At 39.8% G+C, this 107,345-nt stretch overlaps 7 protein-coding genes across 10 annotated transcripts in view; 5 read left to right on the top strand and 2 right to left on the bottom strand.

The window, feature by feature from the left end:
• Nucleotides 1-7,135: 7,135 nt before the first annotated feature.
• Nucleotides 7,136-38,799, bottom strand: abch1 (ATP-binding cassette, sub-family H, member 1). Of its 2 annotated transcripts, XM_074675041.1 has the most exons (21): nt 37,996-38,799; nt 34,882-35,030; nt 33,673-33,832; nt 32,079-32,233; nt 29,376-29,483; nt 27,411-27,504; nt 24,899-24,973; nt 24,409-24,589; nt 23,145-23,241; nt 22,869-23,037; nt 22,336-22,436; nt 19,233-19,303; nt 18,885-18,934; nt 18,550-18,606; nt 18,233-18,303; nt 17,992-18,080; nt 16,923-17,026; nt 14,260-14,419; nt 12,883-12,987; nt 10,954-11,102; nt 7,136-10,557 (listed from the first exon to the last, which is right to left on the bottom strand). In XM_074675041.1, the coding sequence occupies exons 1-20, from the start codon at nt 38,065-38,067 to the stop codon at nt 10,996-10,998; spliced, it is 2,175 nt and encodes a 724-aa protein (XP_074531142.1). In that variant the 5' UTR covers nt 38,068-38,799; the 3' UTR covers nt 7,136-10,557; nt 10,954-10,995. The 2 variants fall into 2 exon arrangements, with proteins under 2 accessions (XP_074531142.1, XP_074531141.1); XM_074675040.1 differs by having other exon boundaries at nt 7,136-11,102.
• Nucleotides 38,800-41,403: 2,604 nt separating this feature from the next.
• Nucleotides 41,404-50,722, top strand: lgalslb (lectin, galactoside-binding-like b). 2 transcript variants are annotated; one of them, XM_074675042.1, is made up of 5 exons: nt 41,404-41,751; nt 42,258-42,347; nt 42,436-42,524; nt 43,221-43,407; nt 45,693-50,722. In XM_074675042.1, the coding sequence occupies exons 1-5, from the start codon at nt 41,716-41,718 to the stop codon at nt 45,834-45,836; spliced, it is 546 nt and encodes a 181-aa protein (XP_074531143.1). In that variant the 5' UTR covers nt 41,404-41,715; the 3' UTR covers nt 45,837-50,722. The 2 variants fall into 2 exon arrangements, with proteins under 2 accessions (XP_074531143.1, XP_074531144.1); XM_074675043.1 differs by having other exon boundaries at nt 41,410-41,748; nt 42,264-42,347.
• A 406-nt stretch (nt 50,723-51,128) lies between these two features.
• On the top strand, nt 51,129-53,625 carry LOC141795124 (uncharacterized). Its single transcript, XM_074675897.1, has 3 exons — nt 51,129-51,473; nt 51,649-52,041; nt 52,666-53,625. The coding sequence occupies exons 1-3, from the start codon at nt 51,275-51,277 to the stop codon at nt 53,109-53,111; spliced, it is 1,038 nt and encodes a 345-aa protein (XP_074531998.1). The 5' UTR covers nt 51,129-51,274; the 3' UTR covers nt 53,112-53,625.
• A 1,733-nt stretch (nt 53,626-55,358) lies between these two features.
• Nucleotides 55,359-58,691, top strand: LOC141795299 (uncharacterized). Of its 2 annotated transcripts, none has more exons than XM_074676127.1 (2): nt 55,359-55,602; nt 57,458-58,691. In XM_074676127.1, exon 2 carries the CDS (start codon nt 57,501-57,503, stop codon nt 58,620-58,622), a length of 1,122 nt encoding a protein of 373 aa, XP_074532228.1. In that variant the 5' UTR covers nt 55,359-55,602; nt 57,458-57,500; the 3' UTR covers nt 58,623-58,691. The 2 variants fall into 2 exon arrangements, with proteins under 2 accessions (XP_074532228.1, XP_074532229.1); XM_074676128.1 differs by having other exon boundaries at nt 57,454-58,691.
• A 1,316-nt stretch (nt 58,692-60,007) lies between these two features.
• aftphb (aftiphilin b) lies at nt 60,008-69,538 on the top strand. Its single transcript, XM_074676456.1, has 10 exons — nt 60,008-60,216; nt 61,368-62,821; nt 63,064-63,236; nt 63,660-63,783; nt 64,552-64,608; nt 64,793-64,915; nt 65,036-65,096; nt 68,618-68,716; nt 68,922-69,045; nt 69,198-69,538. The coding sequence occupies exons 2-10, from the start codon at nt 61,403-61,405 to the stop codon at nt 69,340-69,342; spliced, it is 2,325 nt and encodes a 774-aa protein (XP_074532557.1). The 5' UTR covers nt 60,008-60,216; nt 61,368-61,402; the 3' UTR covers nt 69,343-69,538.
• Nucleotides 69,539-70,513: 975 nt separating this feature from the next.
• Nucleotides 70,514-90,658, top strand: LOC141795255 (actin-related protein 2). Its single transcript, XM_074676072.1, has 9 exons — nt 70,514-70,671; nt 74,246-74,356; nt 76,780-76,995; nt 77,238-77,310; nt 77,462-77,598; nt 77,831-77,980; nt 80,344-80,489; nt 80,934-81,066; nt 88,937-90,658. The coding sequence occupies exons 1-9, from the start codon at nt 70,519-70,521 to the stop codon at nt 89,105-89,107; spliced, it is 1,290 nt and encodes a 429-aa protein (XP_074532173.1). The 5' UTR covers nt 70,514-70,518; the 3' UTR covers nt 89,108-90,658.
• Nucleotides 90,659-100,122: 9,464 nt separating this feature from the next.
• Nucleotides 100,123-107,345, bottom strand: part of LOC141795340 (sprouty-related, EVH1 domain-containing protein 2-like) — a 22,864-nt gene continuing 15,641 nt past the window's right edge. Inside the window, exons 5-6 of the mRNA XM_074676183.1 lie at nt 101,223-101,381; nt 100,123-101,048 (exon numbers count right to left, since the gene is read on the bottom strand). Of these exons, the coding sequence (XP_074532284.1) occupies nt 100,257-101,048; nt 101,223-101,381 (951 nt within the window). The 3' untranslated portion in view covers nt 100,123-100,256. The remainder of the gene's footprint in view (nt 101,049-101,222; nt 101,382-107,345) is intronic.

Below are 107,345 nucleotides of genomic sequence, written 5' to 3'. Positions count from 1 at the left end.
ACCTCTCCTGGATGACTCCAGCAGACACACCTTCCTTCGATTCCTCAGCGGGTGGAGGGGCTGCAGTCACTTCACTTCTACTCTTGATGGATGTTTTGACAAGTGCTTTTCTTTCCGGGAGCCAATGAAGCTGAACGTCTGTGTGAAGCATCAGGATATGAAAAATGTAGAAACACACGCACATGGTGGTCTGATTACGACTCTTGGGTATGTGTGTAAATACTACACAAATCTTGAGTGCAGACCTGTTATTTTAGGTCATTAAATTAAGTATCTGTTGCAGATTAGAAAATAAGTGAAAATTTACAGAAGTTTTTTTTATGAGAGCTTAGTGAAAAATAAATTTAACAAAACACTGTAAGAAGAGATTAGAATAGAAAAATTAAAACACACATTAAGACTGTTGGACACCCCACTTTTTATTTCCCCCAGCAAAGATTCCTGGCTTATGATATATTGGGTTTTTAAAAACCAATCAGGATAAAATATATTGTAAAATTTAAAAAAAATTACAAAAATACCCTATCCACAGGGGGGCGCTAAAATCAGCACACACTACAAGTTCCTCACTGGAGCTTCAACATGTTTTTGGCTACTCAAAAGGTATTGTCCAAAGAAAAAAAGGGTAATGTCTAAAATATAAATCTACATGATAAAAGCACAACTGTGGTAACACTTAAGGAACTGTGGTGAGGTCACAAATTTTAATTCCTTAACCATAAAATCTGAAGCAACTACAGAGAAGTACTAGCTACAGTGCATCTTGCTGTAGTGTGCAGAAAACACAATGATTGTGAAAACACTTAAATTGATCTCAAACTATGAAATGTTGAAAACAATCTCTTTTTGTGCATTTGAGCAAAGTGTAGCTTAAGAGCTGCATGGTTTGTTTAATTGATTTGTTGATTTCAAATGTCAAAAAACAAACAAACCAAAAAACAGCCCAACATATCAATCAAGAAAGAGTCTTACAAATGACGCTTAAGATAAGATTCAAATGCTTTTGTCAGGGGCCACTCAAAGCGTAAAACACAACACAAAAACACAAAAACACAAAAACACAAGATGCGACACATGAGATGACAAAAACCAAATTCCCTAAACACTACATTAGCCCAACATTGATATGAGGTTAGTTTACTGATAGAATCATAAAGCAACAAAAATAGTTTCAGAAGCCCTTGAGCTTAATGATACAGGTCTAACAAATGAGAATAGAATAGAATAGAATAGAATAGAATAGAATAGAATAGAATAGAATAGAATAGAATAGAACTTTATTGTCATTGTAACAAGTACGACAAAATTGAAGTCACAGCAGCAATCAAGAAAACAAAAGTAAGAAAGTGTATAGAAAGTGCAAAAAGGTCCATAAGAAAATATATGATGACAGCTTGTCCATCATTGTCCAGTTCAGCCAGCCTCCACCTCCACAGGGTCCAGGACTGAGCTTCTTCAGTCATGCAAATGAATGTTGAATGAATGTTGTGAATGTTCAAATGTTTTTGAAAACTTGAAATCTAGGAGACAAATTTGGAGAGAGGGGTGGGGGTAGTTTTGAAGAAACAAAATGTAAAAAAAAAGAGCAAAGATTAAAATAGCTCACATTTTCACTTCTTTCCCAGCTGTTAAAGTCTCATTTTGGCGTCATAGTGGAGACACTTTCTCACATAAACAGATCTGTTTTTGTCCTGAGCTGCTTAACTTGATATTTTGCCTGAACATGATCTAAGCACCCCTTAATTTCAACAAAGGCATCTGCTCCTGTCCCCAGAGATGCCGACAGTGGACCGAGTGTGTTGGATTGCACTGAGGGCAAACTGTTCTCAGTGAGCATGTTAGTCTTTGTTGTTGTTGTGTGATAAGACCAAAACATAGCAACAGCTGGGCTGCGTTCGGAGTCAGTCGGGCTTCATGGAGAAGTCTTCTCTGCTGTAACAGGATTATGTGATAGAAACATGCTGTGCTCATGTGAAGCCAAATATTAAGTAACACTACTGTCCCGAGTTTGAGGGGCCGGGCCATGCAGTGTTGTCATGCTGCCATGGTGACAGTAACCATGTACTGGATAATGTTTACAGAATGTTTAGCATGTCATGAGGCAGCAACATAGGATGATGAATCAAATGTGTGTGTGTGTGTGTGTGTGTGTGTGTGTGTGTGTGTGTGTGTGTGTGTGTGTGTGTGTGTGTGTGTGTGTGTGTGTGTGAGTGTGTGTGGTGCCTTTAAAGACAAGACCCATTTCTAACCGACAGACTTTTGTATTGTATTGTGTGTTGCGTGTGTGTACACATGAGCTGATTGCTCAAGTTGTGAACTGATGAACTGTGTAACTGACCTTATTTTCCTGCTGAAAAACAAAGTATTAGAACATGCTTCAATGTACTGTGCTGTAATGTTCTCCAGATGTTGTTTCTTCGTCACTAAACAGGAGGAGACTCCTGACATGGTCACAGCGTTTCCTAATCTTTCACATTTGCAGCACCTGCTTGCATGCATCATTACACACACAAATGCAGGCTTCAACTGACACTTGGCAACTGGGGATACATCTTGGTTGTAAACTGGTTATGAGCAATGATAAACATGCCAAGACAAGAGGCAGACAACTGGCAAGATGTTTTTTCCATCTCAGATGTTTGGAGTCCAGCTGCCTGTGCAGCTACAGGACGACTACACCAAAACTGTAGAGTACATTCAGTTTGAGGGTGTGCTCAAGCAAAAATAAAACAAGGCTTAAAAAGAACAAGTTGACAAGTTGAGAGACATGCTGATTATGTTTCACAGTGGAATAGAAGAAATAGAAGAAAATTCAACCTCCTGCAGTATGTGCAGCTAGAGAAATTAGCTGTTCTACTCAAGTCATTTTTTTTCCAGGCCATAAACATGGTAGTTTAGGGTTAGGGCTAGGTCATTTATTTTGTTTAGGGTAAGGGTTACCACTTAGCAGTATTTTACCACACTTCCCATGATGGAAAGAGATGGAGGTGTCATAATTGCCCAGTGTACTCTCTATGATTTAATCAAATTCCAATGACCTTGTTGTGCTGATTTGTCTTCACAGTCTGCTTGCAAGTGCATTATATTGAAAGGATTATTTGCTTTAGCAAAGCTGTTTACCTGTAATTTCATGCTAAAGTTTCAAGTTTCTTCAAGAAAAAAATAGGTCTGGTTAATTTATAAAGTATCTGGAACATTTAGTAAGTGATATCATTTATTGTCAGCCCACACAGGGGTCTATGGGCTTCTAGGCTGCTGCCTTGTATTGAGGTGGTAGCGGCCATCCCTATTGGTGGATTTCTATGTGTGGTGAAATGATTTGCCCCACTCACACTTTAGGTCTGGCTTTTGAACTTCCACCTGATGATGTGTAACATTTTTGACTTTGAAAAAATTAAACAATAAATGCTTTCCTGAGAATTAGTTGAGAAATGTAACAAATTTTCTCCCCCAATTTCTTCAGGGTTCCTCTTAACCACTCTTTAAAGCTTTTAATTGATAGGTCAGCCAAGACTTTAGAGTTGAGAACCCTTGACAAAGGATGTGAGCTTAAAGGTCCCATATTCTGCTCCTTTTCTGCAATTTAATATGGATTATTGATGTCTTCATGAAATGGTAGTGACATGTTTTGGTCCAAAAAGCCAATAAATCAAGCACAGCAGCATTGTTTCCAGGCTCTCATAGCCCCTCTGTTCAGAACGCTCTGATTTAGTGGGCGTGACCTTCATATGTAAATGAGACACTGCTGATACCGCCCTGCTCTTCCTCATCACTGTAAGCAGCACCACGAGCTCTGAGTGCACAATGTCAAGAAAACAGCAAAGCTCGTTTACCGTAACATTACAGGATAAAACAACAGGCTAACTGCAGCTAAAGTTAGCATCCTGAAGCTAACACAGAGACAGAGGGGACACTGAGGAAAAGCTCTTACATCTGCTCCACAGCACACAGCATTTAAAATACTCACACTTCCAGGGTCCCAGGTTTTTTGGTGGATGGTTGGTAATGGGCCTGGTTTCAGGACCAGTCTATTCACTAACCCTCTGTTGTACTGTCCAAAGTTGGAAAAGCAGTTGGCCTTGAAGTGACTACCACACACATCCACAGTTTAACTGAGTGTAGCTGGTACATTTCCTTGATAAATGGACTCTAGCCACTCAGTCTTGTCTTCTTCCAAGATGGGAAGCTCGTGCATGGAACTATGTGGCTGTTTACATCCAAAAACAGAGCAGTGATGGCTCTTCAACTTTGGCATTCTCCTTCCTGGGAGGGGAGTGGGCGGGGAGGGGGTTCAGGGGAATCTGTTCCGGTGGACCAATCAGGTCAGACTTGCTCCTGATTGGTCAAAATTGCTGACGTGGTCAAATCCCTAAAATCCAAACAGCTTGTTTGAGGTCAGGAATTTACATTTACAAGCACTACTAAGCACAGGTTTTGTCATTAAATATCACATTTTGTGGGCTGGGAGGAAAGCCAAAGACCCACAAACTTCACTTAAAGACTTAATAAAGTGATTTTTGCATAATATGGGCCCTTTAAAAGGTTTTAGAAACAGGCAGGAGACAGCCCACTCAAAAAGTTTACTAGATTGTTTCTTCTGTTTGTTCTTAATGTCATTTGCAGGCAGACATTTCAATCTACTGCAAAGGAAGAAGTGATTTGTGGTCAGTACAATATAAAACAATTCTCAAATTGGAAGTAACTCATCACATTGAATGTAGAGTGTTCCATTTAGTCAGACTGGTCAGGGATTGTTGATCGCGTCCCAGCTGAAAGGATGAGATCATCCCCCACATCGTGAAGATCATAACTTTTACTGCCACATAAACTCCTCTATTGTAAATACATCCCCTCTGGCTTCATGCCTCTTTGTTAGCTGACAGCAGATAATTTGAGGCCAGGTCTAATTTCAGTCTATGGTAAACTTAAGCATGCTTTCCAGAACAATAAATTATGGAACATTTTGTAAATATAATCACATGACGTGTTGCAGAATGATGGGAGGAAATGTAAACCACATGTAGACAGATGGCTGTAAATGTTACCAGAATTTTCCTTTAATTAAAACTTGTGAATCATCCCAGCATCTGGACGAGTTTCATCAATTACCCAGAATTCAACTCTTCTTTGAATAATCATCTTGCCTTTTTTACTCCTGTGATTACATTTAAAGGGAGCATTTTGTCTATATGATGCCGTGTTATTGTGACTCTGTTGCACACAACAGAAACATACAGTGTTGTCCGAGAATTTTTCTTTTTACCTTCAAGAGTTTCTTTCAAACTTTTTGTGCCTATATCAAGAGAGTAGAGCAGAAACTGGAAAAAAGAGAGGGTAATACATTATAAAAGGCCACAGGTTTGAGAACTGTAGCTTCAGTATATGTGGCGCGATACAACCACTAGGCCTAACTGATGCTGTGTCCAGGGAGACTCTGGGAGTCACTGCATGTAATTACAGAGTCACTGACTGTAATTAGGCAGGGTGTCATCTCTCAGCTCACCAAACACTGTTATAATTGGCTGAGGATTGGCGAACAGACCCTCATTGTAAACTGAAGGAGCATTATAATAACAGCCTGTCTGTCAGGCTGTTATCTGATTTCCAGTGGTTGCATTATGAGTTGTTTTGTTTGGCCAAATAAAAGAGTGTGATATGAATAGTTTACACACTCAGGGGGTTTTCACTGGCATAAATAAAATAACATGATCCTAGGGACACTCTCATACTTTTAAAATAAATATGCAGGAGCATTGCTTTGGGGATAGCAATGCAATTTTGGTTGTTTCTTTAAGAGAATTCCTTTGGCATGTCCATCTGTTTTACAATCTAAGCTCTTTGTATTGATGTGAAAAAATAGAGCCACACAGTCCATGTTGCAGACAGCATTGGAGATTATTTTTCTGTGCTCTCCTGTTTCAAAAAATCTCTGGAGCATAAAATGTGTATTTCATGTAATCCTGTCTTTAAACCCTGTCTCATGTACATTGTTATCCTTTATGTAGCAGTTTTTCAAAATACAGTGTCAGCCATCTTACTACTTCAACAACAGCTATAAAGTTCTTCACAAACAACCTTGGAATTTATAACAAATTAAAACAGTTAAGTGCATTATAGCAATCCACTCAGAAGATACAAAAAAAAAAAACTTAAACAGAGGGAAAGTTTTAACAGATATAAAAGCCTGGCCTGTTAAAGTCTGTGGCTCAATGCCAAAAGTATTAAATCTTTGTTGGTTTTGGTCCTCTCTTAAAAATTGTCCCATGAAACTAAGTACATGACTGATAGCTGTATCTTTTAAAGTGAAGTCTAATACAATACCTAGCATTGGATGAAAGTAAGACTCCTTTATATATGATGCTAGGCTGTATGGTGAAGAAGTGCTGAGGGCTGTTGCCTTACATCAAGAAAGTTCCTGGTTTGGTTCCCTGGCTGGGCAGGAGCCTTTCTGTGTAGTCTGCTTGTTCTTCACCTGCATGGGTGCTCTCCATGAGGTTGGCTGGTCACTCTACACCGCCTGGATGTGCAAGTGTGTGCATGAACAGTTGTCTGTTAGCCCTGTAAAAGACCGCCAACCTGTTCCAGGTGTATGACATCTGGGATAGGACAAGCAGTAAAAAAGGTTATGGATGGGGGATGGATTTGTGATGATGGTGTTTGAATTTTACCTTTCCTTCAACAACCACAACTTTTTTTCTGTTTTTTTTCCCCTTTTTTTGTTGTTAAAGAATTTCCTTTCAGCAGATTAAATGTTGCATCATTTAAGAGTATCTCTTATTTTTGTAAGAAACTTTGCTAAAGTCAGAGCCAGAGGTTTTTTTATCCATCTCAATTGTTATAAACACTATTATTGACATCAAGGATGCAAATTCACAAAATATGTTCCAACAGCAACGAGTTGAGAATGATTTATACATTATAGTATAACCAGTCAGGCAAAGATTTATTTCAGCTGAAGGCAGCAAGGTCATCATCATCATCACTAGGCAACACAGTGATGCAACCAAACATGATGTCATCTAATCCGTCGGCAGCGGCCTGCGGGTGTTGTTACTACAGGAACTATGGGGGTATGGAGTCAAACCTGGCGAGGCATTGAAATAAAGCACACAAAAAAGGGAGTAATCTCTCAAAGACATTTTTATTTTTATTTTTTTCAATCCGTGAACAGCTCATCAAAGCAGGTTTGCAATCACAGTGCATACATGTCACAACACAGCAGAGTAAATGCTCTACATGCCCTTTAGAGAGAGACAGTGGAGGTAGTTGACTGGAGCTTGGAGAGGGGTGAGCTCCTGGAAACAGATTTGGATAACACATTGACATGAACTGCAATATCTCAGTATTAACCAGATACAGTCAGAAAGATAAATAAGAGGTGATTACAAAAACAGAGGTGGGAGGATAATATGTTTATTTTAACGGGTATAGAGAACTGCTTGCCAGAAGATCCAAGATAATTTCACACAGTTTGTGTATAAAAATAAACAAAGGAAAGGTGTCTACTTTTAAATGTTTACTTCATCCCCCCCCCCCCTTACGTTTGTTGGTTGACTTTAAACCATGTTTCTACCATGTTACTGCTCAATTAAACCAATTCAAGTGAACCTAATTTTGTTGGCTATAATTTAATCATCTGTTGTATAGTATAATTTTTCAGTTATTGAGCCTATAAATTACTGAAATTTACACATCTTTCCTCCATGCACAATTCTGATAACTTTTACCTGAAAAGGAGAGAAAAATTAAAGATATGGTAACATACATTTGTGACTTACATTCAGCGTATTAAAAAAGCATCTTCAGCACTGAGCATGTCAGGGGATCTGTTATATCAGCACTGTGTGGCTCATCAGTATTGATCGATGGTTCCTTGGCAATTTGTGGAAATATCCTGACAGCAGGCTTCTCTCAAAAATTCCCAAAGTATGTGACAAGACCTCTTTGCTGCCAACTTCAAACCACTTGTGTGAATCACAGAGGGGTCACCCTTAGTCACCCATGAGACTCAACAGACAAGGAAAAGTTTGATAACAACTTATGTGATCAGATTTTCAAACAAAGTGCTCCTTGATTTATAACTGGATTTGCCTACATATATTTACATTGGTGGAGTTTTTCATTTAATAATTTAATTTAGCATAAGAAAACATTTTATTGGTCACATTTATGACCATAGTGGAATTATTTAACAGCAGTTCAACTCAAGTTGATTCAGTAAATTTGGTGTGGAGTACTGAGAAAAAAACTCATAACATGACAACACTTCAGATGCACAGTAAACAGCAATAACACCCATGTATCAGGAAATTGTCCTAAAAGTTGTTTCATAATAAGCAAACAATATCCATGCTTTTAGCAGTATCACTTGGGAAGGGTTGTAATTTATTATAAAGTAGGTAAATTAACGTGTGATGGGCCCAGGTTATCCAAACAGCTTTCTCTAAAGGTTAAAACACAGACACAGCTACAGAGTACATTTTCACAGCATGGCATAATTCATCACTACCAGGACCATTGGGGGTGTGTTTGTGCATTTGAACACGTCCAAAAGCTTTTTCTGTTAAAAATAAGGATGCAGTTCCTCTGATTGTACATTACAAGAAAAAATGTCTTTTAAAATGGACAGTGGCAGATTTACAACGCAGGATTTAAAGTCTAATGTTTTCGGCAGCATACTGTACACTTCCATCAGATTAGGCTTTAAACATCAGAGAGGAATATACATATCTGGATCAATTACTCATCCATGGACATATCTATTGAATCACAAATAAGCACCATGTGCAATATGTAAAATGATAGCTGTGAGGAAGAGGAACCATTTATTCCACATCCAAACAAAACACCTGCTGGTGTATGTGTGAAGTCCAAGAGTCAAACATCTGCTGTTGAAAAAATATTTGGATTTTGCATGGATGTAAGTATTACTTTACAATCATGAGACTGGCAAAAACCAGATTGTGGAGCAAGTCAGAATTATTTTGGACAAATTTGCTGAACCCTGGTCTTTGCGGATTGTTAGATAAGAAAATTGACACACAGCTATTATGGAGTGGTGGGGTTGTCTGGAATGAAGACTGGAAATGAAGGAAAACACCTGGCCCACTGAAAATGACAGATTTTACCTTTGTGCTGAACTATTTTTGGTCTGTGCATGGTGACTCTCTGAAGCCTGTGCTGGCAACTTCGCAGTTATGAAAAGACTCCAGGAACTCATGGTTCCTGAACCATGAATGAAGCTTAAGTGCTAAACAGGATTTCTTACCTTCAGATATAACCCTCAGTGGGGTATTAATAATTCTATCTCACTTGTTAAAAATAAAATGTGAATATTTTCCAAAGTGCAATGCTTTTTTAATAATATATTTGATTTGTTTATTTATTTATTCATTTATTTATTTTATTTTTTACAAATTACTGACTTCTATTTTAGATTGCCATCTATGTTCTATAGTTTTAAATCATGCGGGATACTTTTATTTATCTTATTCATAACTCGACAAGTATCTCACAACAGTAACACTACTGCCTTCTGTTGAGAAAACAATGTATTGGCTCCACTCTTCTCTAATTTTCTTACAGATTAAAAGAAGGAAAGTTATAATTTTGAACTCAATTTCATTACTGTGTTTCCCACAGATTTTAAATCTATCTCACTACATTTTTGAGTAGATCATATGTTTCTGGATGTATTTCCCTTTTCAACAAACCAAAGGCACATCGCAATGATGACATGTTAAATCCAAAACAGCATTACCGCTGTGTGCTTTTATTGTCTATTATTGTCGGTTAAAGATTCACAAAACAAAAGATAATGTATGAGCAGTATTAAACTTCTGAGTAAAAAAATATCATGTTGTGCATGTATTCAGACTGCTTGCAGATCATAGCATATTTTAACCTGTATAAAGATCCAACAGGCTCCATTTGTCCAGCAAAGTGGAGTGTAAATAAAGACAAAAATGATACAGTACTGATAAAATACTTCCCATCACCAACATTGAACCACACCTTCTTCTCCCACAGAGGGTGCAGGCACAAAAATAATACACGGACACCATCAACCTGAACTGCAGCTGAGCACCAAGATGAGACGGTTACTGTTTCCTGTCACATACCAGACAGGAAAGACGTGAATATGAGCCAAGATGTAAAAAACAAGCAAGTAGAGATAAAACTACAGATAACACTCCTGCTGTGGGTAAAAATTTCCTTCATATACAGAAGAGATCAGCTTTTTATAAGACTCTTCTCAGTTCACACGACACCATACAACCACAGCACTTTAGCTAGTTTTCTGCTTGTACACTAACCACAATCCGATCTTCTACAAAAACAAAATTTTCTTATTGTGCTGACTTATTTTCTGACATTTTTAAGCTGACATGTACAGCAAGTTTTAATGTAGGCAGCAAATACTGTATGGACAAAACCACTGTTGTGAATCCACAAATCTCCAAACGTACAGCAGTGAGACTGAGGGCAAACAAAAAGAAAAAAAATGTGACCCTGAGTTGGTTCTTGGCTTTCATCCCGAGTGAAAGGCTTGAAAAGCTGCACAAAGAAGAGAAACTGAAAATCAGGAATAGAAAGTCTCCTACTTGTACAACCATCCTCATGCATACATGGAAACATGTATACTTCACGTACTTCTACATGCAGCTTTTTGCATTTCAATCACACTAAAACAGGCCACAGTAACTGTTGCAGAATCAGGCGGATCAGTGTGTGTGTGTGTGTGTGTGTGTGTGTGTGTGTGTGTGTGTGTGTGTGTGTGTGTGTGTGTGTGTGTGTGATAACTAGAGGAGAGTACTGATGCACCATCCTCATCAGTCTATTAAATCACAGGGACCCCCTCCCCCCTTATCTTTCACTCCTTGCTGTCTTCACATGCTGTCTTCAGTGCATCCACATGACAAATAGCATGGGATGGGTCTTGCTGGGCTTCACCTGTCTCCACACTGAAGTAAAGTCCTCCCTAGGAAGAATCTGTCACGTCCTCAGCTTCAAGATGACCGTGGCCAGGATTAAGAAGAACGTGTTCCAACCCAGGGTAACCGCGAAACCACGCCACACCATCATCCGAGAGAGGCCCCAACCTGTCAGAGAGAGTCAGTAAGTGCAAGAATTATGGCAAACTAAAATGTTAATGCAAAGCTAGCTTAGCACAGCAACTGAACAGAGAAAAAACTAGTCTGATGGCTAAATAATCCAAAAGTAATATAAGTTCTTCACCAAACTTTGCAAGGCAGCAAATTTGTGAAAACAGTCCTAAAATCTGGAGTCACTAGGAAACAGAGAGCAGATTGTCTGCCAACAATGACAGATAAAGCGTCTTATGTAACAATAAGAGTGATCACCTGGGGTGTTAAGGAAACTCCAAAAGGTCTTCAGCTTTAAAAATAAAAAACCCAGCTGCCAATAGTACTTTGCTGGTGTCTAACTGCATGCGAATGTCTGCTGTAATAATCTAGCGTAGGCTCATTTTCTAACAAAGGATCACACTTCCAGGGAACTAGCTTAATGGCAGCAATGGATGAATATAGTGATGGACATAATACAGTCAAAACAAAAAAACTTTATTTGCATTTTATCTAGAAACCAATCGCAAAGCCTAAATTTGGCTAATTTTGAGTGTATCAAATAAATCTTTGCCATCTATTTGGAAACATGTTATTCTTCAGCTCACTAGTGTCCTATGGAAGAGACAGGTGACCACTGTTTTTAACATAATGATGTTGTTTTATTTTTAGATAAAAAAATTAAGATTCAAGATTCATTGAGTACATGGAACCATGCCCTGTGGAGCACAAACAGCCCATCTGTGCCATGTGGAGCACAGAGGGCTGGTCCGTGCAGATGAGTACAGATGGCTGGTTTGTGCAGTGGAGCACAGACAGCCTATGCTCCCCCATCAGGGTGAATCTAAATTAATTTAAATGATTATATTTAATTTTTTTAAATAATTAAAAAAATAATCTTCAACATGTTTTATTTGAAAAAAATAAAAATAACAAAAACCCTGTTAAGTTTCACTAGCTTTGGCCTAGAATCACTCTTAGCTAGCAGTGCTCTTTTCTTCTTTGTGGCTCTGAACTCAGACAGAACTAAGCCCAGATAGATAGCGATTGATATACTTTAGTTGTCCCAAGGGAAATTCAAGCTGAAATTTCAGACGTAACATGTTCTGTTACTGCTGTTCTGAAGTCAAGACAAGTACTTGTTTGTGAGAGCTCAGCAGTTACAGTCAGACAGAGGTGTGCTCACTGGCAAACCTGCTGACACCCTTTTGGTTTTGGAGGCATTTATGATACTAGTATTGGAAAGTGAACCACTGTACCAGCATTATTCTTTTTGTGTGGATGCTTGAAAATAACACAGTCAAGAGTTTTATACCAAGGTTTAAGCAGATCCAATCTATGACTGTTGCAGGATGCAGTCAACACAAAAGTTTCAATTCATCTCCCAAATTGAGCTTTGACACTGTAGACTTCTGCACTCGGATCTTCTTCCACTGTTCTTTTCTCCGAGATAAGGTTTTTAAACAAGACACAGCTCCTCGGACTTCCTGTGCTTGGTGTGTATCTTGTAGCACAGGGGAGCTCGGGTTGTTTTCTGGATTTGATGTTCTGAGTGCTCGATGAGGTCAAGAGAAGGAGAAACTCTGGGAAACAGAGCGAAACCACAATACCTGATGTTCCAGGAAGCTGAGCTACATAGGATCCAGGACTGATTAATGATTCAGACGACTGCCTGGCACGCTGGATGTGTGGTATAAAACAACCTGAGCCATGTGCTTGCTAACTCCACACCAGTCCAGCTACAGCGGTTAGTATTACGCAACTAAGAAGGGTTGTGTAACATGTGCATGTCCGTTACCTCTGTACATGATACAGCGAAGAGCTTCTGAGGCATACGTCTGAGGGAGAGACAGGCTGAGGTAGCGCAAAGGATACGGGATACACTCTACAGGCCAGATGATACCTGCAGTAGAGAACAGAGAGGATGCTGGGTAAGACTTCAACAACAGCAGCTGCTGAAATGCAGGAACTTGTGCTTTGTTTGGGTCAACTTGAGCAAGCAGAAAGTGAGGAAGTGGTGAGAAAAATTACATAAAACATGGTCAAAAGTTCTGTTTTGAATCTCAAAAACAACTGCTTGGTGACGCCTGATTAAATAATCTCACTGCAGAGTCCATTTATTAACCGTCAAAGAGAGGTCAGTATCTCTCATGGCCATAACCAGCACACAGTGTTCGTCCAAAACCACTTTGGTGTTTTAAGCGTCCAAATTCCTGGGATTTTAAGCTCAGACTAATCTTTACTGGAAGTCTCCAAAGTGTGCAGGAAAAAAAAAGTTATGCCTAATAAAAATCAATTGATTAATCAGTAGCAATCTGGAGGGAACAGTGTTCTCCTAGAGGGTAATTTTTTCTTTTTCAATGGAAGAGAAGAGACCAAATGCTCTCACAGCACAAAAACACAAGACACTTTGAATGTACACTGTACCACTTTCAATAAAACATTAGAGAGAGATTATCACAACAAAGCTGGTTACTACCCTGAACTTTTGGTTTGTATTAATTGTGGAGCCCCCCTTTGGATGAAGTAATCCCTGTAATCTTCTTTTGGTGTTGTTCTGTACATGTATGTGTGTATTTTTTATTTTTTATTTTTGTTACTTTTTTCAGCCAAAAATCTCATCCTGGTGTCTTTATTCGTCACTTTAAACATTTGCATGTGCTAAGATGTTTTTGTGTTTATCGCACCTTGTTTTATTATTTTAAGGTTAAGCATTGCAGTTCAGCTGCTTAAAGGAAGCTGGAACAAAAAGACAGTTTCATTCACACAGAGTCATAGACCTGATGAGAGATGATTGGTTTCTCAGAGGAGGGCTGAGGGTCTCTCTGAATTTTGTTGCTCATTTTATCGATCTTCTGATCACTAGATGTTTTAAAGATCTCGATATCTAATTTTGCTGTTGGACTATGCAATAGGATATAAGCATGTTCTGGTTCTTTGCAGGAAGTCATTGCTGTTTGCTGACTGTACTTCCCTGACCTTTAATTGTGATTTGTTCCAATCATACTTGAGGTTACAATGGGTCTAAAATAGTAGTCTGACAACTTTATTTTCTACACTTGTGCTGATTTTTTAATAGCTTCCAAAGAGAGCAGGCTAAGCTGCTGGAGTTACCAAAGGATGAACTATAAAAATGTCAAACAAGTTTTCATTGCAGTCAAACACAAAGGCCTACCGCTCATCATGAGGTTTGGGTAGAAGATGCCCAGGGCGGCCTGGTTGGCAGTCTGCTCGTCATCAAAGGCAGATGAGATGACCAGGCCAAAGGAGATGCCGGTGACACCCTGCAGCACAATCAGGATGATGATCAGCACCAAAGAGCCTTCATTAGGATTCTGCAAAAACAGAGAGAGAAAGAAATGTGGAGGAAGAGTGAGACAACAGAGCAAGCTAACATTACCCATAAAGCAACAGCGGACACAAAAGAAGTCAACTTAAACCACGTACAAACATAAAAAATAAAGGATACAGGCACTGATATGAAAAGGGAAAGACACAGAGAGAGCTGGCGAGGTCTGCGTGTCTCAGCACAGACGATTCAAAGGTGATAACTCTTTTAACTGGAGGACAATTTGCAGGCATTCATAACTCTCTGTGTATGTGTGTGTGTGCGTGTGTGTGTGAGTGTTTGTGCACTTGTTCTCAGTATGTTAAGACACTATCCGTCTCCCCTGACAACGTGCAAAAATAGACCTGAACCAAGAGGCCACATGACTACTTGGTTGCCACAGCAATCACGGACTGTTGTCGTGGCGATCCTGCAGTGGTCCCTGGATACAGGGGCAAACGCAGGAAGTGATTTATGCAGCAGTGGTCCTCTTTGGACCTCAGCACCTTAATTAACACACGCATGAACGCTCACACACACACACACACACATCCATAAAGTCATGTGCCTGCTTAGTCTGGACACACAGAGCTGGAGAAAAACACACGTTGAAATGATTTCTACCCTTTCGTGTTCAAGCGTCTTTTCCCTGTATGGATTCATTTCACATGTTTATTGATAATCAATGACGAATGATTCAAGCTGGTTTGTTATTCTCACAGTAACCCTGACCCTGCTGACCTTCAGACTCTCATCTACTCATGTAAGGTTTACACAACACTTGCTCTTCTCATGTTTGCTTTGATGTTTAGTCTGAAAAACTCCTCCTGATGGCTTTAAAAACAACAAAGTTCTGTTTGATGGCTCTGTAAATGGCTTTACTGAGATGGCGCTGATTTATGACAGAGTGGTTAAAATGGAAATCAGTGATGCAAAAAAACACTACACATACATACATACACTACTCAAAAGTCCATTTAAAAACTTGGAGCTACACTCCAGTAAATATACTTACACTGAAGTAAGTTGTTTTAGGTAATAAGCAGTTCACATGTTAACTGAGTTGGGGCCTTGTTTTTTAGGCCAAGGGGTGATCTGGTTTTTGTTTACCTGAATTTTTTTTTTTTTGCCATAAACATTTTTTATTGAAGATTTTTTTAAATGTTGTACAGCTTCAATCAGTTATAAAAGCAATCACTTATTTCACTCTTCAATATTACAGTTTTTTTTAATAATAATAATAATAATAATAATAATAATAATAATAATAATAATAATAATAATAATAATAATAATAATAATAATAATAATAAAACCCACACAAAAAAGAACAATACAATAGAACAGGGCATTCCAAGAACAATGCTTCACTATGGGGATTTTAGAAGTATCCAGTTTAAGTAGTCAGTTTAGTAGTGCAGGGATTCAAAAGTCAGTCAAGTCATCTGAAAAGTCAAAGTCCTTAACAAATTCAATAAAAGGTCCCCATATTCTCTCAAAAATATGTTGTTTTGAATTACAGATGCACATTATTCTTTCTAGAGGTAGGCTAGACAACATCTGCTTTAGCCACTGAGAGGCACTAAGTCTGTTAATATTTTTCCAGTTCAGAGCTATACATCTTTTCGCTATCAATGAGCTAAAATCGATAAAACGTGATTCTGCCTTAGTAAATTTATGTTTTTCTGGATATATAGCCATTATGAATAGTTTGGAGTCTAAAGTCAATTGTTTTGATAATATCTTTTCAATATTTTTTTTTATTTCCAACCAAAAAGCTTTTATTTGGTTACATTCCCACATACAGTGCATCAACGTACCTTTTCTGTCACACTTTATGCATATATCTGGAATATTCCTGTTTTACTTATTTAGTTTCACAGGTGTGGTATATGTACGCATTAGCCATTTAAATTGCAATATCCTGAGACGACTATTGATTGACATTGTATGAACTTTACTACATGCCTTTTTCCAATCATCTTCACTAAAAGATACTGATAGATCTTCATTCCAAGATATAATTTTTAAAAGCTTTCCGATCTACTGCTTATTAATAAATTGTAAAAGTCTGAAATAATACCCTTTCTCAAAGCATTTTTATTAACAATTTTTCTAAATGTGTATGAGGGATTTTGCCAAGACAACCTTGTTTGGCATTAACAAAACTTCTTAATTGTAAATACTTACCGTAGTGTTTTTTGTCCAAATTAAACCTTAATTTTAGTTCCTCAAAAGACACAAAATCATCTGACTGTGTTGGATGGCATGTTTTGCTAAAAATATGTTGGCCTATGCAGAGGAACAACTTTGAAAAAGCTTTGGTTTCAGTATAAACTGTTATCGAACTTGGTTATTTCAATACTTATTCTCTCCCTATTTTTTTCCCTTCCTGAGGGAAGGGTGCTGCAAAGACCCAGCAGCCCAATCAATAAAGTCTAATTTCATCTGAAGAGTGTGTGCTTGTGTTTGTCTGTGTCTTTTTTTATTTCCTGTGTCAGTGGACAAACCTTAAATACGAGCAGTATGAAGAGGAGCAGCAGGATGATCTGAACGCTGATGACAAAGAGCTGAGAGAAGAGGTGAGCCAGCATCATCTCCACAGAGCTCACACCTGGAAGACACACACACACACACACACACACACACACACACACACACACACACACACACACACACACACACACACACACACACACACACACACACACACACACATTACTACTACAGGCATTACTATTTCATCAGTCCATAACCTCTTGAGTTATCAGGAATTAAATTACATCAGGATTAATAAGTCAGATATGAATCTAAATGATTTACAAAAAGTCTGTTAAATACATTTTAGAAACCACAACATCTGTAATAATTCAAAAGAAACACCCACAGTGTGTCTGATACTGGTAAACAAGGCCATTAAACTCAGCTCCAATCATAGTACTCCCTCTGCTGGTACTTAATGAAATTACACTGCATTGCATTTATATATATATATATATATATATATATATATATATATATATATATATATATATATATATATATATATATATATATATATATATATATATATATATATACAGAAGATGCAGGAGAAGCTTTCTAGTAGTAAATATATAAAGTACATATTTCTTCACGACATCCCCCTCAATCACACCATTGGTGAAAATATACACTTTCACCTGATATTTTTTCTAAAAATAAGATCAAGAATTTAATTTACTGGTCAAACTGTTAATCTTATCACTCCTTAATTAATTTTTTATTATTTACACACTATACTACACTGAATGCCACAGTACATGCAAAATACTATACATAAATAAAATAAATGAAACCTTATAAAAAATTAAAGATAAACCTTTGTTTTTTTTATTTATTTGTTTCAGTTTTAACACTCATTATCTTTTTGATAAGTGTTGAAAGTGTCCATTAAGCATATTCTAAACATTATTATTGACTGTTTTTTCTCTCTTCAGTGACTGAACACCTGAAAAGTTATGGAAACTGACATGGGATGCTACTCCAAGTGTCTTGCTGTCAACTCTAAAAGGGTTAGTATTTGTATTGCACTTTTACCTGCAACCCAGCATCGATCCAAAAGTCCCTCCTTCCTCTCCAGAACAAAGGAAAGAGCTGTGAGACCCAGAGCCAAGTAGAAAGTGATACTGGAGGACCAAGAGAAGACAAAAATGTTAAAGGACACATTTTGAAGGCTTACTGTACAACGACAGTTGTTCATTTGACATTTATGTGTGTTAAAAACAGTCCCAAAGGTGTCTTTGTGTGGCACAATGTAAGCAGCCCTCATTGAACTGACCTGAGCACAGCTCCAGGTGTCACAAATGTGGTGAAGTCTGTGCTGAAGTCACCGTAGATTGGGTCTTCAAACTGCAAGACAATAACACAGGACATTGTAATTAAATGAATAATTCAGAATGAAGGATCCGAAAAAAAAAAACCAACCAAACAAAAAATCAAAACACGGACAATCAAAAATGACATATTCTTGTAAATGTTTTTGTAACTTAATGTTACTTTTAATTGACCACACACAAGTTATTCTACATTTTCATTTTCTAAGTTGTGATTTCTGTTCATTTATTGATTTATGTGATTTCTGTTCTTCGATTTTACCTTTATTGGCAGGGCTACTAGGTATGACATACTGCCCAACTTATTCTCCACAAAAGCCTGCGGACAGAAGACAAAGTTTTTAAAATAGATATAGAACAAGAATCTTGCATTTCAAAGTGAGGCAGTATTCACACGATAAAAGACAAGAAGAAAAAGCTTAATTTATACACACACCCAAAATAGCTTATTGAAAGATACATTGAAAGCAAAGGTACCATGCTATACTAAAACATGTTCTGTGCTGTTAAAGGTTTTGTCTTCATTTCTTAGACGTGTTCAGTGAAATCTGATTGTATTCCATCCTGAATATGACACTTGAACAGTTTTGCGTTTACCTGAAAAGCATCATGTAGTTTCTTCTGCAGCATGAGAGCAATTTGACGATCTGAGGAAAAAGTTAATAGCAAAAATAAGTATCTCTTTCTTTTTAGTAATCACACACTACAACCATTATGTACACTGAGTTTTTTTTTTAGATATTAGTATTTCTATGGGATTCAGTTGTGTCTGAAAAGTTATATTAGAGAATTTAGGGAATGCATAGTAACAATATATGTCAGCAACACAACATCCCCTAGGATGACTTTTTCCAAATTTGCCAAAGTTGAGTTGAAACTTGTTTTTCATGGAGTGTTATAAAACTGTTCCAGCAAAAAAAGCACAAAAAGCAGTTTGCTTCTTACTGGTCAGGTCCAGCCAGACGTGCACAGATCCTCCATCAACCACTTCTCTGGAAACCTGCCGCTGGATCATCCTGTAAAATCAATGAATGTCTCTTCAATACACTTGTAATACAATTGTCTTGTCTATTCTTGAAAGGAGTACATCTTTTTCATGTTTATCAACCCTTTGAATAAAATAAAATAAAAAACATCATTTTGTTAATGATATATTTTTTGTATTACATTTGATAAAATAGACAGTTCTTGCAACTTGTGTCAAAGAAAACGATTACGTTGATGAGATAGGGGTCTTTGTAACTTATATATCAAGTATGATATGTTTGGCATTATAGGGTTACACCCCAAGGTGCACTTTTTAAAATAGCATCTATGTTAACTTTTTTAGAATTTTTACAAGATGTGTTTCACTTTTTAGGAACATTTGCATTTATTCCTAACACAATGTGTCTTGTTTGAAAAATATCATTTAAGATAAATTGATGTAAATGTTTCCCTTATCCTAATTAATGCAACTAAACAGTAAATACCATTATCAGCCATGCTTGCAATCATCCGTTGAACAATCAATGATTATTTTTTAGTCTCACGAAAACAAGTTTTTTTTTGTTTAAGAAGTGTCTGATTATGAGTGATGTTAAATTCAGCAGCACTGAAAGAACAACTACCAGCTTGGCTTACACAGACATCAGTCAGAACAGGACTCTAAATGTAAAGATATGATTATTTTCACACAATAAGGAGAAGCAGGAGCAATAACAACTTTTGTATTCTCCAGGCAGGTTTGTTACATGAACGGCACATGATCTGAAGGAACAAGTGTTTGATTGGTTGATGCTAAGCTGTGACATGCTCAGGTGTGTTAGGGACAGGAAGGACCAGACTGTCTACCTGGGCATTACACACACACAAACACACACACACACACACACACACACACACACACACACACACACACACACACACACACACACACACACACACACACACACACACACACACACACACACACACAGAAAAGAACTCATTTACATGATAGAACAACAACTCGTGCCCCCGCCCCTCCAGGATTGACTCATCCTCACATGATTCTGAGGCATGAATTGTTGTGGCATAATTTCTTAACAGTTTTTGTGCATCAGCAAAGACTGAGTGCAACTTTAAAGAGCAAGGCAGAGGTTGAAAAATTAATCCGACCCTAGCGTCACAGAAAGTGTTGGTCAGCATTATTTAATTATGCACTAAAGAGAACAATATCCAAAGTATATATTTATATACCATTCATCCAATGACTGTTAAAAATGTCCTTAATAACATTAAGTGTTCAGTTGAATTAAATAAAATCAATCAAAACTTTATTTAGAAAGCGCAAAAGATGTAACTCAAAGTGCTTTACAATGCAGTTAAAAACAATCAAACCCTGAAAACCCACAGTCAACAGTCGCACACACACTCACCCAGAGCAGCATGCACACACACATACACATGCACGCAAACACACACACATACAAACACATATAAATGAAGCTGATAAAGTTGAGTTGATAAATTGAGTTGAGTACACATGAACCGATGGAGGAAGCTCTATCAGAGGAGCCATCTGCACTAGGAGAGCCGGCCACAGCCACAGGAGCCCGGCCACAGGCCCCAGGGCGGGGGTGTAGTGGACACCACCAACCACCAGGGACCAGTATGACAGTCCTCTGCTCCACTCCAAGTGGAGAGGGCTCCCCAGAGGAAACACTGGGACTAGCTAGAAATACTAACGGGATAAAAATATGTAAAAACTTAAGTATGACTAAGACAAGACTAAAAAACACTGAAGGTACTTATAGACATGAAATAAGAAACCTATGGCTTCAAAATGAATAAATATATTAATCAATTATTCAAATAAATAAATAAACAAATATTAACCAAAGGCTAAGCTAAAAAGGTGGGTCAGGAGGCCAAAGGCTTAATCCTCTAGTGACCATGCATGTCTGCATAATTTAATGACATTTGAAATAGCTGGTTAATTGTTTTAATCTGGACTATCATTGAAGTTAGACCAACAGGTGCCAGTTCCGGGAAAAAATCCACATTTAAAGGCATGTTTCCTATTTGTAAAAGGTGTTTTTAACACAGTTTATTTTTAGCTGCAGGGAGGTAAACAGTCGTCACTGTGAGATGACTTTGCTTCTCCAGCTGGAATGTCGTCTGTGCGTCACACAGGCGTTTTGCCGGAGCCAGTCTGCTCTGTTGTGGTTTCTGTTTGACTACTTTGACGCACAGAAACAGCACTCTGTGCCCAACAGTAGATTGCAGGTGCATAACATCATGAGCATCAGTGTACAGTGTGACACGAATAGAGAGAAAAGAAAGCACGCAAGGAGGGAAGAGCAGGGAGGAAACACAAATAATGCTGAGTGCTGAGTTTCACTAGAGGAGGAGAGGAAAGGAGAGGCAACAGAGATGCATAACATAAAGGTCAGACCATGCCAGACATGCTCAGACATGTCTGCTGAGAAACAGGTGAGACTATAGCTTCAGGCACACCACTATTATCTATTTACATCATGTTGAATAAAGACGTAACATTAAACATGTAAAGTTTCTGAACAGTATTTGTTTTGGCAAAAAGTGCATTTGTTGTCTACCAAACCTCATCCAGTGTGAGCTCAAACCTCAAACACGTAGGGCAAATGATGTAACACAGTGATGCAACCGGTTTAATTCACCTGTCCATTCCCTGAAGGCGTATTGTTGCCACACTGCTGTTGTGAAGCTGTGTTCAGGTGTTCAGTTCATTTAGATACTCAGCAATACTAATTTTATCAACTCTTGACTGAAGGTAAAATTTGGGGGACATTTTGTTAGAAATATGCAACTTTAAACAGCTTATCCATTCACACAATAGTGATAGCAGCTAACATTAGCATTAAATCATATCCTAGCACCATTTCTTGTAATTTAATCTGGCATTATCAGACTGAATGAAATATTAGCTTGGGACTTCTTGGTAGCTAACTAATGTTTAATTTCACAACTTAACCTTCACTTTTTGGTATTCTTCAAAAATGTAGGAATAACAGCTATGACAGAAATATTAACCAGTGTTTCTCACCTTTTAGTCAAGTAGCTGGTGAAGTTCTTGCCAAAGCCAATGACACCCCAGTACTCTCCGTTATATATCCCTTCAAACGCATCCTGATGAGATAACGGGATCTGTTGATATAAAGAGAACAGAAACAATTTTAAAACACGATGTTAAATATTCATATGAAGTGTACATAACAGGATTTGTTTTTGGTTCAGGTTGGGGATCATTTTCTCAGATGTTCAATCATTCACTTTCACTGATTTCTAAGAAAACTGAACTTTCTGTTGTGGTTTTGCTGTAAAAGGAAGTGAAACTTGTTTGCTTTGAAGCACATTTAAAAACAGCTGTGAGAAAGGTTGCTTACTTCCTCCCAAGACTGAACAGAAATGTGACTTTAAGCCACAAGACCAACATAGCTCTTGGTCCAAGTAAACAATCACAGAGAAATTATGAAATGTTAAAAAAAAGAAATAATTTACAATACATGGACAATTTTTAAACAAATGTCCTTTACATAGAAGAGTGTCTTCTCTGTGAATTTTTAAGAATAAAAATACCTGCTGCACGCTGGAGTTGTCAAGGAAAGAGAGCAGGGATCGGCTGTAAGCTGAAGAGGAGGTCTCGTTGTTTACCACAGCGACCTGGATCCCCTTTGGGTCTCCTCCGACACACAAACAGATCAGAGAGACCTGGATGACGGGCAACAAGAACTGGAAACACAGCGAGCTGTAGAGCAAGGGAGGGAAATATTGCACAGTCAGAACAGCTGCACAGACATTTACCTACTTGACTGCTCTCTGGATATTACTGACGAACAGTTGACTGCAGCGCACCCTGGCATTCTCTTCATTCGCACCCCTGTTTTGATCATGAGAGCAGCAATGTTCCTCCAACTTGGCACCACATGTCGTGCCCGTACCTTCCAGTCAGCTGAAAACACAGTAAATACACACTTTGAAAATCAAATTCTCTGAAAATCTTCAGAAAAAGGTTAACTGTTTTTTCAGGTGTATCAACAGTTTAAACACATTTTCAATAATTCAGTGGTCTTTAGTCCATATTGGTCATCAAAGCATTGTGAGGGAGTCACTTATGATTCTAACTATGAGGAAATTTACCTTTATGTTTTAGAAATGATGCAAACCAACTTTATATTTAATTATGAATAATATTTATTAAGAGAAAACCTCAGCCAACCAAAGAGTGGAACTCAGCTTTTACATTAAAGTGATACTCCTGGATGGAACAAGTTGGGTCCTATCACAAGGTTTAGGGCAGAAATTACCCCTACAGCAGTGTTTTTGTGCAGCAGAAGCCCAGGGCGCTTACACCAAACACCCCCTCCCTGCTCCTCTACTGGTTTCCTCTGCACTCAGACGGAGCCATATTTTACTTGACCAAAAACACAAATAACCTCCGCTGCAGAACCACAGCTGGCTACGAGGCGCTCGCCGCTTAGTGTATCAGTCCGCGCACGGCGTGCCAGATATAAACAAACGCAGGTAGTCTGCCAGGACGAGTTATGCAATAACAACGTAAAGATGAGTGATTACGAGAGCGAGGACGACCTGCCGTTCACTTTGAATAAAGCGTGAATGCAGACCCATATCAGATTTTTTTGGTGGGAGTCCGTTTCTTTGTGTTTTTGATCAAGTAAAATTGGCCCCGTCTGAGTGCAGAGGAAACCGGCTGACAAGCAGGGAGGGGGTGTTTGGTGTGAGCGCTCTGGGCTTCTGCTGCACAAAAACACTGCTGTAGAGGTAATTTCTGCCCTAAACATTGTGATAGGACCCAACTTGTTCCATCATGGAGTATCACTTTAACAATCTAATGAGCGGATATTTATAGATATTTCTCAGACTTTTACTTCTAACTGATAATTCTTTACAGTGTGATAATGATATATGAATTTAACTATAGACCTGACTAGGAGCACCACTTAGGAAGATTTTTGAACAACCCAGTCAAGGCTGAAGGATACATAAACAGTGACAATACATAAACAATGCGGTAATTATATGAGATAAACTAACTCACATAAAGTATCATATTAGCTAACTGAAATAAGACTGCTGTGGAATGTGACACTCAAAGTACCTGAATATTTGGGTATTTCCTCTGAAGCTCCTAAACTGATTCCAAGAATGGGTTTGCTCTCGTCCTTCCCGCTCTCGAACGACTGGCTGTTCTCTAAGGGCCCCGCCTGAGGACTGGACCCCCTCTTTGAGTTGATCTTATCCGATGACTCACACAGCTGCAGAAAGGCTCGCTCCAGAGTCTGTAGAAGATGAAAATGTGGGTGAATGGGGACCACACCAACAAGGACGAGAATTTTTGTCTTTCTTTTATTTTGGTTTATCATGGTGAGACTTCCTTTGTGTTTTTTAAACTGTTCTTTTTTGATAGTCTTTCAGTCATTTCTGTCAAACTGCTGATGCTGCCTCTCATCTTTAATATGCAACTGACTAGAAGGCACTTTGAAGTCTTAATATTGATGAGATAGAACTCTCTTGCTTAGTGGAGCTATTGAGCCTCCCTGGGCGTCATCACCATCGATTAAACCTGCAGAGTTTTAACTAGTACTTACTGGTGCACTGTGTTGCTTCATGACTGCCTCTGGAGGACCTTCAGCCAGCAAATATCCGTTCCTCATGAGACCGACCTGAAAAGACAACAGTTAGTCAGCATAACTTAGTGAGAAGAAAACGGCTGAGTTTTTGAATGATATCTTTGATTTTCTCTCTTCATACAGAGTTTGAAATTAACAGAAGTGAAAACATTATTGATTTCTAATACACGCCAATGCAAAACATTTAAACAAATAAAGCACAGCAAAACTAATCAGATGTGTAATACAGAATATCTAATAAACATAGAAACAGAAGTGAAATCGTTAAAATAAAACAAGTGGTGAACAAATATACCAAAGCTTAGAGTAAAGAATGTTTCACTCTCAAACTGATTCAACCAATAAATCCAAAACTCTGTCTCAAAGCATTATTTCATGGCAAATATTTATTCTTTTAACTAAATATTTTGGTTTTGGTAAGTGTTGGTGTTTAAATCTTAAGAACTGCGAGTGCTTGTGGCTTTTCTTCGATCTCATAAGACTTCAGTGAGTTAAACATGCCATAAACAATACATGGTTGCTGAGCAATCAAAGTTTCCATGTTGTAAAAGAGTGCTGAAACAACAAGAGAGCGTGTTGACATGGCCAAGAAAAAGCTCATATCTTGGCAGAGACATTGGCTGAAACATTGTTGTTCTTTGTGCCAATTCACCTGATGTAGTTCATCTCTCGAGGTAAAAGTCACAGAGACACAAAAAGATCAGCAGAGTCATTCTCTCTCAGGCTGTGTGATCATCTCCCACCCACCAATAACTTAACCCTGAGTAAAGACACCAGTGAGCTGTCGGACTGGTTTCAGGGAGGGGCTCTGGCTCTGAGTTCAAATGTTGCTGCATGAATGACAGGCTGAAATGACCTTCAACCTAAATTTGAGTTGTGTTTCACAGATGCTTTATATGTTGCCTTCTTAAATTGCAATCTGCTGATAACCACAACATTTCATATTAAATTCACTAATATTTGTAGCCAACACAAATCAAGGTGGTTAAAATGAAGCAGACAGTCCAGCTTTAAGATAGGCAGTCTCTTTCACTTGTTCCACAAAACGTAGTGACAGTTTGGCCTTTCACATACTCAAAAAGTCTTGATGTGAAAAGTTCACAGAGAATAACATTTTTATCGATTATTTTTGGGAAATTAATCATGTTAGCCTTTTTAGCTAAGATTAAAACCTATACGATTTGCTAACATGCAAAAAATAGACTCAAATCTGTAGTCTTTACAACAGGTCTAAGCTAGAGCCAAGGTTTACCAAGTTATATATGTGAAAGTGTGCAGCTTTAAAATGGAGGAAATCCTTTTTCTTTTTTTTTTCTTTTTTTTTATACATCATATCATTAATAGTTGGAATAGTAGCAACACTAGGCAATTCAAATTTTTTTCAAGTTTTTAAAGCAATTGGACCAAACCCAAATACTATAACAGACATTGGACAGGGGCTAATTTTTCTAAACTAGCTACACAAAAGCATACCACATACATATGATATAACAGCAGGATTAGTAGGAGTCATATTTTTCTTGTTGCCTAACCAGAGGAAGAGCTGGGAGGTGGTTTAAAGCTTTTAACTCAGAAATGTTGTAGGTCTAATCCACACATAAAGCTCAGTCACGTTAAGCACTACAGCTTTAAAGTGCTTGACACAAACTGTTGAAACAATGAACTTCTGGAGTGACTGGGTTTCTGCTGAGCCATCATTAGTTTGACAGGCAGTGAATGTGACAAGGGGGTGAAAAATGTGGAGCTAAAGGCTTTCTATGGGCATGGTCCATGTTCTTTGTACTGTATGAGGCCCCAAACCATTAAATGTAATGCACCTGAAGAATTTTGTAACTGTTACTGTTTCTGTAACTTTATTTTCTGTCATTTATTAACTCCTAAAGTCAGGTGTCTACTCTGCTTCCTTTTTTACCTGTCATCCCATTTTTTACTTCTGTGGTCAGTCAATCACTCAATTTACCATCCAAGACTCAAGATCCTTTCATCATCTTAAGTTGCTGCTCTCCTGCTTTCATGACTGTGTTAACCTCTATCTTGCTAAATTGAGCTTTGAGTATTCATCACAGGGCAAAACAGTATGTATTTATTAGGGTTTATATTTCATTCTTTTCATTAACAGATTTATTCTTGAAAATCAACACCATAGGCAAACTTTTTGTTTTATCAATCGAAGGATTCAATAGAGCTTCTGAATACAGTTTCTTTCCTTTAACTCTCATGTTATGTGAGCTTTTGTCCTGTCTGTCAAAACGGATCTACACTAAACCTCGTCTCCCACATTTGCACAGGGCAGATATCAATGGACTCATTGTTTTTCTAGGAAGGGGCGAAACATATGTAGTGCTTTGTTCTATTGACTTTGCAGCAGCATTCTTGTTTGTGTACGCTTACGCCTCACTTGTCCATGAGCGCGTACATGCATGTGTGCATGTGTGTGACTGTGTGCATATGCATGTATGAGTTATCTCACCACATTAGCTTGCCTGGCCTCTTCAATGTAGTGTGTGGTGATGATGACGGATACTTTCCCTGTCTTTACGATTTCCACAAGATGCTGCCAGATTCTAAAAATAAGAAAAAAGAGAGAGAGAACAACACTTCCATCATTTGTTCATCAGTTTCTACTCTGATTTCTAACTTGCAGCTCTAAAAGTTCACAGTCCTGCCAGCAACAGCTTTCCCACCAACCATCTGCTCCTACAGCTTTTAGTAGTGGTTTTACAAGATGAGTTTGATACAACCTGCTGAGGGAACGCAACATGTTTTCTGAACAGTTTTTGAGTCCCCATAACATATGCTCAAATGTCTGTGGAAGGTTTATCCCAGTTGTGAAGAGGAGTAATCATGTTTAGATCTAAATCAACAACAGTGATGAAAAAAGAAATATGAGCAGTAAATGTAAATCCTGTCTTAAGTGTTAGAGTGACTTTCCCTACAAAGGGGAACAACTTTACTGTGGCCTTCATCAGGGTCACAAGCTGGAATGCGTTGATCCCCTCTCTGCTTGTGTTTCTGAAGTTGTCTTCATCTTTTTCCTCTCCATGTAAACCTGTACTTAGTAGTGCTTGTGAATGTAAAATCCTGACCTGAGCTGTTTGGATTTGGGGGATTTACTGACATCAGCGTTTCCCTTTTTTGACCAATCAGGAGCAAGTCTGACCCGATTGGTCCACTGTAGCAGGTACCCCTAAACCCCCTACCTGCCCACTCTCCTTCCCGCTGCTGGAGGAGAATGCTGAAGTTGAAGAGCCATCACTGCTCTGTTTTTGGCTATAAACAGCCACATAGTTCCATGCTCAAGCTTCCCATTTCAGAATAAGACAAGACTAAATGGCTAGAGTTTACTTGTCACTGAATCAGAGCGTTCTGAACAGAGGGGCTATGAGAGCCTGGAAACAATGCTGCTGTGCTTGATTTATTGGCTTTTTGGACCAAAACATGTTACTACCATTTCATGAAGACATCAATGATCCATATTAAACTGCAGAAAAGGAGCATAATATGGGACCTTTAAATTCAAGATTTTGGCTTTACCTTTGAAGAAAATCCCTTTCAGTGGCTCTAATCCTCTTCTTTATTGATCCTTTAGAGGCCCATGGTGTAATTCTTTTTAGGGGGTGAGTATCTGCTACTTTAGGTAGTATGAGTAACTAAAGACCTTTATTTATGACAGACATTTTACACATGGACTCAGTACAGCAACACAACAAACCAGAAGAAATCACTCGGGCTGGGACAATATGCTTTTCTCCTGATTCAATTCTTTTATGATTTTTGGGTTGCAGATTTGATTAATACTGTGATTCTTCAATATTCCTGATTTTTACAATTTTTAGTTAACATTTTGAACACCAGACCAAGTGAAAAAGTTGAATGATGATGATGATGATGATGATGATGATGATGATGATGATGGTGATGATGGTTACAAGCTATATCTGGAGCCATATTTTCCCCCAAAATGAACATCACTTGCCAGTTTGTAGGATTTATTCAGGGTATCTGACATCTCAACTTTTCTTTAACCCAGATTATATAGAAAGGCTAAAATGAAGAACTTACATTTGAAAATAAATTATTATTTTTTTTTTTACAAAAAATCACAGTTTCAAATTGTTAAACAAAAAATCCTGATACTACAATACAACATTGTTTTCTTCCATCCCTAGAAATCATCTTGAAAACAAAGCATCATACGAAAACCCCCCCAATACTTTGAGATGTCGAGACTAATATTTTGTTTTTTCAAGATTTAGAAGTCAGGTCAGGTCAGAGATGGCTGAATATGTTTTACATGCCTGTAAACATAGCGCCAGCCTGTCTAATGTTTCTATCAGAGCATATGAGAAATGAAAATTTTGTGTCTTCTATTTATTGACAACTGGGTTGTGCTTCTCTTTGGCACCTGAATCTTGTGAAAAGAAGTGTAACATACTTGGCCCTGAGCACGGGGTCGACTCCCACTGTGGGCTCGTCCAGGATGAGCAGCTCTGGGTTCTGAAGAAGGGCAGCTCCGAGAGACACCCTGCGCCTCTGACCTCCACTGTAACAACACACACAGAGGAAAACAAGTGAGGTTACAGCAAACAGGTCAAGGGTGACTCTTCTCCCACGTTCCATATCCGTGTTTCATCACCACTCACAACCTGCAAGACAAACCTGCCAGGCGACACAGAGGGGGAAAGAGTCGTGGTAATGGGAGGACGTGACATACTGACAAATTTTACTTTTCTGATGATATCATCAAAAAAAGACAAAGTTTCAGTGTATCAGATGTGAGATGATAGATTCTGCATTGTGTGAAGAAAAGAATATGTGATCTGAAGCAGAAACAGAAGATGAATACACACACACAAACACACCACAGTGTGTGTTTATTCATACCAGGAATAACTCTCAGTATGAATCAGACACAGTTTCAACAGCACAAAGAGCAGTCACATGAGGCAGCAGATCTACTAGTGAGGATTTCATGGACACAAGAAATAATGAATCTAATGCTATAATCTAAGGTCTAGATTGAATAAAGAGTTTCTGCTACAGGTGATTCACTAAGAGTTTTCTGCAGCTCAATAACCAAGCAGACTGTTACACTTCATGAATATATCATGACTGGCCAAAGAAAGCTGGTTTGATTGGCCTCTTCAAGAACAGAAGGGTCTTTGAAATGAATCAAGGATGTGAAACAAGAGGTGAAACAAGAGATACTTATTGTTCTCCTTCCAATAAGAGCAGAGAGCACAAGGGTCACAAAGAAAACCTTTTGAGTGGTTTTAACATGGTAACAGTTCCCTTTGCTTCTTTGTATGTTCCCATTTCCAGCTGCCTGTATATCTCTATGGCTTCCTCACAATTCAATAATTTGTGTATCTTTATGTCTGCTCTCCTTAGCAGATCTGTAACTTGTTTCCCCTCCACCATGATTAAGGATTTTCCAATCATTAAAGGCGTATCTGCCTGTAAGTAGTTTGACCCAAGATTGGTGAATAAGCAGCGTGCTGCACCTATATGTGGATGATTATGTGTATTTATTGATACAAATTACACCTATTAACAGCATGTTTTGTCATAAAATATGAAGGATGAGTCTGATTTTCTTTTGAAAAGGGACAAAATTATATTTAGCTATCACAGTTGTAGAGTTAGAGAGCTGAAAAGGGCCCTGAAGACATGATCAGTTGTTTATTTCGATAACGAATGTAAGTGAATCGCAAACAAAGGAGACAATTGGCTCACTGGCTTCAGCTCAGATGTCAGGAAGGTGCTTGAAATAGGAGAAAGGTGAAATGTGGAGTCACAGCCTAAGCGTTGTAGTAAACTGAAAAAAACATAAAAAGCTTCACTTTGATGCAATAGCTGCTGCTGTGTGTGCATATGATAAAAAAAGTTCATTCTGTAGGAATGATTAACGTCACAGAATAAAGCTGTAATAAAGACTTCATGATTCCTCAAAGGAGTTCTGGAGGAGCTATGTTGACATTTGTCTTGATAAGCTGAAAGCACAGGAACTAGTGTTGCAACACCAGTGAGTTTGAGGACAAGTTTTTTTAACTTCTGTTTTATTTCGTTTTGTGTTTTTTGATAACACAGGTTGGAAAAAAGTGGAGCAGCTTTGAAGATATTGTCTTGTTTTTCACACAGTTCTATGAGTTTAAGTTGAGGAAAAATATTATAAAAGCAAGTTATTACACAGAGCTCAGACTGACTGAGAAGACCAAATGCTTAATTACTCCTGTGTGCTGGTTTTTCCTTCAATGTATGCTATTTAAAACAGAAACGTCCAACTACAACACTTTTATAGTTTCAAAAACAGACTAAAAAAGAAAAAACTAGACCTTTAAAACCTTATTTGTCATTTTAAGGAAACCTTTTTACTCTGTGTGTTATTATAAGATATGTTGGACATAATCTACCACAGACTCTCCCTAAACTAGCAGTTATGTTAACATTAATCCTGAGTGGACATAAAATCCCACTCCTATAACAAAAGTTCAACACAGCACACCTGTCTGAGCTACTCATGCAAATCTTACAATTTGCATCAGCCTCTTTGTTTTACTTTTGTTTGCTTTGTTACCAGACAGCAGTGTTATTGTTTTATGGGCTCTGGGTTTACAACCTGCAGGGGAGAGAGTGACTATGGATGTGCCAAATGGTCGAAGTCCACCAGCATCGGCAGATGACAGTAAAAATATTGGCTACTTATTTCACATCATCGGGCAGCTTAGTTCACCACACTGTAAACATGAAATAGCTTTCAACGGATGATCAAGAGGCAAAACTGTGATCAAACGACCAACTTTTAGGAAGCGGTCACACTGGTCATCCAAACCATGCCGTGCTTAAGCATGGTTGTGTGAGTGTGGTGGTTGTGTTGATCTCATCAGAGTCAGCACAATGAGACACAGGGAGCACTGCTACAGCTTAAGAGACTTTTTGACTTATGGTAAGTCAATCGTGCTCAAGCCTCTAGAAGAAATGATGTGAAACTGGCCATTGACTGACTACACTGTCAAAGTAACCAGGAAGTTACAGGACCCATAATAAGTTGTTCCACAATCAGCTGCAGGTGTACTCACTGTTTTATTAAACACTTGAAAATCAACCAGCACCAAATCCTGCAGACATGTGTTTTTACCTGAGATTTCGGACTAGACTGTTCTTCTGAGGTAGATCTAAGAAGTCAATCAGGAAATCCATTCGAGCCTGGGTTTCCTTCGATGTCAGGCCATGGATTCGGCCATAAAAGTTCAGGGTGTCACTGATGGTGAACTCGTTGTACAATGCTAGCTCCTGCAAAACACAGGGAGGAACTTTAAACAGATGTTCAGTCACAGCAGTTACAGTTTTGCAAGAAGTCCTGAACCACCATCCCTTCATCTATACGTCTGTGGTTTCCACTTTAGCTTTTGTGACAATAAAAGACAATGGTTTGGGGTGGTGTTACTCTGACACATGGTTCTCAGAGAAATCTTTTCTGTCCACCAAAGGAACCAAATGTACCCAGTGCCAAAGTCATCAACAACTGCTCGATGTCTGAAAAGCTGAACACAAATAAATCTAATCTAAAATCTAATCTATCTAAAGAGTTCATTCAGCACTAAAAGGCACTGTAATCATTACACAGACTAAAAGTCATGACACATATTCTTTTTTATCTTCATAAAGTTGATTGATTGAGGAGTGCCAGTTGAGCTCGGTGGTTTAATCGTGTGCCCTGTGAACAGAGGTTACAGTCCTCAAAGCTGGCAAACAGGGCTCAAATCCAACCCACAGTTCTTTGTAACATTTACCCCCTCAGTTCTGGTCTCAGTTTCCTACTAATCCAAAAACTACATAATCTGCATGACTGCATGTGTTTTGCTGCCCTCTGAGACCTTTGACTTTACTTTTTCAAGTATGTTGTACTATGTTACTGGAGGATTACAGCCCGGATTTCAGTGGGAAATTTTAATCTTAATGGATTAGCTGCTTTAATAATGGTGCATATGCACATTTTTCCATGAATAGGGTGTATTGTCCATGTGTAGCTTCTTTGTGTCTGACAGTCACGAGTCAGTGGATTTCTCAACACTGTGGCTTCAGACAGCACAAGCCAAGTTCACCTCGGAGGTACAGCATTTACACCTGGAGGAAAGATCAGGTGTCACATTTCTTCCTCTCTGGGTCCCAGGTCACTTCCCACAGGGACAGATGTCATGCTACAGGATACACACAGCATGCGTGTTATCTGCTTCATCAGATATCCAGTGTGACAGTAATGAGAGACACTCTGGTACAAACCACTGACTGTAACAGAGGATAAATTAAAGAAGCCTCTGAACATGAAACTCTGGACACCTGTAGTCCAGTGATGAGGATTTTAGAGTGAGAGGTTTTTTTTATTATTTTTTTCAATTTAACATTGAGTTAACAAAGACAAGTTAAAAACAGGCCGAGAGACAGAGACAACAGAAATTAAAGATATCAAAATGTTGTTTGATGGGACTAGGCTTCATTGGCAGTCTCTAATCTGCACTAAACCAAGGATCCATTAAACCACTTAAATGAGAGGGAAGGCTTTTATGAAATATAAAAGGCCATACTGAGTTAAAATAACTGATTTTTCATTAATTTATGAGTTTGCCGAATATTTGGGAACCTTTGAGTAAATAAGAATTTGACAAGAATGGAGTAGTTGGTTATCAAATGGTTTAAAAACTCATTTATCATTGACACATTTGTGTTGTTACCTGTGGCATGTATCCCACCATCTTCCCCGGCACGTTATGACCTGGAAACGCAGGTGGCTTCCCCAGCACGACGATGTGACCCCGTGAGATCTTCAGAGTTCCCACAATGCATTTTAGCAGTGTTGTCTTCCCACATCCACTGGGCCCCAGAAGACCATAGCTACAACACAGAATGAAGAGTTTTCTTCAGAAGACATTTTACCATAGACCATTTGCCCCAGCTCTTAGCCTCCAAATAGTGTGAGGTCAATCATTAAAATAAGAGAAAAAAAACTAAAGATACATTTTAGATATACTTCTGTAAACAGAGGGAGTGAATACGGTCTGTGTTTGTCTAACATCACCTGAAGATAACCAGCTGGCAATGTTTGACAGAAGGCAAAAGAGATTTAAGGCAGCTGAAGTTAGACTGTGAGTCAAAAAGAAACTCATTAAACTTATTTTGCGTAAAACAAAACAGTTTCAGGCATATCGCATTCAACAGCCCTTCTGTAATGTCACTTTCACTCTTGGGGGAACACTTCTTGTGTAACACTACACCAGTTTCGTCATCCTGCTCATTTTCAGTCTTTCAGGAAACTTTGTCGTCTCCCATAACTTTTGGTGCTCAGTTCAAGGATAAAAGAGTCTCAAAGTCTGAAAATGGATATTTATATTCTCTGGCTTAATTTTTTTCCTAAATCTTCTTCATCTGGTGTGTCAATTCAGGAATGCAGGTATGTGTGAGAAAGGTGATGGTGTGAATGTGTGAACTCGCAAAGCACCTTTACGGTGTAGCTCACGTGCAAGAAAACAACAGAGATACAGTAGATAACACAAACCCTTCCTTCCTTCACCAAAAAGTGCTTCCAGGTTGACAACATGTCTGCTTACTAAAAGATGGACAAGTTCATGGTTTGTATCCTTTTGAAATAGAGAGGAGTAAGACTTGATACCTGTTGTTCCGTATGAATCTTTTCTCCTTGATTCTATGTAACTGCTTTTTGAGATTTCCACTGTAATAAGGAAGTGTTCACATGACTTTATGGTATAAATACACAATTGAACTCCAACAGAAAAGAAGGAGAGATAAAGAGAACCCTCTGAGGCTTTGTGTACTTTAGATAACAGATATACAGATAGACAGATAAATGTCTTATCAGTGCAAAAAAAAACAGTCTGCAGTCACAACCATGGTGTTTCTGGTTCAAATCTGTGCAGTGGACTCACATGTTTCCCTGCGGCACAGACAGGTTGAGGTTGGTGAGGACCTTCAGTTTGCCGTATGATCGACACACATCTCGACACCGGATTGCGTACTCCTCCTGTCCAGCAGGCAGAGCGGCCTCCAAGTCAGCCTTCATTTCCCCCTCCCTCAGCTGGAAGACAGAGGACACTACTGAAGACAATGAACTACAACATGAACACCCTGCACCATGTCTCTGTGTCCCATGACTTGTAAAAACCCTTGTACCCCTAAAATTCACACTTTCTTTATCCCAACACTTTCTCTTGTTAGTATAGAACAAGCTGTCATACAGAGGATACTCAGATCCATTGGGCAGCTTTAAGGTGTGATGTGAGTCAGGTTTGAAAGGCTGTTTAGAGCTAGACAGCTATAGCCTGCATTAACTGATGAACACATATCAGTGATCAGCATTCACTTCTCAAAACTGCAACTTTATTGGAAAGTCTGAGATGTTGGTACAGCTGGCTTCTCTGACCTTACTCTTCCTTTCCATATCTGACTGTTTGAACACTGTGCTCTGCAGATGTTTCATCAGATAACATATCTTCACGACTACAGCACTGACCAGATCTGACCACAAAATCAGTGTGTGTAAGTTGGTCCTGGCTTGATCTTCTCCAAAAGAGGAACTGAAGCTCACTTCTGTGATTTTAAAAAAACAAGCTAATTTTATCATCTCAGTGTCACATTCTGTAGAACTGGATAGCATCTGTATGAGTGTCACCTCTTTTGCAAATAATAAATCTCTTTTAAGTCTGATCATAATACTTAAGTCTGAAGAAGTAAAGACAGTCATCTCGTTTTATTCTCTAAGCAGTCTCTCATTGAGTACAACAAACATGACACCTGATTCTTTACCTGGTAATAAGTCAAAGATACATTTGCATCACCTATTTATGAAATCTTGTGGTTTAATGGTGCTGAACAAAAGGCTTCTCTAAAGAGCCATTTACTGCAGCTCTGTGTTTATTTACATCTCGAGAGTGGTTTCACTTTAAGAGAGTCGTTAGTTGACTCCAGTTGTCTAGTTTCTCTTCTTGTTTTTCAAGAATGCCACAGATTTTACACATGCTTTCCCAAGATAGAGTATCAAAGACCTTAGCCCCAGGCAGAAGCTAATTCATAAGTTAAATATTTTTGCTCAATTTTTAGGAAATTGCCCCACTCTTCTTTTCTTTTGGAATACTACACAGGAATGGCATATTTACAGCATCAACACAAATACTCACTTTATCACAGTCTCAGATACAACTGTGCTTATTTGTAACCACAGCAAACTGCTGTGATCCTTAAAAGCAGGTGATACATCAAACTTCAATTCAATTACATTCACCTCCTGTCCACACAAAATGCTGTACAGTAAACTAAAGAGGCGCTAGATTGATTGTTTGCAACAGTGCAAGAGCTGGGAGGGATTTGATCAGCATTTTGACCCCAATATCTGATCTGACAACAAACAAAATGATCATATCTCTTATTCATCCTGTATTACTTTTTCACTGCATCTTGTCAGGCTGCAGCAGACTATTTGGGTCGTAAAACAACCCTTTGCCCAGTAATCTCTTATAACAGCCTTCTTTCATGGGTTTCCCCCCCACGTCTCCAACTAACTCCCTCCTTTTAATCCAGCATCTCTCATTTTCCAGCACAGAGATTAGGGCATTGCGTAATCTGACACATTTGGTTGGCCTCACCTTTGGCATTATAGCCTACATCTGCAGAAAACACACAGATACAGAAATCTCAACCACAGTGTTTATGAACTACAACGCACCAGTTAGTTACTGCGAGCTGCGACAGACCAGAAGTTAAGATCTACCACTGAAGATCTATGATAGCACTACAAAAAGGATCAGCTCATCAGCTGGACTGTAAACTTGATGGAAGAAGGGGAAACAGCTCAAAACTAATACTCACCCTGAGTAAAGACAGAGGCAAAAAAGGAGAAGCAGAGAAGATGAAGAGCTGTCGATGAGTGCGTCCACAACGACTAAAGAGCATGTGAACATCAGCTGACAACAAAATCTCAGCCAACTCAATGCAAAGTGGAAAAACAGGTTCAGCTCAGCAACCAGCAGGTGGAGGGCGTTTGAAGAATATCCACCTTACACACACACATACACACACACACACCATGCCCAAAAGCTTGCAACAGGTGCATTACTCATAGCTCTAACTAAACACATAGGGGTTTTTTTTTGATCTATTAAAAAAATGCACTAAAGACAATATATTTTTTCTGTCTACAGCTTCAAAAGTTTTTAGATTGAATTGTTTTTTCTGTGAATTTAATATATGTATTTCAATTTTAATACTCTAAAATCTCTTTGTCAGGAATATTTGTGCATGATTTTTCAGCAAAGTATGAGTGTTTTGCAGCAGCCTAACAGACAAATATTCCTATAATTAGGGAACAAATTACACAGTGCCTCCTCAGGCTCCACTGCTAGACACTCTCCTCTGACAACGACCTCAATCAGCTCAACAAAGCCTCTCTTTTCATTCATTCATCCACAGCTCTGCTCTGTTGAACGGGGAAAAAAAGCCCCTACCTTTCGCCTGCCAAGTTGTTGCCAACTTGCGTCACTGCCGAGTGGATAAAAACGGGCCAAACAGAAGCGTTCAAAATCTCTCAATGCAGATCGAGGCGAGTGAGCGAAACAAACTGTTCAAGAACAGCTAGTGTCGCTGTTATTTATAATCTGAGCCTCGATAGCCTACATCCAACGAGCGAGCAGCTGCTGCTGCTGCTGCTGCGCTCTCACTTCTCCCTTCACATGAGCGCGTCACACAGGCAGGATGTGCGCTCTGCAGCAGCTGCAGCTTCCCACCTCCTCTCTCGATCGCTGACTGTAAATGGGTCGTCCTTGCTTTTTTTTAAATTTAACTATAAAGATGAATTATTCGAGTAAAAAAAACACATAATATATATGTCTGACGCAGCTTGCCGCTTGAGTCCTGTTGCAGAGTTTTACTCCATCTTGCTGCAGCAGCGCGTTGTGCGTGGATGGGAGGGCCTCCTTCATGGAGACGGACTGAAACCTGAATTTGATGCTAAGGAAGCCGCCCTCTGATACGACCTGAATCAATCTTACCCTTTCTCCCATCTCCGTGCAGTCAGCAGGACCGGCCGTGGCATCATCCTGACCGGCAGCCTCCGCGGCCATGGCAGCAAGGAAAAGGGCGGAACGGACAGCCGGCTCAGAACAGGGAGGGAGAGAGTGAGAGGGAGAGGGGCAGCGGGGGAAGAGACCGAGGAGGGAGAGAGATAGAGAGGGAGATGCGCTGTGAGATTGCTCTCATTGATCTCATTGATATGTCCACACAATCTCTTTTTAAATAACGCCGGATTACCAAATATTTATTTATGGAGAGGCTGTTTTCCTGAAGTTGGTGTCAATTCTGTGCCATCAAGTTTGTCTTTAGCTGGTGTAAGTGCAGATCAATAAAACCAAACTGTGGCTGCGGGGAACTGTATCAATATCCAAATGCAATTTCAGGCTAAGTGACAAGTTTTAGAGTCTCGATTGGTGAATAAAATGATTAAATTCTAAATCACCTCACTGGTCTAAAGACAAAAAGAACCGTATCAGTTTACTGCAACACATATTAAAAAAACAAATACCCCTAAATACCTAGTTTTGTTGAAAAAAAATAAGACATCAGGGGGACTATGTGTCAGATTTCAGTTACATGCATTTAAATTTATTCCACAGTACATTGGGTTTCCTTCCAGGGGCCTTGCTCATGTTTGGTTTTATTTATTCTCCAGCAGGTTTGAAGATATTTCATCTCCAGACAGGCTTAATGCTCCATCTTATTGTCCAAGAAATGCAAATGTCTATTCTGTTTCAACAACTGTGAAAAACATAAATAATGAAGAAACCAGGTTGTATTTATAGTCTAAATGTGGCCTGAGACGGTGATGTAGTTCCCAAAAAAAACACAAGAGGGAAGCACAAGATAGGGCATTTAGTCTAATGAAGGACTGAAAACAGTGGTTAGGTAAGAAAAAAAAAGGAGTTGAAAAAATCTGTATTTCTTCTTGAGCACAGCCTTTAATATCTGGTGAAAAAACTAACTCATTTAGCTATGACATTATTAAGTTCTGGCAGATTTAGTCCTACAATAGATGTTTGGATAAAAACTGGATAAAAAAAATCACGTGTCCAGCTCCCTACAATTTTTTTAATCCACAAGCAGCTCTTCCAAGGACATTTAATCAGTATAAAGTGTTGAGAACAAAATCATCTATAGCAGAATAATTCTTTTTCTTTTTGGCTTCACGTGTCACAAATTGTGGAAATAAAGGCACATTGTTTATTTTGCATACGGTTAATTGTTTGTACTTAGAATTTTATTATAACTATCTAGCAGGCTCAAGTTGACAGTGAACCAGAAAAGTTCAATGATTGTGTCTTGCTGTCCTTCTACTCAGCAAATTTTGTACAAAAAGTTTCAGGAGCCACATTTGTCAACATAGCTTTGGATCAATCATCTTTGTAAAATCAAATAACTGATCAAAATCTAATCTCATAAAAAAAGAAACACATAGACACACATCAGCATTATATCAACAAACTGTAATGATGCCAATTATGTTTGAGAAAAAAATAACCTATACTGCAACCAGTCAGCAGGGGGAGCTCTAAATCTTTTGGCTTCAGTCAGTGAACACTTGTGATGTCTATTCTAATATACAGCCTTAGAAAGTTAATTGAATGTGTTAAATGTGGTAGTCGAGTCACCAAATCTTGAGTTTCTTGATCAAAGTCTCAGTCTCAGTTCAAGTTCGAGTCCAGTTAGAGTTACCAGAGAAGAAGTCCAGGTCGTCTTAGTCCATATTGAGCCCTCATTTTTAATTTTGTCATCAGTTGGTTTGAATTGTATTGGTGGAGTTATAATGTTGTGTGTTGTGTAGTGGGCGGTGGATCACTGCAAGAGTTTAATAAATTCAAAAATACCAGCAACCCACCACCAGCTGTTAATCAGAATTTGGGTGAACCACCTAACCAAGCCAGCCTTCAGTTTGCATCCCAGTCAGTCAGTAATTCAGCCCTTGTTTTCCACATGGTACAATCCCCCTCAAAGAACTCTGGGTAACATTGGACTCATCTACCCAATACCAAATGACTTTGCTTGTACTTTGGGTCCACATTAGCTGACCTCCACAGCCTTAACTGCAGCCCCGTCAACTTTCATCCCTTATGCTTCACCTGACTCTGAACCCTTGACTCTAATGGCAATTGCTTCCCTGCCTCTCTGAACTCCATTTGAACTTACCTGCCAACCTGAGCTCTCAGAGTCCTCAGTCCAAGTGAAATGCCAGTCCCATCTAAGCCAAACTGGACCCCAAATCTGAGGCTCTTTTTCAACTACTTGCACATGAGACTCTCATCCAGACCCAGTTCACTCTGACAACTTGTTGTGTGGGACATCTTGAATATATCCTTTGAGGGTTTTTTTGTCACAGTTTTTCTCCCAAACCACAATCCCACTTTTCACCCTACCTTCCTTGCCTTTCTTCACAGATTCCTTTCTCTATCTGCACACCTGTTTCCTGTTACTGCCACACTCATCCTGCTTACCTGTCTCTACTTAACTAATCAACCTGGCTCCATACTGGTTATACTGGAATCCATCCATTCTTTAGTGGTCAGCTAATCCTTGTTATTCTGCTTTGCTGCTGCTTCCAGATTTTTTTTGTGTTTACACCTGAGTCCTGGCTCAGATTTCAAGACTTATTTTCATCAAATCATGGGACATCTAATCAAGTTTACCCATTTTAACATAATCTTTACTAGCATCATTGTTATCATTGAGGGTCTACTGCTATGATAATGTGTGCATCTTTTCAAATACATCAAATTCTCTCTATTGAGCTTTTTTTTTTAAGAGTGAATGGCTGAACAAGGATAAAAGAAGATATGTCCTCATGTGACTGTGTGATGTAACTGGATGTAATAAATCCCTGGTATAAACGGCTTTGAGAGCTTTTAATTGGCTGATGCATCAACAATCTATAGTAAAGGACTCTGAAAGGTTGCTTTAGCTTGTAATGCTGTTAAATGTCCACAAAGGGGCAGCGTAGAGCAGTCCAAATAATCGAGCCAGAGAGGAATGAGAGACCTCTACACTCATGAAAAGAGGGAGATGTTAGCACGCACAGGAGTGGACAGAGACAAACAGTACAGGAGGGGGTGGTTCGTGAAAAAGTCAATGAGAGAGGGAGACAATGTGAAAGTCCTCTTCATTCACTGGAAAGCAATTAATGTTGGGATACTGTCCTATTTATAGGCTCAAAGCCTGCAGTATTATTCAATCATTAATGTATTGAGCGTGGATTGCCCAATTAGGCCAGAGCCCAACTGTGTCACATTTAAACTGACCACAGCAGAAGTCTGGAGCTGACATACAAACCAATTATGAAATATGAGATGAAAAAAAAATCTGATTGTTGTGACAAACTGGGAATAAAAGAGCACATAGAGCGCAGTGCCTAATTGGGTGAAGGGTTGAAGGAAAATCTGTCTGATTAGCCTTCTCCAACAGAAGGGGATTAAGCTTTTAGGCAGTAATTATTATAAAGTATACGTCAGCAGTTATCCACCCATTTCAGACGGACAGAAGATCTGCAGGGGTGTCCTGTCGGTGGACGTGCTCTCCGTGGGGCCTGGTCAGACGTGGAGAGACCCGGGTTTAGAGGCAGCAACAAGAATATCCTCCTGAGTCAGTGCCACGACGCTGACACACCACACTCCCCGGCAGGGCAGCCTCTGCTCCGATAATAAGCATCCTATGCTATTCTGCTCAAGATGGCGGTGCAGGCAGCGGAAAAGGACGGAATAGTGAGTATTATGGGGATTCATAGGAACCGAGGAGGGAGCGGGGCACGATTTTTGGAATTCTCTGTGTGTAACAAGCTGTGTATTTGGCCCTTGTGTCGATTATCCGGCGCTTATTGAAAATGCGGAGTGCACTGCGCTGCACATCGAGCGCAACGCGACTCCTCTTTCATGTGTAGCCGGGAAGGAAATCCAATATGTGCGAGGTGAAATGTATCAGTGGTGTGTGCTCTCCTTGGCCCGAGGCTTTAAATGTGTACTTATACAATATAAATGCAGGTTTACATTGCTTAATTTTTTATCTCGTTTGGTTTACGACTCTGATACAACATGACAGGTTTGCTGCCACCTCGTCATTGTTGGGTACAACCGCGTGCAAGGCCAAACTGTGTTTTTATAAGTAGACAGGCCTGCTGCTTCATGATGGGTGGTCAAACTCAGGAAAGACACGTTCTGCCCACCTGGCACAGCGATAAATGACAGTTTGCATGCTGTGTCTTTTGTCACTGGTGTTGCAGACTGTGGAGGATGACCACCTGAACGACTCGCTGGGGAACCCCGGCCTCATCTCACCTGACAAGGAGGATTTATCGCGTCTTCTGGTACGAAAAAGGCATTAGCTTCCTCCGAAGTGTCCTTGTTTGGCGTTCGCTCCTGGCCGTGCGTAATGATTTAATGTGCTTTGCGTAGACGGTGCCATTCAGCGGACGGATCCGGGGCGGAATGCGGCCAGGGAAGAAGATCATAGTGATGGGCATTGTCGACCTGGAGCCAGACAGGTAAGCTAACTCTCTGCAGTGCATGCAGGCGCTCTTATCTGCAGGCTAGCTTGTTCGCATCCCTGTTGAAACGCTGTTTTGTCATGCATTTGCACACTACAGAATTTTAGAGATGTGCTTTTTGTTGTCAGGGCAGTCAGACTTGCACAGCCACTCCAGGACACAGTGAGTAATGCGTGGGTAGCCAGAGAGAACAGAGGCTAGTTAAGTATTCAGAGACAGGGCGTTCCCCAAAAAAGCAGGGAGAGAAAGGGGGGAAAAAGAAGACCATGCAAGGCAGGCTTGTTTGGGTGTGTCCTTACCCTACATGGAAACTTGTGTCAAACTTGGAAGAAACCTCCCAATGACCTCATCCCTCCCAGTGGCTGCTGCTGGCTCTGTTATATGGCAAAGTTCATGTGAACGTCCTGTCCAGCAGAGCTGCTCCAAAGCTCAAAATACACAACTGTTTCCTCGGCAAGTTTGACACTGTAATCATGTCTACGCACTCAAACAATGTGGGTTGTGTGTAAACAGCACTGCTGCAGGGGAGGGGTGGTTAACCAAACCTAGCTGCAGGGATTATGCATTATTAACATAAAATTGGTTTGGTTTCACACAGCAGCAGAGGAATTGTGTTTTTGACTTATCCCTGATTAGTTATTTGGCTCATGCTGTCTGTCTGAAACCCTGATCCTCTTGTTCTTCCTCCCTTAGTTTTGATGTGAGCCTGACCTGTGGCCGAGACTCTGAGAAGGAGGAACCGCCGTATGATGTGGCCCTGAAACTCACTGCCCGCTTCTCTGACCGCCAGTTTCTGCGCAGTGCCCGCGTCTCTGGGAAATTGGTTGGGGAGGAGGTTTCCACTGCCTACTTTCCCTTCATCCCTGATCAGCCTTTTAGGGTAAACACTTTTCTTTACAGTCACATGTGCAAACTGGTCCAGATGTAGTTTGTTTTTTGTTGAACACATGAGTTAAACCATTTACAGTGAGAAAAGTAAATTTCAAACAAAGCACTTTGAATGGGAAAGTTTGACTGTAGTTGGTTATAGTTAAAGTAAGTTGTTTATTTTATATCTTGATGGTGTGGTTGTACCAGAAAGTGTTGTGATATCTTTTATGAGTGGGGAGATTACAGTAACATAAAGATGGTTGGCATCATATGGAGCCAAAAGACAAAATGCTTTGTACAAAAAAATCACAGAAAATAAATGAGAGACAGAAAGAATCACTGTAAGACTTAGGGATGCAAACAAAATGATGCAAGTTCATATGGCCATACAATTAAGGAATATAACAAGATAGAGAGTTCATTGTTCTGAATACGAGAACAGCTGTGGTTTGGCCTGCAGCCTCATGCTAGAGACAATAATAGGCCACACCAACATCCTTTCACTGGGGTCTGTTTTACTACAGCTTTTAGCTTTTACACTGTAAAAATTGGTCATAGACACTGCAGATATCTCCTTAGGATCTGGAAAATTGTAAAGAGAACCACAATAAACAATTATTTAGAACCTTATCTACAATATGATTAGTCGAATTAAATAGAATTAACTAACTAATCAGTAACATATGGTTTTTATTCTCACTGCCAGTAGTATATGGCAGCAGTAAATGTCATTCAACTTTAATTGGTATTTAGATGTTAAAGACAAACAGAAAATGTTTTCCATGCTGCTTCATAGCTGTCTCCTGTAAATACAGGCTGTGTCTCGTGAAGTGGTCTGATAAACGCATTAGAGGGGGCATCAGCTGCTTCTATGAGTGGATAAAGTGGGGGGGGCTGAGCAGCATTATAAATGCAGGATGAGTAATTCTCATATGACCAGAGGGACTCTGTAATGTCATATTCCGCTCCAGTAATTCAGAATATGTACATGAGTAACATATGGTGTTTGACTAAAAATACACAATGACGTTTTAATCCAAAAGTGAACTCACCAGCCTTTTATTCTGCACTGATAGTCATTTATTTTATAACACAGAAGGTTTGCACTTTGAGAATACATTTTCTTAACGACCACTATCTTCAGCCTCCTTTGGGAGATGATCCCTGCCTCTGTTATGTAATGTCAGTTCTCTGATAAAGTGCTATTGTTTATTGCCGGTCGAGCAGGTCAACACATTCATGACTCTGCCAAAAGCTGGAGGCTGCAGATTAACACTGCCATGCTGCCTCACCAGTTCATAAGCATTAGGGCTGACACATGATCAGTTGTGGTTTTGGGAGCATGACAGCTGGAGTTCAATGAAAAGTCGGCCTCAGGAAGTGAAATCATATTTACTAGATTGTTTTTTCTATGGCCTGAACTCTAGGGAGAGAAATGTATACCCCTGCTTTTTTGTATTTCCTTTTCACGTAAAGAAAAGTGATGGACTCAGTTTTGGTTTATGCATCAGTCTTTTGATGATTTGACATCTTAAAACCTTTATAAAACAGTTGTTTTAAGGTCTTAGTCTGGGTTTTTAATTACCCTTCTGTTAAGATTTTATAATAGACTCTGGAAACAGGATAAGCATCTGGCTACATACTGTGAACATTCTTTTCATTAAGCCCATAAAAAAATCTGTTTCCTAGTTGTTTTCAGTTAAATCTGTAGTGATTAATATTCACAACAGTATTAAGGAGAAATATTGCAGTACTTCTGGTTTAACACAACCCTTTTGACAAGATGCGCAAGTAGTTGAAGCATGTTATGAAGCTTGTAGCAACTAAATAGCATGAAATCTTTTTCACTAGTTGTTGGAGTAAAGAAAGAGTAAATGTTAGATTGACATCAGCTGGTGGGTGAAACCAGTGATACATGATTTTGTTAATCAGAGTAGCTGTTTTCAGGTGTTTTTCTAATCAGATGATACTGTTAATGTTAGACAAGACCTGTTTCTAATGATGTTTTTTACCAAGCAAAGTGTCTTCTGGGTTTAACTTAATAGTCCCTGAAAGGACTCCTTATGTAATTCTCCACAATAACGCATGTGAGCACAGGATATTAAAGCAGTCATTTGAGGCGTCCTTGAGTTGCTATTGCTGTTGTCATTTCTTCTTTATGGGCTTCTTCTAAAGTTTCTGACTTTGCTAAATCTCACTTTCAGTGTTTGTTTTGTTGATCTGAACTTTTCTTTTCCTCCCTCTCCTTGTTCATCTTGTCTTTCTCTCCCTGTGTCTGTCTTTGTTTTCCTGCAGATTGAGATCCACTGTGAGCACCAGAGGTTCCGGATATTCGTGGATGGACACCAGCTCTTTGACTTTTATCACAAAGTAAAATCTTTGCCGTCTATCGACACAGTACGGATACAAGGAGATCTACAGATCACCAAGCTCGGTTAACTTCTCGCTCCTCCCGCTCTGCAAGTCGAGTGTGAAGCAAGGACTTGATCACAGACGACCACGCACACGTACAGTACGCGCCTGTTACGTCATCATCCATTTCCCATCATGCAACACTGCAGAGGAAAAGCAACTGGAAAAGGCTTCGGCTGTAACAAGTTAGAATTCCTTATTTTATTTCATTCACTTCCTTACATTCCTTTATTTTTGATCAGGATCTGATGTGGTGAAGCTTTGACGGTGAATGTGTTTGCTCCATTTTCAGGTTTTCCTTTCTGTAGCCCCAGTTCTGTCACATCAGGGATTTTATGATTTATTATTATCTACAAAATGTTGAATCCTTTGGGGTGTGGAGGCAGGTGTGGAGTACCCCCGAGGATGGGAAAATAACTCAGAATTTATCGTAATGAGTTACTCAGGAAAAAAAATCTGGCACTCAGCAACTGGTATGCGAGCTAACTGTTGATTTGAAAAGCGTCCTTAAGAGACAGATGTTTTGATTCTGCAGGTTAATTCTGGGTTTATTTGGATCTTTTAAAAGATTGGGTGGAAAAATGTGTTTATTAAGCTTAAAAGTAGAGATTAACAGAGAAAATAGATTAAATGTGACATATATATCCAATTTAAAAAGCAGTGAACTTCAGTTGTGCTAAAGAGGAAAATCTGAGAAAATTTTGCAGTTATCTTTCCAAACTTAATCTCCTGATTTCACCAGAGCCAAGCACAGAGTCACACCCCATTTTCTCTGTGCTGATGTTTCTCCAACTCCACTGGGCACCCCCCTGCCCTCCCTTGGGTTTATCTCAGTTTTAATGGTAACCAGCTGAAGCCTCAGCCAACCAAATTCCCCAAAATAAGGATTACGTCATGGCATTGTTGTATCAGAATTCTCCCATGAGTTAGACTGTTTTGGTACTTATTTCCTGTAAACATAAGACACTGTGTGCTGAACAGGGAAAATTACAGCTGTTTACTTTGACAGTCAAAGACAGAAAATGCTATTTTCAGTGTTTCAGACTTGCAGATTTTTCATGCAAATATCACTGGACTCACACCCTAAGATGATAAAAAGCGACAAATTCTCTTGCTTGAGTGCAAACTTAAATCCTCAAGTCACATTCAGTTGCAGCCAAGCTTTTAGAGGCAGGGTCAGATCCTGATGGTATTATGAATGTATAGTATTCATGTTTCTATAGTAGCATGGAAGATATAGTGATGCGCAAACTATGAACTTAACGTCACAGTTTTTAGGTGGTATGGCCGCTGCTGTTTAGTCCATTTGTCAGTCCAATGGTATGTCTACGGTATGTGTTTAATGACTTTTAAATTATTTCCTGAATCATTCCACATCAGTGTTCACACTGAGTGAGGGAAGTGTTATGAAGGAGGTCCATCTTTGTTTTATGCAGCCAGCAGGTCTAACAATTGTAATTTATGGTGTCTTAAACCCATTTCTTGGTTTTGTCTTTGTAACCTTCCTAACACACACATGCACTCACACACAGGATGCCATGTCCTTCACTGAGGCAGTACCAGTACAGGCTATGTTACAAAACTGTTTACACCACCTTTGGTATCAACAAGGCAAAAAGAGGCAGCATGTCTTAGAGTTCAGGAAATTGTGATGCATACATTGAAAATGACTGAATTTTATATTAAAATAGTTTGATTTATATTTATTTTGAAACACCTATGACATATGGCTGCAGCTTTGAGCTTTATTAATGTTTAATTTAATGTCTTTTAAGAGTCAGTCATGAAATATTCATGTTAACTTTTTGGAGGCCAGCTATAAGAAAGGGGGGTTCTTCTTTTGTCATTTTGAAACAATGCTGTCACTTGTGTTGACAAAAATGAGTTCTACAGCTCAAAGCTTTGACCATTGCTGGGCACTTGTCTCTTTATACAAAAATAATCTGACGCATACTTTTTTGATTCATTGAGGAAGCAGATGGTAATTTCAGATGGAAAGCTTCACAGGATAACTTTAAAGACTGACACTTTAACACTGTTAGGTTAACCACAGTTTCTTATCTCCCCCCTACTGCTGTTAATGCGGGGCATCTGTGAGGTTAAGAGGTTGCTTCTGACACATGCATACATCCAGAATTTTACCTTGAATTCTAAGAAGCAATAAGTTTAGTTCGAGTACTGACAGCCCTGGAGCATAACTTCTTTTCTCCTGGTTGGTCAGACAAGGTCTTCCTCAGTTCCTTATTTTCGCTTGACAGGCTCTGGTTTATTTCAGTCACACACAGGAAATGAGTACAGTTTGTTATGAGAGGGCAGTGAAAAGTCAGTTTGAAGGAGATATGAGCCAGTGTGGTGCACCATTACTCCAGTATTACATCTGAACAAAAGTGTACAAAAAATGTGCAGTGATTGTGGTGACAGGGTGTTTTAGTGATCTTTCTGCAAACCAGTTGACATCCATTTCTTACACTACATTTTCAACAATTTTCTTCAACAAAATTGTATTTCTTGTGTAAAACACAAGACTAGAACTAAGTCGTATATTGGATGGATGTGGAAACATGATGTGAGTTACAGTGACAAACAGGTTTGTGTGTTTTGGTAACAGATACAGCAGTAGTGCTGGTGTTTGACACTATTGGGGAGGGAGGTGAACAGTGCAGGACTTCTTAATTAAAGGGCTGAAACCAGGGAGGGTTTTGTGATTATGTTCATGTGTGGGTGTGTGTGCAGGGATCTAAGTTGTGCATGTGTTAGATATACAATAGCAAATTGGTACATGATAAGCTGGCAGGGTACTGAGCTCATTGACTTATTTGGTACTTGTGCACCTTGTGTGTAGGATTCAGAGATATGATGCTGCAAGGTTACAAACAACTATGTCAAAACACTCCAACCCTTCCTCTTCCAAGCTGAAGGAGAATTTATGGCTCCTGCAAAACTTGAAAAGCAAAAAAAAAAAAGACCCCACAGAAAACGGCTCCCTCTGTTGACATAAAGAGCTCAATCTAAGTAAGGGAAACAGAAAACTTTTATTATTTGCATCTCATTTGCTAAAAAACATAACTGAATTTTAGATTGAATTTCTGCCTCTTAATCCTACACATCCTGCACACTTGTCCTTTGAGGGACTTACAGTTATGTCTAGTGTAACAGAAGATTCTCAATACAGTAGAGTTGGTCTGGTACCAATACAGTTTCCGGTATCTCTGTAGGGCTCTGACACAAGCACTGGTACCAATGCACTATTGGTATTGTCAGGTATTCTATTTAATAGATGTAGAAATGGACCTGGTTTTTACACAAATTTGGGTGTTTGACAGTAACAAAAGTGGTGTGCCAGCAGGGTGTAATGTAATTCAGAATTTGCAAAGTGTTGCCGATCAGTGTTTTTCCACCTGTATGATGTAAATATTTATAATTTTACACACTTGTATCAATGCTGTTTTCAATATTCACCAGTACTAAAGTCTTACTCAGAGAGGCAAAACTGTTATCAGACCATGTCTAACATCATTTGTGTTTATTCCTGAATATATTGCGTTTAATATAGCATACTCTAGACCTCCTGATCTTCCGTTCCCATGTCTTTTGAGGGACAGTTACAAGATATAATTCTTCTCTTTAACATTAATTTAATTGTTCTTCAACAATTTAAAAATGCAACCGAGAAACTGAATGTTCTTCTCCTTCTGATTGTAACCTGATGATGAAAACCCAGCTTCATTCATGTCCAGAAAGGTGAAATGGACCACTCTTCCTACCCGGAGTGAAAGAAGGGTGAATGGTGGAAGAGAAACTTACCCTGCTCTTGGTCTTTGGATGTACATATTTTTGGAACATGGTCGCCTTGTAGCACAAGGAATATCAAGCCAAGTTACCAGCAGGAAGCATTTTGCTGTACATTTAAACTACCTAGCAGTTTGTGCACATGGAAAATTGGTATGTTATTACATTGTCAGGTCATTGTTGGTCCATTCAGGCATGCTTTTTCTTTTTGTTTCAACAACTGTGTGAGATGTGTTTTGAGAGACGATACCCCCTTGTGGCTGCATTTTATTTTCCTTCTGTTCGGTCCCATAATAATGAGGATCACAGCTCATCAATTTACAAACTTAGATCAAATTATCGTATGGATGCACAAGGAAAGATATGATTTAAGTATGCAAATTAATTTCTTATTCTCATCCAGGACATATAATTACTTTTTAACCAACATAACTATTGTTATGGCAACAACATCATTATGTCCATGCACAGTATGAAGTAAACACTGAGTAGAAGTAGGCTGAGAAGTTGCTAATGTGTTGTGTGGTTGTACAATCATGTTATCATTTCTATTTATTACAGTTTGACCAGCAGGGTTGTGTGTGGTAACGTCGTACCTACTGTATTGGTAACGTACTCATTCTTGCTGTTTATATGAAGGCATCTTGAAAAGTGGAGTTTTTTTTTATAATGATGAAAGTGTCTCTGTTTTCAGGGCTGACATGTTAAAATACAACATGTTGTACTTAACTTACTTAATGACACAAACAAAGATGTAATGAGTGTCAGATGAAGCATTTTTTTCTGTTAACTGCAAAGCAAAGCTAACCATTGTTTGACTGTAGTGTATCTTGGATGTACCAAGTCTGAGGATAACCAGGGTGTCTTGACTTCATTTCTGCAGAGCAGCTTTCACAAATCTGCTCCACAAATAACAGGAGCACTCACATTTATGACATGATGCTAATTCTCAAAATATCCTGAGGTGACCCTGATTTGGTGTCTCACTAAAAATGTGCACTGAACCAGTGTTTAGATGAAGACGGTACATTCTGCCATCACAGTATAAGACCTCTCCAAATGTTTCTTTTTCCTGTCTCATGCTTTTGTAAAAACAGCTACTTTGCAAACCAATAAACTTATCATCTTGGAAATGGTCACGGACTAAATGTTTCTGTCTGATAATGTCCAAAAATAATAATAATTATTTATCTATTTTTAACTCTTTTTTTTTTTTTTAAATTATTTTAGTTTTATTTGATTTGTTGTTTTTTTTTTTACTGGTGGAAATAGGCTTCTATCCGGTTTAGAAAAATGAAGCCAATGCGGAAGTGCTAAAAGTTGCTGTTTTATACAGTCTATGCACACTGTATGATGAGTGTTTTTTTTTTTACTACTTCACCGTTTTAGGAGATATTTTTCAAAGATATTTTCTGTTTTATACAGCCTGTGGCTTCCATGCATAGTTTTTATTTCCGTAATCGCAGTCATCACCGTCAGTGCAAAAATAGCCACGCACATCAGCAGAGGGCGCTGGTGGAGTTTCTGTCAGTACGTCATGACGTAACCGGAACTATCAGATGATTTAACCCTTCAGTTTACTGACGTTAGCCGGGTTTTCTGTTAATTTTGGGTAGATTTTGTCATTCAGAGGTCCGTATGCAAATCTTCAGATTAACGTTTTCAACGGCTTCATCATGTCGGGGACGCAGCTGCTCAAAATGCTGGTTAACGAGCGACTTGCAGCGGCTGCAGAGGAGATCTTCGTGCTTGTTGAAAGGACAATATTGGAGTATCAGGATGAAGTTGTCCGCTCCAGGGAGGAAATATATCAACTGAAACAGCAGATCGAGCAGCTCTGCCACGTAAAGTCTGGAAGGGAAATATCCACAGTAGGTAAGCAACGCAAATATTAACCGTAAATCTTAAACTGGATGCTACGCAAGGGATGATGTGAGATAAAACCACTGGTGTCATCATGTCCACGCTTATTACCTCTCTCACTAACTTAAGTCATGAAGATGAGACTTGATAACTTCAAGATTAAAGTGATTTTTCATCTTTTCTTTAGATACCCAGCTAGTCACAGAAGAGCTGCTTCCTTCGCTGCAGTATTGTGACTCTAAAGTGGAGCAGATTAAGAAGGAGCAGATTCCAGTCCTGGTGGACACAGAGCTCCAGGAGTGCCCACAGGTCAAAGAGGAGCAGGATGATCAGTGTATCAGACCAGACACAGAGGCAGATACTCCCATCAGTGCAGAATTTAGGCTTCCCGAGTCACAACCAACAACTCCCTGTGAGACGCTTCCATCAATTGCTGCTGCCACTGCGAGTGTAAATAAAAACGGAGAGGACAGATGGACTGAAAGTGATAGATCTCCATCCCCTGGTCAGGGTCACAGCAGGGAACTGAGTAATGACCAGCAACAGCTTGTGGCGGAGGAGGAGTCTCTCAGTTTTTGTGGTGAATGCTTCTTTTTTCATTATCAACATTATTATTGTGAATTTGTCAGCATCAAATACATCCAAAACAGAAATGTGAAAATCTGTCCCCTAAATCACATTGTAGTATCCTCAATTGCCTCCTCTTGCTACCTTGACTTTCAGTGAAGTCAGGTATAACTGATGGAAAGCCACATAGGCAAATACATCTTTTGATGTATAAAGCTGGTTATAGCTTTAGAAGCAAAACATCAAGTGCAAGCCTTTTTATTGTTTGGAAATGAAAGAATTCAGATTAACACTTTTTGATGTGAATGACTAAGTACAACAGTCTGATTCTGCCTCATTGTTGTCATCGAATGAAGTGAACAATGTTTGTACATTCCCTGTTGTTTTATGACAGTGTTAAGTATTTTTTGAGTTGATATTAATGCCAACTGTGTTCTGGTCTAGGAGAGTTTCATGGTTTTTGTTTCCTACAGGCAGTTGATTAAGTTTGAGACAAAAGACTTTTTTCAAGAGAGGCTCATATTAATGCCACTTCAAAGTTACATTGTGATCACTGTCATCTTTTTATACGTGCTTTTATCCATAACCTTTGCAAGCTGCATATTAACAAAACCTTTGATTTTCTCTGTAATTACAGTGCTTAAAAATCAGGATACTATTGACAACACTGTGCCTAATGAGTGGACTGCACCCCTCTCTTTTTCTGACACCCTGCATACACAGCCTCTCCGACCTGGACCCTCTTTGATAAAAGCACAGAACTCATGGATCAGCAAGTTAGAAATCCCCTGGGACAAGTGTCCTGCTTCTCTCTTACAGGCCATAACGAGAGGAACGAAGGCCTGCCCTGCAGATAAAAGAGCCATGGTTCGAGCTGTGGTGAGCGCCATGCAGGAACATTGTCCAAACCCCAACAAAGCTGCCTGCATTGAGGTAGCAAAAATGATCCTGTCGAAATATCCTGTTACTTTTGCAGATGCAACAGCAGGAGGACTGTTTGAGAAAAGCTTCTTGACTCTTGTGTATAGGCTCAAGACAAGAATTGAAAATGTCAACCGCTACAGTAAAAGTAAGAGAAAGTGACAGAATGCAAAAACAAAGGACCACCAAAGAAATCAATGATGGTAAAAAGTGTTTCTCTTTAATAAGCTCTCTTGGCTCCAGTAGCTGCAAGAACAAAACTCCCATCATTCAAAAATTGATATCAGCAAGCAGCCTTTGAGGTCCACTGCTCTGCCCTTTGCAGCATGTCATACAAAGTCTTTGCTCCCAATATTTCTCTCTTTGGCTGTCTTGTCAAAGGGAGATTACTGTGAAAATCATCTAAAAAAAAATAAATGTATCCACTTGAAAACTGTCAACATTTTTTTAGATGCTTTTTTCCTTTTTTTGATTCTACTCTGAAAACCCCCTCTTTTTTGAGAGGATGGGAAAGGGTTAAAGAAGCATCAAGGAGTCAAATATCTCTTGCTGTTCTTCACTGTTTTTCATCTTGGAGTGTATCAGCAAATGATTTAGTTTTTCTACATTAATTTAATGATGCATTTCTACCTGAATAAAAATATAATAGTGATGGCCAACATCTGTCAGATTACACATCCACCCATCTATTATCTTTATCACTTTTCCTTTCCGAGGTCACTGGAGCCTGGCAAGGCGGGATACACCCTTCACAGGTCTACTGCCTATCACAGGAATAACATATGACAACTACTCAAGCACACACTCACACTTGAGGGTAATTTAGGATGGCCATTCACCCTGGGTAGCATTTTATTGGACTGTCAGTGGCACCTGCTGAGGAATTGAACAAAGCTACATGATGTACTGATAAATCAAACAATATGGTAACACTGTTCAGTACAGTTCATACCCGCCTCACCTGGGTATCATTATTAGTGGTGTGTTGGACCATTGGTTCATAGAAATGGGTGGTGAGTGATTTTTTTTTGTTTTATCAGAGAATTTGGAGTGGGACAAGAATAAATTCAAGAAAATTGATCTTGTATGTTCCTCAAGTTTACGTGACAACTTCTGCTTTTGACGGCCGCAGAGGGCGCTGCTGGAGTTTTCTTACCAAAAAAACGAGAAGAAGACAGTTTAATGGTTCTCTGCTGGTGCTTGTTAAATATGGTCTATGATTAAAATCCATTATTGAATGACAACATTCTCCCCTTAAGCTATCAGCCCTCCACGACAGCAGGGGTGCTAATGAAATTAATTTCCCATTGTGAGGTTAGGACTATAAAGGTGGGTCCAATAGTACCAGTATCAGCAATTCCTCCATGGATATTACCAGATGCAAATGTTGATTTGACACTATTAGGGAGAAACAACAATAAAAGCACACAACAATATACAGTTATCACAGTTATGTACAGATTTACACAGACACGTCAGGAAGTTCAACAGGTAGAATAGGAGTAGCATTTGTTATCCCAGAATTTAATGTCAAAGTATCAAAAAGGGCCAATAAGGGGGTTTTAGTATACACAAGAAAAATGCTGGCAATATTGCTAGCGTTACAGTGGGTAGAGGAAATTAAACCACTCAGAACAATGATTTACTCAGATTCCAGTTCATCGTTATCTACTTTACAGTTCAATTATTCGGAAGGGAGAAAAGACATTCTAATTGAAAATACAACAAGCACTTTTTAGAATTCAGATGATGGGTTTGTGAGTGGTTTTTCTACCAGCACACAGTGGAATAATTGGAAATGAATTAGCAGACAAAAAGCAACAGAGGCAACAAAGTACAGTAACATTGATTTAGTAGTTAAACTTATCAAACAGAGAATAAAGGAAAGGTGACAATAGCAGTGGGAGTAAGAGAGGAAAGGAAGGTGGTATTACAGAATATAAAAGAAATTTGGGAAAATGAGGAAAGCAGGGAGGAACAGAAAAGAAGAAATGATAATATCAAGAATGAGATTTGGGCATACTGGGCTGAACAGTTCATTATTTAAGATAGGGAAACATGCAACAGGTAGATGCATTTGTTAGAAATTAGAAACCGTGGAACATATTTTATTTGAGAGTGAGAAATGTAAGGCAGAAAGAAGGAAACTGGTCATGAAACTTGTAAAAATTAAAAGACTTCTTTGTGTTGACATTTTGAGACAAAGGTAAAAAAAAATTGAATTATTATTTCAATTTTCAACAGAAATAAATGCGATAAGCAGGATATTTTATATTTATTTATTTATTTATTTGAGTTACCGTAAGTTGAGTTGAGTAACTATCAGGATCTACACTCCACACCAGGTGGTGGCGGTAATGCGCCATTTCGTTGTTTGCCAACCGCCAAGGAAACCCTCAAAAGAAGAAGAAGAAGAAGAAGAACTATAGAGCTGAACCGTAGGTGCTGCTGGTATTTTGGAGCAGATGGGTTGGCTTACCTTTGCCTTTTGAGTTCGGGCTGTATTTTGGAGGGGATACAGCTTTCATACTCTCTGAAAGATCGACGGAAGAGAATCACTAACACTCATAGACTGTATAAAACGGTAACACTCTGCTCGCTAAGAGGAGTCAACCCTTTCAGGAAGACGTGAAGAACTGAGGAAAAGCCAAAGGTATGGCACTTTCTCAAACCACTGAGCTAATGAATTAAATGTTGAGTTAAAAAATGTGAAGGGTAATCCGACATGTATGTATGTATGTGGATTATTCTCTGAATTCGGTGCTCATTTTGTGTCCCACAGGTTTACCTAAAAGATTTTTTACATACAGAGTACCACAAAATCCGTTTCAAAACAAGAAATTGACAAATACTTTTGGCTTTGCATAATACCAAACAAAGTTTTTTTTTTTTCATTTCGTTTTTAAAATTTTCAAATTAATATGTCCCCACTGACCAGTTACCTTTTCCTGCCTTTTACCATGCCCTTTACCTGCTGCTGTTAACAACCCCCCCCCCCCCCCCCCCTATTTTGTGGAAGGACTGGTGTATTCCTTTTTAAGCATTGTATTTTCTTTTTAATTGGTTTTGTTATGTTATCTCTTTAAAATCTTTTGAAGGAGCCTTTCAAAGACAAATTTATCATTATCAAATTATTCAAATTATATTTTTTAATGGAACAGCCCTGAAAATTCAGGGAGAGGCAAGTCGCAGCTTGGTAGCAAGAGCCAGGCAAAGAAGGCAACATACAGTAGGCAGGCATCTTCACATCAGGCCACAACATCAAGGCCACTGCCAAATGTTTTATTGGTTGCCATGGACACACTTGGCCTCATCATCCGAACACATTTTCCTCAGCCTTCAGTCTCCCTCAGTGGCAACAGCCAGCAATTGCCACCAGCAGCCTTTCCCTGCAGAAGCAGCAAGCATGAGGGCTGAAAATGACTGTAAATAACTTGTAAATATTTTGTTCTAAATCCATTTTAGTTCATTTGTTCTGAACATCTTGAGCACTACAGTACAAATTAGTTGTCCAAAAATTTTTGATATTCATAGTTTATCAAATTTGAACCCAATTAATTGAATTATTTGTTCTAATCATCCAATTATCTGTAAATTGATTAATTCTAACGTCGTTTCAATATTCATATAAGTTATGCTTTCTATAACTTTTAATTTGCCTTAAAGTCAGTTATCTGCCAATACACACAATAACAGATACATTTATGCATCTCAAATGACCTCTCATATGGAGATGACGGTAAACAGAGGTAGCAATTTAGCCAATTCATCCAACATACAGTCACAGTTAGCTAGAGCCAACTTAAAAAGTAGCAGGAAGTCTGACACCAACTAAGATTAAAATATATATGATTACGCTGTGCATAGACAATTCAAGCAAAGCATGCATCATAGCGAGCCTCTGATAAAAAATAGGCGATTGAAAATTGCAGTCGTCTATTTTCGTCAAAATTGCAAAAAATTGTGTTGCAACTCTTACTTTCCCTATAGCTCTGGGGCCTGCTGGATGGCTAATTCTAATGCAAAGAGGCAAAGAGTGTATAGACCGAGAAGAAATGCGGATTAACAAAGGGAAGGAAAAGAAAATGAGGAATACATCAGGAAAGTTGTAAGACATGGAAAAGAAATACAGAAGCTGGAAAAAATGAATCAATGCATGACCTGAGTGATAGAGCCAAAAGTTGCCTTATCCTACTTGAAAGTCAAATTTTTATTTAGAACCTAATAGAATATACTTACATTAAGTTATTTTACACAAGAGACAGGTGATTAACAAAACACTCACTGGAAGAATTAGTTTGAATATGTTTTAGAATTATACTCACACTGGAAACACTGGTTAAAGAGTTGAATTTGAAACAACCTGGCAAAAGTGCTCTAGTGGGTTTGTGGTAGGGGCTGGATGGTTCCAGCTTGCTCCTGATGGAAGCATAAATCATTGGAACATAATTGCATTAAGACACTTATTGTGTACTTTATTCTTTGTGTCGTCTTTCTCATTAAGACAGCCAGCAGTTCTCAGAGGGACCCAGCTTCAAGCTACGGAGTACCATGAAAGAGGAGCAGATTCCAGTCCATGTGGGAGAAGAAATGAAGGCTGTTCCACAGGTCAAAGAAGAGCAGGTGGATGTGAGTGTCAGTCCAGACATGAAGGTAGATACTCCCATCAAAACTGAGATCTGGCCTCCTAAATCAGAGCCACCCAGTGATGGTGAGCAGTCCTCATCCTCCCCTGCTGCAAATGTGAGTGCAAACCAAAGCATGGAAGATGAATGGAATGAAGATGATGGATCAACATTGCCTGACCAGAGCCCCAGCATTGAAGTGATGGTGAACCTGGAACAGCCTGCGATGGATGAAAGGAATTGCCGTTTTTGTGGCAAACGTTTTGGGAAAGACTCTACTCTTGTTTGGCATGTTAAAAGAAGTCACAAAGGAAAGAAAGCCTTCATATGTCTGCTGTGCAACAAGGAGTTTGAACAAAGGTACAACCTAATGCTGCATACAAAAGTACACACAGGTGAAAAATCCTTCAGGTGTAATTTTTGTGACAAAGCTTTTACACAGAACTCAAGTTGTATTGTACACATGAGAGTGCATACTGGAGAGAAACCATATTTTTGTAAGAATTGTGGCAAAAGTTTTGCCAGCAGCAGTCATTTAAAACAGTGCAAATTTCAGATTAAGCCAAAAAAACAGGAAAAAAAGAAGAAAACAGAAGAAAACGTCCCAGAAGAGAAACTCCTTAGTTGCTTCGGATGCACAAAAAAGTTTAGATACAAGTACCAGCTTGACACCCATGTCAGAATGCACACTGGAGAAAGACCGTACAGTTGTGAAGTTTGTGGCAAAACCTTTACTCAGACCTCTGGACGTAATGTTCACATGAAAACTCACACAGGGGAGAAACCATACTATTGCAAGAACTGTGGCAAAAGTTTTCGAAATAAGGAGCACCTTATACTCTGCAAAAGGAAAAGAAAGCAAAAGTCATTTCGTTGTGAAAAATGTGGAAAATGTTTTTTTTCAAATTCAGAATTAGAGGTGCACATTGAGGTTCATGAAGCATGGAAAACACACATGAGTAAGAAACTGCAAGAGCCTGAGATTGAGGATAAGAAACCTACAAGTATGGAAGGAACTTTAGAGCCTGTGATGCTCAGCATGGAGTAATGATGTGTTTAGACCACAGTACAGTTAAAAAGTGTAAAAGACCAGTTTACAAATAAAAAATCAAATGCTTGGATGAATTGACTCTTGTTTTTCTGTAGCAACTATTCTATAATTTCTATCATCACTGATAAAATATATGATAAATTTAGGCCTTCTATCTGTAAGTGTTTGATGAATTATAATCACAGAAAAACCATCACAATGTGCAGCCACACTGGTTACTAATCTACTTTAAACCTTTACATAAGTTATAGTAAAGCATGTCCAACATTCACTTGAGGAATCATCTGACTATGGAAAACTCAATTTGCTGGATTTCTGTCATTCTGCTCCTAAGCATTTAATAGATTGTGATCCATAGAGTAGAATAAACCACTTGCACAATAAATTCACAGATTTTAAAATGGATTACAGGCAGGGCTTGATATTAACACCGGCCAACCGGCCAAATGCTGGTGGATTTCGGCAGTGGCTGGTAACACCACCGCTCCCACTGGCCACTTTGGTGGGTTGAATTTTATCTCAAACATGGAGCAAAAAGACAAGCAAAAAGATGACTCTGATGATGAAAGCTCTGAGGAAATTTAATTTACCTCTCTTCATTGTCATTCTCATGAAAAAAGAAACTATTTTCTGATTACAATCGTTAATGAGTATTTAAGCAGACAGTGTCTCTTGCTGAGTTTTTATCAGTTCAATTAATCCCCTTTACCATTTTATTATAAGCAATAACAAACTACTATTTTAATTACTATGTCTTAATAGACGGCATATTTTCATATGAAAGGAGCACAATGTTACTCACAACTTTATCAGAGCTGAATACCTGATTAAGGACCTGTGGATTTTAACATTGATGTAGTCTTGTTTTGAGTGTGCATAGGGGTCATTTACATTTAAAGAGGTTGTAAATCTTTTTTAAGTAAACAGCATGCTATCATCGGCTTTAATCATATTGAACATAATTATCAAACAACAAATTGTGGCCAGTGAAAATACTGAGTGGCTAGTAACTCTGGGATACCACTGGCCACAGTAACTGGTGAGCAAAAAAAGTTAATGACAAGCCCTGATTACAGGTCTATATCATACTAAAACACATGCTACTTAAGACATTGTCCGAACGTTTTTGTATTAAACTAGTCAGGTAAAAAGTAATACATTTCATATTGTACTGTTCCTGTTATCTCAGCATATTAGTATATTGTATATAAGTATATTGATTTCATTAAGCGGCTAGTGCAGTGAAATTCTTCAACAGTACTTGGTTACACTCACTAACATAATCCATACCACAACAATGAAGGCGCCCTTAATCAAAAAGGAGACACGTCAAATCTCCCCACCAGGGGGAGCTGACGCACACATTCCCTGGAGAGATCGTCTATTGAGAAGACGCTGCCTTATAAATGCAAAATGGACGGTTCCAACGGCCCCTCGTGTTGACCAATTACGGAACACGGAAAACGACACGCAGTGATAGCTCCTAATATTTGACATATCCTACTAAGTACATGGACAGGATGGTGACAGAGGATGGAGAACAGGGCTGCCTGCGACACGGACAGACAAGTAGAGAAAAGACAAAGTGCTGGTAAATAAATGGCCGTCACTTGTATTTCTACTAGGCATTCAGTCTTAATTTCCATGCATGTCACCCTGTGGTTGGTTTTGTTGGAAAGCTACCGTCAGCTCAGGTTCTGGCTGCACCAGCTAGCTGTTAGTCATATAAGCTAATCAGTTGCGGTGTGGTTATCAGGTAACGGGATGCGCTATATCAATGGACTTTCCCCGACACCTAAAGCTCAGTCACCTCTTATGATTACTCTTTAAAAGATAATTTGCATTATGATAATATCTGTTGTCAGATTCAGCCTGTTGTGGTCACGGCAACACACCTGTCTGGGAACAAGAGACAGGGAAAATAGCAGGACGCCAGGGTTTGTTTTGAGTGATCACAGAGCCTGACTAAAATGTTTCCGGAAAAATAACTATCCGAGGTTCTGGTGTTACGCAGCTTGTCTATTGTTTTGCTAAACTCTCGTTGATTTTGTGTGTGTATGTGTGTGTTCATGTTGAGAGTTTATGGTGAGTGTAATGCGGGCACTAATCCATGACCCCGGAGTGGCTGCTGAACTGTTATCTAAGCAGCACAAAGCTGCGGATAAAGTTTCCTGTATCAGTTTACTGACTAGCTACTTTATTTTCCACACCAGACTAACACCTAAAAAGACTGTTATCTGAGATGTTAGATGTATTAATTCATTTTGAAGGACAGAAATTTAGGTTATTTAAGGAGGTTGAGCGTGCGTAACGGATTTTAAGTTTAGATGTTATTTGCGGAAGGATCATGTGTGCAGTTTCCTCTAATTTGAGTTTGCTCAACGTCTCAACGGACAAATAAAAAAATAATGCTACCCACCCTAAAAACCAGGAACTAACTCAGACGGATACCTTCACTTTGTATTTTTCCTGACAGGACAGAAGGTTACACTTTGATATACAACAGTAACATTGTAGTTTGTAGAGCAGCCATCTTTCCTGACAAAGTGATTGTTATAATAAGAAATGAAACTAGTTAAGGAGATTAGAATTGAAACAAATTAAACATCGGAAGCAGTGTGTGTCTATTTCACAAATTATTTTGAAATTCTACTGTCCTGCCCGAGCAGTGAACCTTTCCCATTTAAGCTGCTGAATGGAGGCTGATTATTGTCTTTCTGTTGTTTCTCTCCCCTCACCCAGGTGAATGAGGCCTTCAAGTCCCACCAAAGAAACTCATGGAGCCTCACATTGTGCCCCTGCACCCTTCTTCCCCTCCCTTGCTGGATGATAGTAGTAGTGAGATGGGATCGGAAGATGAGGAGTTTGGCGATTTTGGGGGATTCTCTGTAGGGCCATCTTGCTCGTCTGATGATCCACCATCCAGCCTCAGATATTCTTCTCCCAGCTTGAAGCCAGCAACCCATCAATCAAGCAGCAGCTTTAACCATTCAGTTGAACAATCCCAACCCACTTCCACTGTGATGGTGGACAGGCAAGGTTGTGATTCTGAATCACGTATGCACCTCACAAATGGGTATTCTAAAAGAAACCACAGCACAGCAGCTACTGCAGAAGGTGCATGTTCTCCCCAAGAAGAAACCGGGTTTGCTGATTTCACCATATTTACAGGGCAGGCTGCACATCCTTGGTGCTGTGGTTTCACTCCCTTGGTTGGCATCAAAGAGAAAAACTCTTCAGAGAGCTTAGGTGAGAAAATCCGTGAATCGAAACATGAAGTCATTACCGAGTCTGAGCCCAGGTCTTATTCTGCATCACAGGCTAAAGGAAACATTTGTACTGTTGAGCACTGTGAGAAAAGAGATGCAGCACTCATGCAACCATCTCAGGACCAACAACAGCCTCAGGAAGCTGCTACAGCAGCTTTGGATTTTCCATCTGAACAGCCTCATTCTGGAGAGGCAGGCTTGGGCAATCCTGAAGCCAGTAATCATGGTTGTGATTCTTTAGCCACCACAGGGATGCAGGAGGATGGAGGATCAGATGAAGACAGTAAATATGGGGAAAAGAGGATTTCCACTGTTCCTAAAACATTCAGTGTGTGCGAGTCAGCTTCAGATGCATCCTTCTGTGACGATTTGTCATTTGATGGTCTTTCTGCAGACTTAGAACCAAATGTTTCATCTCTTGGTTCGCCAGAGGATCAGACTGACTGGGACCAGACTGATGATGAGGAAGAACTTGAAAACTTCAGACATTCAGACTCTTTTGTCATCAAATCCGATGAAAATCCCAGAGAGTCTAAAACAGGGATGAGTTTGTATCTCTGCAATCAATCTGCAACTCAGGATACTTCTGCTACCTCACAATCTGGAACACACACAGACAACAACTTTGCAGACTTTAGAGACTGTGGCTCTGAGCACCACAGGGACCAAGAATATGTCCAAATTGCTGGTGCAGGGGTGCAAATTCTGGGCAACCTCCCACCCAGTGACAGCTTTGCAGATTTTTGCTCAGCGCCCACACAGAAGGATGGAGAAGAGTTGTGGGCTGAATTCAAGGACCCAAGGGCCGTGGAAGAGAGAAAAAGTTGGACTCAGTCCCAAGAGCAAGTCAGCAGCCTGAAGATTGATGAGAGTACAGAGGAGGAGGGGGTGAGGCAGCATGGAAGAACCAGGGGGAACATCTGTCAGGTGGGAAACTATTACCCTGAAAATTGTCTTTGTTGTTGCTGTTTGTCGCAGTAATTGGTGCTCGTAGAACATTTATACTTAGAGTTGCCTGTCATTTCTGATCCTTGTTTTTTTGCTTTTATTGTGTCAGAAAGAGTTTCTGAGTGCTCAAAAAGCTATGCAGTAATGACGAGAAGTAGATTCTTCCCATGATTTGAGCATTAGATTACAATAAGGAACTCTGTCCCATTTCTCCTGGCTAGGCATCAGTCTCCAGCCGTGTCCAGCAGCTTCTTCTTTCCAGTTTCCCAGAGGTGAAGGTCCCATCTGTGGACGGCGTGGAGCAGATGCATAGCCTCAGTGCTCTTCTTCATGACGAACACCTTTCTGAGATAGAGAAAGAGGAAATACCAGAACTGTGTCGACGATCTCAGAGGTGAGGATTAATTCCTAGAAATACTGCTTATTAAAAAAGCAGATATATAAAATACTATATTTGTTTTTAGCCCCTGTTAAAAATATGACATACAGTAAATAAAGCTCTATCTAGCTTATTAAACCTTTTACATTTGATGCTATAAATCCATGCTTGCTGGAAGGTCCTTGTGAGAAAATAATTGTTGGCACAATGCAGAAGTGACTCATTTCTATGGGGAAGCAACAGCAGTGGAGTTTGTTTGGAGTAGTCAGGGAGAGCAGTGTCTGACCCAGTGATTTAATCGAAACAGAAACTATTGTTGAAAATGTTTTGAATGTCTGTGGCAGATTAATGCAATTTCTGCAGAATGTCATGTCTCTTTTTTCTCTGTTCTGTATGTAATAAACTAAATTGCTATTTTATTGTCGTGCTGTCTCCCAGTATTCAGAGGGCAATGTGGCCACACCAGGACCTTCACAGTGCAGCTGGCCTCCAGTTTCAGTGGGGAGGATCCCACTCAAACAGGACTCTGCTCAGGTGCCTTGGTGTGGACATAAGAAACATTGTAAGTTTGACAAAATCCAAAAGCTTCCTCAAATTAGTGATCCATAATGGGACAAACTTTTAAGAGCTGTGAGGTCACATTTGTTGAAGTTCTACACCTAGTGTATGGATTAAGTAGAGATTTTAGAGATTTTTACACAGAGACATAAGACTATAAAAGATAACATGTTACCCTTAAAAAATGTCTCTTTATAGTTGTTTCTGGATGTTTTATAGAACACAGACACAAAAAGGAAGTAGCATTTACGATTAAAGAGAAAAATTACAACAACCTTTGATCAAAGTGATCTTCCACATCATAAAACACAGACAGCTAAAGAAACACTAACTTACATACAAAATTAATAAAAAAACTGTTACCCTGTGCCATAAAAAGATGAAGTGTTATGATGACTTTCAGGTACAGTGAGGGCAAGAAGCTCCTGCTATGCACAAGAAGTATAATCCTTCATTTTTAAAGTTTTTCAAACAACATTTCTGTCAATACAAATGAGCCTTTGTGGAAAGAAGCTCGCTACTATACAGCTATTTAAGAAAAAAACCTTTTAAGCAAACAAAAACAAAAAAATTATATATTGTGGTGATTTAGAATTAATTAAAAATACTGAAAAAACACTGTATTCAAGTTCTATTGAGTCTCTCCTGTTGCTACTAAACAGCACACACTGCAGCTTTAAACCAGCTCCTCTCACATTGTAAACTTGATATTGCTTTAAATTGTTTGTACGTACTGATGCTGTTTCATTTCTTTGTCTTTGCCTTTTGAAAGGTGTTCATTGGCATGGAGAAGCAGCCAGTGGCTGTACCTGCTTTTGCATCCAGCCTGGTGAGCCAACTGTAAGAAGTTAATCAGAAATACAGTTAATTGGCGATACATAAAGCATACGTTTTTTAATGGCTGGGGAATGAGTGAGTTTAGTGCTTAAATATTCTGCTATTTGCTGCTGCCAGTGAGAGTCCATTCACTAAACTTGATGTTTGAAATATTGCTGCTCTTTCTTACTCATCAGGGAATGCTAGAGCCGACCAAAGACTCTGTGACAGCCGTCTGTTCTCCAGGACACACCGCTGTCGCAGCACAAGCTCCTCCAGAGCTACAGGTCACACCTGAACCCCCGACAGTTTCAGGGCAGGTAATAAGTTTGGTTGACCCATTGAGAGTTTTTTTGTTTACAGGTTACTACAGTATATCATGTATCAGCCTGTATTTCACTGACCACATATTAAGACACTCTTTTTTTTTTTTTTTGTAGGAGACGCTTCCCTCCAGCCAGCTGGACTGGAGCAGCCATGGCCTTAGCAGCTCTCAGGACGGTACGTCCCCTCGCAGAGCCCCTCACTTTTGGGGCCGGAAATAGACTTCAGTTTCAGCTACCCCCTTACCTGGCTTCTTCCTACAAGTCCAGACTTTTCCCAGTTCACTCTGGGCTCCTCTGGACCACTCCTTACTTCCTCCAAGGCATGTTGTGCTTTTTTTTTTTTATTTAATGCTGTGTTTCCCCTTGACCTATCAGATATGAGTGTGCGATCATAAATGAAATAAATCATGTTTAAGTCATTGAAGTCCTTCCAAAGAAGAAACCAATTAAGATAAAACATCCAGTAGACTCAAACAAAGGAAGATGGCTATGATATTAAACTGAAATAAAAAATCACATCGGTCGCCACTGATCTTGGAAATAACAGGGGGAAACACTGAACTGACTTTCTTTTCTCCCTTCAGATACTCTGTTGAACATCAACCTATAGCCTCATTGTCAGTCACTTCCTCTTCTCACAAGGAAACATTGTGGTCACAATAAAGTGATCAAAAACACTGATAAATTGACTGAAAATAATTGCTACAAACCAGAGTATACACAATCACAGTGCTTAATCATGAGATTAAAATTATGACTAAAAAAATATCAAATCGGCACTTAATGCTAAAGTAAACACTGAACTAAATATCTGACACCTGAGGGTGCATAGACATAATATGGAACATGAACATGTACATTATTTTGGATGGATATGTTTATCCAAAGCACTTTTTTATTTTGTTTGATTTTATGTATTGATGGCCACTGTGGAAGATGAATGCTGAACACATGCAGTGTTAATACTATAATCTAACATTTGCGAGGTGCATGACTATTATGCAGCTAGACTTAACCTATAAATCTGTCAGTATTGTCAGTTTTTTGTGTAATTCAATGCTGGCATCCTCACTTTTTAAACAGAAATCTTGTTTGTATTTGCATGTAAAGTAGCCATTAGGCAAAGAGAAATCTTAAGAGATTTTTTTTAGTATATACAATGCATTAATCAATCATTCTTTGCTCAGGAAAATTCATTATTTGGTTTGTTAATGATTGCATTCAGAGCAGAAGTGTTAAGATGAGATTTTTGTATGGTGATTTTTTTGTCGATTCAGGGTAAAATCTGACCCAGAAGTGTAAAGATCATCTTTAAAGACGAAAAAACATTGTCCATGATGAGAGGAAATGAAACTTTGATAAAAAAGTAAAACAAAAAACAAGCATCGGTAGGCTAGGGACTGTTTGCCCATCTGTCAGTTCCACGTTGTTGTTTGATTGATTCAGCTCCTGTTGTAGCATGAAGGATGACACATTTTGTCATCCTTCCTGAGTTTAAAAATAAATTATTTATACTTCCTTATAATTTCTTTCACAAGACTCTTTATGTACAGTTTGGAATAATCGTCAAGTCAGATGTTCAGTGAATTGACAAAATAACAGTGTTGTAATAATGATGTATGCACAGCAGAGGGCAGACCCTTATCTACTAAAAAGGTTAAACACATAAACAGTATTCACTGAAGCAACAAACAGAATAAATTAAAATGATTAATTTATTAAATGTGCAATCTGCCACATATTTTTCCATATGGTAAAATAACATCTGTCCTTGAGTTTTTGTTTCAACCTGATATTGGGATTAGGTTTGGATATCTGTGGACATACTGTCATGTCTTTCTTGGACATGATTTAGAAGATTTGAACAGAAAATGTGACAGAAACAGATCAGAAAAGAAGACAGCAGGGGTGCAAACTGCTGTCATTTATTTATGCTGCTTTTCTTTTCGAACCCTGTGCACTGATGCATACGCTGTAGGAGCATGCTCAATATGATTCAAGGGTGGCTAAAATCAGCATGTGAGTATTTCCTACAACCCACTAACAAAGAGTGTTTGTACAATACTTCTGTAACTGCAGTTACACTGTTTGATAATAAGTTGTGCCTTAACTCCATCAATTCTTTGACAAAGTGTTTTGTTGCAAATGGTGAGCCTCTCTGAACCTATAGTTTGTTGACTAGAAACAGATATTTTTTATTTTATTTCTTCAGGTTTACCAATCAGATCCAGACTTAATGCACTGCAATAAGGACTTGTTGGAAATCCTTGTAAATACTTAAATAAACCAGTTGACCCTTTCTGCTTTGTTTCATACTTTTCCTTCTCACTTCATTGCTTTTAAAAGGCTGGGTTACTTGTGAATTACAAAGATTGAAGTTAAATATGACATAAAAGCTGGCTGGATGATATCATTTTTGATTCAAAGGATTGAACAGTTTGGGTTAAAGTTACAGCAATCTTCTTTTTTTTTTTTTTTTTTTTTTTTTTTTTACCCCTGATTCACACAGACAGGCAGGCTCTTGATATTGATTTGGATGGTAGATATTGAGTACAGATCCAGTACCAGTGTTTAGTCAAATAGATCTGCTGTATTTATCCTGATTCAGAGAGCTGGGATCATACATAAAAAAACATAGCCTCTTCACTTTGTTAAACCCCTTCAGATGGAACAACTTTGCAGATATTATAAACAGAGATGCACTGATACCGATCCAGGTATTGGGTATCAGTGCCCCTCAAAGCTGGATCGGTACCGGTTGGAATGGGCCAATCCATGGTGCCAATCTAGGCAACCAGCTTTCTCCCTTTTCTTTTTTACTGGCACTCTTGGATACTTTATTTGAAATGTTACCTCTGATGCACTTTTATGTTTTTTTGCTGAAATACCAGTCCACAGGGTAAAAATTTAACAATTAATTATTAATTTCTGCACATTCTGAAGCTTGTTTTTTACCAAACTGATGTTAAACATTTAAATATTTTATAGTTTAAATAAATAGTAACTTCAATAACTCCATATACTGTTTTTTTATATTTTACCTAAAACATTACTATTCTTGTACCTCAGTAAGGCATGCAGGTTATTATTAAACACTGGTATCAGATTGGTACCTAAATATCTAAAGCCCAGGTATCGCTATCAGAATCAGAACCAGAAAAGTTGGATTGGTGCATGCCTAATTACAAATAACTTCAACTTCCTACTGATACCAACATCAAGAACTTCCAAACAGGAAACTGACCACTCTGTTGCTTCCTACATGCAGACAGGGTACCTCTCTCCTGCGTCCTGGGTATTAAATGCATTCCTGAGTTTTTATAAAAGGTAGTATTTGTATAAAATGAGCATATGATGTAGCCTCATATCAAAGAGGCGTAAAGTTGAATCAAATTAGAATGGTATCATGGCAGATCTGATGACATTATCTGATTTCTTACAGTTGGACAAATTATCAATAAATCATTCTCTTATTAAGGGCTTCAGAAAACAATAGCAGAAGTTGTAAAAACAGCTTTGCATTGCTCTCCTGTGTTTTTCTTTCTTTATCTGCCTCTTTGCTGCCTCAGTAAAAGGAGAAAACATCTCGTGTTACAGGACGATGCTCATTCTCCTTTTATGAATAAGATATCACGCCTCTCTGCCTCTCCATAGCTCACAACAATCCTCAGCCACTGTCTTCTCTTGTTAGCACAGACTGCTCTGCTCTCAACCTGGATTATTTTGGTCCTGAGAAGGAGAGCACATCCTGCTACAGCAGCAGCAGCAGCAGTCGTAGCAACAGCCCTCCTCCAGGTTAGCATGTGAACTGACAAGACTGTAGATTTCTGTCATGTTTTGATGTTTATATTTTTAAGAAAACAGTCACAGAGCAGCTGCTGTGATAAAAATAGTGATGCTAAATTTAGCCAATGTGGGTGTGACAGTCCTTTTCGTTCTAATTTGTGTCCCTGTAATGACATGTGGTGTGTGTGTTTGGTATAAATACTCATATGCAAAGGAGTTGACCGTGAGCTGTATGAGTTGACCATCAGCAAACTGGAAACCAGCTCCACCATTAGCCACATGGAGGATACTTTGCAGCGCCTGATGTCTACTGCAGAGAAAACCACCACTTCAGTCAGGTAAGCTCTGTTGTTACATTCGTATCATTTGCATATTGTTTTATTATTAAGAAGCATTTATACACAAGTTCCCTTGGTCAGGGTATTTAAACATATGATCTTCTTCTCTGTGTATATCATTTACTATGTTTTGTGTTTATTTCTCCCATCAGGAAACCCGAGCAGGATGAAGAGCTCAGTGCAGAAGCCAGCAGGGTGATTTCTGGACTACCAGACCTGTCTTTTATGCGGGCCAAGGTCCTCATGTTCCCAGCTGTCCTCGTACCCAAAGAATGCTGTTCCTCTAAATTACAGTGATTTGTGGCATTTGCATAAATAATCCGCCTGTTGGCCATTTTTAGCCTTAAGCAACCTTTTGTAGCCAATTTGTGCATTCATTCTAATACAAAGAATTTTATTCTGCAGTTTTAATGTTGTCACTTTATGTACTATAGAAGCACAATCATATAGGGGTATTGTTGTGGCCAGCTTAAAGAGAATATTCTAGCCACTTATTAACACTTAAGTTTGATTCTTTATTTGTATTGTAAACCTAGTCTTATTAAAGGTTTTAGTTATACAGGTGATGGATAAAAGTGTCATCCTGGATTCTTGGCTTTCATGAAGCTGTATAAACTGAAATTAACGTAGATTTTGCTTGTATGAGAAATTTAAAGTTTCTTTCTGTGCAGTTTGAGCTGGTCTTTTTCCTTCTGTTTCCAGCCTTATCCAAGAGCTACTTACATGTGAAATATACTCCAGCTTTCTGATTTGGAGCTATGCAAAGGTAATTTGTAAATAAAACAAGTGTTTAGCCTCAAGATGTTTCTTCAATTATACTTCCTTTGTTAAGTCAGTCAAGATTTTACTTGTTCTCATCTTTCCAGCAACACATATCTTGCTCATTCATAAACATGTGTACATTTACAGAAGATAATCTTTTCTTTTATATAATATACTGGCTTTTTATAATTCAGTAATATCACATAAGAGGGAGTTAGATTTTTCGGAACATCAGCACTTGCTGTGGCTCGATCATAAGCCCAAGGCCGCATGCAATGGGTAAGAAACATCCAAATAGTTATTCTTTTTCTTAACCTGAAGCAAGGAGATGTAAGGGAGAAATTAGTGATATTCTCTACATTTGCACCCACTGAGAGTCCCTTGTCCAATCAGATTAGTTGGCTAGGACGACATATTTTATGATTATTATACCACTTCAATAATCGTCTCCAAACAGTTGCAAAAAATGTTCAAGAAAGTATGATCCAAAGAACTAAGTAAATCAACGATATGAATCTATTGAGACGCTGTTGTATGACCCCAAGAGAACGATATAATTGATAATAATAATAATTTAACGTGGAGCTATACATTCTAAGTCGGTATCATAGAAAACTCTTAAAATAAATCACTCGATCAGGGGAGTTTGAAGCTGAAAAATGTACTCTGAGGGAGCGCCTGTCATTTGAACGGCTGTCAGCCACACACCGGATGAGCACCCTTCCCCTCCTCCTCTCGGCCGGGTTGGTGTGTCTTCCTTCCGGCTTGCCGAAGAAAGTTGAGGGAGGTTCAGCGGCAACTGGGGCTTTTTACATAATGGACAGCCAGGGAAGGAAAGTGGTGGTCTGTGACAATGGGACCGGGGTAAGTTCGTCGTGTTGGTGTGACCTGTTGTGAAGTGGTGGCTTGCTTCAAACGGAGCCGTTGTGTTAAATATTCGCTGGAACAGGAAGTGGGGCTATCAGCGTATGAGCTAGCTAGCATAAACTGGGTGGGTAGCTAGCTAGCCTGTTAGCCAGCTCATTTTCATTCATCCAGACCCGACACGGAAACAGCACACAGGGATGGTGTAAGTGTTCGGGCAGAAGCTGGATACATATCTCTTACTATCACACCCCAGCTTATCGAAATATCACAGGCGATTTGCTGCTCACTTGCAACTAGCGGTTACTAAGCTAAGGGAGCTAACTAGCTAGCTGCTGGTTAACAGGAATAAGTTAACAGCTGGCTGTCTGCTTTTGCTCCGCTGTCTGGCTGCTGCGTCCGCCTTTCCGTGATTTGATTTGTAGAGTTCACAGACTTACAGCTTCGGCTATACATTTTTTTGATATATTGCAAAGGGTGCATCTCGATTATTCAGTCTAAGTCACGGTCGACTAGTTAAATGTAACGCTAGCTAGGCCGTGTCAGTTTAATAAAGGAACCAGCTTCGTGGTTTCCTGTCAGCTAACTAGAAGACAGTTCAGTCTTTGATTATGAAAATATTAAATCACTCACTTTTGTCTTTACTCTGGCATATTACAAAGCTTATTGCGTGAGCAGATACTTGTGGTAATTGTAGATGTGTGACACCGTTATTATACAATAGTTAACTGTGATCGGACAAGAGGCATTTCATCACTTCTGATATAGAGTGCAACATCACGGTGACACTCCATCTGAATACACGTATTTCGAATAAGCAGTGTTTGTCTCGATTAATCGATCTGAGTCCACAGTGTAGCAGTATGACTCAATTTTACTGGTCAAAGCATACAGTAAAACATAAATACAAAATTTAGCATTCAACTTTGCTGCTCTGTGGCACCCATAGTCAGAAAGTAACAGTACAGCTGCATGACTCAATTGCTTGGCCACAGTCCAGTTTCAGTTAACTCGTCAAACTTGTTGAATTAGTACATCAGAAAAAATGAAAAGCTTTGTGATAAATATTCACAACTACCATTTGCTTCTTGTTGAACAACATCAGTGTCACACAAAGTCTAGATGTTGATCAACAGCACTGCTGTAATTAACTTTTTCACTTGGCTCTCTGCCTCCTGCCAATGACCGAATCATAGTGTACTGTTAGAGGTATTACATCACTGCTCTCTTGAGATATTGCTCAATTGTGAAACATGTATTTCTGCAATGTCGAGGAGACAGTTGTGTGTGTTGTTGTCACGTCAGCTGGCAGGCGTAATGGTTAAATGGGCTGTTGAATGTAGGTTGGTTTAGTGTGTTGTGCTTGAACAACAAATAAAGTTTTTAAGGTATCTGGATTTCATTTGTGTTTTATTTTTAAGGGTTAGTCATTGCATACATGTTAAGCTGCCTCTAGGACTTCCTTTCAAAACCGTGTCAGCAGTCAAAGAGGATGTTGGCTCAGCATGCCGCTGACTAATAAGGCTTTTTTTTTTTGAGATGTGACTTTTTCAAGAAGTGCACCGTGCGTCAACAGCCAAAATAAACCCTGCCCCGTATCAAGGTTGAATTTAGAAGTCAAGAGGAAGTGAGAAAAGTCTAAACCACAGACACGTATGTTGCTCACACACTTTCATAGCCTCATAGTCCACAGCAAAATCACTCAGTTAGGTTTGTTATTTGATACCTGCAAGTACATACAGCTTTGAAAAAGGATGAACGCAGCTCTAAATTGTCCCCTGGTGAATTCAGCCTCACATTCCTTCACAAAAATGCGCAATAGAGGGTGAACTGGTTCTGTAAGATGATCAGTCAGCAACATTTCTACTGCTTCACCTGTTACTCCTACCATCTTCCTTCACCGAATTCCTCTGTGCAATGTGACACTGCACCATGGAGTTGATTCATTGATTCTGGCTGGTTGAACGATAATCTTGACTTGGTTATCTTCAGTTTACATTGGTCACATGCGCTGATGCAAAAAACACAATCATGCTTCATCTTGTGTGGTACTCAGGCTGATTTTGAGAGATATTGTGATGTGATGCTGTTTGAAGAAGTTGTGATGAGAATTTTTGACACACATAAAAAGTGATCAAACTTTGTAATTAGGCCTGTCAGGATTACAAATTTTGCTAGACGATAATTTTCCAAAATATTATTGTTGATAAATGATATTATTGTCAATATTATTATTATTATTTTTTCTCCCATTGTTTCATTGATGTAATTATGATAAATGGGATAATAAAGTGAGTACACCATATCTAAAGCAAGAAACTTTAATTTTTTAAGAGTATTAAACTGTAATTAAAAGGTCAGGATCTTTTAAATAAAATAAATTAAACAAAAAAATAATAAATTTAACAAACAAGAATGAGAGAAAAAATACAATGAAAATGAAATGGACTCTCTTTTGGGGAAAAAGACATGTCAATGAAAATAATTGATACTAATTAAAAACAATAAAACATAGACCCTGTCTCTAAAGAAAAAACAAAACTCCACCTCCCCTTCTTCTTCGTCGCCACTTTCAAACAAATGTGACATATCAGCTCGTTGGTGTTCATGAGCTCACACTTTGTTCATTCTGATAAAAAAACAAAATATTCCCACACTGGGACTGTGGCAGGCAGCTTAAGAACCGTATCTTTCTTGCCATCACTTATATTAGCGTGTGTTTCCTCCTTACCCCTCAGAACGATGCTTCAGCTCTCTCCGTGTGTACGCGCGAGCAGCTCTGTCAAAAGATGCCAAAGATCGCATTTTTGACAGATGCTCACTCGGCTATAAATCCGTTATAGAACCTATGCACCCCAATGTTAGGAAAGATAGACGTGGTGAGCCATCTTCTCATTCAGCCTCTTTGGTCGAAAGAGAGGAGGAAAACAAACATGCATGCACGTGTCAGTTTATCGAGGCTGGCAAACTTACCGAGGACGTTTTATATTTATCGTTCGGTTAATCGACTTATTGATCATCGTGACAGGCCTTTTTGTAATCTTGTAAAAGACAGGCTCTGGTACATTTTTTCCTGATCATAGATTCCTCTTTTTTTACAGTTCAGTGATTTTATTCCCTGAGCTCATGTAATTGTTTTTAGCTGAGTGTATTGAGCAGAAAGGGCCTTGACCTGCTTTGTCTTTCTGTCCACACAGCATCAAGGATTAACTCCAGGGCTATAAACACAAACTTACTTCAGAAACAGTGATGTTGGATTTTTGTCCGTGTGTTACTGTTTGAGGACTGTGATCACTGAAGACGTTTACGGACTGAAATAATAAATGGATAAAATGAATATGTTCCTGCACAAGTAAATCTTGCAACCATGTCACCAGAGACATTTTTTTTATCTCAGCCTGTACTCGTCTGTATCTGTTTTATCACTGTTAATGAAGACCAGTTTTATTAGCAGGCTGACGTTTAAGTTGTTCTCTTTCTATCGCACAATTAATCTCATCTGTATCTAAAGACATTTCCTCACCATTCCCTCTGTAACCACTGCTGTGGCAATCTGTTTCTCTCTCTCTCTTAGTTTGTCAAGTGTGGCTATGCAGGCTCCAACTTCCCAGAGCACATCTTCCCTGCGCTTGTTGGGAGGCCAATCATCCGCTCGACAGCTAAAGTTGGAAACATTGAGATCAAGGTAAGAACTGGTCCACCTGATGTCCGGGAAATGACCGTTTAATTTGCCAGGAACGCTGTTATTTGAAAGTTGAACGTTGAATCTGCTCAGAAGGCCAATAACAATGAAATTTCGTTCCACAGTCTAGTTAAGCTCTCCACCTTGTGCAAACAAAAGTCCTCACAGTGCATTCCTACTGATAGCATTTTACAAAAGAAGCTGTAAACTGAGATAAAAGAGATCTAGCTGTCTGGAGTCTTCCCTCTGTTTAAGCATGAAGCCTTTTCTCTTCATGTCTCCCTCTTCTTTTTTATTATTTTCTTTATTCGTCTTTTTATTTAATATTTACCTTCCTCTTCCTCCATGTTTTGTTCCCCCACGATGAAGTAGAATGCCCGGAAGATGGTAAGTTCAGGTTGGTGTGTGCCTCCTGGTCTTGCCTGCTCCAAGAGATGTGTCATGATTTGATTTATACTCAAAAAAATTAAGCTTTTTTTTTTTTTGTTTCAGTTGTTTCGTTTGTTGTTTTCCTCAGTGTGCTTTCTCTCACCTCGTTTACTTACACAACATGTCCATTCTTCTACATCATATGAGGTTTGCGAATCGAAGCGTTTCGGGCCAAATGAGTGTCTGAGAATAAGAGAGATGTGCAGCCCGTACATTTATGTACCCTCTGCTGGCTGAGAGAAATGGTTGTGCAGAAATGGCTGTGATGAATCATTGGCCAGCTGTTATCGATGGAGCCCTAAAAGAGATTTTGGCCTGATTCCACTTTCACAGTCTCTGATCTGCTGGTTCATCCTGACAGCTACACCTCCCCTCAGTCCTACTGCTATTTAAAGAAACAGTCAAACAGCTTCAGCTCAAAGAAGTGAAACTGTCAGATGCAGCCACAATGCAAGCTGCTGAATGATAAGTTATTTATATGAACACAGCTCATCTCTATTTACCGTACTGTCATGACTCCAGGGATATATCATCTAAGTAATGTCCACTTGTGTTTACTTTAGTACCTGTGCTGGGAGTCACCGTTATAAGTGCTGAGGAAGTGTCCACGCTAAAGGATGCATGGCAGACAGCTGAAAGTTGTAGACGGAAGCACATCTGTTTTTCTTTTTACTTTTTTGTTATTGAGACCACATGGAGGCAAAGCCTTTGACTGGTACTTTGTTTAATGCCAAAGCTCACAGGATGAACCCATAAAATGGCGGCCTTCAGTAGTCGTTTGATGTCTCCAAATGGAACGTGAGATGCTTGACTGTGTGGCTAACACTTAGCTCTAACCCAGCAGTTGTTTACATTGCAAGGCAGCCTTGCATGCAGCGAGTTGAATGTTGCTAAAACAAGCGGTTTACTGGTGCTAGAGGGAAACACAAGTGTTTCCAGGTGGAGGTGCATGGAAAAAAATGGCTTGATGTGCATGCTGGGTAACTGAGTTTTAGAGTTAAAGAGCTACCCTTGGAGAGGACGACAAACAGATGACTTGTATCTAGGCCTGTCACGATAACAAATTTTGCTGGACGATAATTTTCCAAAATATTATTGCAGATAAACAATATTATTGTCAATATTATTTTGATTTTTTTTCCATTTTTTCATTGATGTAATTATGATAAATGGGATAATAAAGTGAGTACACCATATCAAAAGCAAGAAACTCTAATTTCTTAAGAGTATTTAACTGTAATTAAAAGGTCAGGGTCTTTTAAATAAAATAAATTAAACAAAAAATATAATAATCTTCTTCGTCGCCACTATTTTCAAACAAATGTGACATATCAGCTCATTGGTGTTCATGAGCTCACACTTTGTTCATTCTGATAAAAAACAAAATATTCCCACACTGGGACTGTGGCAGGCGGCTTAAGAACCGTATCTTTGGTGCCATCACTCATATTAGCGTGTTTCCTCCTTACCCCTCAGGACGCTCGCTTCAGCTCTCTCCGTGTGTATGTGCGAGCAGCCCCGTCGCAAAAGATGCCAAAGATCCCATTTTTGACAGATGCTCACTCCGCTATAAATCCGCTAAATCTGCTATAGAACCCATGCACCCCGATGTTAGGAAAGATAGACGTGGTGAGCCATCTTCTCATTCAGCCTCTTTGGTCGAAAGAGAAGAGGAAAACAAACATGCATGCACGTGTCAGTTTATCGAGGTTGGCAAACTTACCGAGGACGTTTTTATTTATCGTTCGGTTAATCGACTTATTGATTATCGTGACAGGCCTACTCGTATCAGTGTCAGTTAAAGCTCAATAATCCAGTTTGTCTGATTGTATGAGACCAGCAGGTCGAGGGTGCAAGTGGAAATGTCTGTCACACTGCCCTACAGCAATACCCAGTCACAAAGATCTTAGACCCTCTCTGAGTGATCCATTTGGGTTTCACTGTACTGCAGAGCCTCCAATCTTTTATCTCTGCTGCTCTTTGACTTCTCTCTCCAGGACCTGATGGTGGGAGATGAGGCCAGCGAGCTGCGCTCCATGCTGGAAGTCAACTACCCCATGGAGAATGGCATCGTCAGAAACTGGGATGATATGAAGCACTTGTGGGATTACACCTTTGGCCCAGAGAAGCTCAACATCGACTCCCGCAACTGCAAGATACTTCTTACCGAGCCGCCCATGAACCCCACTAAGAACCGCGAGAAGATCATTGAAGTATGCTCATGTTCATTTTTCATGTGAAGGTTGTTGAATGTTTCAGAAGATCCTCTTCGATCAATTTCATTGATGAAAGCTAATACATGAGTCCCTTTTTATCCTGATAAACAAAGTATGAAATAGATTACGTCTAAATTACCTATGTCTCTGTGTTTTTAAGGCATTCCAGGAGTGCCTCTTCCATGAATGTTTACGTTCACTTCTGTATTATAAGATGTTTGATGTAATCTGTCTTGTAGGTGATGTTTGAGACATACCAGTTTGGCGGAGTCTACATTGCCATTCAAGCTGTGCTGACACTGTATGCTCAAGGTCAGAAAACACATGCTACTAACGATCACTCTAGTTTACCTGACTTGTGACTCCTAAGTTTTCTTATCAAACCTCCTTAAAATTTCTAAGTTTCAATGCACGGTCTGTGTTAACTAGAACATGTGTGTGTTTGTTTGTGTGTGTGTTTCAGGCCTTCTGACTGGTGTGGTGGTTGACTCAGGTGACGGTGTGACACACATCTGTCCAGTGTACGAGGGTTTCAGCCTGCCCCATCTGACAAGACGCCTGGACATCGCAGGCAGGGACATTACCCGCTACCTCATCAAGGTATCTTGTCCATCATGATGGTAGCTGGGTCCCAAATCACTCCCTACTCACTTTATAGTGCAGTACGCCATCTTATGGGACTCTCTGAATTCTGAGTGTGTTATTTCACCCTATATAGTGGACTTATTGTTTCCCACAGTGCACTGTGAAAAACAGCTAACTGAGCAATACATCCATGAGCAATGGTACACGCTCTTCCTGCATCTTTCTTATTCTCTCATGTCTTCTGCAGTTGTTGCTGTTGAGGGGTTATGCCTTCAACCACTCCGCAGACTTTGAGACTGTGCGCATGATGAAGGAAAAGCTGTGCTATGTCGGCTACAACATCGAGCAGGAGCAGAAGCTGGCTCTGGAGACCACTGTGCTGGTGGAATCATACACGGTAAATACTGATACATCGGAATTTCTCCTACAAGCAAATACTGACAAGTTCATCAGCAGAGCACAGCTTGAGAATATCAGGGCTGGTACTGATTCCAAAAGTTGGAGTTCCTGTGAACTCTTGATCTCAGACGACTTTAGTGATACGCTAAATCTTCATCTCTCTTTTACTGATCTAAACATCACAGAAACTTTTTTGTGTACTACCCCCCCCCCCCCCTTTTTTTTTTTTTTAACAGTCAAATATTGAATAAAATATTCACTATTAAATATTAATTCACGTTTAGATAATTTTCAACATTGGAAAGTCAGTCATGTCTCCGTTACATTTGCCAAAAGAATCATCATCAGGCAATTTTCTGTTCTTTCATGGCAAAAACTGCTTTACTTAAATACATGACTACTATTTAATTAATTACACAAACTGCTGGAAAATTAGTGAAGTAAAAAAAAAAAAAATAACGATTCTAAAATTAAAAGGCATTTTCAATAAAAATTAGGGCTGTCATTTTAACGCGTTAATTAAATTAATTAATTACACCGCAAATTAACGCGTTATAAAAATTAACACAGATTAATCTGGATCACAAACCTGCGGGGAGTTCAAAGATGCACTTATTTTGTTAAATGTCTGGCATTTAAAACCCGTTTGTCCTACTTGGAAAAATGTTATTTAAGTACAACTGATCCAAAAGCAAAAAAATGGGAATTAAAAACTCAATCTCGCGAGTTTGTTAAACGGAATCATACAATACTGTTTGGACAAGAGCTGTTGAGTAAGCAGCATGTATTGCGTAGGTACACAGGCAGTCAGTGCTCTGTCTTTATTAAGACAATGATGTGGCTATGCTGTTTATTACAAAAACCTCTTTAACTGCTGCTTAGCTTATCATTAGCTTTTGTCATTTTCATTCAGTGTGTGGATACTGTATCAACTGTAAAGTCAGTTTCCGAACAAACAAACTGCTGCCCTCATCTGGAGAGTCTGTGCATTGTTGAGCTGTGCCACTTGTCTGTTGATTAGGAGAAAACTATTTTCAGACCTCCAGGAATACTTGATTTGTTTGGTTAACTTTCTTATGCTCACCACAAGCACCTTCATTTCTAGGGATGGGTACCTTTTAAGTTTGAAACGATATGGTACTGATGCCTGGTACTTGGCAATCTGTATCAGTACTGGACAGTACCAAATATAGTATCTTTTTGTGTTTGTGTGGTAACAAATATGAATTTGTTTAATAATGAAATCTCATCAATTTTCAATTTAACATATTTATTTCTTAATATATGAACTTGCTGTGTTCATGTCCAGCATGGAAAATCATCTACTCTTTCACTCCCTCACAGTCACAAGGATGCGTTTAGGTACCTAAACATGGTACCATTTGATTTTATGTAAATTGGTACTAGATACAACAGTTGGATTTCAGTACCTGTAAAAGTACCTGATTTGGTGCCCATCTCATTTCACATTTCTGTTTAAATTAGTGTTGGTGAAAAAGATTCCTCCCAAAGCGTTTTTGATTCAAAAAGGCAGTATTTGAAAGTAATCAGAACTAATGGGATAACTAAGTCTGCGTTTGTGCTGAGCTAAGTAGACTACCACATGCCTGTTGTTGGCTCTGTTGGCTGCTAAAGCACCGGGCAGTGCTGCTGACTAACTGTTTTCTCTGGGACTCAAACAAATGGGGGTGCACCGCTCCTCCACCTGGCTTGCTTTTCTTTCCAAGGCCCTTTTTCCCCGCAGAGGGAACCACAATCTAAAAGCAGATTCTGGAGTCTGTGTTCCTGCACGCCTTAGCGAGCACATGTTGTGTCTCAAAGCTCACTGACCATGAGTGTTTGGGTTAGTGTAGGCGACTGCATGTGTGTAGGTGTGTGAACATGTAAGCGTAAAGATGGTTTTGTGTGCCAGAGTGTGCCGAAACAAGGAGGGCAATGTAACTGTGGCCGAAAGGGCCCTGAACTGTGCGTTACATCATTTCCTGTGCAGCCACTCTGTGGCGGTGGCTGGGCCCCGTTTCCTCCCACTGCCCTCAGCTGAATGAAGCCTTTTTATTGTCCCCCACACACACACATGCACTCTGCTCAGTTCAGTCAACACTCTCTGGGCTTTGACTAGATCTCTAGTATTATTAGAGCCTCATAGGACTCCTGTTTTCTAACTACATTGAGCGCACAAAGGGTTGATTGAGGAATTTATTTTCATACTTTGCAAAAAAACATTGACCAGCATCATTCTTGATTCTTACATTCAAGATTTCTGACTCTCTGTTGAGTCATCCATTAAATCCTCCCTCTTCAGCGGTGTCACATTTTCTTCTTCCATTCTCTTTTTATCTCCTGCCTCCCACACATCACCAGCTGCCAGATGGTCGTGTGATCAAGGTGGGAGGAGAACGCTTTGAGGCCCCGGAGGCTCTGTTCCAGCCCCACCTCATCAACGTGGAGGGTGTCGGGGTGGCCGAGCTCCTCTTCAACACCATTCAGGCGGCAGACATAGATACCAGGTGAGGCCATCTGAAGTGCGCACACACATACACACCTGTGGAGTTTGCGTTTCCACTCATCTAAATACATATTTAAAAGCACACACACACGGACAAAGACACGCACATCATTTTTTCTGGCCAGCAGTGCTCTCATTGATGCAACAGAAGGTTTTAGACATCAAAGTAAATATTGCTTACGCTGAATGGAAAGAATGAAAATTGAGCCGTGGGTATGTATAAATGTGGAAATATCCAGGGAAATGTTCCTTTGGAAATCTAGCCGGTCATAATTTGTTCCTTGTTGTTGGAGTTTCTTGATGTATTGTTTAGATTTCACCTCAAGTAACCCAAAGACTTTATTCTGCTCAGTCTTAACAGTAAATATTTAACATTTGTCTACTTAGAAAAGAAAACTATGCCTGCAGTGTGATTCATCTTTTTTCTGTCTGTCCCTGACATCAGGCCTGAGTTCTACAAACACATTGTGCTGTCCGGAGGCTCCACCATGTACCCAGGCTTGCCTTCTCGTCTGGAGAGGGAGCTCAAGCAGCTGTACCTGGAGCGCGTGCTCAAGGGAGACGTGGAGAAGCTTTCGGTGAGACGTACATCTTAACATTTGCAATTCTTTGATGCAGTTTCCAGTGTGGCTGTGACTTTTCAAACTGTCCATGCGCCATCATTCTCAATTAAAACTCACTGTAACTGATGTCTTCTGCGCATTCAGGTGAGACAAAGATGAGCTCTGGCTTTACTTACCATCTGTTTCACACACATCTGGAAGGTTTAGGATCTTAACTTTATCATTTTGTGATGCCCCAGACTGGTGCAGTGTATACAGTACACCACCAGGTGGTGATAGAGGTTAAGAAAGATTGATTGAACATAAACTGAGGACTAAAATACAACATTTGAGCAATATTCTTTTAATACCACAATCACTCTTTGAAAATCAGGTGCTAATTGAAATTACAAAGTCAGTGTCCCGCAGACACTGATGATTTTACACAGAGCCTCTTTGTAAACAAAGGGTTCACAGATGACTCATAAGTTAAATAACTCATGGTGTGCTTTACTTTTTCTGGCCACAGCTGAAGCCTACTTCAGTTTCTCCACACAGTTAATCTAATACAGTGAAAAAAAAATAGTGGAATGTCTTTTCTCACCTAATAACATTAGACAAGTTAATTATATAATAATAATAATAATAATAACTTTATTTATATAGCACCTTTTAAAAACACAAGTTTACAAAGTGCTTTAACATAAACATAAACGTAAGCACACACACAAAAAAATAAATAAATAAAATAAAATAAAAATAAATAAATAAAACCAAGCACAAAAACAAAACACACAGTTCAAGACGCACTTGTGGAGAAAGACATCATGTATGAGGGCAACAGGAAGCATAGTCAGGGACCCAGACTATACAGGAACCATACAACGTAAAATGAGACCATGAGGACTGGGATAAAAGCTAAAACATAAACTCAGTGAGATAAAGGAGGAAAAGGCAATGGAAAGTGCAATAAAAGACAGTTACAAACATCAAATATAAATATAAAAAAAAAACGAAAGATAAATATAAACAGAATAATGATGTTAGATAAACGAAAAATAAGAATAAATAAATAAATAAATAAATAAGTAAGAGAGCAAAAAATGAAAGAATGAAAGAATGAAAGACGAAAGACGGCATCACATAAAAGCCAGCCTATAAAAGTGGGTTTTTAAAAGTGATTTAAAAGAACCAACAGACTCTGCATGCCTTATCTCCTCTGGCAGGTCGTTCCAAAGTCGAGGAGCTCTGACAGAGAAAGCTCTGTCACCTTTCGTTTTGAGCCTTGACTTTGGAACGACCAGGAGACCTTCGCCAGAGGATCTGAGGCTGCGAGCTGGCTCATATTTAATTAAAAGCTCAGAAATGTAAGTAGGAGCACGTCCTGTGAGAGCTTTAAAAGTGATCAATAAAATCTTAAAATCAATTCTAAAACTGACAGGAAGCCAGTGGAGGGAGGCTAAAACTGGTGTGATGTGATGCCGTCTATTAAAACCAGTTAAAAGCCTAGCTGCTGCATTCTGTACTAGTTGGAGGCGAGAGAGAGATTTTTTGTTTAAGCCAGGTAGGAGGGAGTTACAGTAGTCCAGTCTGGAAAAAATGAAGGCATGAATTACTTTCTCAAGATCTGGAGGGGTGAGTATTTGTTTGATTTTTGAAATGGAGCGCAGATGGAAGAAACAAGACTGGGTGATTTTATTGATGTGGGTGGAGAAGGTGAGTTCGGAGTCAAAGATGACTCCTAGATTTCTGGCTGAAGGTTTAATGTTTAATGAGAGTGGACCGAGAGAGGACTGTATCAGGGGGGAATTTGGTATGTTACAGAGAATTATTTCGGATTTTGAGTTGTTTAGTTGAAGAAAATTTTCTGCCATCCAACAATTGATATCATTGAGACAGTTCATGACAGCAGCTAGGCCCTGTGTGTCCTCAGGTCTCAGGGGAAGGTATATCTGTGTGTCGTCCGCATAGCAGTGAAAGGAGACCTGGTGGCGCTGAATTAGATGGCCAAGGGGCAGCATATAAATAGAAAATAAAATTGGACCTAAAACTGAACCTTGTGGTACACCACAGGCAATGGTGGAAGTAGAGGAGCTGTGATTGCCTATGGTGACCGCAAAGGTTCGCTCTAAAAGATAAGACTGAAACCAGCTAAGTGCAGTGTCCTTGATACCCACCCAGTTTTTGAGTCGTTTAATTAAAATAGCGTGGTCAACTGTGTCAAAAGCTGCACTGAGATCTAAAAGGATTAAAATTGAGCCCTCCCCTCTGTCTGCTGCTAAAAGAAGATCATTGGTCACTCTGAGGAGGGCTGTCTCAGTGCTGTGACCTGTTCTAAAACCAGACTGGAATTTCTCAAAGAGGTTATTATCAGACAAAAAACTTAAAAGCTGTGAAGAAACCACCTTCTCTAAAAGTTTGGATAAAAATGGAAGTTTTGAAATCGGTCTAAAATTGTTAAAATCAGTGGGATCAAGGTTTGGTTTCTTTAAAAGGGGTTGGACGACAGCGTGTTTGAAAGCAGAGGGAAATACTCCCTCTGACAAAGAACTATTAATGATAGATAAAATGCTGGGTCCAACCGTTTTAAAAACCTCTTTGAGAAATCTGGTGGGGATAAAATCAAGACTGCACGTAGCTGGTTTCATATGGGCTAAAATATCTGATAAAAAGGGTAAGGACACCGGCTCAAAACTGCTAAAATACTGAAGAACTATCCTGCTTATGGCTAACGGGAGATCAGGAGGAGAGATCTGTTGCCGAATGTCCATTACCCTGTTCGTAAAATGAGTTAAAAACTTCTCACACATGTCCTGAGAAGCGTCAGTAAAATAAGAGGGGGAGGGGTTAGTGAGGGAATCTAAAACCTTAAATAAAACTCTGGGGTTAGAATGATTGACTAAAATCAAATTAGAATAAAATGCTGCCCTTGCATCTTTAACAGCCCTCTGGTAGTTTTTCATGGATTCTTTCCAGATGTTGTGAAAAACCACCAGCCCAGTCTTTTTCCATTTTCGTTCGTTTTTTCTACATAATCTCTTTAAAAAATGTGTGGACTCTGTAAGCCAAGGCTGGGGCTCTTTATTAGAGCTTTTTGCCTTTAGAGGAGCTACAGAGTCCAGGATGGTTCCACAAGTGCTGTTAAAAAGAGAGACAAGCTCTTCTGTGTTAAAAACAGGATTGAGATCTGGGTTGAAGGCTGTTAAAGATGCAGAAATAAAAAGCTCCGAAAACTTGCTAGCAGACATTGAATTGAAAACCCTTCGAAAAACTGGAGTATGATCGGTGAAAGAAGGCTGGGATAAAACCACAGAGAATAAAACCAGTTTGTGGTCTGACACACAGATATCCTTAGTTAAAACCCCAACAGGACTAAGTCCAGAAGATAAAACCAAATCTAGGCAATGTCCCTTTACATGGGTTGGTTCCTGTATTGCCTGGGTTAGATTAAAAGAGTCCAGAGTTTCAATAAAATCAGCGGTCATTGGATGAGAGGGACAACAAACGTGTACATTAAAATCCCCTACAATAAGAATTTTATCAAATTTACACATAAAAAGGGATAAAAACTCTGAAAACTCTTGAATAAAAACAGTGTTCGGTTTTGGAGGTCTATAGATGACTAAAATCAGGACAGGGTCTTTCAATTGAACAATAACAGCAAGGTGCTCAAACGAACTGAAGGTACTGAGGGTGATGGGGGTGCATTTAAAATCCTTCTTGTATATGACAGCCACCCCCCCTCCCCGACCTGACAGCCGGGGTTGATGGAGGTGAGTAAAACCAGGGGGGGTAGCTTCAATGAGAGAGGTGTAACTGTCCGGAGTGAGCCAAGTTTCTGTTAAAATAAAAAAGTCCAAGCAGTTTTGGGAAATAAAATCATGACATAAAAATGTTTTGTTATTGAGTGACCTGATGTTTAAAAGTCCACAGTTTGCAGGTTTGCTGTTAAAAGCAGGGCGGGGTAGCTGTGGAAGCAGGGGAACGAGGATGAGGTTTGAGGGGATACAGTTCCTGACTGGGTGAAAGTGAGGACGAGAGGAGGTGATGTGAACAGGAATTAAAGAACTGCTGATGTAACCAAACTTAGGGAGCAGAGGAAAAGGGGGATTGGCAGGTGAGTGGGCGGGGATTATTGGTGTGCTTTGTGATGAACAGGTGATACTGAGCGGAGGGGAGGGGGTGACCTGTTTGTGGGAGGATGAGCTGCTGAGAGCAGACTGTCAAACCGGTGAGGAGTGGATTTTGTACTGGAGATTGTGCGAAAGCATTTGGCTACCCCGCCTGTTGGGATGGATCCCATCATGTCTAAAAAGGGATGCTCGGTCCCAGAAGAGATCAAAATTGTCAATAAAATAAAAGTTGAGGGTGGGGCAGGTGAGTTGAAGCCAGGTGTGGAGGCTGAGTAGCCTGCTAAAACGTTCTGCTCCACGACCAAGTGTGGGGATCGGGCCAGAGATAAAAACTGTCTTTCCAGTGTCCTTGAGAACGTTAAAAAGCAAGTTAAAATCACTCTTTGTGACTTCGGACTGCTTTTTGGAGGTGTCATTAGAGCCGACGTGCACCACGATCTTCGAGACAGAGGAGGGGAGGGAGGGGAGTAAATGGAGGAGTTTGTCCAGAATAACGGGAACGGTGGCACCAGGAAAAGAGTGAGTAATGGCGTTAAAAAACCTGATGTACCTGGTTATGGAGTCTCCGATGATCAACGTGGTGGGGGGGAGAAGAGGACGAGGAGAAGAGCGCAATGAAGAGCGCGCGGTGATGCCTTCAGAGATCGGGTGTTTCACATGTGTGAAGGTTGACGCCGACGTACCAGGTGGAGTGAGGGTGTTTGAAGACGGGGGGAGCACCCCCGAGCGTCTGGAAACGGCCTCCTTAAGCAGCCGGCGGCGCTGCATCCCGGTCGAGGAGCGTGGCGCAGCCTGGCTCGAGGTGGCCATCCGCGGAGCCGACGCAGCAGAGGAGGGAGCCGCCTCCACTTGTGCTGATTCTGACGGGGATGGAGGAGCCCGTGCAGGGGCAGGATCAGCGGCGCGGACTTGAGCCCCATCTTTCAGGGCCGAGAAGCGGTTGGAAAGGGAGAGGCGAGGTGGTGAAGGCGCTCCCCCCACCGCGATGGTCCTCCGTCCGCGTTGCACAACCTCAGACCAGGCTTGGTGCCCCTGCGGCTTCGGTGTAGAGCAGTGGGCAGGGTGCGATGGGAATCCCCCTTCCATGACAGCATCGGAGTCCTCCGGCGGCCTCAGACCCTGACTGACCCCGTCCGTGTTGGGAGAGGTGGTGTAGCAGCCTGCCGGCTCCGCGCAGTGCCGCGGCGCGGGGGAGCGGATTGATCGTGCCGGGCCCTCGGCCGGCTCGTTGGCGGAGGAGTGCAGGGAGACTACCCAGGGTAGCGTGGCAGCGGAGGCCGAGACCAGCTGAGGAGCCAGAGCTGAGGGCGACAGGCCGGAGATCCTGGAGGCCTGCATAAGTGAAATGTGTTTTGCCTGAGCCGAGGCTATGGATATAAAGCCCTCCAGCAGCTTGTCCTTTTCCCGGACATCCTTTTGCAAACGGGAGAGTTTTTCTTCCAGCCGTGAGTTTTCTCTTTTGCATTCCACACACACAGCCATTTAGAGATTTTAAAAGCTTTTAGACCCACTCTTCCGGGTCTTGTTGGCGCAGAGGTGACGAGCCGCAGAAATTTTGTACTAAAATCAGCCGAAATGATTGTTCTTGTGGCTGAGAACTGAGGCCCAGTTTAAAATGTATCAAATCCAGCTAAAAGGTTAAAACAAGGTTAAACAAAAAACTATAAAAACTCGTTAAAAGTCTAGCTTTCCAGGAGAACATCTGGCGGGAGGAACAGACCCGCAATCTGTAAAGCCACAAAGGACTTTCTTCTTAGGTAGATACCCAAATATTCCCTCAAATTAAACACCAATCAAACCTGGCAGAAGATTTCCACAATGATCTTAAAAGATGTTAAACCAGTTCAGTTCTGTTGTATTCCTTATGCTCTATCTGATCATCTAAAAACACCTCGCAGTTTGTGGTTTGCATGTCTTAGCTGTTAATGTTTGGACATCTATTCATGTGAGCAACAAACACAACAAACAGAAAGTGTGTCTTTCACCATATTTGGTGAAAATATGAGTTTTTGGAGAATTCTGAGTTTTCAGTTTTTCTACTTTGAAGTAGTTTTACCACCGGAGACATTTTTTCTGACGTGAAGTGAAGCTGGATGTTTAATCAGACTTTGAATACAGTTGTTTTAAAACGGTGCAGTGCTGTATTAACTCTATATGACAGTGGTATTCTTTGATTTTATGTTCACTGCTTGTTTCCCCCTTAGGATGCCATTGTCATTTTATGCAAGTACTCTGCATGTAATAATGTAATTTTCTTTCCCCAGCACCAGCTGTGTAGCATAAGTGTGACAAAGTTTGATTCCTAAACATTTCCCTTTTTTTATTGGACTTAGTTAATCTGTCTTGATGTACATTCAACTTTAGATTGAATACTTATCCAGCTGCTTTTTACTCTATGCAAAGCTTTTAAAGCTGATTTGAGCTTGGATATGAAGAAGCTTAAATATTATTCTGTAAGTAGTAAAAATTAACTTGAATGTTTAAACAGCACTATAGTCTGTTTACTACAAACAAAAGCCTAAAAAGAGGAAATTAGGAATTTCTACTCGTTAGTAATTTTTGTGGCTTGCAGAAAAAAAACTGTTCACTATTGAGTGTTTTTTGTTTTTTTGCCATGTGGGGATGTTTGATATTATTCTGGCTTTTTAATCAGTACTAGGGATGTCCCGATATTACATTTTCACTTCCGATAGGATACTTATACTGCAGCATTGAGTATTGGCCGGTACCGATATTAATCTGATAGGATATCAGCATTAAACATGCATACTTTTATTACTTATTTTGTAGTATGTCTCTCATGTTAGAAAAGGCTTGATTAAGTGATATTATTCAAACATAGAACAGTAGTCAGCAACAGTAGGTATGAGGAAAAACTGACCCATTTATTATTAACCAATGGGTAACAGAAATGTTAACATTAAACATAAAAAATACTAGTAATTGAATAAAATAAAGAATAAATTAAAAGACCCAGAAAATAACCTAAATAAATCAAATAAAAGCAGCAGGGGCAGAGTCTGGAATGGACTGCTAATATCTGAGTGCTTATATCGGAGGTTTTAGATGCATTAGGATACGATACAGATATTTGTTTTTTTGCTGATATCGGACCGATATCTGATATTAATATCTGGCTGGGACACCTCTAATCAGTACCCTTTTTAACCTACAGAGAAGGCAAACCTATATGAACTTTAACAATTCAGTTCAATTCAACTCAAAAACTTTATTCCTGAGGGAAACTTAAAGTGTCAAACTATTTATGCTTGATGACTCCAACTGACAGTTTTCTGCCTGGGTCTGGCTCACTTTAAAGAATTAATGTTTGAAAAGTTGTGTAGTTTCAGATTTTATTACCATGTACATTTACACGCACAAGGAATTTGACCTGGTGTATTTGTGCTAAACCATTAACAAGGAAAACAGCACTGTCAATAACTTAAATAATGCAGAATAAGACGCTATTACAATAAAAAGAAGCCTTATAAATAAAGGTATATAATATAGAAAATTAAAAAATTAACAACACAAACTGTACAAAAGAATATGTCCTTAATTTACTGAAGTTTGATTAAAATGTCTGATAGAATGTCGTCAAAATGTCATTAAAGCCTCAAAATGAAGCTGATGAGTAGAGTAGAAACCCAGACAAGATAAAGGATTGGATTTTTATGGGATGTCCACCATATCATAACCAAGACTTTGGCTTCAGGACATTAATTGTTTACATAAAGAACTCTAATGAGTTTCTTTGTCCTCTTCTCTCGTAGAAATTTAAGATCCGGATTGAGGACCCTCCTAGGCGAAAGCACATGGTGTTCCTGGGCGGAGCCGTGCTGGCCGACATCATGAAGGACAAGGACAACTTCTGGCTGACCCGGGAGGAGTACCAGGAGAAAGGAGTCCGCGTGCTGGAAAAACTCGGAGTCACCGTCAGATAAAGCACTGGACGGACAGACCCAACACGCACGCACAAACACACACACATACAAACACATACAAATACACCTAAATAAAGGGGCGCACACACACACACACACACACACACACACACACACACACACACACACACACACACACACACTCTTGCATACATGGCATACACACATTTCCCCCTCTCCCACATTGCAGAGTATATATCTATTCATCCCTCCTCCTCTTCTCTCTTTTGAGCTTTTGATCCTCCTAAAACATCAGAAGGAATCGAGCCTCTATCTCCCTGCCCTCCTCTCCTCTTTCCTTTCTTATTTTCTTCTGGTTTGGGATTGGCGCACACTTCCCTTGATAGCCCCAAGAACCAATTCCACCTTCACACTGAAACCCTCTCCTTTGCTTAAACTAGAAAAATGAAGGGTTAATGCTGCCCTACCGGTGTATGTAGGAGTGTGATTTTCACAGAATTCTGGTGGTTTAACCTCTGCACGTTCACCTGCTCGTAGGTTTTGATGTGGGATAGATTTAGCAGGTAAACCCACCAGATACTGCAGTGAAAACTTCCTTCATTGAATAAACCTCTGGAAGGGATGAAGTGATGCAAAGTTTCTTTTCGGTGTCTGTAAAATCACAATCAGGGTCCACAACAAACAGCCACGGGCCGCTTTCAGCATCTGTTCCAGGTGAGCGAGAACTGATCACATTTTTATGTCGGTTTTTATAAACGATGTCATGACTTTTCTTTTCTCGGAGAGGGATGACTTTTTTTGGTTCTGCTTTACCTTTTTTTGTTGGATGTATGATTTATATCGTCAAATTTATTTCCTTAACTTTCTTCCCCATTGACTTTTTTTTTCTTGTTGCTGTGCACTACTACCATCCTAGTAAGGAGTGTTTCATGGTAACAGAAGTTCCTCCATGTTTTTATGAAGAATTGATGGTTGATTTCATAAAGGGACACATACACAGGGTAGAAGAGTTGACATCAGGGCTGTGTGACCGTGCTTTGTGGGCTTTGCGGGTGGTTAGACAATGATGGGATGTGGGTGGGGTGGAAGTGATACTATTTGTTCCTCATGCGACAGCCTCGCCTCTGCCTCCTCTAAACATGTATGAATGAACGGGTGCCAACAGTTGTTGCAATATTACAGACTGTGATGCCTTCAAAGCACCTTATCTGTCATATTCCTCCAGACCCACCCTAAAGCTTGGAGGCAGTTGCAGTTTGAGGATGATATCGATTGGCATCATGGCACAGCAGAAAACTAGGGATGAAAACGGTTTTATTGACGTCGAAACCCGGCAGAGACCATGTTTAAAATCTCCGGTGTTTCTCACCCAGTGGTTGACTTAATGATTACTGGAGGCACTTCGATTGAGTTAAATAAATGTGTATATTTTTTTTCCTTCTTTCCACGAACGCCTATCCAGTGCCAAGTGCAGTTAATGTTAACTGGATCTCTCATGTTTTATTGTCTTTCTTTTTTTGTTGCTGTTTTTATTTTCCTGTGTTGTTCATAGCATAACTGCCTAACGCTGATTTAAATAAAGAAAGTGATTTATAAAGACTCTTGTGTGGCAGGTTCTCTTTTTATGTCAGAGCTAGCTTATTTGATTTAAACTTATTTAAAGAAAGTAATCCTGAGCACAGATGGCCTGGCAGTCTTTGAGGTTCGCCTTCGCGCGGGCGACCTGGGTTTGGGTCCAGCCTGTAGCCTCTTTCCCACGTGTCACTCCCCACTCTCTCCCTGTTTCCTTCTCTGTCCACTCTCCTCTCCTCTCTGTTTGAAGGTATAAACGTTTAAAAGCACAACTTAAAAAAAGAAACTAATCTGTAACCTCTGCAAGTGCATTTCACACTAAAGCTGCAACAGACACATTTTTCAATTTATATTTGCCGGATACGTTTTCAAAGCAATATCTTGAACAATCAAATACCTATTTTCTCTTCAGAACACTTCTCCATAACACAATAAAAGGAGCGCTGGCAAAAACTTGACGTGTTCATACAGAGCAGAGGTTTCATACCATCATTTAGTCTGAGAATTTCCCTTGTTAAGCTCCTCTACAGGGTTCCTGCAGATCCTTGAAAAGTCTTAAAAGGCATTGAATTCATAATTCTAAAAACAAGGCCTGAATTGGCATTAAAAAGTCTTAAATCCAAATTTCAAAAGTCTTAAAAATTTGAACACTTTGGTAAGATTTACGTTAGTTTGAAGTAAAAAAAAATATTAAGTAACATTTATCTATTTTTCTAAATAATTTCCTGATTTACTCTTGTGGCACCATCACGTAATCACAATAGTGGAACTAACAAAACGGTGATGTGGTTGCACCAGGAACTTTTGAAGCAGACACATGTCTTGGTTCTACCTCAGGTGCCTGGAGAGAGAAAAAAATGAGGAAAAATTGGCAAAAAAATCCAAAAGTGGCTTAGGAAAATTGATTATGGCAGCAAAATTGAGAATTAAATTTGAAATTAAATTTCAAAAACCATGTAAAAATTCCAAAAATGGTTGTGACAGTGGCCAAAAAAGATGAATGGGGGCAAAAAAGGGATAAAGTTGTAAAAATGGGGTTAAAAAGAGGTAGAAAGTGATGTATTATGTAAAATAAACATTGGGTTAAAATTGCCTCTAACCCAGGTAATTCATGTGGTGTTTTTGTTTGTTTCAATTGTGGTTCATTGTCGACTTGTTTTTAAATTTGATTTCCAACGTCATTAAAAAAGTCATAAAAAGTCTTAAATTTAACTTGTCTTGAGCTGTAGGAACCCTGGTCTAACTCTTCCCATTTATTTGAAGTGATGTTTAAGAGTCTGGTTGCTGTGACGGGATCTAAGGTCTTCAGTGTGATCACTGAACATGACTCGAATCACAATTTTCAAAAAATGCCCTCTTCAAACACTGGAGATCTACCAACGATATCCTTGATGAATTATATAATATTGATGAAGAACAGTGAATACTGTTTGCCTCAGCTAAAAGAGAGTCATCAAACTCAGTTCCTTTTTGCTCGGTATTAAAATCATTTTCATTAACTATCATGCTAGGTCAAAGAAAGCAGAAAAACACACATTTGAGGACCTGGCCCCATCAAATATTAGACATTTATGCTTAAATTTGTTTTTAAAGTGATCCATCATTGTTTTCTGTAAATATGACTTCTTTAAGTACTTCTGTTATTTTGTTGAGAGCTGGAGATGAGTTGTGCTGATAGACTTCACCACCAGAGGAGAGGATGGAGACATAAAGGTGACACAGAGGAGGAGGAGAGCTCTGCACACAAAACGAGGAGGAGGAAGAGGAAATGGAACAGTGGCAGAGGACTGGCGCCACCAGAGGAAGAGGCTCTCTTTCCGTGGCCTGAAATAAAGATCTCACCCAGACTCTTCCGGCCCTGTTCCATTTTAATCCCTCGACTCTTGCCACTTCCCTCTTAACCCTGAACTGTTACCTCTGAAGCGGCGCTTGATGTTTTCCTCCTTGTGAAGAGCACAAACAGAGGCATCAGCAGAGGAGGGCTGAACAAAGGACACTGACTCCAGTCATGACTATAGGCGAAGTTTGAGACCAGTGCTTTGCTTCACATTATATTAACTACCTCTGAGGGAAATTGTTGTCTTTAAAAGAGGCCACATTAAATACAAGTTATGATTAATGTAGCTCTAGGGTTAAAAAAAAAACAACAAAAAAAACAACTACGAAACTTTCCATGTGCCTAGAGTGAAAAATTGTTGAATTGGTTAGACAATTAATACATGAACTTTGGTTTATTTACCTGCTATTTTGGTGAAGGGCCTGCTGAAAAAAAAAAAAAGTAATGCAAGAAATTCAAGCTAACCAAGAAATTTCCAAAACTACAAGAATAATTAGATAAATTAGAAGAATTTGAGAGTTATATCATCTTTTTAACATCTCATTTCATAAAGTTTTGTAGTATTTAGAAGACTTCAGAGAAGATGGCATCACTAAGTATAAATCGCAGTTTCAGGAGAGGCTGAATGTTTTTCCACAGGGTGGGAGTAGAGAGAGGTTTTCTTCAGTCGTTTTATCTCAGGTGCAGGGTTTGAACTCAGTCAGGCAATGCTTAAACAATTATCTTACCTCCGCAAACCTCTGCTCTGCTGTGAAAAGAATGCTCTCCAGCTCATAGATAGCACTAAGAATCAGTTTTAAAGGGGAAAGCAGCAGAAAACTGGGCTCTCTTTAGAGCAGGACAGGCCACCCATTCCTGTAAACTTCACTGGAGGAGAGGACTGGTTCTCTGTGCACCCAGAGAGGGGCCACATTGACCCCATTACACGAGCAGATATCTTAAATGTTTGCACATGTGGACTGTGATGCTGTTTGCAGCCGTTGAGCTGCTTAGCAGGCCCCCAAAAGCCCTCAGGGACCTTCTTTTTTCTTCTCTTTTTCTCCCTCCTCTTCCTCCTCCTCCTCTCTCTCTTGCGCTCCATCATTATCGCCCACATGCTTTTCCAGAGACATCCTGAGTGAAACAGCTCAGCGTCCTCGATGGCTATCACATGTTCCTGCTGGGGAGGGAGGCAGCTGGGGAAAGACATCTTGAAGAGAATGAAGCCGGGTGTACTCAGCCCAGGTTTTTCCTCTGTGCTTTTTCTCTCATTAGACAATCGTAAAAGTTTTAAAAACATGAAAACAAACTTAAGGCTTTGACATTTTTTGTGTGTCCTACAGACATCTTCATGACATCATGGGTGACGTCTTTTCTGCTAGAGGCTCTATCTTTCAAGTTTCTGTATTTGTGTTAGAAAAACCTGTTCAGGGACTTTATTTGTGGCTTCACTGTAACTCTTCACTAATTGTCCATGAGTCTGTTCTTTTACTTGTTTTCTTTGCCTACTTTGAAACAGTTGATGACTTCTTCCACATAAAAACAGCTCTTTACACTTAAAAGTTTTATAAGTTTTACTCCCTAAAGAAATAGGTATGAGATTTTTGATCGGACAATAACACAACTTTTGGATTAAATCTTTTCCAGACAATTTTCTTTCATTTTTTTTTTTTTTAACCTTTTGAGTCTGACATTTCCACTTCTCCCTACAATTTGCTAAAAACCTGCAGAATGACTTCTAATTCCATGAGCTGTACCAACTTTGATTAGTAAATGTTGACAGCAGCATTTAGCTCAACGTACTACTTCGTCTTAGCATAGCCTCTGAGAGTGGCTAACAGGAGGGCAGACTTTTACTTTAATATCCATTTGCTTTTTCTTTTTTTTTTTTTAAGTGTTTACACTAAATGGAGTTGTAAGGTTATGGAGCTTGTCAATAACAGTTGTATGACCCCAAAAGGATCCCTTCAGAGAATCAGCATGGAAGCCATGCTAACAACGACTGAACTATGTATTTTTGGGAGTCCAACCCAAATATGATCATCAGTAAGCTCTATGTAGACCATTTTCAGCTCTTTACTTTCTTGTGAGAGGGACACTTTGTTTTGGCACTATTTGCTGAGGCAACATGAACGTGTTCCTTCGCCTGAAGCACATTGATCAGCTGTCCCAAGATTACTGAGGAAGAAGGAGACACAGGGGACCCAAGAGGGGAGGGGAGAAACTTCTGTAGGAGCAGGAGAGTACACTGCAAAAACTGAAATCTTATCAAGTGTTTTTGTCTTATTTTCAGTAGAAAATTCCTTTTTAGACTCAATATGAGCCAAATTCACATGACCAATCCAGAAAAATGTCTCGTTTAAAGTTATTTAAGGACAAAAATGAGGTCTGAATTGCTCGTAACCAGTAAAAAAATCTGCCAATGGAACAAGAGAAAAGTTACTTGTATTAAGACATTGTTCTAGTCTCAAGGAAATTTTCAAGCAATTTTTTCTTGTTCCATTGGTAGATTTTTTTTTACTGGTTACAAGCGATTCAAACCTCATTTTTGTACTCTGATAACTTGAAACAAGACATTTTTCTGGATTGATAAGTTGAAAGTGGCTCATATCGAGTATAATAAGACCATTGTTACTTAAAAAAGACAAAAACACTTGATAAGATTTCAGTTTTTTGCAGTGTAGGAGAAAACCTCAACTTGGTGCAGGTATGTTAACCGTGAGCCCATACCCATAAATCATTCATCAAAAGAAAAAAAAAACAGAAAAGCCTAATGTAAGTATGGCTGTTGGAGGGTGAGACAAAGATAAAATAAACTCTAGAGCCATCAGTATGCCCGCTGAACAATTTACAGTTTTACAATTTCATTAGCAGACGCTTTGGTCCAAAGAAACAAACAACACAAGCAAAAATCTAAAAAGGAGGGAAAAACCTTAGAGCAACAAAGTGCTTCAAGTTATTTTGCTGCAGGTGCTGCCATCAAGTGCCATAAGACGTGCCTTTTTCCATTTTTTTTTTTTAGTTTTACATCTAAAATAATATAGCCACAGTTAACCACAATGAAAAATGAATGCCAACAATACAGTTCAACCTTCAACAACATTCAATAATCAATGCTAAATACTCACAAAGAGCTGGGTCTGAGACCTTCACATTGATTCTAGCCCTGAGGAAGAAGAAGAGAAGGGTCAAACCAAGTGTCAAAGTGTTCCCTGAACAGATGAGTTTTCAGACATATCTTAAAAGTAGAAAGGGACTCTGTGGATCATACAGAGTTTGGTTATTCAAAGTGGTTAAAATCCAAACGGAAAAACAACTATGAGTGTGACAGGTGATGACAGGGGGCTGTACACTGAAGCTGAAGCTCCCAACTAGGGGCGCGCGTGGGGGAGATCGGGTATGGTTGTAACGCTTTTTGCTTCAGCACCTCTAACTCACTGAATTTATGAGTCAGTGTTCTCAAACTTGAACGTAAGGTACCAACTTTTTTTTTTATTTTTTATTTTTTTACTGCAAATGGCACCAACATAGACTTGTGCAAGAATATCACAGACCCTACCAGGTGATGTCACATACATGGTGGTCTTATGTTACAGCAATCCCACCACCGGGGTAGGTTGTAACACATGCTGGGGTAAATTGTAACACAGACAAAAAAAAAAGCAAAAACAGAGATCACATACCTCAAAAAGAGATGTATTGAAATAGAACAATCTAGAATAATGTCTCACTCTATGACTGACCTTAACTCACCTTCTGTTTGACTCACAAGTTCATCCTTAACACACTGTGTGGTCATGTAGCTGTGTAAAGAACACATAGGTCTAACAGTAACACTGAAGAAGGGGTGGGAATTTGCTCCTTTATTGGAAGTGTAAAAGAATTGAAATTGATTTAGCTGTTTTGGTTTGTTTTTGAGTTGCTTACAAAATTGCAAAGTTTTCTATGGCCTGACTTTGTTTGTTTTCTGTTTGAAAAGAAATGAGGTACTCAGACCCAAGTTATTTTCTTAACCAGACAGTAAATATTTTTCGTAATAATGTAAAATGCTTTTTGGATTGGTGTGTATAGTAGCTGGTGTTTTTGGTCCAAGCCTTAAGCAGAATATTATAGAATGGCAGTTTTTAACACTTCAGCATCTAGGCTTCATTTCTCACAGTTGGAGGCTGCTGCTTCTGTGAAGACTTTGGAAGTTTTATAATAGCTGATTTGACTGACAGGAAGCTTATAAACCACCTCTTTACCTCACCCAAACTTGAGCAAAGCCAGGTCAAGTCAAGCCTCTCAATATGGCACCCGCTGATGACTGGGCTTCAAAACAAATGGGAGTCTATGGGTGCCACTGTCTCTCTCACTGTAAAGGAGCAGAGATCACTTTTAACACTTACTATTGTTTTGATCTGACTTTCTTAGTGTTCACTAAATTACACAGTACAGTCCACATCATGCATTGTCAGCCAGTTTCAGTGATCCTCCAGACAGTTTCTCCATAAAGGGGACATATCTAGTATTTCTATGTGCTATGTTAGTAATTACTAAAACAGGAGGAGTAAAGAGGGTTTGCCTTTGCAAAAGGCATTACCGTAGAGATTTACAGGAAAGTACCCTCAATGTGAGAGCTAATGAAGCAGCCGAGTCATGTGTGGTTTCACTGTTTTCTCTCATTTTATTGGAGGCGGAAGGTAAGACACACGTTTCATTTTAGTTTTCTCACAGACCTGGCCACCCTTCAGTATCTACAAAGTACTTCCTGTTCCTTCTCAAAAAGCGAGAGCTACATCCATCGTACATGTTAGAAACAGTAATTTTTAAAAAACAAAATAGAAATAAAAATGTACAACATACACTTGATATATATAATATAATTTTGCTCTTTTTTTTACAGAGGTAAAAATACTAAGTGTAAAAAATGGGTCTAATTTAATACAGGGAGTTGTTTCTTTAATTTTATCAATTTTAAATATACAAGGAGATAAAGAGGATGCGTTCAGGCACTTGTAAATGGCTCTGACATGTGAGAACACACTCAACACCAGACGAGACGGAGAGAGAAAAGATTAAACTCACACACAAATACACAAACACTCTTCCCAATCTGATTGGCCCCGTCCCTGATACATTAAGGATCATCTTCAAAGGATCTGATTATACTGGATAGGTGATAGTGTGTAGAATAGCATATTCAGCTGATCCATGTAGCTTTGGATCAAGGAGCAGGAGAGGGGAAACACACACACACATACACACACACACATACACACACACACACACACACACACACACACACACACACACACACACACACACACACACACACACACACACACACACACACACACACACACACACACACACACACACACACAAAGAATGTACAACTTGTACACAGGACAGGATGTATGAAACAGACACAACCAGGGGAGGAAAAAGGACATCCTCAGGCATTCTGCATTTCAACTACAGTAAGTGACATTTCCTTGGCCAAACAATCAAGGATGGATGTCTCCACAATGTCAGCTGTTTTTGGACCCCCCCATTTTACAATGGGACCCCACTCAAATCTTGCTTTTTTTATGTCTCAAAGGTTAATGTTTGTCTGTTAACATCAATAATACTGCCATCAATGGGGCCCAGACAAGGCAAGAAGCACCAAGTGGTTGTCAGTTTCTTGTGCTGTCAGCATGAAGGATCTGATTGGTCTGCTGCAGTGTCACTCAAACAGCAGGTGACACGTGTAGGTGAAGTCAGGGATTATTTGCTTTCTTTAAAAGCCAGGGTTAGACCATCAATACACCCACTATGACCCCAAATAAGCACTTTAATATGACTTTTTATGAGTCACGCTGTTGTTAAACATCTGATGGTTTAATGTTTCTACTTGTGGGTGTGATTATATAGAATATCTGGCATGGTGAAAAAACAGGCTGTTTGTTATATTACCATACCAAGAAACATCCGACTGAAAGTGCAGTTTGATTTTTTGAGAAACACTTGCTGTCTTGCTTAGAAGTCAGACTGCCAAGCAGCAAAGAGATGAGCAGTCCTAAAAGCTGAAAGGTGGAACAAAGAAAGAAAATAAATTATATTTAATTTCATCCACTAATTCACTTCATAGCTTGTTTCTCTCTTTTCTTCTATGATACCTTCTTATCAGCTGAGACAGTCCAGCATAAAACCTATTAATCCTCAGCTTGTTGTCTTTACTCATCACTTTACTTTTTTTGCAGAATAGACACGTTTAGTGTTGGTGAACTTGAAATGTTGATGGATGGATCCTGTTACCTTTGAACAGATCCAGGTGTCACTAGTGTTTGTACTAAGCTAGGCTAACTGCCTCCCACTTTGGGATTGTCTTCGTATCTAATGCAAAGATGTAACAGTGGAACCAATCATCTCATCTGATGATCTGTTTGACAACGTCACCACTACACTGCAGTGACGTTGAACATGACAGTCATTATTATGTGACTGGGTTTTAATGTTTGAACATAGGCCCTAACTCAGAACATGACACCACTATCAGCTCAGATTCTGCTGTTCCACGTATGACTAGTGGGCTCCATGAGAAGGCGGGGCTTAAAGAGGGGAGCTGATTGTACATCGCAAACACAACGGACTCCTTAGCTTGACACTTGACAGCTTTTCATGACAGAAACAGGAGTTGAAAATAGTATCTGTTGAGGGTGATTGCTCTGAGCTGTATCTCTGCTCACAGTTTTCAACAAAGAGGATAGATTCAAAGGGACGGAGAGAAATCTGGAGCGACACTCCAGGTTTTTAAGGCATAATGGGCACTAATTTAGACGGTATCTGTGATTGATTGGTCAGTCCTTGCCTGAGACCTGACACTCACTGCTGACTGAGGTCTGAGACTGGGTGGGTTCCTGGTTTAGGAGATAGTTTAGGCACTGTTTGAAATAACATGAAAAGACAGAGGGAGAGAGATGCTGGAGTATCTGAGGATGACTTAAAGCACCGTCTCATTCTGTGAGTAATTCACAGCTCCAGCACCCTTTTGCTGGTAGACTAATTCAGTGAGAAAATAAATAGGTCAAAAATAGTCTTTGGGATATTAGAAGTCGATTATGATGAGTACCACATTTGAACAAAGAAGATGTCAATGGTGGAGCTATGCAAATTATATACACATGCTATACCATAAGTGGCATTACGGACAACAAAGGCCTCAACGCACATTGTAAGCATGCACATATACCATTCCCACAAACACACTCTCTCTCTCTCACACACACACACACACACACACACACACACAAGTAGGTGTAGTGTCTGATTTCTCTTGTAGCTTGAGTCGAGCTGAGCGGGCCTGATATCGGAAGAGAATATAAACAAAATGGCCGCGTGTACATTAAAGGAGAGAAAAAAAACAGAACAAGGAACAATTCAAGTTCTTTGACGCAGAGTCAGTGTACAAAGTATAAAGTACCTGCATATGTGTTACATGACATATAGGTCAGCTATAAAAAAGGCCCCCTGAAAGAGTGCTCTCTCACTATAAACAGAGCATAAAATGGCCACGTGGAGAGCGGAGAAAACTGTCTGCCATGAGGGGGAGCTTATCTTCCCAGGCTGTTCAGAAAATGCACCAACTGTTTTTTTTTTTGGCTTATTTCAGTGTCTGGAATTTGTAGAGAAACCCAGAGAAACCAAGGCAAGAGAGCAAGCAGCCATAACCACTTGTCCCCTCTGTGTACTTCCCCTTCCTTCCTTTTCCCTGTGCTTGCGTTGGGTTTAAGCTTTTTGTCATTTCCTCTGAGAGGTTTTTCCTTGTGTAGCTGCTCAGCTCAGGGCTTTGTGTCGGCCTCCACAGCAACCACACCTGAGCCCTGCCCGATGGCAAGCGTGAAGAGGTGGGTAGAGGCAGAGGCAGGGCGCCACTAGAGACAAGCCCAGCAGAGCTAACCAGCGAGAGCCGAGTCGGCCTCCCCCGCTGCCCTCGCCCCCGTCACAGGAGCAGGGATCTGAGTAGTCACCTTCTGGGTCTGACATGCAGTGGTAGAGCATTGTGTCTGCCAGCCACATGCAGCTGACTCGTTTGATGCACAATCGCACAGGGTCAGGCGCATCCTGGCACCGGCCTCTCCGGTTGTCAGAGATGTAGAAGGCCTCTCCACAGTGCTCACACTGAGCGCGCTCCATCCCGTCCTCCTTCCTCCCCTTTCCTCCATTTGTGGATGGGGATGAGTTTGGGAGGAAGGAGCGAGGCTGGCTGGAGATCACAGAGGAAAAGCCTTGGCGGTAGGGGCCACCATGGCCCTTATTGGCCATTAAGGGTCCAAGGGCGGGATCAGAGTCTGATGGCGACAGGGCAGGTGCCAGTGGGTAGGTGTAGTCATGCTTCTGAGCCTCCGTCTTGGCAAAGTGGACGTAGGACTCATTGTCATCCATTTGGATGAACTTGTCCCGCACAGTAGCGTGGCGATAGTCTTCATAGCCTGTGAGCCAGGAGCGGTCTGACTGACGGCCTTGATGTCGCTCTGTGGTTCGCTCCCAGCTACGCTCCCGTGGGTTGATGCGCACAATTTCCTCATCTTCCTGGAAGGTGACATGACGAGGAAGCCGGGACAATGACTGAGGAGACACAAGCAAATAGTGCATGGTGGAACTTAGCTAACACAGCTCAACAACAATTAATTTGACTAACAAAAACATCTTTTAATTGGAATATCTAATTTCTGGGGAAGCAACCTGTCTGCTAGACCCTTAGTGTCACTGTGTGATAAAACCAGGTGTTCTTTGTCTCACCTGGTCCAGAAAGTAGTGGTCTGACAGCCGATAGGGGTCATGGAGGTCGTGGCGATGTGTCAGGACACACTTGTGTCTCTGCGGAAGTGGGGAGGACTCGAGTGGCTGCAGGGAACTCTCCAGTTTCTGGGAGGAGTTGGACGAACTGTCTGTGGTGTTCTGAGGGGACAAACAAACACAGGATGCAGGTTGAGAGGAGCACTCTGATTGGATGTACCAAACAAATTGTTAGTGTGAGAGGACGACATGATTGGACAAACAAAAACAGGAAGCTGCGGCACAGCTCTGATGGGGAAAACAGGACGTGTGAGCTCTGTTGTTGGAGCCGCTTGATCCCCATTTTGGATCACTGTGTGTGTGAGTTTGTGACTGGATCTGAGAAATGCTATGCAGTAAGAAAATCATTCAATCATCAAAAAATAAATACAGCTTGGATTGTCAGACATTTAATCTTATGCGCAAAATAGCAATATCTAGTAACTTTTTTCACATGGCCAACTGTCTAAACCTAAAAAACAATTCCAAACAAAATGAAGCCTCAAAAAGAAAAAAGTTCAGATATGTTTCTTCCCGATGACTTGAATTATAAATCTGTTCTCCAAAAATACTTGACTTTCAATTATCCACAATCCAGAATTGAGACCTGTTTCAACTGAAGTGCAAACAAAGGAATTGAAGGTAGCACGAACAACACACAGACAGCATCGTGGACCACCACAGGAGAGTTTTGCTTCGTCAGATAAAGGTGTTTGACTTTTAGACGCCAGCAGTCTGCATAGAGTTTTGTAAGATCACCTTTTTTTGGCCTCTCCCCATCCTCTCTGCTCCCTCCCCCTGCCCCCAAACAACCTGTCCTCCTTTCCTCAATCTCACTTTCTGCAAATTCCACGTCTTCTTCTCTCTTTTTCACCGCTCCTCGTATGTTTGTGTGTGTGTGAACAGTATCCTGTCTCCTTTCTGCTAAAGGCTGTCAGGGCTCCACTCCAACTCAAACTTTGGCCAGACACTAGACAGTCAGGCTGCTGCTTGTGTAGCACTAAAGCCTGTGCAGTGCTTGTGCAATGACTCTAGGCTGTAGTGGCTGATGCAGTTGTACATGCTTGTGCATTCAAGTGTCCGCATTGCTTTGCAATATTCCACCTTGTGCCAGTCAGATCACCCCTTTCCAGTTCAACTACATTTTCTGCATGAGAAAGAACTGACTTTAAGTTTTGTAGGTATTGCCACTTGAACAGTGCCTCAGTTTATCATACACTGCCTGACCAAAAAAGTCCCCACCTGGATTTAACTAAGCCAATAGGTACAAGCCTCCTATTGGATAATTACTGCATAGAAGATTATCTTTCAGCTGGCAACAAGTTATTTAACTACAACTGGTGCAATGAGTTGCTTCGCATTTCAACTATGCTAAAAGATATATCAGGTGGTTGTGGAAAAGATGTTAGTCTGTTTGAGAAGGGTCAAATAATTGGCATGCATCAAGCAGATAATTCATCTAAGGAGATTTCAGAAACTATTAAAATTAGATTAAGAACTGTCCAATGCATTATTAAAAACTGGAGGGATAGTGGGAGACCATTGTCTTTGAGGAAGAAATGAAGCTGGAGAAAAAATCCAAAATGATCGTGATCAGGAATCACTTCAACGTTTGGTGAAATCAAATCAAAGAAAAACAAAAGTAGACTCAGGACTATGTTTAATAGTGAAGGTAAGAGCATTTCCACCTGCACAATGCGAAAGGAACACAAGGGATTGGGCTGTGTAGCCTTGAAAAACACATTAATCAGTGAGGCTAACTGGAAACAAGGCGTCAATTTGCTAAGGAGCATAAAGATTGAACTCTGGAGCAACGGAAGAGGGTCACGTGGTCTGATGAGTCCAGATTGACCCTGTTCCAGAGTGATGGGCCATCAGGGTAAGAAGAGAGGCAGATGAAGTGATCACCCATCATGCCTAGTGTCTACTATCCAAGCCTGTGGGGGCAGTGCTGTGATCTGGGGTTGCTGCAGTTGGTCAGGTCTAGGTTCAGCAACAGTCTGTGCTCAAAGAATGAGGCCAGCTGACTGCCTGAATATACTGAACGACCAGGTTACTACATCAGTGGATTTTGGCTTCCCTGATGGCACTGACATACTCCAAGATGACAATACCAGGATTCATCAGGCTCATTGTGAAAGAGTGGTTCAGGGAGCCCGAGACATCATTTTCACACATGGATTGGCCACCACAGAGTCAAGACCTTAACCCCATAGAGAATCTTTGGGATGCACTGGAGAAGGCTTTGTGCAGCAGTCAAACTCTACCATCATCAAAGCAAGATCTTGGTGAAAAATTAATGCAACATTGGATGGAAATAAATCTTGTGAATTTTCAGAAGCTTATCGAAACAATGCCTCAGCGAATGCATGCCATAATCAAAGCTAAAGGTGTTGTGACTGTTTTTTTTTTTTTGGTGACTTTTTTTGGCCAGGCAGTGTATGTTAGTGATACATTGTGAAAACAGAACACACTGACTTCTGCCAAGGAGCACGAGACACAGTTTTGGCTGCACAAAAAAACCTTGTTAAGGTGTTATCAAAGTTAGTAAAATCCATACATTGATGTGTTCACTACAGTGATTAGTGAACCCTGAACCTTACAATGCTGCAAGAGGAAATGTCTCAGATTCAGAACAGTTCAGATTCATCACCTGGGAAAACAAATGTTTCCACACAATTTGAATTAAACCAGGAAAAGAAGAAAAGCCATTAAAGTCTGTGTGGATCATCCATCCTTTTAAAGTTTTGTTAATCAAAAGGTTTTTTTTTTGCATCGAGGAGAAGGGTAACTGTAGCCAACAAAGTATAGTTTCACATATTTCCAACATATTTCTGAGCTGACAAAGGTGCCTGCTCTTTAGAAACTATGGGAATCTGAGATTAAGTGTTTCTGTATCTACTTACCCTTGGGAGCTGGGCTAGAGGAGGGGTAATTTTTTGGGGCTATAAAAAGACACCTGTTGGTGCATCATGGTTGTTTATCTTTATGAAAACCTTCTGTTGGGTACTGGGTGCTTATTTATCTTTAAAAAGATCCAGATATATCCTTGCAATGGTTTGGCTCACAAACTAAAATCTTTGATTGCTGAATTGGTGGCTGGTATGACAAAACTTGCCAGAACTGCACTCGTTGCAGAGTAAACACGGGTCATCATGAGATATCATATCATCCAGGAAATCCTTTAAAACTCAATCAAACTGGAGATCTGGAGCGTGAAAATATGAAATCTAACAAGCCTAAAAACAATGCTATAAATTATTGACCCAGATCTTCTCCGTCCGTCTGTCTGCATGTCTGTCTGCCTGTCTGTCTGTCTGCTAGAGCAATCCCTATTATATCCTGCTCCCCACATGGATACCGCCATGCTGAGAATTTCCCCCAGCTTTCTTACAAAGCCCTCAGAGCAGCCAGCCAAAAATAACATAACATGCTGCTCCACTCCAGGCCCCGCCCCCCTGGAGAAGACATTACCGGGAGAAGGAGGAGCTGATAGGGTTTAAAAACCAGTTCGACTCTGGCCTCCACGGCTGCAACTAATTCAAAACACAGACCAGACTTTCTGCTGAAAGCTCAAACTACACCAGAGGACAGAGAGACTAGAGGGAGTTAGGGGGGAGAGTTTATATTTCTGGACATCCTCTCCTTTTCATTCAGGCCCAAGGCTGGACAAAGGGCATTTCAAGTTATTTTCTGACACAAAACATGTCCTGACTGAAACCTCAGGAGGATTCATCCTTCAACAGGCCTGTCTCGCTCTCCTGGGATGAGCCCAGAATTGCTTCAATAGCTTTTTACTCCGCCTGTTGTGAATGAGCCAAAATAGAGACAGAGAGAGGAGACGTGCTGGGGGCGGAGGGGAGCAGCAGAGGAAGGGCTGGGTTAAGTTTAGGTTTGGGGAACGAGGAATAATTTAGGGAAGTATGTCCATCCTCGCCCTCTCCCCTCTGCAGCCCCCCTGCACCATCCTCCCTCGTCCTCTCTAAAGGCTGTAAATCTGCTGCAGCATTTCCCCCTGTCCACGGCTGCCTGCCTCGCTAACTCCGTCGCCACCGCTAACTTTAGGAAAGGTCAGTCTGAGAGGATCACAAGCAACACAGGACACAATATTGTTTCCAGTACTTACTAAGTCGTACTATTAATTACATTTTATAATTAAAAGTGACAGAAAGGGGAAAAAGCTCTGTTTTAACACTGCGTTGCTCACCTTTCATACACTCACATTTTTGGCACCTGCAAACGCAAAGGTGAGGTTTTGTCGTATGAAGTCAAAAGATAAAGTACAAGCCCAAGAATTAAAGATTAAAAAAAAAGATGCACTGAAAAAAATTATAATCCTTGGCTGTTGTGTCTGTCACTAACTACTTTCAGTAGATATGTTACAGATTTAGCATGTTAAAGTAATAGGTTGGAGTTCTTTCAAAGACTGGACTGCTACACCTGCTTCACCTGGCTGCCAATGTAAGATGTGGAGAAGCTATCCATTTGCACCAAATCACATTATATCATCAAATATAATAGTATTACATTTCATTATGTAATTTAATTATTACCCACTCAGTTGGCATTGTCAACAAATTGGGAACATGGACTTTACTACATTAAACCTACATCCAAGACTTCAGGGGGATATATCTCAATAAACCGATTCTCCCAGTCAGGACTTGACATAAATCATTTTGCTCACCAACCATGACGGTACTCAGATTTGTGAAGATACTAGCCACACAGCATTCTCACCAGCCACGATTAAATGTCAGATTATAATAGTTGACTAGTGTGAGCTGGTGAGCCTTTTTGCGTGGCTTGTCCAATAACCACTAAAGACACTTTCTCAACTCTTCATCACCTTATGACTTAAAGTTGGAGGAGTACGTAGTTTTCTTGCACACTGCAAAAACGGAACCTTATCAAGTGTTTTTGTCTTATTTTCAGTAGAAAATTCATTTTTTAGACTCAATATGAGCCAAATTTACATGACCAATCCAGAAAAATGTCTTGTTTAAAGTTATTTAAGGACAAAATGAGGTCTGAATTTCAAGTAACCAGTAAAAAAATCTGCCAATGGAACAAGAGAAAAGTTACTTGTATTAAGACATTATTCTAGTCTCAAGGAAATTTTCAAGCAATTTTTTGTTGTTCCATTGGCAGATTTTTTAACTGGTTACAAGCGATTCAAACCTCATTTTTGTACTCTGATAACTTGAAACAAGACATTTTTCTGGATTGATAAGTTGAAAGTGGCTCAAATCAAGCATAATAAGACAATTTTTACTTAAAAAAAGACAAAAACACTTGATAAGATTTCAGTTTTTTGCAGTGCATTAAACACTTAATTTCTTGTAATTTGGAGTATTCTTATGCACCAGTTTCCAATCTTTCTCAGACAGATCCTAACAGACACAAAAGGCAGATTCAATTCAATTTTCTTTTACACAAATTAAACACAGGAGATTATTATTATCTGGTGGAAAATATGTGTGTAGGTCTGTGGCTACTGACAGCAACGTTATCTTAATGATGTGCTCGAATGCAAACTCTTTAAGCAGGTATGACTCTTGGTAAATTATTTTTCCAGTCAGCTTCTTCTGATGTGTCAGGGCCATGAAAGCTAGCAAGCTAAGCAAAGTTATCCGACCCTCCAAAAAGAAATATCAAGCTATAACATTTGAAAATAGCTTGCAACGAAAAAATGCTAAGCTTGAAATCAGGAATCTATCTTTTGAACTGATTTTGAAAGGTGTCATACAATGAGCTTGTCTGTGGTTCAACCTGGAATGGACAGTTGAGGCTACATCAGCTAATATGACAGCTTCATCACAAATTGCATCTAACTCAGAGTGTTAAATGCATCAGCTTTCCTGAAAACCTGAAGCTTCTTTTTCAAGAATCACTCTGCTCTTGCACTCTGCTGTAGCCTCCCTCTGCTCCTCCTCATGTGTTTGTATGTGTCTCTGTGGTGGCTGTACACTCCCAGCAGAGCACCTATTAGTCTTGGCCCTCACAGACAGCTTGAGTCAAAGATGAACCACGAGGCACTTCCTCTCGTAAATCACCGGCTCCGCACTAAGCTGGGAAACAGCTGCT

The sequence above is a fragment of the Halichoeres trimaculatus genome, unplaced genomic scaffold (genome assembly GCF_033239565.1).
Source record: "Halichoeres trimaculatus isolate MK-OKI-2021-1 unplaced genomic scaffold, fHalTri1.1 fHalTri1_scaffold_8, whole genome shotgun sequence".
Lineage (NCBI taxonomy): Eukaryota > Metazoa > Chordata > Actinopteri > Labriformes > Labridae > Halichoeres > Halichoeres trimaculatus.
The sequence above is the reverse complement of the archived record's forward strand: the minus strand, read 5'-3'. Positions and strand labels throughout refer to the sequence as shown.

Excerpts from the sequence above, each read along its gene's own strand:
- abch1 (XM_074675040.1), bottom strand. The coding sequence starts at position 38,067 with ATGGCCGCGGAGGCTGCCGGTCAGGATGATGCCACGGCCGGTCCTGCT. Across the intron at positions 23,242-24,408 it reads GGAAATACCCAAATATTCAG|CTGACTGGAAGGTACGGGCA; the intron begins GTACTTTGAGTG and ends CTGTGTTTTCAG. Across the intron at positions 18,304-18,549 it reads TAGTAGCCCTGCCAATAAAG|TTTGAAGACCCAATCTACGG; the intron begins GTAAAATCGAAG and ends ATTGTCTTGCAG.
- lgalslb (XM_074675042.1), top strand. The coding sequence starts at position 41,716 with ATGGCGGTGCAGGCAGCGGAAAAGGACGGAATAGTG. Across the intron at positions 42,348-42,435 it reads AGGATTTATCGCGTCTTCTG|ACGGTGCCATTCAGCGGACG; the intron begins GTACGAAAAAGG and ends TGCTTTGCGTAG. Across the intron at positions 43,408-45,692 it reads TCCCTGATCAGCCTTTTAGG|ATTGAGATCCACTGTGAGCA; the intron begins GTAAACACTTTT and ends GTTTTCCTGCAG.
- LOC141795124 (XM_074675897.1), top strand. The coding sequence starts at position 51,275 with ATGTCGGGGACGCAGCTGCTCAAAATGCTGGTTAACGAGCGACTTGCA. Across the intron at positions 51,474-51,648 it reads AAGGGAAATATCCACAGTAG|ATACCCAGCTAGTCACAGAA; the intron begins GTAAGCAACGCA and ends TCTTTTCTTTAG. Across the intron at positions 52,042-52,665 it reads GGAGTCTCTCAGTTTTTGTG|TGCTTAAAAATCAGGATACT; the intron begins GTGAATGCTTCT and ends CTGTAATTACAG.
- LOC141795299 (XM_074676127.1), top strand. The coding sequence starts at position 57,501 with ATGAAAGAGGAGCAGATTCCAGTCCATGTGGGAGAAGAAATGAAGGCT.
- aftphb (XM_074676456.1), top strand. The coding sequence starts at position 61,403 with ATGGAGCCTCACATTGTGCCCCTGCACCCTTCTTCCCCTCCCTTGCTG. Across the intron at positions 63,237-63,659 it reads CTGTGTCGACGATCTCAGAG|TATTCAGAGGGCAATGTGGC; the intron begins GTGAGGATTAAT and ends GCTGTCTCCCAG. Across the intron at positions 64,609-64,792 it reads CTGCTTTTGCATCCAGCCTG|GGAATGCTAGAGCCGACCAA; the intron begins GTGAGCCAACTG and ends CTTACTCATCAG.
- LOC141795255 (XM_074676072.1), top strand. The coding sequence starts at position 70,519 with ATGAGCACCCTTCCCCTCCTCCTCTCGGCCGGGTTGGTGTGTCTTCCT. Across the intron at positions 70,672-74,245 it reads TCTGTGACAATGGGACCGGG|TTTGTCAAGTGTGGCTATGC; the intron begins GTAAGTTCGTCG and ends TCTCTCTCTTAG. Across the intron at positions 77,981-80,343 it reads TGCTGGTGGAATCATACACG|CTGCCAGATGGTCGTGTGAT; the intron begins GTAAATACTGAT and ends ACACATCACCAG.